At 33.0% G+C, this 144,179-nt stretch overlaps 1 protein-coding gene and 2 long non-coding RNA genes across 8 annotated transcripts; 1 reads left to right on the top strand and 2 right to left on the bottom strand.

Moving 5' to 3' along the window:
- Window positions 1–32,537: 32,537 nt before the first annotated feature.
- LOC149033769 (uncharacterized) lies at window positions 32,538–67,014 on the bottom strand. 2 transcript variants are annotated; one of them, XR_016179023.1, is made up of 3 exons: window positions 66,749–67,014; window positions 33,431–33,594; window positions 32,538–33,054 (listed from the first exon to the last, which is right to left on the bottom strand). It is a non-coding gene; the product is annotated as an uncharacterized LOC149033769 (long non-coding RNA). The 2 variants fall into 2 exon arrangements; XR_016179022.1 differs by lacking the exon at window positions 66,749–67,014 and adding an exon at window positions 42,117–42,422.
- A 1,074-nt stretch (window positions 67,015–68,088) lies between these two features.
- On the top strand, window positions 68,089–130,650 carry LOC107066427 (uncharacterized). 5 transcript variants are annotated; one of them, XM_089179788.1, is made up of 10 exons: window positions 68,293–68,846; window positions 68,936–70,921; window positions 111,078–111,132; window positions 113,965–114,198; window positions 119,316–119,647; window positions 120,895–121,098; window positions 121,297–121,443; window positions 126,669–126,883; window positions 128,143–128,333; window positions 129,883–130,650. In XM_089179788.1, exons 2-10 carry the CDS (start codon window positions 70,877–70,879, stop codon window positions 130,047–130,049), a joined length of 1,590 nt encoding a protein of 529 aa, XP_089035914.1. In that variant the 5' UTR covers window positions 68,293–68,846; window positions 68,936–70,876; the 3' UTR covers window positions 130,050–130,650. The 5 variants fall into 5 exon arrangements, with proteins under 5 accessions (XP_089035924.1, XP_089035914.1, XP_089035921.1 ...); XM_089179798.1 differs by lacking the exons at window positions 68,293–68,846; window positions 68,936–70,921 and adding an exon at window positions 68,089–68,285; XM_089179795.1 differs by having other exon boundaries at window positions 68,293–70,477.
- On the bottom strand, window positions 102,839–108,645 carry LOC149033768 (uncharacterized). Its single transcript, XR_016179021.1, has 3 exons — window positions 105,573–108,645; window positions 103,556–104,257; window positions 102,839–103,437 (listed from the first exon to the last, which is right to left on the bottom strand). It is a non-coding gene; the product is annotated as an uncharacterized LOC149033768 (long non-coding RNA).
- Window positions 130,651–144,179: the final 13,529 nt, after the last annotated feature.

The following is a 144,179-nucleotide window of genomic DNA, read 5'->3' as shown; positions in this document are numbered from 1 at the left end:
AAAGAGATGCAAACCATTTGTATGGTTGGAGGAGGAAGGGGTGATGGTTGTTGGTTGTTTCGATCAAAACATTCCTGCGATTTTTTTTTATCGTCGATGAGAATTCGCGTTGATGCGTCATCTCGACTGTCATATCGAACTGACGATCGGCGAAAAAAATGTGCAACAATCCCCGTTTCGCTGCCATTGCAAATTTTGTAGTTTTTAGAAACCTTTTTTCTATCTTTCTCTCTCTTACACTTTTTATTTTTTCTCTTCTACCGTCATCCCCACTTCCTTTCGATTCCAGGTCGACGATGAAACTTTTAACCACGCTTTTACATCTGTTGAAGTCACTCGGGCCAGCTTCGACACACATACCTTGACACCCTTTGACACGTACAGTCTATTTCAAAAATTCATATTTTTTTATTGTTGTCTCAATCATTTCTACTCACTTTCCTCTTTTCCCTAAACCCTCCCCCTTATACTACCTAACCTCTCACAGTATCCAGAACAACCTGCAACCCCCATCAACGTTTAATGAAATGAATTCCAACTTTGTCGTGAAAATTCCTATGATATTATTTCCGTTACAACTATACCGGCAGCATAAGTGTCATCATTGGTTGAAAATTATACTTTACTGCACAACCTATTTCTATATATCATAAACTGATTGCTATTGTATTATATAATGTGATAAAAATAACGTTATGATTGTCTTTTTTTTAGATTATGTAATACAATTGTATTTTCATACTTTTTGTCACTCTTCTAACGAAACTAATCGAAAGAAGATACGAGAGAGAGAGAGAGAGAGAGTGAAAAAAAATAAAGTAAATCATTCATTGGTCAAGTTTGTTCATATATGCATTGAAAAAATTGGATTCGTTCGTTAGTGAGTTGTACACCCGTTATATGAGCGCATACGTAGGTGAATTCGAACGTGCGGCAAGCAACGGCAGCAGTCAGGCGTAATTCAGATCATCTTCCGTGGGCGTGTGTCAGAAATGTCTGTGTGATACGACGGCATTTCTATGTGTGTGTGTGTGTGTGTGTACATGTGTTTGGCGCTATGCGAATAGGGGGAGGGAAAGGGGTGGAGGGAACGGGGGGCTTCTAGGGGATCTGGAACAAGGGGGTAGGGATGTTCCACTACCTAAAAGGGGTTCTCAATCTTCTATCAAACTTTTCGAGATCAACTAGCTTTTGTTTTCAGGTTGGGAAAGGGTGAAAAAAATGAAGAAAGGGATGGGGAAGGGTGTGGAGTGGAGGATTATTAAAAAAAGAAATTTTTTCTACCGATATTATACATATGTAAGTATGTTTTAGAATATCGTTTGTTCAGCACGATTCTAGGAAAAATAAAACAGAATTTTATATATTTGTTAACTTCAACCCTTTCCCTTTTTCACCCTTTCTTTTTCCGTGATATTATTATTCTTTTTTTTTTGCTTTGTTTGTTTTTTTCTTTTTTTTTTTGCGTTTTACAAAATCCAATAAGAATTTCTGATATTTATGAAATTAATTGCGTAAACGATACGGAAATGCGTTTTCGAAAGATTTAATATTCGATCGGCGATGAGCGATAATTAGCGTTAATTAATAACGAATACGGGACCGATAAAAATACGAAATCGTAGTAGCGGTTATCGTCGAACATCGATTCTGAGAATAATTTCAAGCGCGGGGGAAGAACGGAGTTAATGGACGGGGGAGGAGGAAATTCGGGTAACGTTAATTTCGTGGGTATTATATTAATGAAAAAAAAAGAGAAAAAGAGGTAAAAAGAAAGAAAAGAAAAAAAAAGAAATCCGTTGTAAAATTTATGAAAAATTAATCAATCGATTGTTCCCTTTAACCACCCCTACCACCACCATCACCACCACCAACCTGGCTTTCGACGAAGCCGATTAAATCGAATTGTAGGTACGAAATTTACGAGAGGATGGGAATGGGGCATAGGGGAAACATTCTTATGGGATTCTAATAACTATTCCTATTACGATTTGTTATCTGAGAAAGAAATGAAAAGTTACAAAGAAAAAAAGAAATGGAATAAAGCAATGAGAAAACAAGAATAAATAGAAGAAAAAAAAATGAGAAAACTAGTGGACCTTTTTTTTGGGTTTGACACGGATTTCAAAGTGTCAGAGAACATCGAGCACGTTGCGGTAGGAATCACGTTGGGTGTTTAAGGTTTAAGTGTGCTACAATTAAAGCATGAAATTTACTAGCCATTAATAATAACGGGGGTTGACAACGGGGGTTGGGGAAAATCACTGGAGGTGTAGTTATACTCTTGACATTGTCAACGACGAACATGGATTATGAACGTACACGCATTTCGCGTGGCCTATATTGAGTATAACATATAACATAACCTAACATAACGTAACATAACACAAAACGCAATAATCGTAACTCCATTTTCGGCGGATCGCTTTTATAATGTCAGCTTGTTTCCATAAAAAGGGGGAGAAACTATAAAATGCGTTGGTCGTTTTATGTAATACATGTTAGGTCATTTATGATAGTCGTTTTGATCTTCCAAAATGATATAAATATACTTGGACTAAAATCTTTCATACTTTCTTTCTTTCTTTCTTTCATTCTTTATCTTTATCAAATATTATTTTAGATTTTATTTTTTTATTACTATACCAAGATAAATATCACTGTATTTGTATTATTTATAATTTTTACGTGGTTTATTGCATTTGTCGATTTTATTCAATTTGTTTAAATTGATAGGAAAATAACAGAGATTATATTATTTATCTACTATTGCATATAGTGAAATTTGACAAATATATCATAAAATAGTTTTTTTTTTATATTTTCCACTTGTTTTTGATTTTATCATTAGTCAATAATCTTTTTATCTTACGTCAAGCAACTATTCAAGGAATAGCGAAGTCAGGTGAAACGTGGATGGTGCCGTGGTTGTACTGCAATTATGAATATAAATTGGTGGATGATGGTGGCAAGAGGAAAAGAGAGAGAGAGAGAGAAGAGTTAGGAAAGGGTAGATTCATGGATGGTAAACGTTTCAGGAACGATGGTGGGTGGAAGGAAGATGAAAATGGCGAGAAAATGCGACAGAGATAGAAAACAGGGTTGTTGGATTGGGTAAGGGATGAAAATGAGGAAGGGAATCCCAGCGTTTGCCGTCTTTTAATTTTAATTAAAGAAGGACCTGTGCAGTAAAAGAGAAAGAGAGAGAGAGAGAGAGAGAGAAAGAGGGTGACGAGAACTCGTGACGCCCCCATCTGGCTTTTACAGGTTGTTGGAAAAACAGATGCTTTTCACTTTGCACACGACGAATATTCCTCCTTTTGAGTTATCCTTGTTACTTTTTTTTGCTATACTGTTAAATACAAACTACTTCTCTTTAAAAAACATTAACTTACTATACAAGTAACGTTAACGACAGTGTTTAGTAATGTCAATTATATTCTATTACTTTTTTTAAAATACATCATCATCATAATCATCAAAATCATCATTATGATAGAGTTGGTATCGTTTGTTTATATTTTTAACGAAATTCCTAAAAGATTCTTTATCCCTTTTTTTTTGGTTTTTTTGTTTCTTTCTTCCTAAGTTTGTCCAAGGTGAGCCATTACGAAAAGGAATCGGTAGAGCAAAGTCCGATACTACTTTTCCTTCCCATTAAGCGGAATAGCACGAATCTGGAGATATGTTTCTAGTTTGAAAGCCGAACAATAGTCCTGGCTAGCTCCCAGCATTAAGGCTCATTCACAACGGTCGTTATCGCTAACACGCTTGCAGTTATTGTTGGATATTGTTCAGAATGCAATGCGTTTCTAGGGGAGAGAGTGAGACAGAGTGAGTGGGTTGACGGTCATTGCTGCCCTCCAGCAAGAGAGAGAGAGAGAGAGAGAGAGAGAGAGAAAGACAGGGGGTTGCTTTGCACCCCTTTGCATTGGCGCACCCCTCGTCGGTCAGGTCGATATGCGTGTACACGTTAAAGGGGGGACACAAGTTCGTAGTTGTGTGAACTGATTCGCACTGTTGTTGGCTGGACCTTCCGACGTCGAACGTTGTTACAAGAAATAAAAAATTACCCAAAAATCTACAATTCCTTTATTCGTTCTTAACATTTAAGAAAAATCAATATTTTATAAAAAAAATATTCAATGGTAAATATGTGTGTGCCTTCAAAAGTGCATTTATACATATATTCAAAAATGAAACAATTTCAGGAAATCAAATAGAAAAAGATCTCAAAGGTATGTTGTTAAATCCAACGATGATCACCTGTAACAAAAAGAAAACTATATTAATTATAGAATCAAATGAGTAGCCTAACATATGAATCGTCCAATTCGTAGATGCACTTTTAAATTGAATTCTCTATTTATTTTTATCAAATATCTATCAACTTTTGTAATAATTTTAAATTTAAACACGTGATTTTACATTTACAAAAAATATATATAAAAAAAAGGGGAAAAAATATATTAAGTTACAGAAAAAAGAAAAAAAATCAATTAATTATAATAAAATACTTTTAAATTGCATTATATAGAAAAACAAAAAAAACATTATAAATTTAATAAAATAGGATCGCGCAGTTAAAAATCTTAAAGACAAGAAAAGAAAAGAGAGATTACTTTAATATTCAAAAAACGATAATTAGGCAATTTAAAATGTAATAATAAGGGAATTTAAATTTTTTGACTCTAAACACAAATGCATCTTTTTAACGATTAGACACAAACTTGGTGTCCCAAGGAGATGGAATGATCCATCATCTCCAATTACAACTATAAATTAATGACGAGCAAAAAAGTAAAAAATTAAAATATAAAATATGACTAGAGAGCCATTCTCTAAAGGTTCGAACTTGCTGTTGAACCTTTGAAAATAACTCAATAGCATCAGTAGTTGCCCTCTTGAGCCACAATTAAGTGGGGGCCTCTTCGGCTTTTAGCTTCTTCTTTCTTCATTCCTTGAAAACTGCATTTGGACATTTTTTACGTGTAAGCAAGATAAGATCTTTCATACTATTTTCGCAAGTAAGCTCGTATTTTATTACAATACTAATTCTCAATTAGTAAAAAATTAATTTACATTTCGCGTTCACTTTTCTAGTTCGAGGAAAATCAATGAACTTAGAGTTTATTGACCATACACGAGAATATTTAATTGAATGTCCAAGCAGATAATAATTTCCCTCGATGACCTAATAACACTTCGCACTTTTAACGTCGAGTAATAAAATCGAATTGAAATAAGTATGGCAATAAATGTAATGTATTTTCTTGCAATATCTTCATTTCATTAATATGTTATATTTAATTATATCAAATATTTTTAGATGTAAGACGAGATCGCGATAGTGCGTAGTGCTAATCCTGAAATACTTAAAACTAAGTATCAAATGCATCAAAGAATTTGCGAAATTGATTCGACTCTATCTCGTTTGAGATAAAATCGAAGTAGAAATAAAACTTTCAAATAGTTGCAAATACCTTTGAATCATGATACATGATACATAAAGATCACAGAATAGTCACAAAATAAATTAACAAATCAAGCATAATAGAATGAGATGATCAAAATTTTGCAACAATTCTGTATAAACCAGGAGGCGGAATTTCCACTCCGAAGTGGAAGCAAGAAGTCTAATGCCTTTCCTGGATCCTACCTACTTAAAATTAAAATTTTCACATTCATTCAGAGAAGTATGCTACCTGCCTGCCTATTACCCATATTTTTACCCGTTTTAAGAAAAAACATACATACCCACCCACTCACTCCACGGTTCTCACACATACCACCAGGGTGCAAAAGCCTAAACTAGAGAGCATGCCCCGGGGCACCTCCGACACCCTAGTTCAACCACGTTTTCTAAACTTATATGCTAATGGGTATACGTACTTTTTGCTGTAATCGACTGCCAAAGCTAATGATTATTGCATAAAAAACTAAAGCAAAAATACAAGTATACACTAGTATATATATATATGCATACTAGTAATATACAAGTATATCAAAGTTTCCCCAAATGAATGCAGTAACTCTACTATGCAAACGAGATTATCAAAAAAATTAGAAATATTTAATATAAATATAAGAATGAAGATAGACATGTAGAAGTAATGCTTTGAGTATTTAATGATGTATTAAATGAATAAAAAATATCGCGTAACAATGTACAATACACACTACCTAATACGCACACACAGGTGTAAAGTACATCGTGCAATCACTAGCACAATAACAGCCGCCAATAGGGGAAAAAACTAAATCTAAACCCACGCTAACTGTTTCTCACCCATACGTGTAACACCTGGGCACACACATAGATGAGAATGCAGAAAGTATGGGGGGAGAAACGGGAGATTAGTATATTAGAAGCTGAAAATCCTGATCTAAAAAATATGATTAACACATATATAAATATATCAAAAGATTTTAATAAAAATTCATCTAAACGGGCTAAGGACTCTACAAGTCATTTGGTGAATAATGACTTAAACAAGCGAATGAAAAAAAAAGTTACCCCATATGAAACAATTATAGTTTCGAGGTAAAGATGTATTAAAAGACTCTACGGTGATGATGGATATTTTTTGCAAACCTCGGACGATTCTTTCACTAAATGGCTGTTCTAATCAAAGAATTGGGCTTTGAGCCACCACTTAATTGCCAGAATCTATCCGTTCGCGAATTTGGTTTGTCTTCTTGCTCATTTATTAACAATATCGAAGTATATATTATTTATTTAATATCAATAGATTATTCTCGATTAGATAAACTATGTACGAAGCAATGCATGTAAGACATTTATTACATGCTTTTCTGGACGAAAACGAGTAAATTAATGCTCAATTTCATCACTATTGACCACGAACAAAACATGTAATAAAAAAGAGAGTGCATTTATTAATTGCATTATTAATTAAATGAATTTAACCGATGAGACAAGAAAACCTATCCTAAACTAATAATAAAACATACAATAAAATATACAATTTTCATGAGTAACTCTTAAAAAGGAATTACTCATGTGCTCGTCAATAATTTATTTAAATAATTACAACCAGTAACTCGTGCCGATTTGGACCTTTCATCCTCGGCATGATTGAGCACTAGAGGGACTTTAAATAAAAACTCACGGTTTAAGAAGTTCTGCGATGGCTCCAAAACACTCCTACTTCACAGCAAGTATTGTAGTCTGACGATGAAAGACAATACTCGATTTGCCATTGAAGAAGATTCATCGAAGATCCAACAAAGAATTCATCCAACATCTTTGAAAGTAAGAGAATCCATGGTTATATCTGTAAAATAAAATAGAACAAAACGATAAGTTATCTGGAATATTATCAAAAATCATATAAAATAAAATCGAATAAAATGTAAATACGAATGAATACTTACAATGCATTCCAAGGAGATGCAGCTCTATTGCACCATGGTGATGCACCTCGCGTGAATCTAAAAACGCGGTATAAACGAGAATAAGAAACTATAGATGAGTTTCTTATCGCGAAACCGAAATTTTATTATACGACGAACAACACTGACTCTTATTCGCGTTTGATTTTAACTTATTACTCGCCCGATCACTGATTCTACAACTAATTCAAAGACTGCATTGCACGCAGTCAATTGAAAGAAACAACTTTAAAACTTCACTGATGCACTCACTGACTTTAATCGCGAACAGTCTGTACGACTGTTTTTTAATAAACAACTTTACTCGAACATACTCTAATACAATAACTGCATTGCTCGCAGTTATTTTAATATATATATAATTCTCAAAAATAGTTCGCGAAACGCGACGGAATTAAAAATTAACGAACGAACGTGCTTCTAATCCGTAATTTTAATTATATTTTAACGATAAAACACTGCCATAAATTGCTTCGCGCACGATTGCAATCTGAAACAGAAATAAAAAACAATACTATTAATATCATTACTATTAAAGAAAACCACTAAAATTTTTGATGAATTATTTATGACAAAAATATACTCACTTTGATGATTGCACGATGAATGCACGATTGGTCTCCTACCCTTAGGATGACGATGAACACACGTTTAAACCGAATAAAAGAAACTTGCGAGTTTCTTAACCGAGCAAACGAAAATATTTTATTTTTATGCGATACAACACACGAGTATTTCATTGCCTACACGCACGATTGCAATGATTTTCTGAAACAGAAAAAGAAAAAAACAATTAATATCATCGTCGTAATAAAAACCCATTAAAATTATCAGATAAATGTATGATAGGAAAATATACTCACTTTTAATCTTTATGGAAGACTGCAGGATGGGTATCCTACCCTTAGGATGACGATGTATAAAATAAAATTAAATAAAAAGTCTAAATAGCTGAAACATACTAAAGACTATATTACAATATTTCCTGTAAATCATTTCTGAAGGCAGGGCACACATTAAAACCATTGAATATTTTATCAAAAATATTCAATGGTAAATAGAATGAAATAATTTAATAATCTATGAAATTTGACATAATTAAAAGTTAAAGTTATTAAATATTTGTGAAATTGATAAAAGTATGCAACTATTTGTTTGCTAAATTACATACCAAGTATATAATATTAGTAAATATATTAATTAAAAATCTTTAAATTTATCTAAATAAAACACTAATTGTATCAGCAAACTCAATAAAGAGTAACATAAAAAATAAACCAGATTTTATACTATTCTATGCAAGGAAAAACTTTTTAAACTATTAAAATCAAAAAGATAACGTTAGAAATAAAATTATTAAATAATTTAATACGCCTTATTTTCGTTTATGTTGTCTCGTTGAAAGATAGAAGGCGAATAAAAGGTATGTTACTACGTAACCTTGGCAGAGGAGATCTCGGGAGTGTCGAACGCTCGGCTATTATACCTATGTTATCGACTGTTTACGTTTTGTCGTCGGAAATTCGACGAAGAAAATTCCTCGAGAAATTCCTGGAAATAAAAATACACATTTATAATAACCTATATGTCGAGTGTATTGTTTTCTTATTCTTCCTCTCTCTCTCTCACTCCTTCTCTCTCACTCTTTCTGTAGTATTTCTATATGCTTATATGCTCATATTTAAAAAAAATAATGCTCACATCGCCGTATATGGAGAAGATAAAAAAAGTTGCCACAAGGTTAAAATATTAGTGAATTCGTGTTATAAATCTTCCCATGTTAAGAAAACTAAAAGAAAGTAAAATATGAAAACAAATATAAAAATTATGCATGTAGTATGCATTTGATATGCAACATTCGTTATATATCATTTAATATATAACAGGAAGGTGTACATTAAAATAATAATTGAAACAATTACCTGAAATTAACGGGATAACAAAATCCGCTGCAACAAGTATACAGACGACAGAATAAAAAAATTCCAAAGATTCGCCATATTGATGTGCATAAAACAGGCGCGTTAGACTGGCGCGAAAATACTGCATGCGCGAAAATGATGCGCAGTAGATCTTCTTTCCATCTATAATAAAGACAAATTTCGAATGATTAAAAATACAATGTAGGACCACAAAAATTGTCAAAATATACTTAAAAAATAAAAATTGATCCTTTTATCCTTTATATATTATAATAGAAAGGTGTAAATCTTACAAAATATCTTTTAATTACCTGATTTTAACGGGACGATGACACTCCGATGTGTTCTCCACGAATGACGCCATGAAACTAAAGAATTCGGACGAAAGACTGGCTGTGATTGGCTAATTCATTTTTTTGAACATGAAAAGGGTCATCACAGCTTCTTACACGGACAGAATCTGACCTTCTCCATGACCACACTGGTCAAACTACATATGATAATTTATTTATTAAATAAATTAAAAATCATTTCTATTTTTTTAATAAATGTACACATAACTTATAAATATTCTAAAAATAATGAATTGAATAAAGACAATGTAGACATTACAAAAACTTTGTCGTTTCGCATAAAAGAATAAAATCTTATAATAGAAAATTGTCGATATAAAAATGTCTAATATGAAATACAGCATATGAAAGAATAAATTCCTAAAATCTGTATCGATAAAGAATCCTCACAATTGAAATACTTTCGAAGATGCATAATTGTTTTAAAAATATTTACAATAACGTTTATACACGATTCACACAAAGATTATTCCACATGATCTTCTATGCTATAGGATACTACATTCTCTTTATTCTATTCATTATTTTTAGAATAATCATAAGTAACAAGTAACAATTTAATTTGTAATCGAAAAAAGAAACATAAATTTATAAAATATTAAAATTACTTTCTATTTCATGTATGTTAAAACATATAAAATGTTTAAACCAATGTATATGCATAAAAACAATCTGAAATGTAATTAGAGAATATTAGAATGATAAAATAATTGTTAAATAATTAATATAAGTTCATATTGTTATCTAATAACTTATTACATATGATCTATGTACCTTTCTCTTCAAGATTCACCTTTTAACTGAGGCATTATCCTCTATGAAAATGCTTTTATTCAATGTTGTCTATATGACTGTTTGAATGTTATGGATGTTGGAAATGAATATAATATCCCAAATATAAAGATTATTATAAATTAAAACTATGCAACTGTATCATTTTTTTCCTTCTATTGTAGTTATTTTATGGCTCTTATGCAATTATGACATCTAGTTTTACATTGTCTTGTAATAAAAGTAGAGTGTATTAGAATGATAAAATAATTGTTAAATAGTTAATATAAGTGCATATTGTTATCTAAAAACTCATTACATATGATCAATGTAACTTCTTTCTCGAGATTCATTTTTAGACAGAGACATTTTCTTCTAAAAAAATACTTTTTTCTAATGTTGTTTAGGTTAGTGTTCAAATGTTGGCCATTTATGCAACACAAAAACATTCAAAACAAAGAGAAATTTAGATTATTACTCTCTAAATTTTACACTTTTCTCAATGATTCTTTACACACTTTAACTTGTAAATATAAAAATAACGAATAGAATAAAAAAAGAATGCATAATAAAAACATTATCTCATTGCATTACAGAAAATAATCGTATAGAAGAGAGACTTTGTCAAAGAAATTTGTAAAACAATTGACAATCTATCGCTTGCCAATAGTAGTAAAGTCCCTGATATTTGTATCGATAACGTAAAAATACGCCTTTATGGTAAAGATTTATATTTTTACGGGTGGCAATCGATATATTGTCAATTGTTTTACAAATTTCTTTGACATCGTTTCTCTTCTACATGATTGTTTTCTCATATGCAATGAGATGTTTTTATTCTGCATTCTTTTTATTATATTCATTATGTTTATAATGATTACAAGTTACATGTGCATTTAATAAAAATAGTAATTACATAAAAATAATAAGAATGTAAAAATTAGAGAGTTATAATATTAGTCTCTGTTTACTTGGAATGTTATTTGCGTTGCATACATGGACAACATTTGGAAAATAACATAACCAACATTGAATAAAAGCATTTTCATAGAGGATAATGCCTCAGTTAAAAGGTGAATCTTGAAGAGAAAGGTACATAGATCATATGTAATAAGTTATTAGATAACAATATGAACTTATATTAATTATTTAAGAATTATTTTATCATTCTAATATTCTCTAATTACATTTCAGATTGTTTTTATGCATATACATTGGTTTAAACATTTTATATGTTTTAACATACATGAAATAGAAAGTAATTTTGATATTTTATAAATTTATGTTTCTTTTTTCGATTACAAATTAAATTGTTACTTGTTACTTATGATTATTCTAAAAATAATGAATAGAATAAAGAGAATGTAGTATCCTATAGCATAGAAAATCATGTGGAATAATCTTTGTGTGAATCGTGTATAAACGTTATTGTAAATATTTTTAAAACAATTATGCATCTTTGAAAGTATTTCAATTGTGAGGATTCTTTATCGATACAGATTTTAGGAATTTATTCTTTCATATGCTGTATTTCATATTAGACATTTTTATATCGACAATTTTCTATTATAAGATTTTATTCTTTTATGCGAAACGACAAAGTTTTTGTAATGTCTACATTGTCTTTATTCAATTCATTATTTTTAGAATATTTATAAGTTTTGTATACATTTATTAGAAAAATAGAAATGGTTTTTAATTTATTTAATAAATAAATTATCATATGCAGTTTGACCAGCGTGGTCATGAAGAAGGTCAGATTCTGTCCGTGTAAGAAGCTGTGAGGACCCTTTTCATGTTCAAAAAAAAAAATTAGCCAATCACAGCCAAGCTTTCGTCCGAATTCTTCAGTTTCATGGCGTCATTCGTGGAGAACACATCGGAGTGTCATCGTTCCGTTAAGATCAGGTAATTAAAAGATATTTTATAAAGTTTAAATCTTCCTATTATAATATATAAAGGATGTAAGGATCAATTTTGATTTTTTGAGTATATTTTGACAATTTGTATGCTCTTATATCGTATTTTTAATCATTCGAAATTTTTCTTTATTATAGGTGGAAAGAAGATCTACTGCGCATCATTTTCGCGCATGCATTATTTTCGCGCCAGTCTTACGCGCCTGTTTTATGCACTGCAATATGGCGAATCTTTCGAATTTTTTAATCTGCCATCTGTATACGTGTTGCAGCGGATTTTGTTATCCCGTTAATTTCAGGTAATTGTTTCAATTATTATTTTAATGTACACCTTCCTGTTATATACTAAATGATATATAACGAATGTTATATATCAAATGCATACTACATGCATAATTTTTATATGTGTTTTCATATTTTACTTTCTTTTAGTTTTCTTAACATGGGAAGAGTTATAACACGAATTCACTAATATTTTAACCTTGTGGCAACTTTTTTTATCTTCTCCATATACGGCGAGGTGAGCATTATTATTTTTAAGTATAAGCATATAAGCATATAGAAATACTACAGAAAGAGTGAGAAAGAAGGAGTGAGAGAGAGAGAGAGGAAGAATAAGAAAACAATACACTCGACATATAAGTTATTATAAATGTGTATTTTTATTTCCAGGAATTTCTCGAGAAATTTTCTTCGTCGAATTTCCAACGACAAAACGTAAACAGCCGATAACATACGTATAATAGCCGAGCGTTCGACACTCCCGAGATCTCCTCTGCCAAGGTTACGTAGTAACATACCTCTTATTCGCCTTCTATCTTTCAACGAGACAACATAAACGAAAATAAGGCGTATTAAATTATTTAATAATTTTATTTCTAACGTTATCTTTTTGATTTTAATAGTTTAAAAAGTTTCTCATTGCATAGAATGGTATAAAATCTGGTTTATTTTTTATGTTACTCTTTATTGAGTTTGCTGATACAATTAGTGTTTTATTTAGACAATTTTAAAGATTTTTAATTAATATTTTTACTAAAATTACATACTTGGTATGTAATTTAGCAAACAAATAGTTGCATACTTTTATCAATTTCACAAATATTTAAGAACTTTAACTTTTAATTATGTCAAATTTCATAGATTATTAAATTATTTCATTCTATTTACCATTGAATATTTTTGATAAAATATTCAATGGTTTTAATGTGTGCCCTGCCTTCAGAAATGATTTACAGGAAATATTGTAATATAGTCTTTAGTATGTTTCAGCTTTTCAGACTTTTTATTTAATTTTATTTTATACATCGTCATCCTAAGGGTAGGATACCCATCCTGCAGTCTTCCATAAAAATTAAAAGTGAGTATATTTTCCTATCATACATTTATATGATAATTTTAATGGGTTTTTATTACGACGATGATATTAATTGTTTTTTTTCTTTTTCTGTTTCAGAAAATCATTGCAATCGTGCGTGTAGGCAATGAAATACTCGTGTGTTGTATCGCATAAAAATAAAATATTTTCGTTTGCTCGGTTAAGAAACTCGCAAGTTTCTTTTATTCGGTTTAAACGTGTGTTCATCGTCATCCTAAGGGTAGGAGACCAATCGTGCATTCATCGTGCAATCATCAAAGTGAGTATATTTTTGTAATAAATAATTCATCAAAAATTTTAGTGGTTTTCTTTAATAGTAATGATATTAATAGTATTGTTTTTTATTTCTGTTTCAGATTGCAATCGTGGGCGAAGCAATGTATGGCAGTGTTTTATCGTTAAAATATAATTAAAATTACGGATTAGAAGCACGTTTGTTCGTTAATTTTTAATTCCGTCGCGTTTCGCGAACTATTTTTGAGAATTATATATATATTAAAATAACTGCGAGCAATGCAGTTATTGTATTAGAGTATGTTCGAGTAAAGTTGTTTATTTAAAAACAGTCGTACAGACTGTTCGCGATTAAAGTCAGTGAGTGCATCAGTGAAGTTTTAAAGTTGTTTCTTTCAATTGACTGCGTGCAAAGCAGTCTTTGAATTAGTTGTAGAATCAGTGATCGGGCGAGTAATAAGTTAAAATCAAACGCGAATAAGAGTCAGTGTTGTTCGTCGTATAATAAAATTTCGGTTTCGCGATAAGAAACTCATCTATAGTTTCTTATTTTCGTTTATACCGCGTTTTTAGATTCACGCGAGGTGCATCACCATGATGCAATAGAGCTGCATCTCCTTGGAATGCATTGTAAGTATTCATTCGTATTTACATTTTATTCGATTTTATTTTATATGATTTTTGATAATATTCCAGATAACTTATCGTTTTGTTCTATTTTATTTTACAGATATAACCATGGATTCTCTTTCTTTCAAAGATGTTGGATGAATTCTTTGATAGATCTTCGATGGATCTTCTTCAATGGCAAATCGAGTATCGTCTTTCATCGTCAAACTACAATACTTGCTGTGAAGTAGGAGTGTTTTGGAGCCATCGCAGAACTTCTTAAACCGTGAGTTTTTATTTAAAGTCCCTCTAGTGCTCAATCATGCCGAGGATGAAAGGTCCAAATCGGCACGAGTTACTGGTTGTAATTATTTAAATAAATTATTGACGAGCACATGAGTAATTCCTTTTTAAGAGCTACTCATGAAAATTGTATATTTTATTGTATGTTTTATTATTAGTTTAGGATAGGTTTTCTTGTCTCATCGGTTAAATTCATTTAATTAATAATGCAATTAATAAATGTACTCTCTTTTATATTACGTGTTTTGTTCGTGGTCAATAGTGATGAAATTGAGCATTAATTTACTCGTTTTCGTCCAGAAAAGCATGTAATAAATGTCTTACATGCATTGCTTCGTACATAGTTTATCTAATCGAGTATAATCTATTGATATTAAATAAATAATATATACTTCGATATTGTTAATAAATGAGCAAGAAGACAAACCAAATTCGCGAACGGATAGATTCTGGCAATTAAGTGGTGGCTCAAAGCCCAGTTCTTTGATTAGAACAGCCATTTAGTGAAAGAATCGTCCGAGGTTTGCAAAAAATATCCATCATCACTGTAGAGTCTTTTAATACATCTTTACCTCGAAACTATAATTGTTTCATATGGGGTAACTTTTTTTTTCATTCGCTTGTTTAAGTCATTATTCACCAAATGACTTGTAGAGTCCTTAGCCCGTTTAGATGAATTTTTATTAAAATCTTTTGATATATTTATATATGTGTTAATCATATTTTTTAGATCAGGATTTTCAGCTTCTAATATACTAATCTCCCGTTTCTCCCCCCCATACTTTCTGCGTTCTCATCTATGCGTGTGCCCAGGTGTTACACGTATGGGTGAGAAACAGTTAGCGTGGGTTTAGATTTAGTTTTTTCCCCTATTGGCGGCTGTTATTGTGCTAGTGATTGCACGATGTACTTTACACCTGTGTGTGCGTATTAGGTAGTGTGTATTGTACATTGTTACGCGATACTTTTTATTCATTTAATACATCATTAAATACTCAAAGCATTACTTCTACATGTCTATCTTCATTCTTATATTTATATTAAATATTTCTAATTTTTTTGATAATCTCGTTTGCATAGTAGAGTTACTGCATTTATTTGGGGAAACTTTGATATACTTGTATATTACTAGTATGCATATATATATATATATATATACTAGTGTATACTTGTATTTTTGCTTTAGTTTTTTATGCAATAATCATTAGCCTTGGCAGTCGATTACAGCAAAAAGTACGTATACCCATTAGCATATAAGTTTAGAAAACGTGGTTGAACTAGGGTGTCGGAGGTGCCCCGGGGCATGCTCTCTAGTTTAGGCTTTTGCACCCTGGTGGTATGTGTGAGAACCGTGGAGTGAGTGGGTGGGTATGTATGTTTTTTCTTAAAACGGGTAAAAATATGGGTAATAGGCAGGCAGGTAGCATACTTCTCTGAATGAATGTGAAAATTTTAATTTTAAGTAGGTAGGATCCAGGAAAGGCATTAGACTTCTTGCTTCCACTTCGGAGTGGAAATTCCGCCTCCTGGTTTATACAGAATTGTTGCAAAATTTTGATCATCTCATTCTATTATGCTTGATTTGTTAATTTATTTTGTGACTATTCTATGATCTTTATGTATCATGTATCATGATTCAAAGGTATTTGCAACTATTTGAAAGTTTTATTTCTACTTCGATTTTATCTCGAACGAGATAGAGTCGAATCAATTTCGCAAATTCTTTGATGCATTTGATACTTAGTTTTAAGTATTTCAGGATTAGCACTACGCACTATCGCGATCTCGTCTTACATCTAAAAATATTTGCTATAATTAAATATAACTAATTAATGAAAGGAAGATATTGCAAGAAAATACATTACATTTATTGCACTACTTATTTCAATTCGATTTTATTACTCGACGTTAAAAGTGCGAAGTGTTATTAGGTCATCGAGGGAAATTATTATCTGCTTGGACATTCGATTAAATGTGTTTGTGTATGATCAATGAACTCTAAGTTCATTGATTGTCCTCGAGCTGGAAAAGTGAACGCTAAATGTAAATTAATTTTTTACTAATTGAGAATTAGTATTGTAATAAAATACGAGCTTACTTGCGAAAATAGTATGAAAGATCTTCTCTTGCTTACACGTAAAAAATGTCCAAATGCAGTTTTCAAGGAATGAAGAAAGAAGAGGCTAAAAGCCGAAGAGGCCCCCACTTAATTGTGGCTCAAGAGGGCAACTACTGATGCTATTGAGTTATTTTCAAAGGTTCAACAGCAAGTTCGAACCTTTAGAGAATGGCTCTCTAGTCATATTTTATATTTTAATTTTTTACTTTTTTGCTCGTCATTAATTTATAGTTGTAATTGGAGATGATGGATCATTCCATCTCCTTGGGACACCAAGTTTGTGTCTAATCGTTAAAAAGATGCATTTGTGTTTAAAGTCAAAAAATTTAAATTCCCTTATTATTACATTTTAAATTGCCTAATTATCATTTTTTGAATATTAAAGTAATCTCTCTTTTCTTTTCTTGTCTTTAAGATTTTTAACTGCGCGATCCTATTTTATTAAATTTATAATGTTTTTTTTTCTATATAATGCAATTTAAAAGTATTTTATTATAATTAATTGATTTTTTTTCTTTTTTCTGTAACTTAATATGTTTTTTCCCCTTTTTTTATATATATTTTTTGTAAATGTAAAATCACGTGTTTAAATTTAAAATTATTACAAAAGTAGATAGATATTTGATTAAAATAAATAGAGAATTCAATTTAAAAGTGCATCTATGTATTGAACGATTCATATGTTAGGCTACACATTTGATTCTATAATTAATATAGTTTTCTTTTTGTTACAGGTGATCATCGTTGGATTTAACAACATACCTTTGAGATCTTTTTCTATTTGATTTCCTGAAATTGTTTCATTTTTGAATATATGTATAAATGCACTTTTGAAGGCACACATATATAAACACTATATATGAAATATGACATTGAATATTTGCACATGTTTACAAAAGATTTTAAATATGTTTGTTAATAAAATGTTTAATTTATTAATATTTCTTTTTCAGATTTTAGACCGTATTGGATCTACTGTTTTTTTTTATTCTTATAATTTTTGTTGCAGACATCTCAAAAGGATGTGATTTTATTTTGTTTGTTTCTATGATACGAGAAAAAACGGTAGGATATTCGAAAAATTATCGGTACAAAACTTAATGAGAAAATGGATGAATGAAAAAATTAGGCAGGAAAAAATGATAAATTAGTTTTAGCAAAATCAAAAGGGGTTGGGTTTAAAAGTGGTCGATTTGACGTGAAATGCCCTATATATATAAATATTTGTATATTTGATACATAGATTAGGAATTATACTGTTGGAAATGCATCATCATTGAATGCACTTACCTAACTAGTACTCTAGTTTAAGAAATATAAAAGTTTCGTGGTTAAAAAGAAAGAACCCTTAATGTTGAGGGAATAAAGAAGGAAAAGTCAGAATGTCGTTTGGCCCCCACTGATATTCACCTAACCATCACCAGCACAACGTAAAGCTCGATTATCTGTTTCTTTCTCATTCTCATTCCCACTATCTCTTTCTCTCTCTCTTTTCTTACTCACTCTCTCGGAGCATTTAATCCGTAACTTTGGCGCTCGTTGTCCCCCGGGGGAACGTTCTCTTTGGTTTTCCGCGCGCAACAATAAGTTTTCTCCCCCAGATGCAAGCCTGTCAACGAGGCACAATTGGTTCGAGCGAGAGGGTGAATACTGGAAGTGAGAGAGAGAGAGAGAGTGAGAGAGAGGGTGGAGGTCGTGGATAGAGGTGGTGAGCTTTCTGGTCCCGTGTTTTACTCCCATTCCCCAACCTCCCACTGTCCACCCTTTTTCCACCCTACTCCCCATACTCCAAGCGTACCACCGTAAACCGTCATCCCCCCAACCCTCCTACCCACCCTACACGTTACTCCCAACTCATCCCATACCCTATATGCCGTGATTGCACTGCCCGGGAGCGATATTGGGGTGCGTATAGATCGGCAGAAGGGGGTTGTACTTCGCCCTCTATCTTCTATCCTATTCTCTCTATCTCTCTCACTCTGACGTTATATCACTGGGGGTATATATATCTTCTATATACCCTAGTATGTATTTAACCATCCTTCTCTAACTTCTCTAGCTCTAGTTCTCCTAGCTTCAACTCTTGGGTTCCAACCTACGTCACCTATCCCACATCCTACTTCGTGTCTCAGTTCTCTTTTTGCTTTCTTTATTTTCTTCCATTCTCTTCTTCTTCTTCGTCTTCTTCTTCTTGGATCGAACGAGAGACTCTTTATAGGCGAGGGTGACCCAAGAAAGAAAGGACGGATGGAACTCGGTAGAATTGCCACGTAGGAATTACCGACATCGGATATCTACGCCAAACGAGGACGAGCATGGGGATTCGTAGTTCGTGCTCGAGAAGCCTCCCTTAAGAATTTTCCAACGTGAAAAGTAATCCTGGAAACTACTAGGTACCGATATGCTTCATTGTGGTAAAGTTCGGCTTGAAATATTTGGCGAGATTTTTCAAACGACAAAATCCTATTTACTCTGACGTCTTATATTCTGAATGAGTTAACGTTATGAGTGTATGTGTGTAGAATTACGTAAATTCTTGCACGTGTATTTTTTTCGTGCATAAGATGAGCGACTTCTGTTTTCTTAGGAGGTGGGTGAGTGAGGAGAAGTGGAGGTGGTTGTTTTTTAAGCATAGAACTTTATTTTCCTCGTTGAGTAGGTTTTTAACACGTCGAAAAAGAAAAAAGAAAAAGTCGAATCTTCTTTTTCCTAACCTCACTTTTTAGTTCTTCTCCTTTCACGTAAATTCCACTTTCCATTCGAATAGTAGGGAAAAAAATGAGAAACGTTATAACGGGGAACGAAGTTGTTTGCGTTACTTCAACGCAAAGCTGGTGCTTGCATTATCGTCGAAATCGATGCTTTCAAGCGTTGACGATGAAAAAAAAAAGGAAATGTCCTCGGCTGATCGAACAGATTTGAAAAATTCTTTATCACGGTCGTCGATAACCACACCTCGATAGCACACGATGCATTCCATAATCGCATTCCTTTAGTTATTTTCTAGAGTTTTTTGTATTTGTTTTCTAGAGACACAGGATAACCCTCTACCGATTTTATCAATAGTGATAATAACATAAAGTTAGGATTATTCTTTCCTGTGGTCACTTTATACATGAGATAAATGTATAGAAATGAATGAAGAAGAAATTTCGTGAACTTATTATTAGACTATCCCTAAATTTCATTTACGTTAAAGGCATCTATACCAAAATTACTGATATTAGATATCAACCTAAAGGATGGACAACACACCACACACATCCAAACGAAGTAATCGTGCTTGAGTAATTGATTCCTTCCCTTCTCTTACTTTTCCCAATCCAGTTTATTAGTTAGAACGAGATATATATATATATACTTTAGGATTATCGTTTTAGTTCCAAAGAGAAAATCCCTACACACAGGTTATTCATTTCTACGAAACCACAAAAACTGTCCATAAAACTATTATAATAAATGTCGTGAGACAAGATTTCTTAGTTAACGATAAGAACGAAATTTTTGTCAAAAGGTTGACAAAACTTTGGTTTTTTTGCAAGAAGTTGGATTGGGAAACAGAAAAAAAAAACTTTCTAAAGTTCGATCAAAGCTTTTGTTCATCTCACGATCAACTATTTCGTTCTTCTCTTTCTCTCATACGTGTACACATACATACAAGTACTCGTTCGTACACAGTAGATGCACTTTCATCTCTGTTCCTGCGGACAGAACGCATTTCCATAGTATTCGTCTCTCATACACATACACATACACATACATACATAGTCGTATTCCTCATTAAGCCGGTTGGACGTCGCGAGCTAGCTGGCTAGCTAGCTAGCTGCAGCGGACATTAGCAATATTGTACATCGTCACTCTTGACCGTACCAAGAGGAGGTCGTACAATTTAGTCGTTTGCCCTGTGACAAAGGGCAAACCTTCAGGACGCGTTCTCCTCGTTATACCGACTCTAGCTAACCCAGGGAATCATTGTCCAGTGTGGTGGTGGTTGACTACTCGCGAGAGGAAGGGGTTGCGTATATTTCTACCCTTTACGTATACATATACACTGACACAGTATATATATATGTCTACGCGTTAATTCATGAGGTGTACGTAGGTACGCGCAGGTAAAGAGAGAAGGAACCCAAAAGGGTGCTGGATTTAAGTCGCGTACACACACATATTCACACAGATATACAGGAGGACATATTAGGTAGAAAGACCATTCGTGTTCCGTTTTCATCAAGCGTACAACCCCTCGACAACCACACTGCTGGGCTCCTCTCTCCTCTGACCGGGCACACTTTGTACCAAGCTCGTGGGAGATAGTTGAAGAAGGGTAAGGATTGGGTGGGAGGGGATAGGGTTTACTGACGAGAGAGATAGGAAAAAGGGGTGCGCCGTTTTGCGGATAAGGTGAGAGGCAGGGGGGGAAGAAGGGGTAGAGATAGAAGGGCGCCAAGTATCCCTCCTAACTCTCCCCCTGGGGGTGGAGTGGGTTGGGGTAAGGGATGGGGATTGAAGCCAGGCTGGCACATCGTTGCTGGAAGTGCCGTGGCGTGCCTTGGAAGCAAGAGGGTCTACGGATATTACGAACACAGGACGTTGAGATATCCAACCAACCCCCCGACTGTCCAACCGACCCAACCGACCAAAGGCAGGCAGAAAGACCGTTCGAAGCTCTAAGGGGTGGAAGTTAAAGGCGCCCGAGAGGCGGCTAAGGGTAGGAAGACATATAACACACAGACACACACACACACACACCTACACTAACTCTCTTATACTACTACACTTCTACGCTTATATAATACCTTCCTCCTTCTTTGGTATCCTACAAGAAACGTGTAAGCACTGACTTGAATTTCGAAAGACCTGCACACGCATATCCAAGAAGTCGACCAAGAAAAGGGCTCGCAAATGTTACCAGCAGCCTAGCAGGCTGCTGGAGAATTCTCGTTGTACGAACCTAAGGGAAATTGGAAATGTATTGTGTTACCTTTAAGGGTGAAAATAAGCAAAAGAGAAAGAGACAAAGAGATTAGTTTCTTTGATTATTAATAAACGTTTCACACGTATCATGATAACGCGTGTAATGGAACAGGGGTAGTTTTACCCTTTCCCTTATAGTTACCTTCTGCTGCAGAAGTTGTAGCAACGTTTCGTGATCATGCTACACCTCTGTCCAAACTCACACTTACTTCTATCCAATGCTTTTTATCTCTTTTTCTTTCTTTCTCTCTTCAACTCGAATGCTACTGTTTACTTCTTTACTATCTACCTACCTACCTACCTACCTACAGGGATTATTTACTTTTCCATTAAGCGAATGAAACTTCTCTCGACATTTTACCCCATTTTACTGTTACTTTTTTTCTTTTTTTCCCTACAGTACAGTCACCTATTTGGATATTCGTTTAAAAAAGAAAAGTAAGAATAAGTTACCCAGTATGCTTAATAGTATCTCGAAAAGAACGTTATAATTCGAATTAATTATAAATAAATAAAAAGAAAAGTTTCATACGCTTCATTTGTCATTTGGCTCACGGAATGGATTCTCTATCGTTTCTATCGATTTAATCTTTTTTTTTTTTAAAAAGAGGGTTTATATAATTTCATGTTCGACGTTCGCGTTACCAATCGTTCTACGCGTTTTCCCATTGATGTTTTCAAACTCATACATTTTGTCAAGCGTACCGATCCCGATATATTCGATAAAAATATCCTCTTCACATTCACCGAGTGTATTTCACTTCGTTGCAATCACCATCCTCTCTCTCACTCATTCAAAAAAAAAAAAAAATAGTTGTAGTCTATGTATCTAATCATTTTTTTGTTTTTAAATTTTTCATCTATTCTTCGTCGAAGAAAAATAAGCTGATAAAAAAAATCACTAGGGTTAATTACCACGGCTCATTTATTTTCCTTTTTTTTTGTTTAACATTACTAATTAGAATAATATTACTATTACATTAACTATAACTTAACATAGAATCCATAAGTAAGCCGATTTCAGAAATCTATCGTATTGTTACCGCTAATGACCGGATACGATAGTATCCTTATTAATTTCGACACTTTCGATTCCCACCCCTCTCACCCCATCAGTTTCAAATCCCTCAACTCGTTTCGTTTCTCTTGTTATCGACGATGCTTTTCGGTGTTCCCTACCAAACACCCACCCACCCCTACCTACCTTCGTTTTCACCCTCATCCAACCGGGATCGTTCACCGTGTTTCCCGTCGTTCTATTCTATCCTGCCAGAAACGAGAATCGTTTCAACCAAAAAAAAAAAAAAAGAAAAAAAAAAGAGAAAAAGAAAGACAACAAGAAAAAGAACCAAAAAAATATATAAAGAAAGGGAATTGGAGAGAAGGGTCAAACCGCGAAGCTAAGACGTGGCAAAAATACATCGTACCGTTGTATATCTTCCTTGACCGTCAAGGGCATAACTCCAGGATGAATCAGTGCTTCTTGGACCATCATGTTACTGGACCCACCCTCCACTATCTATCTATCTAACTATCTTTCTATCTCTCTCTCTCTCTCTCTTTCTTTCAATCTATCTATCTCTCTTTTACCAACCCACCTCTGAACACCCTTCCTGAACCTCTTCCTCCTCTCTCGGCAGCCCTACTGCCGCCCTCTTTTCACCCACCCGCCCCCTAGAGCCATCAGAGTAGAAGAGCGGAGCAACCCTCTACCCTGGAACCTTCATCAACGGGTCGACCAACCCCACCTTTATCAAGAAGAACACCCCAGCGCAGAAACACCCTTCCTTCTTTCCTTCCTCGTCCCTTTGCCTTTGTCTATTCCTCTCGCTTCCTCGTTGCCTTCGTTCCTTCCATGCTTTTCATCCCTCCTTCCCTCCTTCAATCCCTAACCCCTAACCCAACCCTCTTTCTCTCTCTCTCGTTCTCTTTGCCATCTTCTCATCTTTCCCTGCGAACAACCAACCCCCCGTTTACCCCACTGTCTGCCTGCCTGCCTGCCTGCCTGTGCTTCCTCTCCTTCTGCATTTCCACCCCTACCATCAAGCAAACCTCCTTTTACCATCCGTTCTCTTGCTACTACCACCTACCTCTTGGACCCTAGATTAACGGAGAACCCTTGCTGCCTGGAAAAGGCAACTTGCCTTGACTCACCTAGTATAATGGTCTTGTCACGCGGATGGGTATGATAAAAGAGACAAGAATGACGAAAATTCATTTCATATTTTTACTTTCTATAAATTTTATTTTTTCGTTTAAATTATTTAGTTTTATTTTTGATAATTTTTTTTTTTTTAATATTATTCTATGTTATAGAGAACTAAATAATAGGAATAATGTTGCGTGGGTATAAAATCAACATGATGATATTACGTGGGACACCTTTCGGTGTAATTTTTTCGTCATAACTTTGAATATTTTTGCATTTTGAAAAAACAAAAAGAATTTTATACCCCGGTTTTTTTTATTCTTCTCTGTATATATTTTTTTATCTTCTTTTTTTTTATAAACAATGGTTCGCGCCAGTAGCACGAGATATCGATTTACAACGTGATATAACCGTACGGTTGCACGTTTGGGAAACACCATATGCTCCCGTTCCTAGTGTTTACCACGGCTTCGTATAATGACTAGTCCAAATATTCATTCATATTCGCGTACCGATGTATTTTTTCCTTTATATAATACACGTATATATATATTCACTAATTAAAATGTCATAAGTAACACAAAATGTTAAAGAAGATACGAAAGGTAATTTTACTTAGAAAAGGGTTCGATTGTTTCAAATGGGGGGAAAAAAAGGGATTTTCGTTTGTTCATCAATCCATTGGAGAGAAAAAGATCTATCGTATATCATGGTGTGTATATATATATGTATATGTACAAACGCGCATGCCCAATATACCGGGAAGAGAATTTCAAAGCAGAGCGCCGAGTTGGATCGATGGGCTCGAAATTGAAAAAAAAAGAGAAAAAAAAAACAAAAAATAAAGAAAGAAAAGAATATTATATCTCTGATTGGAAAAATAAAAATAAAAGAAACAACTCATCGGTTGGTTGCATTTTAAGGTTAGGTGAAAGAAAAAAAAGAAAAGTATTCGCCATATTGTGTTGTTGGTAACATTTCTTAACGTGATTGTTTTATTAAATATTTATGTTTTTTTTTTTTCGTATTTTCAATGTACTCCCCTAGCACCCACGCAACGACCCATCCACCCTTTCTCACCCCGTTGTGGTTTTAACGCCTTCCCACGTTCGAAAATGACGTATTCAACCGATACGAAGCCCCCTCAGCTTGTTCGAATATAAAGCGTATCATTGAAAGGCAATTAATTACCTTTAGCTGGCCCATTTAAATATTTATAAAAGAATTTGATATTCCGTATCGTTCGTAACAACTACGTCTCGGTGTTGTCAATATTTGTTGCATATTGTAGCTTCATATATATATATATGTGTATAACTGGACGATAAAATATGAATGATGACATTTTAAACAATAACGCCTGTACCGTGATCCACCTCCCTCACCCCCTCACTTATAATTTTACAGGTGCTATATACCTGGTAACGACCACGTTAAACGGGTGGGAGTAGTCGGACGCATGTTTCCAAAAAAAAAATCTATCCGAGAATTTTCCAAAGAGCTTGGAATTGTAAACGACGTACGATGTTGAAAATTTTGTTTCATCTCTGCATTTCCCCTCTACACCCATTTTTCCCTTTCCTACCCTACCCTGTAGCCACCCATCCAATAATTCCAAATTCCCGTTCGACCGAATTCTACTTTGGTCCTTCGAATCGAAACGATACCAGAAAATCCCGGTTACAGATAAACGTATGATATTTTTGTTTAGATCACGTGCTAACGTAGGTACGGTCACTGTTGTATCCTTTCGTTGTTCATTAAAATAGCAACGGTAGATATATGCACATATATGTAAGGGGTATATCGTGATAACAGATAGAGGGTAGTGGGGATCAGTATGAGGAAGAGGGGGGAGGGTGAAGGGGGTGTGTGTGACATAACCTACATTCGTAGGCATTGTTACGCGACGTAGGTGTTTCGAGCAAGAGGTTGGAGAGAGAATGATGAGAAGGAATAGGATGAGAGGATGAGGATGAGGATGAGGAAGAGGAAGGAGGAGAGTAGCTACTACGTTCCTGTAGGGAAGGTGTTAGGGTTTCGAAGTAACGAGACGGCGTATCTGCTGTTCAACCGGTCGTGGTCATATTTCAAAGTCCCTTTAGGGGTACCGGAGCTCTGGACAACGGCCCAATTTCATGGCGATGCATCGCTACCTGTGATTATCAGCGCGTACCATGTTCGCCGGTCTGAAGCCCAATTCTGCGTCTACAATCAGCCTGACCGACGATATGCGGCGTACATGTACGTCCAGGTTCGCGCGTAGGAGAGACCAAGAGAGAGAGAGAGAGAGAGAGAGAGAGAGAGAGAGAGAGAGAGAGTGAGAGAAAGGGATGAGTGGTAGAGGCCGAACCAACACGAACTACTACCAACCATGGTTCCTAGTGTCTGTCTCTACATAAGCCCGTCTATGTGTGTGTATAAGCCTCGTAGCCAGTGAGAAGGGTGAAGTGAGGAACGGGGGCAGAGGGTACTGAAAGAGAGGGTGGATGGGGAGCGTGTGGTTTGTCCGTGCGTACGTGTGTGACTATATCCTACCACTGTGGCTTGCGTCCATTTTGATACCATACTCGCCTTATATACCAGCAGTTCTATGTAATCGAGTACATAGGCACAATACATACCTACCTATGTACAACCTGGCGCGGGCACATAGGTAGATAGGGTCGGTCGTCGAGTGGTTAGAGGGTTTACGGGGGCAGCAGCAGGAAGAGGAAGAGGAGGAGGAAGTTGGGGGAAGGGGAGTCAGAGGTGGTAGGCGATGCAGGCAGTAGGTGGATAAAGGGTGAAATAGAGGGGAAGGTGGTGAACGTTCCAGAAGGGTGGGTAGAGGTGTGGTTGCTTTAGAGGTGCGTTGAACCCAACGCAGGTAGAGGTTGACATCAGCGTGCCTTGTTCCATTGAAACGTGCGAAATCCATGTTAAATTCGCTCGGGCCCAACCTTCGGTCTGCTTTTCCTACGAACAAACCGGGTTGTTCTCTGCTGCTGCTGCTGCTGCTGCTGTTGCTGCTGCCATTCGAAAACCCCCATCAAAGAATTATACTATAGCTCTGTGGCTGGTACGAGAGATCGAGAGATCAACGGTTACTTCGATTAAACTCTATGTGTTCGTATGTGAATTACGATAGAGAATGGGGTTAAAAAGGAATAGAGGTCTATTGCGGTTATTGTCAGTATACGAGAATACTTTACTTGCCTCTCCTCACGCCCGACTCTCCATTTAACCTTTTCGATAATTATTTAAACATCGAAATTGGAATTTAACAACTTTTGTTTCCCTTTTAATAAGAAGTATTGGTAAAAGTAGTAATATAGGGTTAGCTATAGTAGATTATATATACCAATATAAAAAAAATTTGAACTAAGAGATTATTAGCATATTCTTCTCTCTTGTATTAGTTAGGGCAAAAGAGAGAGAGAGAGAAATAAAGACAAATAGGAAAATGGGAACAGTCAGTCAATCCTCTCTCGTTTCTATAACGTTACTTGTAAGTTTCAACAATTTTTTTTTCTATTTTTTCCTTCTTTTTTTTTTCCTTTACGAAGGGGAAACGGCGTTAATTCGCTCGGTGATTGCCGCGGCGAAGCGAGTACACATCGTGGTTTCCCACGAGATACCGAAGCGCAACGAGAGCGGAACGATCGTGAAGAGCGAAAACGTTACGTTGTCATCGTAGTCGTAGTCGTAGTCGTAGTCGTAGTCGTAGTCGTTGGTGCTACTGCTATTGCTGTTGTTGCTGTTGCTGCTGTTATCAACCCATCGTTGTCATCGTTGCCGCCTCATCATCTTCTTCTTCTTCTTCTACCGTTTTTTTTTTTGAGAAGTAAAAAATGTTTACTCGTATCCCCCTTAATTCTCCACGCGCGCGTTTTCCCCATTCCACCACCAGCACCACCCACCTACCTACCAACCAACCAATCCACCCTCCAGTTCCGCATTCACATCGGAGTGCGTAATTCAGCTATATCTAACGCTGGTTCAGAAGGGGTGGCGATGGGGTTGGCGGGTTGATCGTGGGTAGTCGCGGTTGGAACAGAGACAGAAGGGGGGAAACGAGAGGGAAAGGGTGAGAGGGAACGAGAAGAGTGGAGTGGCAGGAGGAGGAGGATGAGAGGATGAGGAGGTGGAGGGAGGCGCCCGGGGTAGCGAAGTGGGCGAGAGAGAGCGGATGGGTGAGTTTTGGGGTGGTCGGGTGGGTTGCCTGGGGTAGAGAGACCGAGAGGGTGCTAGGAGGGTGGTTGGTTGGTTGGTGGGTGGTTGGTTGGTTGGTTGGTTGGAGGAAGAGGTGGCTCGGTTGTTTGTGTGTCAGCCGCGTTGGGACCCTCTACCCGTCTTCCCCCCAATCCTATCCCCGACCCTCTCGCATCCCTATTTCCTACTCAACTATCCCCGCAGACCGTACTATAGGATGCTTCTCTCTTGGTGTTGGTAACGCGTCGAATACACACGTGGTACGTATCTGTATGTGTATGTATGTGTATTCGTTTCTATATACCACGTCTCTACTCCCTATGTATTACACCTTACAAACATCACCTCCATGTACTTCAGCTACCCTATGTGTCGGATATGTAGCTAATACATGGAGAATATTGTACCTCTCTCTATCCATCTCTCTCTCTATCTCTTATACTTGTTCACCTCCGTACTCCTCTCGTCTCTAACTCGAACGCACGATGAGGGTTACCGCGATTTTGCATGCGTATGTGTACGTATGTTCATACCGTATATATGAACTTCCTCTCACTCACTCACCCTTGCTTTCCAACCCTATTCTATCTACCTCTCTCTCTCTCTCTCTCGCTGTGTGTGTTTCTCACTGTCTCTTAGTAGGGTGGACTAGCAAGGTGGAGCTTAAGGGTTGAGGCATACACATTGGGAATAGGGTTTACGAAGGACAGGTATTCTCTGCGACATGCACACGATCGGTTACCAGTTGCGTAAGTACTACGACGAAGGGACAGATCTATATATGGGTATGTTTATGTGTGTCTGTATGCGTTAACGCAAATGCGATATGTATGCGTGCGAAAACATTCCATTGAAATGTAGGTTTCAAGAGTAAAAATTGGAAGAGGAGGAGGAAGAGGAGGAGGAGGTGGAGGGCAATGAGAGAATAAAAGGTGCGAGTTGTAAATCGATCATACGAATCGAAATCGTATTCACGTTTTGTCCCTTATTTTCATATGCGCATACCTAAAAAGTATTCGTTCGAAAAATATAAATCACACATCTTTTGGAAATCATATAAACGAGGTGTCACGATATTTACAATGACTATCATTTTGATGATCTTTCGCATAATCGTTTAATCCCTTCAACCAAATTTGTCTTTTTGAAATATATATATATATATGTTTGTGTGGGTGTGTGGTTATTTGTATCAATTTGTGCCAATATTAGTAGCAACAAAACATTCAATATTATATTGTATACGATAGAATAGTAAAGATCATAATTATTACGTCAGGTGTGATTCATATTGAAAATGACAACGTATACGTGTGGATAAAAATTTACAGGGTGTCTTTCCTAACTATATATATTGGTTAAATATTTTCGTTGTTTTTAATGATATATAAATAAATGTTTAAGACATACGTACTCCGATTTTTTATTTTTTTGTGTAAAATAATTTCAAAGTATTTAAAAGTGCTCATATGCATACATACATACATACAAAAGGGTATTTCAAAATATGTGGGATTAACTTCTGTGGATTGGGGGTGGTTTTGGTATGTTAAAATAAGAACAAAAGAAGTTTCGCTAATTATATTGACCTTGTTTCTGAATTATACATTGTGTTACATGATATTCATTGAAATTATTTGATATGATCATCACTTTTACCTTTACTCATCATAGATCTCCTCATCTATTTAATAATACCAAATATTGTTTTAAATATGTCAAAAAGTAATAATGTTAATATTCTTACTCGTAAATAATTAAAAGAAAACGTAGTGACAGTGAAGTTATACAAATTACTGTAAAGACAAAAACAGCTGTAATTCAAAAACAAGGTCACTTAAGGTATATGATTAAAATGAACTTTTTTTTCTTTTTTTAGCAAACTGAAATTAACCCCCCTAAAGTTATTGAAAATATGATTACCAATAGATGTTCTCTTAAGCTAAAGTTAAGCAAAGTATTTTATTAAAATTACCAGCTATTAAAAGATGTAATATGATAGTATTGTGTTGATAGATATCACACTTTCGTTTCTTAAATTATTTAAAATACTTTCGTATACATATTTGTGATGATTGAAGTTGAAACAGGAAATAAATAGATTGAGTTATATATTATGCATTCATATACATATGTATAAATATATATTCAGTAATATATATGTATTCACACATATATATATATATATATATATATACGCGTAAAATGTGTAAGAGAAAATCGAGGAAGGAAAACGAGGACGAGAAGAGGCGGTTGGAAAAGGTGGTGTGGAGAAAAGAGAAAGAGAGGGAGAGAGAGAGAGAGAGGGTACAGAAAGAGGAAGACACCCAACCCTCTGAAAGGTGGAAGGCATTTCAGCCGAGAGCACGTTGGCTCAGCTGTGTTTTCTGTTCGGGGGTGGTTGCGGCGTAGCGGGCAGGGCTGTGTGCCGATGGGAATGGGGTGGGAAAGAGGTAGTAGAGGGTGAGTGGGTGGTTGGGACGGTTGAGTTAGGTAGATGGCTGGCTGGCAGGCTGGCAGGCAGGCAGGCAGGCACGCAAGGGTACGTCGAGCTACTGCTAGAGGGGTAGATGGTAGATGGGTGGTTAGAGTGGGTGGTTGGGTTGCTCGGTGGACTGCTTTGAACTAAGCCGGGCTAGAGGTGGAGTATGCTCGGTGGTTGGCGAAGGGTAAAGGGAACGGTGGGTGGAAACTGAGGGATGGAAAGGGCGCGTTCGGTGGGTTTTCCGTGGGGGAGGAAAGGGGGCGGAGAGAGAGAAGATTGCTACTGAACATCGGGTGCCGGTGCTACTGCTGCTACTGCTACTGCTATTGCTGTTGCTGCTGCTGCTGCTGCTGCTGTTGCTACTGCTACTGATGTTGCTGCTGCTACTGCTGCTACTCTACTGATGGTGGTGGTGGTGGTGGTGGTGGTGGTGGTGGTGCTACCACCGCTGCTGCTGCTGCTACCGACGCCACTACCGACCCTGCTTTGGGGTGTGGGTTAGCAAAGGTAGGGTGGATATGGGGTGGTAGTCCTGGACACCGCAGCCCACCTAACTACAACGTGGCTAGTATCCACTGTTCTAAATAATTCCGCGGTACGATTGCTGCGGGCTTCGGAGCTCCACCTGCCGACAAATCCGAAATCCACATATGCTCGCGATTCTGTGTTTCTACCTCTGTACGCTTTGTCTAAGAGAGATAGAGAGATAAACGGACAAACAGACAGACTGACAGATAGATAAAGAGAGAGAGAGAGAGAGAGAGAGAGAGAGAGAGAGAGAGAGAAAGAGAAGGATCATGCTGTTAGCACGAAATCGTTAATAATACCTTTCTCAACAGTTTCGATCTCACAAGTCCAAACGAATTCGATTATTTTTTTTTGTTACTCGTTTTTAGATCGATACGCGTGTACAAAAGCATGCGGGGGTGATTAAAAAGTATATATATATTGTCTTTTCACTCAGGGGTTCGATGTCCGTGCTATGTGGTCAAAAAATAAAATAAAAAAAATAGAAAAAAAAGCAGCGTTAAAAAAAAAAGAAAGGATAAAAAAAATAGAGGATACTTAAAAAAAAAAAAAAATAAAAAATAAAAAACGACTAACGGTTGCCGCGTCGAACGGTAGCAAATTGATCGTGTTACACACGTCGTTTAGCACGGTTGAGAGTGGTGGCCTGATCTTCGTCGCGCGTGTTCGCGATTCGACGGGGAGAAGACAAAAAAATGGGTCAGCGTGTCTCGGCGATTTTCAAGGTTAACGAAAATCGATACTCGCCTCGACTCGACTCAACTCGCCTCACCTCGACTCACCTCGCAAACGCGTTCGGGAGCTACGTCACGATTCTTGCTTCTGACACCGCTATTTTATTTTTTTTTTTCTGATCCCCCTCTTCATACCCTTCTCTCTCTCCCATTCTCTTTTTATCTAATTTTGTTTAAAACAATTAAATAAAAAATATTATTTATATGAGTACTTGTCAACGTATTCGAATTTGATGAATTTTAATATTTTTGGTGATGTAAAATTTTGTTTGACGTGTTCTATTAGTACTATAATTATTGTTAGACCTAAACATTCAAGGATAGTTATCGAATTATATCTAAATGCATTTTATAAATTTGCAATATCTGATATTAACTAAATTTGAATGAACCCTTTTTTTTAGAATAACTTAAATTAGTTCATTTGATATTATAGTCTTAGTAAATTTTATTTTAATAAACACATACATCGGTGAACTGTTCATGTACCTAACCAAGCTCAGTGAGATACCATACCAGGAGGTATACACAAAGAACGGAACAAACGATTTCACCAACTTTACACGGACGCGTATCCCTCTAGTAGAAATACGTAATACCTATGTATCTATATATACGAATCCAAAGGTAAATGAGCATGTACGCGAGAGTAGTACGAGAGAGCAAAGTTACTACTGTTGGGTTGAAATGGGTAGCTCTAAAACGTATGTATGTTTTCGTAAATGTACATGTGTGTATTTGTGTGTTAAACCACGTATGGCATTCTCGTACGCTAGCAGACAAGTCTTGGTCCAGAAGATATTTCGTGGAAGGGTCGGTCCAGGTCGAATCCTGAGGGTTGCTCTCTCCTACTCAACCCTCTGAATCCTCGACATTACCTTTCTCTCTCTCTCTCTCTCTCTCTCTCTCCGTCGAGTTCGAAGGTAAAAGCATCCTCCTTTACTCTACCTTCGTAGGAACCCAGCCCTGCAACTCAGACGAGACCCTCTCTATGCTCTTGGTTATCCTAGTTCCTCCTTTCCTAGCGATGGATTCAAACCACATTTGAATTTTGTTCAATAAGTATATCATAATAATAAATAAAAAAAGTAGACAATTGCAATTTATTTACAATCAAAAACATCAAATTTCAATTCTGAGATTTTTTAAATGAAATTATTTAATATTATTATAATAATTGTTAGAATTTGTTTTAAAAGTTTGTCGACTAAAATAATAATAATTGTTTTTAAATTGAAAAAATTACCTAGTGTTATTTTTGTATTTTCTTTTTTTTTTTTCTTCAAAAAATTCATTGTTTTTAATGATTGGTTTCTATCCATCGCTGGGTTACTCCACGTACCTTCAGCCAACAATTTCTTCTCGCAAAGCCCTTCCTCCTCCTACTCCTCCTTTGCCTTTGCTACCGGTACCGGAGGTGGAAAGTACCTATCTTCGGTGCTCTAAGCCCAAACACTCGCTGGTTCTAACCATTCCACTATGCGCCTACCTACCATCATCCTGCAACTAGACGATATACTCGTAAGTATCTTCACTCGCTATCTAACATCAACGCCTTGCGTTGTTTCCTATCTCTCTATTCTCTTTTTCTTATTTTTCAATCTTTTCTTATTCTATTCAATCTTTTATAAAAATATTTCAATTTATATTAAATATATTACTGATTTTAATAAGGATTTTTAAATGACTGAAATTGATTCTCATTTGGTATATTATAATCTTTCTTTATATTATAAAAATGCAGTGTTACAAAATGTTACTTAATGACATTTTTTTGACCACAATTTTGATCACAATTTGTGTGATCTTTTTCCAACTTAGAATATAGGATTAGTTTTAACCGCGTTTATTTTTTATTTTGTATCGCTAATTTAAAGATTTAATATATAGAAGTTATCTTAGTTTTAAAGTACTGCAAGCTTTCAATAGATGGTGCTGTATTACTTATTATTATTTTTTTTCTTCATGTATTTCACATCTTAATTGTGATATTATTTTATGTAAATAGATATATACATTAATAAACTTTTTTATATACCTAATCAAGCTGGTTAATACACCAGGTAGTATATAAAATATTGAACAAACAATATCATGAATTTTAACATACCATATATGAATAAAATTCACATATAAGTGGTCATGTAAATCTTCGCATTCTCACACAAACACACATATGTATAAAAAAAATATTGAATATCGTCTGTCGATAGATCTACTAATAATATATCTGCTAATAATAATTTAAGAAAGAAAGAAAATAAATAAATAAAGAAAGAATCTATATATCGCAATAGTTTGTCGTTATTTCATCATTGACAGTAGTAACCATAACCATTCGCATTATGCAAATAACACATAGAGGGATATTTTGTTACCTCGATTAAATTCAAACGTAATAACTTTGAAGAGAAGGCCTTCGGCCAGACAAAACGCGAAGGCCATATTGTTTGACGTAGAAAATGAATCGTCGAACACACCCAACTTAAAAGAGAATGTAGAAAAGAGTGTGTAACGTATGCGCATATATATATATATCTCATATATGTACGATGATTGCTCAGAAAAAAATATATCTTAAAAATAATGTTTACGAACCACGAAGTGAATCTAGCCAAAGGGGGTGTTACTAAATAAAACAAATGAATGTCCCTATACAACTCGAACAAGTGTTTTGTTTCCTTTCATATTTTTTTTTTTTTTTTTTTAAGTTCTTTAAGTTCTATAATTGAAAAGAAAAATACAAAGATAAATTAGTGTAGTAGCATCATCACACTAGAACAAGAACAAGAACAAGAAGAAGAAGAAGATGATGATGATGATAAAGAAATAAGAAAGTTAACAAGAAAATAAATAAATAAAAAAATATAACAAAATGAAGAAGGGGTGAAAAAGCAAGGACGAACAAGTTGTGTTGTTTATTCGGGCTCGTTGGTCACATATATACACACATATACAGACATAGTTTTTCTTCTTTATTAATTTCTTCATTATCTGGCAGTGAGATGGAGAAGGTTGGGGTGTGGGGGTGGTGAAGGGACCACACATAATACACCAGAGACCGAAGCAGCATAAACTACCCCGAAGGCAGGAATAGAATACCGTTGTACCGTAGTCGCACCCACGTATGGCGTGCATCTACACATTATTCGCATGGTGTGCCTTGGTTGCTGACGATACTTCGTCGACGTTTATACGAACGACGACTATGCGCTTCTGCGTTCATTCATTCACTCATTCACACACTCACTCAATTACTTACTCACATTTACAAGTTATATGTAAGTATATATATATATATATATATATATATATATATATATATATACGTATAATAGTATGATAGATGTTTAAGTATGTAAAATACTTTTATAAATGTGTATGGGGGTTAAAAAAAAAGTGAAGTATATAATATATGCATTCTTTTTCACTAATACTACTACTCTCTTTTGCTACTTAAAAGAATTCGTTCGAATTTGTCACGGGGGTAAAATATGAAATGGTTTTTTTTCTCTTTCTCACATCAGGGAGAAAATTGGGTCACCTTCTTTTGCGCACGATTCTCTTTTTCTTCTTTACTTCAAGTGAAACAAAAAAGATAAAAAAGAAGAAGAAAGTAGGGGATGTTAAAAAAAAAAAAAAAGAAGGACAAAAATAATTTATTATATATAATTATAATTATATTAATATTATTATTTATTTTTATTATTTTAATCTTATTTAAAATAATATTTATTTATTTTAATTATATTTAATATAATTATAATTATATTATAGAATAAATTAATAATAATTTATAAATAAAATAACAAATAAAATCTTCAATCTTTTATATATTTTTTTTATTTTTATTAATTATACTTGTTACATATATATATATATATATATATATATATATATATATTTTTTTTATGTATATTTACATTACATATATATGTTACACAATAAACAGAAGTTTATATATTATACTTACTAACACATTGAAAAAGTTCATTGTTATTACGATAATAATACCTCTGATACTCTCTTCTTCTTCTTTCTTCTTTCCCGAGTTCATTCGATTACGAGTATGTACTTTAAAAAAAAAAAGAAACTACAAAGAAAAAAAGACTATCGAAAGAGAAATTAATGGGAGTTATTGTTCCTATATTCATACAAACATACATATATGTAAGATAGATGAGAAATAGAGATAGATAGCAATGAGTTGAGTTTTGTATTATCTATTTTATATATATACGTAAACATACACCACCCACACAAACATATACCACACACAAACTATTCTCATATCGATCGATATGGATATGGAGTTTCTCTCTCAACGCGACGACTACTAACAATGTGTTACGATATGGATAGATAGATAGATAGATAGATACATAGATAGATAGATAGATAGATAGATAGATAGATAGATAGATAGATAGATAAATAAATAGATAGATAGATAGATAGATAGATAGATAGATAGATAGATAGATAGATAGATAGATAGATCGATCCAACACGTTCGCGAGATATTCTACGCTAGAAGTTAGCTTTTCCATTGAGGCTCGTGTATTGTCTCTAATTGGTACTCGATATACTTGTATACTTATCTATATATACATATAAACACATACACACACAAGCATATTTTCCACTAACAAGTGCCAAAGTTAGAAATTGATAAAAGGAAGGAAGGTGCGTGTAATATACAATGGTTTTGTTACAAAGAGCACCACTGGTTTCGATCTTTAATGCTTACTCACGTGTACTTAGAACCCCCCTTTTCTCAACCACTTTCCTACCCCCCTTGTCGTGCGTATATCGCGTTCTCCACGATTCAATGACCACCATACAACACCAAAGATGGAAATCCCTCTACTATTCCTTATTCTTAATCATTTATTTTTAATACATTTTATTTGAGTATAATCAGAGTTCATATAATCGTATAAAAAAATTCCCTAGCATTACTTGTATCTCATATGAAATTATTTATAGAAGGAAACAAATTAGTTATTTGTTGTTTTAAAGTTCAAGAAATTTGATTTACATTGGTTGGAGAAAGGATTTTTAAGAGTATGGATCCGAAAGTTCATACTGAGCACCGCTGGATTCGCCATGTTGGCTACCATGGCGTTGGTTGAGCTCGTGACGGAGCTGTTTCCGGTACTGAAGGGCAGAATAGGTATATCTCTATATAGTATATATACTATATACACTATATATAGTATATAGTATATAGTATATATATATATATGGTAGATATAGAGTATAGCTTGCAGGCCCTCACCCTCGTTCAACCCACCTCAACCACCCCCCCTGCAACTCACCCTTCGTACCACTGTGCTGTGGGGGCCGTTAGAGGATTGTACGGGGGTAGAGAGAACCCCGGGAGGGACAAGAGGGTGAGAGACACACAGAGGAAAAGCGAACCGAGAGAGTTGGGAGAGAGGGAAAGCTAGCAAAATGGCCGCTCTCTCAAACCCCCCTTTTCCCTCTCTCCCTACACCCCTCTCTCTCTTTCTCTCTCTCACTCTCTTTTAACCTGTAGGTGGATCGTGATATCACAGACCTTCCTTCCTTCCTAAGTTTTCTCTCCTGAGTTCCCCTAGAAAGCTTCAAGGACATCGGTTGCTTGGTTGGAGACCAACCAGGAACCAAGAAGACGTTGTGCTCCTGATAAAACGTGTAGAAACATAGAACCATGACGAAGAATCTTACTAGCTTGTAGCTAAGAGAAATAGAAGTAGAAGTAGAAGTAGAATTTGAAGAAGAAGAAGAAGTTGAAGAGGAGAAGGGTGACTATAAAGACGTTGGAAACTTCCTTTGCGAAAATGTTCCTTCCATAGACGTTGAATCTTAGAACCTTCTACCTGATAAGGTAAAGAAACTAGTTTGATAATTTTACAAGAAATAAACTAAACATATTTGAGAGGGTATCTAATTTCTAACGCGATATTTTGTTAGACTGAAATAATAAATTAAATAAATTTGTTGGTTTAGTTTCTTGGATTTAACTGCAATTGGTAGGGTCAGTTATTCAAGGGTGAGTTTCATAAGATTAATATCGAAATTATGAGAAGGTAACGTTTAAAAAACCATCATTGGATATTTTGTTAGGTTATTAAATAAGATACGTAAGTTTATTGAAGTGAAAACTTCTTTAGAATGGGAGTGATCTGAAAAGTTAATAAACGCAGTCGGTCAGGAAACGGAGCTATGAAACGGATCTATGAAACGGCTGCTATACTAAATAATGAGAGAAAAAGAGACAAACATATAGGATTGAGCCAGCGAGAGAATGAGACGGAATATAGCTATACAGTTTTTCCCATTCTCGGTCTCCTCTTTATGCTATGCTTCGTAGTTATCACTCCTGGTTGTATATGTGTGTGTTTGTGTGCGACTGCATACTACAAAGCGTGGACACGTATTCTTTCGATACTCTAAACGTTTGAATGTAGGAGCATTAAAAAGGTAGAAGAATAAACACAGATAAGCACGTAGATATGCGACAAAAGTATAAGGTCTAAACCAACCGATGGTCGAAATAAACAAAGAAGGTGCGTGGTATGTCTCTTTTACCAAACGTGTCATTTCTTTTCTATTTAAAAATGTTTCTATTTTATTCAGAAATTATTATTAAATTATTTATTTCGTAAATAATATTCTTATTAATGATTATAAAATATATATAGATTAAAATAATTGTATTGTCTGCAAAATTTTACAAAAAAAAAAGGATTATCAGATACATCAGAGAAAAAGAATTAGACAATATTCTAGAATATTTTTCTTATAAATATCGAATCACATGTGTTTTAATTATAATGTTTGCGTATTTAGGAAATTTATACTAATTTTTCAATAGAATAGAAAAGTTTGTAAATACAAGAAACTCGATTACCAGGCTTTTTACCGAGGCTTGTTTACAAGACTCTTCTACGAGGCCTAATTAAACACACCCTACGGACATATCGAAAAGACCCTACGGACTTGTCGGAAAGACCCTACGGACTTATCGGAAAGACCCTACGGACTTATCGGAAAGACCCTACAGACTTATCGGAAAGACCCTACGGACTTATCGGAAAGACCCTATGGACTTACTTTTCGGAAAAAACCTCACTACTTTTCGGAAAAAACCTCACTACTTTTAGGAAAAAACCTCACTACTTTTAGGAAAAAACCTCACTACTTTTCAGAAAAAACCTCACTACTTTTCGGAAGCAACCTCTCTAATTTTCGAAAAGAACCTCGAAAAAAGTACTTTTCAAAAAAGTAGTGAGGTTATTTCCGAAAAGTAGTGAGGTTTTTTCCGAAAAGTAGTGAGTTTTTTTCCGAAAAGTAGTGAGGTTTTTCCGAAAAGTAGTGAGTTTTTTTCCGACAAGTAGTGAGGTTCTTTCCAAAAAGTAGTGAGGTTTTTTCCGAAATGTAGTGACAACGGAAAGACTCAAAGGAAAGACCCTACGGACTTATCGGAAAGACCCTACGGACTTATCGGAAAGACCCTATGGACTTACTTATCGGAAAAAACCTCACTATTTTTCGGAGAAAACCTCACTACTTTTCGGAAAAAACCTCACTGCTTTTCGGAAAAAACCTCACTACTTTTCGGAAAAAACCTCACTACTTTTCGGAAAAAACCTCACTACTTTTCGGAAAAAAACCTCACTACTTTTCGGAAAAAACCTCACTACTTATCTCACCACCACTCAAAAACCCTTTTTCCTTACTAGAGGTGTGTTTACTACACTAACAGATGTGTTTAGTTACCATGCATTTTTTAGTTACCAGAAGCAACTCGTCTCATTTCTTTGAATTGAGAACTTGCTTACTGTGTAATATGTTATCTATTTACATATGTTATCAATAAAACGTATAAATTTTTTTGAATGTGATAACAATAATATAAGAATAATATTTTAATAAATGAACCCTACAATTATCCTACTCCTGATATTCTGCAGTCGTCTCATTCTCTCTAAACTTAGTTTTTCGATGGTCTTCTAGCACGTGTGATCTACCCACATGATATTTTTTTTTAATTTCTTTTTGGTATTTTTCAATTATTTAGGGGTGAGTTTTCATAGAAAGGTTCAAGAACATCGGCTTGGTATTAACCTGATATTTTGTTATATGACTAAAAAATTAAGTAAAATTTCTATTACCACGTTAAATTACTTTTTCACCTTTTTGTTTTTTGTTTATCAAACTCCAATTGGTAGCTCAACCTATGTTTAACGATAAACGCATTGCTAGCGATACTAACTCCTACTCCTCTAGTATTCCACTGCAACGCCAAATACCTTTCGCATACTCGACGAAAAGAGAGATAGGTAGAAGGGTGTGTGTGGAATGTATTAAAGGGGTGGGTGAATAGGAGCGAAGGTTGTGTAAGAAGTAAAGAATTATCTAGATGTATATATATATATATATATATACGTGTATGTTATATCTGTTTCAATCCTCACTTACATAAGGACACTAAATGTGTATTTAACTAAAGAAAAACAAAAGGAAAAACAATGTTTTCGTATCAACCCCCTCTCTCACTCTCTTTATCTAATATTTTACTCACCATCAGGTGATCTTATAATCAACGTTTAACTCGTCTTGGCAAGTAAGTAATTAGAGTGTCTCACGTCTGAGATATCTATCCACGGATCGCGAATAAAGTTGGGTTGTAAGGGTTGGGGGTAGTCTCGTTGAGGTGGAACGTTGTGACGATGGAAAACAATTAGTAAGGTAGGTAAGGGGAAAAAGAGAAAACTCTGTTGGTATCACCCTATCGTACTATTGCCATCCCACCCCCTTCGGCATCCACTCGATAGGCAGGCAGGCAGGCAGGCAGGGCAGGCAAGAGAAACGTTAAATAACCAATAATCGAGCGTCGCTCGTAAAATCTTCATTACACGCCAACGCTCCAATAAAATCCCTCCACGCACTAATTTTCCCCGCGTTCGTTGCTTCTCGTCTCTCGATTTACCCCATTTTCGCTCAAGGGGAGGTTGGTTCGAACCCGGCCCGTAGTCTTTTCACTCTTTCTTTTCTTTTCTTTTTTCTTCTTTCTTTCATTCTCTGTCCCTTTCCGTTACACTTTTGCAGGATCGCGGTCATGCAAAAAAGGGGCTTGATGAGCCCAAGGAAAAAAGGCAGAAGGAAATGGAAGAAAGAGGTCAAAGGGGTCGAGTGAAAATCGTTGAGTAAAATACTTTCCCCGTTATCCCATTATTTATCCACCTTACATATATATATATATATATATATATACGTCTGTCTATGTATTTATATAATATTCACCTGTTTTTACATTTATTAATTATTATTATTATTATTATTATTATTATTATTATTATTATTATTATTATTATTATTATTATTATTTTTATAATCATTATTTTTTTTCTTTTTCTTTTTCAGTTGTTTTTTATTTAATTCGTTTCGTTGTGTTATTTTTTTTTATTTGATATGATAAAAATATTTAATAATCTAACCCTTCTAAACCCTTTGAGTAAAAATTTGTATCTTCTCGTTCTAATAACGCACGAAATTATTAGTTTGCCGTGTGAGTAAAAGAAATGGGGAGAAACGGGAAATAACGTGTCACGCGATTAAAAAAAAAAGAGAAAAAAAGAGTAGAATAATCCATAGGGTCAGTTTTAACCATCGATCATCCCTCTAACACCACTGAACCCACTTTCAAACATTTGTCCGTAGTTTCAGAACGTTTTAGTTATATCTATATATATATATATATATATATATGTAACCTATACACGAGGGTGGTTATTCTCTAACACGTACGCACCCCGGGCAAACTCTCGTCGATCAGAGACTTCCACCCACCCCAACCATTCCATTTTTTCTTAAACTCTTGAAAGTTCAGGGATATTCCGTTCAAAAAAAAAAAGAAAAAACAACATTAAAAATGAAATATCTCCCAAACAAAACCAAAACCAACAAAAAATCATTAAATATAAGTAGAACAAAATAATTTAAACAAAATAATAAAATAAAAAACCCCTTTTTTTTACCATTTCGTCTTTCCTCGTCACATGTCGTCCTGCAATTCCTTTCCAACCTATCCGCATTCAGGTTTCAGGCAACTCCTACTACTACCACCTACTCTGCTCGTTAACGAAGCTTCCTCCTAGTTAAATAATTAACATTTTGGTTAGACTGTACTCCTCTCTCTCTGTCTCACTCACTGCCATTCTCTCACCTTGCCACATTCCCTATACCCATTTCCAGTCCTTCGCTTCCCAAACCCCTTTACCACCCCTTTATCTTTCACCCCGTCCTGCACTGACCCACCACCCAACCCCTCCTCCTCCTCCAATAGCCTACAACAAGCGTGTAGGTATATTAAGTCCGCCAGTGTGCACCCCCGTAACACGAGCCCCAGTTAGTCCAGCAGGCTGTCCACTATACCCTCGTACTAAACCCATACCAACGTCATTCTCACCCTCTCACTCTGGTTACCTCAACCCCTAACTCCCCAGTCGATGCACTAGAAGGCTTCTAGCACTATAGTTCCACACACACACACACACAAATATATACACATACTCTACCTCACTCTACCTCAATCTCTCACCTTCTCTCTCTTTTCCCATTGGCAATGTGCATATTGCACGGTGTGCACTGTAACTATGCCCGCAGACTTGAAATATACAGGATAGAAACGCGTACCACGTGCGTGTCTCTCAATGCGTACGAGTGTGCGTTGTTGAATTCTCTCTCTCTCTCTCTCTCTCTTTCTCTTTCTCTCTGAACGAGAGTGTGCACGAATAATAGTACGTATGGTACGTACTATGGGCTCTCGAGACAGAAAGAGGAAACGAATGACGATGAAAGAGAGATAGAGAAATAGAGAAGAAGAGGGTTTGTATGTAGAGAGAGGAAAGGGGTAGTAGGTAGTAGGTACCACCCCCTACCAACTCCCTACCCTTCCTCCTTTGGTTACCCCTCTCTTTCGCGTCACTACTGTGAAAGGTATACAAAGATAGGTAGGTAGGTAGGTGGACCAACGATGCGTACGAGTATGTTCTATACTCGCACTCTTTCTATCATCATGAATATAACCTAGTATATGTGTTTGTGTATGTGTTTGTGAGTGTATGCAATACTTGCATACGGTTTTTAATGCGAACTCGCACGTCGGCTAGCATGGGGTACGGTATCGTCCCTGTATCGCGTTAATGTACATGGTAATGTATTATTAAATAGTGTCCGGCAGCGTTGAACGTAGAACCGGTGAACGAAGAACATTCACCTCTCTCTCTCTCTCTCTCTCTCTCTCACTCTCTCACTCTCTCTCTCATTCTCTCTCTTTTACTCTTTTTCGTTCTCTGTCTATGGGGAAAGAGTGAGGTCTAGAACTGTGTGTGTGTGTGTTGAACGTACGATCGAACGAGGAACGTGCACAGGTGCCACACAGACGTTTCGATCGACCCACGTCGATCCCGCAGGTGGAACCGCTGCCCGAGTTCTAACAGAAAGCTTCCGAGTTTGCGAGATCGATGACTATGACTATGACTATGACTATGACGATGACGACGTTTATGTTGTATATTATAAACGATTCTCTTTTCTCTTGTTTTACAATCTTATATCAGTTTGTTACTTTCATGTTGATTATAGAATAATAATAATAATAATATTAATAATAAATGAAATTGCTTTGGTCATTTATGTTATTGTAATATGTAATTTTTGGTATACATTTTTTTTCTATTACGACGAATGGAGAAACAGGAAGAGGGGTATGATGATGATGCTAGGGTATAGACACGTGTGTTACATAATATTATACGATAAGTATATCATAAAAACTATTAAGTATTATCACACCGTGACGCGTGCCGTTGATAAAACGTTCAATTGTATCTCTAATGTTAACTTAACGTAACCTAACCTAACAACTAAAATTAAAAAATATTAATGGCATTCACACATGGGTTTCACTAGGTATATATGATTCCAAAATATTAGTATTAAATAAAAAAAAAATAAACCTAAATATATTCAAACTTTAACCAAATTGTGTTTGATGTAATTGCATTTATAAGAAACAACCACGTGTGAGTCTTGAAATTCACTTCCAATTTCAATCTTTTACTTATATTAGGTATATATATCTTTCATATATATTTCTTATGATTTTTTTTTTTTTTTTAATAAAACAAAACAATCGTATTTCGAGTGACCACAGACTAGGTAGACAATACCTCAGTTTTGTGGCTGATTTAATCTTCAAACAATCCGAATCACAGGACACAGCGAATTTCGGGTCCATTGGTTTGTTTGTCCAGGCACGGCTGTTTGGACCCTTCGCTACCTCTGCCTGAAACCTCTTCTCAAACCTTCCCACCCTTTTCCCTTTCCCATTATTCCCATCACCCAAGAACCCCTCATCTCTTTCTTCATCTATCTATCCTTCTTTCCCCTTCTTACTTTGACTCTCTCAGCAACTCCCTAGCACTCCCCACTTCTTCCCCACCTTCTTTAAAAGCGAACCCAGTCCTCCGTGTCCCCTTCCGCGCCAGGGAACACATGCCTGTAGAGAAACTTAGGAGTCGCCACTGAGTCTGGACCCTAACAAGAAACTTACCCTTCCGAGAAACCTCCCCCTTTTCTCTGCACCACACCGTACTCTGGTCTTCTTCTTCTTCTTCTTCTTCTTTAACCCCCTGTCCCCCTTCACCCTTCTTTCCTTCTCCCTTTGGCGGAGCCAAGGCTCTTCCTTCGTTTACTAGAAAGAGGAAAGGGACCCCCGACTGTGGAAGGTTGTTGGAAGAAGACGATGACTACGAACACGCTTGGTAGAAGAAGAAATTGAAGAAGAAGAAGAAGAAGAAGAAGAAGGGTGACTATACTTGGTATCTCACTCACACTCATACACCTCTGTTCCTTCTCTATCTTTTGGTTGGTTGCTTGCACGACTGGGTGGTAGAAGTCTATCTATCTTTCTCTTTCTCTCTCACTTTGCGGATAGGGGATCGGAAATTGTAGAGGTTTTGTGGGAGTAGGGAATGACGGTATAACCCCCCCCCCATCCTCCTTCCCTCACGATAGCATTAGCTAAAGGTCTAATACCCAAAGAAGAAAACTCGTGGGGTATATGGACTAAAGGGGGGGAAAAAATATAAGAAAAAGGAAAGAGAAAGAGGGAAAATGTTGAAGAACGAAGTTTCTTCTTTTTAGACACCGTGAAAGAGAGACAAAAGGGGTTTGTGAGAGATATGGGTCCACAAACCGGATGGCCGACTTTGACCATCACGACGAACAAAGGGAACGTTTAATCCCTACGTGTTACAATACCTAAGAGAAACTATTCTATAAGTTCGTTGACTTATTCTTTTTTTGTCCTTAATTTTATTATTCTTATTTTAAATTCGTCAAATTAGTCACGAGTAAACTCGGAATTAAAGACAAGTTTGTAAAGTAAAATAGGTTTGTAGAAATATATAACACAAATATATATATATATATATATATATATATGGTGGGTGTTTAGTAGAAATAAATAAATTATTATTGGGTTTTATTTTATTATTGTAAAATATTGTAATTAAAAAATTTACAAAGATTCTAGGGTTAATGGTTGCGTCTTAGGTTAAGATGGTTAGTTAATATTGGAAATTTTTAATTATTTCTAAATGTTATTATTATATTTTTTTTATTGTGTTAAGAATATATATGTTATATTTTTATGTTTATAGGAATAATAAAAGAGCATAGAGAGTTTATTTTATATTTTGAAAATAAAATATAAAATAGAATTTCTCTTTTTTTTATTTTATTTTATTTTTCTATTTTCCTTTCTTTTAAAATCAATCGACGTCTATCGCGTTTCAACTTCCGATTTTTAATACTGTTTCTTCCGATAGAAGGGGAAGGGAAGAGGAAAGGAAGGGTGTGTTACTACTACTATTACTAGGGTTAGAGTAAAAGGTCGTACCCGCAGGAAAAGGGAATCCCGGTGCCGTGATGGAGGAGTGGTTTTCTATAACGCTCGAGAAGAACCGTCGAGAAGAAGCCTGAAAAATATCCTTCTACATCAACCCTCATCCACCCCGTTCCCCCTTTCCCCTCCTCTCTCAGTTCTGTAGTCTTTCCACCCACGCTCGCAGCCCACCTTGCATTCTTCTCTCCGACATACTTCTCCCCGTTCGCCCTATTTCCCCTCTTACCCTTTCCCTTCCCCCATCACCACTACCACTACCACCCTAGCTCGTCCTCGTTTCAACGTGATTTTACCGTCTTCGGTCTTTCTCGTGAAAGTTCGTACAATCCGAATATGTGTATGCGTGTAATATGGTTCGCGTTGTTTAACTAAAAAAATTCTTTTTATTATTCAAAGAATTTACCCTTACCCTTATCCTTATCCTTCTTACTCTTTTTCATCCCAACTCTTCAATGTACGAAACATTCATATTCGAATCTGTTTACGTGTTTATCAAAGATGATGAAAAAATATTTGATGGGACATTTTTTATGATCGAGAAAAACATATGCACGTTTATGGGAGCTCATCTCTCGTTTACATCCGAAAAACATGATGAGTTGAAATTAAAAATGGGATTTCAAACCTCCACTGTGTATTTATTGTATGCATTTATATATGTGTGTACGTTTTAAATGCAGGTTTATATATATATTGTGTATGGTTGTCAACGAAAAATCGTTTCTGAAAAACTTTTTACATATAATATATAATATGATCTTTTTTATTTACTTTTGTTTGTGTTTCCTTTATTTTTTATTACATTTTTCTTGTTCTTTTTCTTTTGCATATATATATATGTATACTATATAGTTGTGTAGTGGTAGTAGTACGTTGGCTGTTCTACCGACAGCCATGGAAAATCATGCTCGAGATCTCGGAAAATAATTCCCTAGCTTCATCCGCCAACAGAGCTGCTACCACCAAGCACCCACCCACCCCCACCTACTACCCGCGTCCTGTTCCCGACCGTTTTTACCCCTTGTGCAGACTGGCAGGTTTTTTGCTTCGGGCGATTCGAAGGGATGGATGGAAAAGGGGCAGAAAGGGGGGAAAGTAGAGAAGAAAGTGGTTGTAGTGGTAGTGGTAGTGTAGTGGTACGAGGATAGAGAAACCCAACCTAAGAGACTCGTAGAGCAGCACGGTAAAGGTTAGCAGGAAAATAAGAGTTAGAAAGAGATAGAAATAATAGAAGAAAAAGAAAAAGAAGAACAAAAAGAAAGAGAGAAAGAAAAATAAGGGAAAAGAGAATAAGGGCGGTTTGAGAGTCTGTGGGGGTGGTAGAAGATGAAATGGGGGTAAAGATACGAAAGGAGGACTCAGCTAGGATCCACGGGGACCACCTAAGGTATAAAGGATGACGTTCGATCTTCCCACTCTCATATTTGTCCCTCCTTTCTACTTCGTCCATCGTTTTATCCAACTGGGTTTTTCCTTCTTTACTATTCTTATGACTCGGTACTTCTTATCTCTTTTTTTTTTTTTTTTTTTGAAGTGAAAACTTCTATAGAATAGGGAGTGATTTGAAAAAAATGAAACACGGCAACGATGTAACGGCCACGATATTTAATAAGAAAAGAACAAGAGACAAACATATAGGATTGAGCCTACGAGAGAATGAGAAAGAATATAGCTATACAGTTTTTCCTATTTTCGGTCTCCTCTTTATACTCTGCTTCGTAGTTATCGGGGGGCCGTACGACAGCGAGGGGCGACGACGGTGGCATAGGTGGCGGAGGCGGGGGCGACGGCGGCGGTAGCAAAGAGTGACTGCGGCGGCGGTGATGGCGGCGGTGGCAGAAGCGAGGGGTGACGGCGGTGGCGTCGGGGGCGACGGCGTCTCTGGACGACGATTATTTCTTATTTTAAATTCTCTCATTTTCCCCTCATCATAGCTTTTTGGTTAGGTCATAAGACTTTATTTTTTATATATCTGTTTATCAATATAAAAAATTCGCAAACTAGATAACAAAGTGTGAAATCAAGCAGAAAAATACGATTAAAAAGATTCCAGAGTTCAACGGAACGTATTCGTGCATTTCGTGGACTCCAGAAGGCTTTATTAAATGTGCAGAATAATATCTCGAATGTAAGATTTTAGAAATCTATTTAAAAAAGAAATCGATTTACATTTACATTTAATCTTTAACTGTAATATACGTAAACTTTAAACGAGTGGATAGTTTTTTTAGGGGTGTTGGTGGTGATGGGTGATAGGTGGTCGGGGATTTTAATCGTGAATAAAAATAAAAAAAAAAAGAACAAGTAGAAGAAGAAAATAAACATTGTTCCGTGTCGTTAGTGTATGCAGAAAGGGTTTGAAGTGTAAGAGAAGTAAAAGGAGTAAGAGAAGGATTGAGAATAGAGGGTTAGGTGGAAGGGGTAGTACCGTAAAATATAGAGGGGTGAAGGGAGGATATAGCATCACCAGCAAAGGACTTAAAATTTGAACGAGCAAGAGATGTAGAACGTTTCGAGACGCTTCACGTTTCTCTTCAGGATAGTAGAAGCACCGTAGTCTAAACCATGGGATCCTTTGTAATCTCGTTGAGGACGATCGCGGACCATCCCAGGGATATTCCTCTCTAGCCGGTTTGCTTGGCTTCAATCCTACCAGTCTAAAAACCCATATATATATATATATATATATATATATATACACCATCAGGTAGGGGTGGTAGTCCGTAGAACGCGTAACCACCCTCATCGCGCGCATAAATCACAATAGAGGCGGAAAGTGGCGCGGTGAACTTTCTCAAGCACCGGGGATATGTTCTAGGTGGTGTGTAAGTCTTCTTCTTTCTTCTTTCTTCTTCTTCTTCTTTTTATTTTTCTTATTTTTCTTCTACTATCTGGAGCCCTTTTTGTTGCATCTTCTTTTTCTTTTTCTTTTTCTTCTGTTTTTTCTTTTTCATCGTCATGATTTTCTTGCTACTTTGCAGCCTCTAGTTTTTTTTCTTCTTCTTCTTCTTCTTCTTCTTCTTCTTTTTCTAGTTGTTTTTCTTCTCTACTTATTTTTATTTTATTTTTTATTTTTCGAGTATTCTATTTCTTCTCTTGGTATTTTTTTTTCATCGTCATGATTTTCTTGCTACTTTGCAACTTCTAATTTTTGTTTTCTTCTTTTTATTTTTCTAGTTCTTCTCTTTCTATTTCTATTTCTTCCACTTCTTCTTCTACTTCTACTTCTATTTCTTCTACTTCTTCTACTTTTTTATCTTTTTCATCGTCATGATTTTCTTGCTACTTTGCAGCTTCTAGTTCTTTTTCTTCTTCTTTTACTTCTATTTCTACTTCTTCTTCTACTTCTTCTTTTTTCAATTTTTCTTTTTCACCGTCAGGAGTTTCTTGCAACTTTGCAACCACTAATTTATTTTTTTCTTCTTCTGCTTAATTATTTACACTTGATATGACGTAATGATACAATGACATGAAAAAAAAATGAAATATTACAAAAAAATGTTACAGCATATAAAATATATTTAATTAGTTAGTTATTTTAGTAATATATATATATATATATTATTTCTAACACACAATATGTTTCTTTCTCGTCAAATTTGACTTCCTTCAATGTACGTACGTACGTGAATCGCGAATCAAATTCGAATATAATAATTTTCCATGGTTAGAACCAGAGTTACTTTCATATTCAAATATAGTCAGGTGAACATTCGTCGAGTGCATTAAACTTGTATCGTACTGGATAGATCCCTGTCCAAGTATATCGGGTTGGATAAACGGATCATAAGTATAATCTACAGTAATACGATCAACGATGAAGGATGAGGGTTGGGGTAGGGGTTAGGTGCACACGGTGTTACATTTTTACTTGATCGATTATTAAACTAATTAACTACTTTTAACTGTACTTTTTTAACCCCTTATACATAGATAGATTTATTTAACTATCTTTAAAAAAAATCTTAAAAGAAAAGAAAAGAAAAGTAATTCACCAATTCACAGGTATACACGTCAGGGTTGTGTACGTGAAAGAAAAGAAAACTAAAAAAGAAAGAAAGTCCCCCTTTAGAGAAAAGAAAAAGTAAAAAAAGTTTGAAACACTAGCCGGGGGAAGAGTTTCGCGCGAACGATGTGAGAAAAGAGAAAGAAAGAAAACAAAACTAAAAAAGAACTGAAGAGGGGCGTCATCGTAGGTTTTGAAATGACCGCCGAATGTCGCAACGATCTTTCTTTTCTCTCTCTCTCTCTCTCTCTCTCTCTCTTTCTCTCTCCTACTCTCTCTTACACTTTTTCTTTCACTTTTTCGTTGGCGAGGTCACGAGGGACCTTCTGTAGTCGCGGTAGGTTGGAAGGAAGGAAGGTAGATGGACGAAAGCGCTAGCAGAGAAATTAATATCACCCAGCGGCAGCTTACCCGTACTCCCATCACCTTGATTCACCCACACACACCCACACACACACTTCTAAACAGAAAGAAGACACGTAGAATAGAGTATTCGAGAAAGAGAGAGATAGATATAGAGGAGAGTCAGATATACACGGGAGGAGTAACAGAAGCTCTGTACGCGTAGAAACCACACGCATATACACACAGATAAGACATGCTATCTCAGTATATACGTGTGTGTTAGTTTCAATGTATACGAAAGAGAGAGAGAGAGAGAACTCGCCCCAGCAAAGTTATATACAACGCTCTTCGGACACGTTCCTCTCTTGCCCGTGTCCTACCTACTCTCCTCAGTTCCGTTTTACTCCTCTCGTTCCAAACCTCCTACCCTCCATCCCTCGATTCAACCCCAAAGGACTCCCTTACTACTCTCCGACAGGGCTACGCGAGCTAGAAGAGAGTTCTCTCTGATGTGTCTGTGTTTGTGTGTGCGTGTGTGCGCAAAAGAGAGAGTGAGTGAGAGGGTAGAGGTAGAACGAGAAGGTAGAAAGGTTGGGTGAGAGTCGAGGTAGCAGCAGCAGCAGTAGCAGAAGCAGAAGCAGCAGCAGCAGAGAAGTTGGGTTTCATCTCGAGGGTCCGGGGGCGTGGGGGTAAAGAGAAAGGGGGTTGGACAGGGTAGTAGAGGGTGAGACTTCGTAATATAGGATAGCCTGTGTGTGCGGTGGAACGAGTCTCACAGGTTTGCTCTTTCTCTCACTCTCTCTCTCTCTCTCTCTCTCTCTCTCTCTCTTCTTCTTCTTCTTCTTCTTCCCTTTTCCTCTACCTTCTACCCTCTTACCCTCTATCTCTTTCTCTCTTTTTTTTTCTTTCTCTCTCTCTCTCTCTCTTTCATCCTCTTTTCTCGTACCTTTACACGTAGAAAACCTTCAACGAACGGACAAATACTGGCGACGCTAGTTTCTTTCTCTCTCTCTCTCTCTCTCTCTCTCTTTCTCTTTCCCTTTATATTTTTTTTCTCTCTCTTTTTCCTTTTCACTCTCACAAATACTTACATACTCACTCACACACATACAAATACATAGAAGGTTCCAAGGTTTTTGCTCGTGGCGGCCAATACTCTCCGACAACGAGGACGACCCCTTCGTCAAAAGGAGGAGGAGGAGGAGGAGGAGGAAGAGGAGGTTGAGGTGGAGGAGTAAAAGAAGAAGGTGGAGGAGGGGTAAGGAGGGAGGGGGGAGTAGTGAGAGACCAGAGGAGGCGGTTACGACGACGCTGCTAGAGGAGATACGATTTTACCCAGCTGCCGTAGTGCTCGAGACATTTTCTTCGTTTTTTTTTTTTTTCCCCTATCTAGGGATAACCTCGAAAACTAGAGTAGCCTTGGATGTGAAAGCCCCCGAGGAGAAGAGAAAGAGAAAAAGGGTATGGGAGAATGGTCTTAGTGAAGGGGGGAGGGTAGGGGGGCAAACGGGTGAGGGCTGAGAGAGGAGTTTTCCTCACCCTCAATGGTGGTGCTGGTGGTGGTGGTGATGGTGGCTGCTGCTGCTACGCTTTTCCGTTTTTCTACCGAAGTTAGAGAGGACCCTCGCTTGAGGAAAGAAGTGAAAGAAAAAGAAAAAGAAAATGTGAGAGAGAAAATGAGAGAATGAGAGAGAGAGAGAGAGAGAAAGAGAAAGAGAGAGAAAGAGAGAGACAGTCCTTTTCCTTGGAGGATGATAAAACTGCTTCTTTGTGGAGAACGACTTTGCGACATGATTAAGTAAAACTTTTTGCAGTCTGTTGGTAGTGCAAAAAGCAGCGCGTAAGCTTGCGCAAAAAAGCTCGACCCTATATAAGAACAAGAGATATTATATATATATGTATGTATGTATGGATGTATAGGTTTAGGTGTATATAAGGTGGGTGGGTAGTTAATAATTAGTGATTATAATTTATTAGATTATAATAAATAATATATGATTTTATAAAATAATGAATTATATAATAATAAATTTATAGATTACAATTATATTTATAAAAAAATAATATATAAATAAAATTTCATTCTATATATTTTTATAATAATTACATAATAAATATATATTTATTGTTAAACATAATATTAAAATTACCTGTGATGAATTAGAATAAAATATTCTTTTGGATTTATTTAAAAAAAAAAAAAAAAAAAAAAAAGATTTCCAAACCAATGGAAAAAATATTATCATAAAATAGATAGTGTGTGTGTGTGTGTGTGTGTCCTGAGGATTTACATCCGTCGATAGAGCACGTTAAAATGATACACGTATGTATCACACGTACATACATATATCTATATATCTATATATATATATACATATACGATTTTCGCGTGAACGTTTTGAAACGGTACACCGATAGGAACCGGCCGGTAGAAAAGCTAAAGATAGTAAATACGGATAACATTAACGCCTACTTCCGGACAGTAAAAAAAAAAAAAAAAATTGGATTTTACAGTTGGTTATTCATATCGAATGTTGCAAAGTATACGAATTGTTAATTAATAAATTAAAAAATCAATGAAAATGATTGACAGAAGTAAATACCAAAAAACAATGTTTATAACAATTATACAATAATTGATTTGAAAAATTTCATTATAAAAAATTAACCGACAACCTTAATTATGTTTTTGTTTCTAGAACAAAATATATATATATATATTTTTTTTTTTTTTTCATTAAAGTTGCACAATTTCAATTCATTGCAACATCACAGTCAACGATAAAGAAAAAAAAAAAAAGAAAAAAATTATAAAAATGGATTTGTCAAATTGTTCAAATCATTTGAAAAATTTTCCATTTAATTTTGTGTAATTTAAATTCATCAAAAAAAAAAAATCCTTTATCATTATTCAATTTAATTTCAATGATCTAATCAATGAACTAATATTTTTGAAGAAACTATAAAAAAAAAGATACAAGATTAATTCTTCGTATTAACAACAAGTTGCATAGAACACACACACACACACACACACACACACACACACACACACACACACAAGAGAAAAGGTTGCATCAAGGTAGTACCCTCGGCAGTTTTGCAACAAAGCGGAAACGAATTACACAGGAAATATTGCGGTAGATGGTAGTAGACGTACCTACCTACCTACCTACCTACCTACCTACCCTACTTTTCCCTTCTACCCTCTCTTCTCTGTCCCTTTTTGAAACCATTCGTTTAATACATACATACATATATATATAGTTGGTTTGAATAAACAGACAGAAGAGCTGTTTTCTCTCATTTTCTATCTCTCTATCTCACTTTCTTCCCACCCCCTTTCACTTGCACCCCCATCTCTTCCTTTTATCTGACTCTTTTTGTCTTTTAGTTTCTTTCTATCTTTTTTCTCGTCTTCTAAAATGTTGCAACAGCTCGTTTATTAGTAAATCGTTATACTCAAACCCGAAATAGAATTATAAACAATTATCATCAGGTAATTTCAGTTCATAATGTTCATAAAATTTCACTATATATATATGTGCGTGCGTGTGTGTGTGCGCCGGTGAAAAGAGAACGATGGCTAAGGTGCAAAAACAGGACGCATAAATTGCACCGACTATTTTAAGATTTTCGAGGGGGAGTTTATGTCGCCCATTAGGTGTAAGAGAGAGTAGTATGCCCAGACACACAGAAAGAAAGAGAAAGAGAAAGAGAGAGAGAGAGAGAGAGAGAGAGAGAGAGAGTCCTCGTGAAATCTCACCCGACGACACTGGCGTCTTTCTCATTCTATTTTCTCATTTCTTTATTTTCTACTTTGCTTTCTTTCATTCTATTTTTTATCTTTCTCTTTTTTTTAACTTATTATTATTATTATTATTATTGTTTCTTATTCTTTACAAATTTGTAATATAAAATCGTGTGATTCTTCTAATCTATGAAAAATAAAACAAAAAAACAAAAATTCGCATCGGAAGATCAATCTTAGAGAACAGAAAAAATACAGAAAATATTTTGTAATTACTATTTTTATTTAAATATTTACCTTCGAGATATATCGTGTATTCAATTGACAATAAAATCGGAATGTGAGCCTACGTAAATTTAAAAAAATAAAATATAATATATATATATATATATTGGGTTGTACTTAAAATTCGTGCCAATTTTGATAGGAAGATTGAAACGTAAAACATTTAAGTTTTTTTTTCTTGTTATACATATATTTATGAAATTATATATAAGTGCAATTCTATTCCACAACCTTTTCGTCCATCTTTATGGGTAACTTACAAAAATTGCGTCTTTGCAGAACTTTTCAGGTTTTTTTTTTTTTTTTTCTTAGCAAAACAACTTGAAGCCATCTACCGAAAATCTGCACGAACTATTCCAAACAATCCCCATCCAATATATATTTGATTCCTATTTTTACGAACAGAAAAAAAATATACATTAATCATCGTACAATTGACACTTTAAACCAAATGATTACTACTTATCGTCACATAAACGATTTTCGCGTTAATAGTCGCATATCAGATTAACCGATTCGCTAATTAAACCTTCAGCGGGTAGCATCGCGAAGCCGCAGGGCTTCTAGGTACGCGTTTACTACCAACTCAGGTTGAATGTGCGTGCGTGTACGTAGAGATATCTACGGGATGCACAATGTAGCAACGAAGAGAGACCAGACCAAACCAGGAAACGAAACAGAGCGAGAGAGATGAACATATTTGAACGATATGCGTGGAAGAAGGATAGAGATAGATAGACCAATGAGGGTTTAAACGAGTAGGAGAGAGAGAGAGAGAGAGAGAGAGAGAGAGAGAGAGAGAGAGAGATAGTAATGGATACGAATATAGGTATCGACTAGCTCACACATTCACGTATGTGTGTGTGTGTGTGTGTGTGTGATGTGTTGTCATATCTGCGACACGGTGCCGTGAATCGCGTGTGAAATGTATGCTAGTGTATGTTAGTGTATGTGCATATGTGGATGGGCTTATATGTCCTCTCTTTATCTCTTTCTCTCTCTCTCTTTCTGGTGGGCCACGTGTCCATGACGGGAAGCCGGCTGAGGTGGTCTGTGGTTATTTCGGTGATTGGTTTTATCGCGTTGGCAACAGTGTGCCAACCTGGCCCATGTGTCCTTTCTCTCTCTCTCTCTCTCTCTCTCTTTTCGTTATTTTACTCTTTTTATCGTTCACCAACACTTGTACTATCTGACGCATACAAATGCATATATCTTCTATATATTATTATCAACGTTTTACTCGATTTTCTGTTAGATATATATATATATATAAATATATATATGTATGTATGTGTAGGAAATGGTCTAGGTTGCACGTGATTATGCATACGAATTAGTTAAATTATTAATCGGACAAAGCTTGTTCCAGTGCCCTTCGTATTATGACAATGACAAGGACAGTATGATGACGACGACGTAACGGCGCCAAAATGCAAGACGAAAGTTTCCTCCCACTCTACCTACCACTTCCCCCACTCTCTATCTCTCACTATCCCCACTCCAATCGTGTTCCAATTTCCCTTTCCTTTTTTCTTTTTTTTTTGGGAGGGAATTTTTCCTTTTTTACATTTCACGAAGAAAAATCGATCTTAAGCGTTGCAGCAAAACTTCCTCTCAATAATTTTGATCTATATAATACATTTTTCGCCACTTTTGTTAAAACCTTACGTTACACAAATTTTTATGTGAGTGCATGTGTGTATTCATATGCAAAAAAAAGTCACAGATGGAAAGATGAAAATGAAAAATTTGCTCGTGCGTATATGCGTATTAAAGGTATATGTTTTTTTTTTTTATTTCATACATATGTGTATATATATATATATATTTCACACACACATATATATGTGTGTGCACGTGTCCAGAGAAGAACGAAAGGAAAAAAAAAAATTTATCGGTTCTCGTTAACGACTCGTGAAACACTCGTCTATCATCTCTCTCTCTCTCTCTCTCTCTCTCTCTCTCTCTTTCTCTATATTACACACACACACACACACACCACATGTACATATATATATATATATTTACTAACGTATCGTGGGTGTGTAAAATTTTCCGTTACACCGATCGACTCCCGCTATTTTCCCGTTGAATAGCAGCACCAACGACGAACGAACGAACGAACGCTTGCGCGCACGCACGCACCCACGAGAGGATCGTGTTGGTAATAGTGGTAGTAGAAGCGGAGAAGGAAGAGGAAGAGGATGAGGATGAGGATGAGGTGGAGGTGGAGGTGGAGGTGGAGGAGGTGGAACACGTGCACCCAGAAAGGGGTACTCTACTAGCGCGTGTACGAAAGGGGAAGTCGTAGCTCCGAGAAGGGTCTGTGGGTGGCGAATAAACCTATACTATTAAAACTTCTTACACATATACATATATATACATATAGATATATACACGTGTCTGTGACAGCCTACGGGTGTACATAGGAACTTCATGTCTCGATCTACGCGAATGCACGCGTGTAATGGGCGATAGCAGGGCGTTCCTCTTTCTTTCTCTTTCTCTTTCTCTTTGTATATATATCTCTCTCTCTCTCTCTCTCTCTTTGTCTCTCTTTCACTTCTTCCTTCCCGCTCTTCCTTCTCCTCTTTTCGTTACTCCTCCTCAAAACACGCTAGGACGTTTTGCGATAAGCCAGTCAGGGTCCAAGCAACTTGGAAAGGAAACAAAAAAAAACAAAATGTTAAAAGAATTAGAAAGAAAACTTTCACGAGGTGGAGGGGGAAGGAGGTGTGGGTTGTGGTTCCATTTTGAGAAAAAAAAAAATATATATATATATGTATATGTAAATAAAGATAGAATACTAAAGTACATAAGATACTTTGCCGAGACCTAATCGGTGACTACGCCTCTCGTTTCGTATTTCTTATTATTCTTATACTTATTCGATACTTCGATTACTATTCTATATATATATATATGTATGTATGTATATATTTATGTATATAGTATGCGAATGATACAACACGATAAAGAAGGTTGCTCGTTACGAAGCTGCAAATGCATTTGTCGCTAACGTTTGCTAGGTAAATAACAAAGACTGGTATCCCCTCCACTTCATATTACATTTCCCCCACCACTAAGAGTTCGAAGGTTAAGTATTCAGTATTTCAACTATCGTAGTGTTTTTTAATTGTTTTAATAATTATTATTATATAGTTAATATTATCAGTGTATTTGTAAATATGATTGTGTCATAATACGTATATTTTATTGTTTAATCAATTTAACGGGTGTCACTGTAAAAATTAGTATAGTAAAATATTAGTGTAAGTTTAGTTTTTAAAATTGGATCAATTAAAAAATAATTGTAATTGTGATAATTTGTTTAAAAAAAAAAACATAACGAAAGGAGAGACTGTAGTATAATTCAATCAAATATTTGAGAACTTATATCAATTTTTAAGGTTAAATTGAAATTTTGGAAATATAGTAAATTGCAGCAGTGGCAAGCATACTTTAGAATAAAAACATAACCTAAATAATGCGATATTTATCTATGTTAAATACTATAATGAGATTTATAACTCTCTCATCATAACTTATATTATTGGTTTGATAAGTAAATGATTGCAAATTTTGTCGATAGGTGGCTTTTTAAACTCAGAAATGACTTAGTTGCAAACTTAATACATTTTTTATAGTTTTTACTGTAAAATACTTTTTCGTTTTTACTTTTGCAATGTATGTTAAAGAGACCCAACTAAGAAATATACTTTTTGCAAACCAATAAAAAGAAATAATCGAATATTTGTCATAGTAAGTTAAAGGTATGAAAGAAACGAAAGAAAAAAAAAAGGTTTCTTTGGCGATTTAAGAAGTAAACCTGTAGTCTTAAAATGCTTTTCCCCGATGTAGCTGTCTGGAGAAGAAGATTTGCGAGCAACACACCCGGCAATGAGTCACGGACCACCGGCGCTAAGCAAAAGCGATTTAAGACCGTCAACGCGAGACATCACGTGGCGACGATTACATCCTCCATATTTTGTAATCCTTTTTTCCCTTTCCCCCCACTTCATCCTCTTTTTTATCACCCACTCTTCTTATCTCTTTTAAAAAAGAAAAAATATATAATATATAAAAAATATTTTTATTTAATGTAACTAAAAAATTCAGCAATTGGTACATAAGATGTGAGGTTACGTTGAACAGAAGTTTCAAAGTTTTAGGATGTGTAATTTGATAAATTGTATCATATATATGTAAATGATATGTATATGTAATTTTAGGGTTATGTATAAATCTATTTATGCATTGTTTAGATTTAGTATATTATTTTTGTATGTAAAAATTTAGTGTTGCAAAATGTTTGTTCACTAATAATTTCAAAACTACTTAACCTATCTCAATGAAATTTTGTTTATTTTGTGTAATTTGTTCTAACTTAGAATATGGGATATTTTTTACCGCGTTTATTTTTTATTTTGTATCGCTAATTTGTAGGTTATCTAAATGGTTAGGTACTGTAAGTTTTCAATACATGCCAACTGTACTACAATACAATTATTTGGCTATATTCACGTCGTACGTTTTTTTTTTCTTCATATTTACATATGACATAACCTTGCTTTTTCTATTTTTGTATGTATTATTATTTTCTGCGTTGATAAAAACATTGGAAAATAAAATAAAATAAATGATAGGAACTATAAATACATCTGAAATTTTAAATGATTACAAAATCTGACTCTGGTATAGCAATCAAATTTCAAGACTCGATTCTTACTCGGATTATTACAAAAAAGAAACGAAAGAAAAAAAAAAACTAACCTAATTTGAGATTACCACCCAACGTGTTGCATGGCTTTATCGTTCAATTTTTTTTTTTTTTGGTTTTGTTTTATTTTTGTTTCAACACCATTGATGTAGTTCACAGATTGGTCATGAACGATGATAATGCGTAGGGGTTTTCTCAACATCTTGTCGATCGTTTTTCATAAACAATTAAATTAAACTAAAACAAAAAACAAAATAAATCATACTTCAAAGTCAAGATAATATTAAGATAAGAAGAAAAGATTACAGGATAATTCACATTCTCAAATTGCTTTAAATCTACAGTCTCGTTTCTTTTTGATTTGTTTTTAAAAAAATAAGAAAGTTGATTAAGTGTAGGTAAGTTTGTTATTAAAAAAAAAAAAATCGTCTATATTGTCAATGTATGTGTGGGTCCTAAGAAAATCGAGCGGTGCAAAGACGAAAGATCCAGATCCATCCGGCTCTCATGAATCCCGACGCTTCTTGATTCGTCCGACACCTAATTGAGAACAATGAGTAACGCGTGCTCTTGTTTGTCTCTGTCTCTATCATATTCCCCCTTCCTCCTCCTCTTCCTCCTCCTCCTCCTCCTCCTCCTCCTCTTCCTCACCCCCTTCTTTACTCACTCACTAACCCTCTCTCATTTTCTTTCTCTCTCTCTCTTTCTCACTGTCTTTCTTTTTGCACACGGTGATACCGTGTACTTTGTGATTCCCCCGACGAATATAAAGGAATGAAAGAATGTAAGATAGAAAGAGATAGAACATATGTGAGTGTCTGAAAGAGAGACAGAGAGAAAGAGAAAGAGAGAGTGGGATGAAGAGAGGATCATTGTAGAGTGAGGGTAGGAGGGGCGGGGGCGGGGGGGGTTGGAAGAGAAGGCTGCCTGGCGATTTAAACGTGAATTTCCGCCTAGTGGAATGTGAGATCGTATATATATATATAAATATATATGTATATGTGTATTTATATGGGTAGTATACTTACTTATATGCGTATGATGAAAAAACGATAACCAATTCGAACGATTCTTCGTTATCGTATTAAATAATTTGTTAGGTGTACACGAATTGTGATATTACCTGGAGGTCACCTTGAAATAAGAGTCTGTGAATCTTGTGACGATAGGTACTATTAAAAGAAACTTTCCCCACAGCTGGTAGAAAAAGAAATAGAAAGATATATTAGACAGTATAGACGATGACGAGAAGAAGAAGAAGAAGAAGAAGAAGAAGAAGAAGAAGAAGAAGCAGAAGAAGAAGAAAGAGGACGATTTGAACGAGACGACTTCGACGAATACGATGAAGGTGGTGGTGAGCTAGAGTTCATTTGATGAAAAGGCTAATATAATGATAGTAGTGGTATAGTAACTATAATAGTATTGGTATTGATGATGGTACTGGTATTTGGTGATACTAGTAATGATATTGGTAATGTTAGTGATGCTAGTAGGTGTAGTATTGATAGTATTGGTGTTGGTAATGTTAGAAATGGTGTTGGTAGTGGTATTAATAGTATTGGGTATTGGTAGTGTTAGAAATAATATTGGTGATGCTAGTAGTAGAATAGTAGCTATAATGGTATTGGTATTTGGTGATACTAGTAATGATATTTGTAGTGTTAGTGATGCTAGTAGGTGCAGTACTGGTAGTATTGGTGTTGGTAATGTTAAAAGTGGTATTAGTACTGATATTGATAGTATTGGGTATTAGTAGTGTTAAAAATACTATTGGTGATGCTAGTAATAGTAATATTGGTGATAGTCTTAGTGTTAGAGTTGATATTGGTAGTTTTAAAGTAATGATGTTGAATAGTATTACTATTGCTAAGTAGTAGTAGTGTTAGAAATAGTGTTGATAATGATATTGATAGTATTGGGTATTGGTGATGCTAGTAGACTGATATTGGTGATGATCTTAGTGTTAGAGTTGATGTTGGTGATGTTAAAGTAATGATGTTGAATAGTGTTAGTGTTAGAAATAGTGTTAGTAGGATATTGATAGTATTGGGGGTGTTGGTAGTGTTAGTAATAGTATATTGGTGATGCTGGTAGACTAGTATTGGTGTTGGTGATGGTGTTAGTGTTGGTGGTTACATCTTTACACTTGCGATGAAGACAGAGTGGCCTCGGTGAGCCCTCCTTGGGTATTAGCGGCCGGGAATGCATTAGAGGTGCCGGTAGAGGCAAGTAATCTCTCTCTCTCTTTCTCTCTCTTTCTCTCTCTTTCTCTCTCGTACTCTTTCGTTCTCTTTGCCGAGGAGGCGGCAACGTGGCCACCATGTGTGATGCCAAGAGGCAAAGCCGAAGCTTCTTTCTTACTTCTTTGCTTGAGTATAGTATATCCCGAGCCTTTCCACCGACCAAGAGGAAAAGAAGAAGGTAGTGGAAAGGGGAAGGGTGGTGTAGGGGGAATGGGAAGAGGTACAAGAGGAGGATGAGCGACCTTTTCCTTTTACCACCTTTCTCTACTTCTTTCTATCTATTTCTGTTTCTTTTCTTTGCTTTTCTTTTCTTTTCTTTTCTTCTCTTTTCTTTTCTTTTCTTTTCTTAGAAAAATTTTCTTACCTGAAGAATATTTCGTTTCTGTTTTTTTTTGTTCATTTAATTGTATAAAAAATATTGTATATATAATTATAATTGTAATTGTTTTATTGTTGGTAATATCATCTTATATTATTTATAAATATTCTTAAATAATTCGAAATTCAATTGGTTGAATTCAATAAAAGAAATTTTGTATATTTTTTGTTGTTAATATATTTTGTTATTATTTAATAGAATTTAGTAATATAAAAGTAATAATTTTATAAAAATATTTTATTATGTGAATATTCAAATATCTCTTCTTTTTTTTATTTTCTTTTATCACTACCACTACCACCACTACCATTAACGAATAATAGTTTTATGTTTGAAACAGTTAGATCAGTATCTCAGATAGGTCTGAATTGTTTTCTTTTTTCTAGCAACTGGATAACCAATAGAAATATCCCGGTTATACCCTTATTATACCCCAACTGGTTATAACGGTACCATCTCACCGCACACCCGTTAACTATCTAGGCACTATATATATATATATACAGTTCAACTGATTGAATGTAATATAAATAATAAAATAATAAATTAAAAAAACCAGTTGTAACCACACACAAACATATATATACATATATTAAATATTATTTTTATATTATTATATTATATTGTATTATATTATATTTATTATATATATATATATATTAAAGTTCATGGTATTATATAATAAATTATATATATAACTCTAGTATAGTATATATAACGATATAGTATATATAATATAGTATATATATAATATAGTAATATATATATATATATATATATATATATATATATATAACTTTATTATATAATACTAGAAACTTATATCATATATATACTATATATAACTATAACAGTTATCATATATAACCTCAAAATAAAATAAAGAAAAAAAAATCTGCTGAACAATTTTTGTTCACATTTAAAGAAAACGGGAAGGTTGAGAGTCACTACTCCTACGATGAGAGGAAGTAAAAGAGAGAGAGAGAGAGAGAGAGAGGGATAGAAAGAGAGAGAGAGAGAGAGAGAGAGAGAGAGAGGGATAGAAAGAGAGAGAGAGAGAGAGAGAGAGAAATTGTCGGAGGAGGGTATAGTATACGATGAGACAGGGCTTGGAAGAGGGACAGAATGGGCCGGCGGCTTGCCCGAGTATGGGGGTGAGAGAGAAAGAAGTGTACCTATCTAGCAAACGAGAAAGACAGAGATAGAAATAGAGGGGTATAGAGGTAAAGGAAAGATACGATGGGAAGAGGGTAAAAAAGGAGGTAAAGGGAGAAACCTCCACTCTTCCTTCTCCTCCTCCTCCTCCCCTGTCCCCCGTTGCGCCCACACTGGACTTGGGTTTTTTGTGAGAGAGTGCGAGGGTGGTCTGAGCGAACGAATGAACGAAGGAACGGACTGATGGGTGGACGGGTGGTGGTGGTGATGGTGGTGGTGGTTTACTGTGAGGGAGGAGAATAGAAAGGAGGAGGGGGGGGGAAGGGTAAGGCTTGGGACTCGAACGAAGGGAGAAGAAACGGTAAAAGAGAGTGATAGAGTGAGTGAGAGAGAAACTTGCTGGCACCAGGGGCTGACTGAGAGAATGAGAGAGATAGAAACACGGTGCTTGCTCTAGGGAATGAGAGAAACACGGGCCAGTGGAAAGATGTAGAGTAAAAAAAAGGAAGAAGAAGGAAAAGGGTGAGAGAGAGTGAGAGAAAAAAGAGAGAGAGAGATCCATAGGGGGTGCTGGCAAAAGGGTAGTAGTAGTAGTAGTAGTAGTAGTAGTAGTAGGGGAACACCGCCCAAGGGTTCAAAAAGCAAGGATGTCATCTAATGCCGAGTGGACTTTGTTCGCGAACGAGATGACACCCAGCAACGTTATACGTATTTCTATATATATATATATAGTTGGTACGTGTTCTTCTCTTATGAAGACGCGTGCATGCACACCTATGCAAGTATATACATATATATATATAAATGTTGGGTATAGGTTTGTATATATATATATAGTACTAGACTTTGGTGTCTCTTGCGACGATGACACCGTCGGTGACTGGGATAGGAACACGAGAATAACGTATACTCGCACTACAATTTTCTCTTTTCATCCGTACTGTGGATTATCAAGATGTGCATATGTGTATATATATATATATATGTATGTATATATGGATATGTACATGTGTGAGCTAGCTTGATATTTTTTTTCTTTTTTTTTTCTTACTATTTTTTTTTTTCATTTCTTTCTTTTTTTTGATCGTGTATGTTGTACGAGAGTTTAACACGTGATATAGTGGGATTGATTCGGAAGTAACTGATGCATGAGAGTGAAATAGTAAGAGAGAGAGAGAGAGAGAAGAAAATGACGACTTTTCTTAGAGACGAAATGAGTACGGACGTGGGCGATGATTCATAGAAAATTTCTCTGAGATGTTGAAGAATCGTATATACGTATTTTACTACTACTATTTACCTATATCTATGACTATCTTTGTCTGCCTACCTGTTTTACTTTCATGTTTTATCTCTCTCATTTTTCTTTTCTTGTGTTTGTTTTATTTTCTAATGAAATAATTTATAATGGTTATTTTATCGAATCATTTGTATATATCGATATTTGTTTAATAATTATGAATATTATTATATTTGTTAATAAAATGAAAATCTCAATTTGCAAAGTTACCAAAAGTTGTTGCAAAAGTTGTTGAGGTTAAGTGAGAGTGGGGGAAGTGTTATTTAGGTATAGTAAAACACACGTCTAGTTGCTTTTATTATAAATTCATATAAAATGACTATATTTCAAATATAAATAATTATTAATATTATTAAATTTGTTATAAAAATAATATAAACAATTAAAATGTGAATCCCAATTTGCAAATTTACCGAAAGTTGTTGCAAAAGTTGTTGAGGTTAAGTGAGAGTGGGGGAAGTGTTATTTAGGTATAGTAAAACACACGTCTAGTTATTTTTGTTATAAATCGATAAACTAACTATACGTCGAGTATAATTAATTATTAATATTACTAGATTAGTTATAAAAACGAATCTACACAATTAAAATGAAAATCCCAATTTTCAAAGTTACCGAAAGTTGTTGCAAAAATTTTTTGACGTTAGGTGGAAGTAGTGGGAGGAATTTTTGAAGTATAGTGTTTAAACTACACTTCTAGGTATATTTGTTACGAATTGACGACAAATTACTATACTATACTTGAAGAATAAATACACAAGTGTTCGTAACATTTCTCGACGCATTAAAGAAACGTTGGGTCTGTATATACTTGAGTGAGTCGATACATCATCATCATAATGTATGTGTAGGTGTGTTGAATACACCACAGGTATTACAAGAAAAGAATAAAGTAAGTAAGAAAGAGATAGAAAAGGAGAAAGATGAGTAGAGGGATCGCATGGTATATTAAATTATTTGTATTAGTAAATAGAAGTTTAAGTCAACGATAACGAGTGGTCCGTTTATTATTCGTAAATGAATTATTACACGTTGCCAAGGATTCCGCATGGTATAATTTGTTACATAATAGTTACCTCGTTTTCATCTTACTTATTATAGTTCTTTTTTTGTTAACACTAACGGTGTCTAGGTAAACCTAACCTGTAAAACATTTCTATTTTCGTCTTGGAACAATTTAAAAAAAATATATTCTTCTTGCATCTCAATGATGATGTTAGTATTTTTTTCCTGCATTTGGTATATGTGTGTGTGTTGAGTATGTGTATAAGTATAATACGTTGAACGTGTAGAATCGAAAGCTACGAAGACGATCGGATATCGTTTTACTTTCGCCGAAAAGTTCGAAGAAGAGCTTTTTTATTTTTTTCTTTTTTTATTTTTTTTTTTATTTTATTTTTTTTCCCTCGGTCGTCGTTCCTTGCGTAAGCCGAACTTTTTCAACCTTTCCACAGTCCCACCCCTGTTCACCCCTTTCCAGGAACAAACTGTTGCTTAGATCGTTATCGCGCTTACGATAACTGCCGTACGAATTTGTTCCCTGTAGTCGTAATTTGAAAGTATTGATAGAATTACAAGCGTTCCTTCTTGTAACAACTAGGGGGTTGCTTGTTTTTGTTCATTTTATTTCTTTTTCTCCCCTTCTCCATTTCCCTTTCTCATTCTCTCTATTTTCTTCTGTGTTTATTATTTTTAATAGTAGAAATCACAGAGTTATTTGAATTTCATACGAATAATTAACCTAACCTAAAAAATTACATGGGTACCTATAGTAATTAAAAAAAAAAAAAAGGTTGATGAATATACGAAAATCTAACGGGTGTCTAATTTGAGATTGAAAAAAGAGAAATGAGTTACATGTATCCCTTTGCTTGAGCACCACACATATATAGAACGATCTGTTTTTTTCGAGGATGATTTTTTTGTTTTGATATCATAGAAATGAACGAAAATGTACACACTAAGAAAATGAGATACACAAACTATCTTTCTTTCTCTCTCTCTCTCTCTCTCTCTTTCTCTCTCTTAATTTTTGAGATGATCGAAGTTATCTCGTGTTGCAAGTATAGTTGACAAACGAAAAAAAAAAAATGTTTGAACGTCTACATATAAAGGTACGAATGATTGTAAACGCGTGTGTTTAACGATATCACAGTGAGACTATGACATCCAAGGAAGATAAAGAAAAAAATAAAAAGAGAAAAATAGAAAGAGAGAAAGAGAGAGAGAGAGAAAGTAGAAACATGAGAAGCAGAAAGCAGTAAATGCAGGTACATATATATATATATATATCTATATATATATATCTATATATATATATATATATATATATATATATATATATATATATATATATATATATACATATAACGTAGGGACGTAGAAATAGGAGTAACACGTGAGAAAGGGGCTGAAGAGGTGAACAGGGTGGCGGAAGGTGGAAAGAGAAAAGGAAGGGGGAAAGGTGGGTACCCTTCTAAGCGTACACACACACATATATATACTTCACACACCTATGGAAGTTGGTTCTAAAGAGTATGAGAGAGAGAAAAGGGAACCCTTGGTCTCTGCCCTTCCCTGTCCATCGTCCACACCCCTATACGTCCCTCATCGTCCACCCTTCACCCTGCTCGACCCCTTAGGAGCCATCAAACGCGTCCTTTCCCTCGGAGTTACCCGTCCCGTCCAGCAACAGCAGCAGCAGCAGAAACGGACCCCACGATGAGAGAAGTACTACGAACGAGGATGAGGAGGAAGAAGAAGAAGAGAAAGAGGAGAGAAGGAGGTTGGTAAAGGAGGGTTAGGAAAAGGGTGGGTGGGATTGAGAGGAAGAGGACGGGTGTTCTGACAGTGACAGACCCTACCTTACCATCACCACCATCACCACCACACCACCACGATCCTCGTCGTAGTCGTCTACGATGGTAGTGTGGTATACACGTTTCTACTTTACTCTTCTCTGGTGCCGTTCATGATAGTAGACTAGTAGTAGTAGTAGTAGTAATAGTAGTAGTAGTAGTAGTTGTGCCGCTTACGTCGGTGGGGGAGGGTCGAGGGTCGTCGAGAGGTAAAGGGATGAGGTGGGGGTGAGAGGAACTCAGAGAGGAACGATGTTGGGCGCTGGGAGGTGGATTGGGAAGAAGGGGGGCCTTCTATATGAGGGGGAAAAGAGAGAGGGAGAGGTACTACCTAGCGTTGAGAGAGGATCGAAAGGGGTGAGAATGAAAAGGGAGTGAGTGAGAGAGAGAGAGAAAGGGAATCTATGGGGGAGAGAGCTTGGCTTGGGGAAGAGAGAAGGACGAGGGAGTCCTGAAAGGGCGCGGCGAGTAGAGAGGGGAGTATAGTTGGTGAACGAATGAGAGAGAGAGAGAGAGAGAGAGAGAAAGAGGGAGATGAGTTGCCTCGTGGTTGGGTCAGAGGCGTCGGGAGATCGAGCGAGCACGTAAAAGAGTGAGAGAGGGAGAGAGTTGGGAAAGAGAGTAAGTGAGAGAGAAAGAGAGAGAAACATAGATAGTATGAAAGTGGGAATGAAAGAGAGAGAGAGAGAGAGAGAAAGAGATGTACAGGGGAACGTGAGCGGCAGGACGGAGGGGCGGGGTAGGGGTGCGCGGTAGCGGTGGTGGCGGCGGCGACGAGAGAGTCAGAGGTGGAGGTGGAGGTGGACGATGACGGTGAAGTGAGACGAGGGGAAAAGGGAAACTCTCTCTCTACGGTAAAAGAGAGTGTGAGAGAGTAGAGTAGCAGCAGCGAACGGGGTGGGGGAGGGTTCGAAAGAGTGTGTGTGAGAGTGAGAGAGAGGGAGTGACTGAGGCGGAGAAAGAGAGGGGGTCGCCAGCGCGTCGCCAGCCGCCAGTTCGCCGTGAGCGCTCGTGACGTGAGGACGTTCTGTGATTTTAATCTTATAAAGGGCGTACCGTACTGTACCGTACCGTACCGTACCGTATCGTACTGTACCGTGTACTGTACACAATTTTACATCGTCGTTTTCTCACCTCGAGCTTACCTTTTTTTTTTCACCTAGTTTTCTCTCGATTCTACGAAGAAACAAAGGTAGAAATAAAATAAAATAAAATAAAATAAAATAAAAAAGGAAAGAGAATAATAATATTAATAATAATATTATTTGTTTTGAAAAAGAAAGGATTGGATAAAGATAAATATAATAATAATAATAATAGATAAGAAGGATTTTGGTGGGAATCACGTTTACTTCTAATACCTGATTCATCTTTTTTCTTTTACATATATATATATATATATATATATATATATATATATATATATATATACGCACGAGTTGTCATAATTTTGTCCCCCCAGCCCTCGTGTGTGTTATTTATCTCTCTCTAACGTTTGACTATTTATCATATCTCGTATCCCTTCGTTCGTTCGCTCGCGCGCGCGTTTCGGATTCTGACGAGAGGTGAAAAGACACACGTTGTTGCTGATAGAAAGACAGGGAGATAGAGAGACAGAGAAGAAAACAGATATACGTTCAGCAGATATATACAGAGTGGGGGATTAAAATAAAAGAGAAAGAAGATTCCAAGAACGCATAAAATAAAAGAGAGAAAGAGAAAGAGTGTGAGGAACATTGAATTTTCCCCAAAGGTGAAAGAAAGGAAGAACATTTTATTAGTTTTTTTTTGTTGATTATTATTATAATAATAATAATAATTATTATTATTATTAACGTGTAGCGTGTAACGAGAGGATCGGCCTTCGACGACGAGACGTAGAGTAACCTTGTTTTCTGCGTTCCAACCTACGCTCTTCTCGTGACACATACACACACATACTTCTCATAGTAAAAGAAATACAATCGCGGAGAACTACTACTACTACTACTACTATTACTCTTTATAGACACGTTTCTCCTGTAACTTGCATTAGTGATCTTTAGAAAGGAGTATAACAACGAACTGAACGGTGAGAAGAAAACTTACGACACGATATTTTTCACAAAAATATTTAACAACGAATTAAATATCGCATATACGTGAATAAGTGTGATACGAAATTAAGTGTTCAGCAAAAGAAGATAAATTATCTCTTGGTCAAAATAAAAAAAAAAAAAAAAAAAACAGAAAAAAAATAAGAATAAAATATATATACATATACATATATTTATATATATAAAAGTCACGGGGGTGGAATTGTTTGGAATTTGAAAGAGGAGACCAACCAGCTGATCGTTGGTGGATCACGGATATATACATCGTCGTCGTTCGTTCGTTCGTTCGTTCGTTCGTTCGTTCGTTCGTACGATTGGTGGGGGAGGAGTTTGCACTTCGCGCCGGATAAGTTAAACTGCATCGTGTGTGTGCGTGCGCGGCCTGATCGTCGTCATCGTCGTCATCGTCGTCGTGTCGTCGTCCTACGTCGATCGCCTACTCCTCCGTTTTCGACTCCTCTCTTTCATATGAGATAGAGAAAAAGAGTTAAATAAAAAAAGAAAGACACTGAAAAATCATCTTTTTTTCTTATATACATATATATATATATACTGTTTTTAAAGGTAGTGGGACAATGACGGATTCGAGTAGTAAAAGAAACAAAAGTAGTAAAAGCAATTGCAATACCACTAGACAGACAGATAGTGCGTAAAGTGTTTGTTGGTTCAGAGATAGATTAAAAAGAAAAAGAAACAGAGAGAGAGAGAGTGAGAGAGAGACAAGGGGGGAGTAAAGAGAGAGAGAGAGAGAGAGAGAGAGAAAGATAAATAGACAAAGAGAAAGAGAGAGAGAGAGAGAGAGAGAGCCAAAGCGACGAACTTTGCTACGTGGTATCAACGTCAGAGTAGCTTGTGCGTGAAAGGAGAAAGATCATGCGATGCGTTAAACGTGTTAGATAGATACACACATATATACAAATAAAAATAAAAAAAAAAAGAAAGAAAGTGAGAAAGCACAGTAACAAAAAAAAAAAAAAAGAAAAACCAGAATAAAAGAAATAAAATAGAAGATAAAGAAGAATAAAAAAAAAAAATCAGACTTGAAGTAAGTTTCCTCTGGTTTCGATCTTAACCAAGGGGGTGAATCTTCGTCATCGTAGTCGTCGCCGTCGTCGTCGTCGTTGTCGTCGTGGTTTTAAGTTGACGCGGGTGGTGGGTTCGCTCCTCCCTGTGAAAAAAAAAAGGGGAAAGAGAAAAAGAAAAAGAAACTAGAGGAAGATATATAGCAGTGAAGAGAAACGAAGGAAGACACACACACACACACACTCGCCCAACGAAAGGGGAGAAGGTACGAGAGAGAGAGAGAGAGAGAGAGAGAGATAGAGGAATCAAGAGAGGAGAGGGAGAGGAGAGAGGCAGTGCACGCGAGAGAAAGAGAACTTTTTTTTTACTCCGAACAGAAGAGATAGAGAGAGAGAGAGAGACAGACAGACACCACCTCATATATATACACACGCACACACATATATAAATATATTATATATATATACACACATACGCACATTGAGTGATAGAGAAAGATAGAAAGAGAAAGAAAAAAAGAAGAAGAAAAAGAAGAAAATAAAAAAGGGGGAGCCTGAGAGTGTGTTTCCGTTTGGTGTGTGTGTGTATGTGTGTGTGTGTGGGTGTGTGTATGTGTGCTTGAGAGGGAGAGAAAGAGAGAAAGAGGGACGCATCACTTCTGAATATGTCCGCGAAGCGAAAGGCCACTGCCATCATGCAGCACCACAAGGTGAGTCTAATGGAGATCGGCATTGGAACCACGTGATCGACTTCTTTCTTTCTTTCATACTATATATATACACACACACATATGTATGTATATATATAATGCATTTACTCGTGCACATGCGTTATAGGAATGAGCTTATTCGAATTGTGATCGAGTATAGTATTTTTCGATTACCCTTTAACACCCCACCCCCATTTCACTTCACCTCACTTCACTTCAACCCATCGTCGTATCTATCCCATCATTACCATCACCACCACCACCACCACCCAACCTCTCTTCCTTACTGTACTAAGTTCCCCTGTTTCTGTCCCCACCTTTATCAAACGATAATTTTTTCCCCCCTATTCCCCTGTTTTATCCGAGATCTTTGTCTTTGGATTAAATAATTATCTTAACTTTGTGATAGTTTTTTTTTTATCTTCTTGTTTTTTTCTTTCTTTTATTTTATTTTATTTTATTTTATCTTTATCTTTTGCGAATAATATTATTTGTATTTCTATTTTATATATATATATATATATATATATATATATATATATATATATATATATATATATTTGTATGTATATTTTTTTCTTTTTTTATTGATAGTTAAATAAAATAGAAAAAGATTAATATCGATGAAAGTAAGTGACGAATGGTAATGGAATTTTTTTTTAGGGGTGAAGGGATGAGAAGGGACAAAAGGGAAATGTTCCTTTTTATTTTTTTATTTTATTTTATGTTTTTTTTTTTTTAAATGTTCTCGGGTTATATGAGAAACTCTCCTATCTACGTGTTTTGTGTGTTTTCCTTTTGCATATGTGTCAAGGGGAGAAGAGAAGAAGGAAGGTTTTATTTTTTTTCTATTTTTTTTTTTTTTTTTTGAAAAAAAAAACACATTTTCTCTTTTTAACATTCTCTTGTTGTGTCTTTCCGTTTGAGGAAGAAAAAAAAAACAAAGATAAAAAAAAAGAGGAATAGCAGGTCTCTCGTTACGAAACTCATTATTCCATTGCACCTTTTTTATTTTCTGGAGAGGAAAAGGGAAGTAGTACTACTACTAGTAGTAGTAATAGTAGTAGACAGACAAATAGTATAGTAGTTTTAATTGAAAGAGTTGTTTAATCCGTACTTCCCTCTTTTTTTTTCTACTCTCCTCCTTTCCTCATTCTGTTGTACAGAAAACACATTTTGTTTTGTTTTTTGATTTGTTTGAAAGAAAGGTCGAGATCGAGGTGTAGGAAATTTTGCAAATTTTGTATATTTAAAAAAACAAAAATAATTTCAAAAACTATTCCATATATATAATAAAAATATAAAATAATAAATAATAAATATTTAATAAATTAATTTGAATATAATAATAATAATAATATTTATTTGTTTGAAAGAAAGGTCGAAATCGAGGTGTAGGAAATTTTGCAAATTTTGTATATTTAAAAAACAAAAATAATTTCAAAAACTATTCCATATATAAAAATATAAAATAATAAATAATAAATATTTAATAAATTAATTCGAATATAATAATAATAATAATAATAATAATAATAATAATAATAATAATAATATTTATTTGTTTGAAAGAAAGGTCGAGATCGAGGTGTAGGAAATTTTGCAAATTTTGTATATTTAAAAAAACAAAAATAATTTCAAAAACTATTCCATATATATAATAAAAATATAAAATAATAAATAATAAATATTTAATAAATTAATTCAAACATAATAATAATAATATTATTAATATTATTATTATTATTATTTTTGCACAATTGATAGAAAATATAATCGTAAAACGTTTGGTATAATTTTCAAAGAAACACATCGTAATCGTCATCAGTCGTGTTATCATTTAGAATTCATTTTTTTCTCCTTGATCGTTATAGAAGTCAGAGAGATTAGAGAATTAGATATATATATATCATCGTAGTTTTGTAGTTCAGTATAGTCATAATCCTCTATCCGAGAAATGATCACACTTTTTTAATATATATATGTGCACGTGTGTATATATATGTGTGTGTGTGTATTTCGATTTGAACTACATCGATCGAGTAGTAGTTTTACGTGTAATATGTGAAAGAAAGAGAATCAACATTATCTTTTTATTAGACATTTTAATTTTCTTTCTATTTCAACCTGTTTGTCTATCTGTCTATCTGTCTGTCTTTTGTATTTCTATTTATCTATCTCTCTCTCTCTCTCTCTCTCTCTTTCTATTTTATTGTATTGGAATACATGAATGCTTTCACGAGTTTTGTTTCTAATTAACTCGTTGTTATAATTGATGCATACGACGGTCAAGATCATGACTCTTATGAAAATATTTATACATTCATATAAAACATATATTCATACGTGCATGCACATGCATACATATATATGTACCCCATAATTATGAAAGTAATGTCTTATATCGAGATATTAAAAGAATTACATTTGAACACTATATAATATTGAAATAACAAATATTATCTAACACGGTTTATTTATAACAATTATCGTGACAATTGTATTGAATTTATTTAGTTGAAAATTTTTTTCAAAATTTTAGAAACACCACACACATTCATAACTATGAGCATATATGTGTTTTTATATTATTTATACATACATATTTAAAAGTAACCACATACAATTCGTATAGTAATAGTTGAAATTGTTTTAAACGTAAAAGCAACAAAAAATAATTATAATAACAATAATAATAATAAATTAAGAAAAAAAAAAACGATTCCTAAAGTTAGAAGAAAAAAAAGAAAGAAAGAAAAAAACCCGAGAACATTCGTGAGTGCAAAACTTTGTTCCTGGTTCAAATTGAAGGTAGTAGAAATGGTGGGGGGGCGGGGGGCGGGAGGGGTTTGTAACAGTAAAAAAGAAATCATAGGAAAGAAAAAAAATAACATATATTATAGTATATATATATAAAACAATACATTGACCAAATTATGAATTAAGGGGTTGTATTAGAAAAGTTTGCACGCGAATCGGACAGAAATCGATTCGATCGGAATCGGAGTCACGAAAGTTGAGTTTAGAGTTGTGGTAGGTTCGGGACCTCGCTCACCACGTTCTTTATCTTTCTCTCTCATTCTATCTTTCACCCTTTTTGCCATCGCAGTCCCTCACGGAGGAGGTTATGTCTCTTTTTCTCTTCATCTTCCCCCACCATCTTCACTTAACCTTTCTCTTTCTCTTTCACTGTATATCTATCTCTATCTATCTCTCTTTCATCCTCTTCTTTTCGGTCCATTATCTCTTTCTCTCTCTCTCTCTCTCTCTCTTTCTCTTCGTTGTGCGCCCGCGCATTTCTATCTCTCTCTCTCTCTCTCTCTCTCTCTTTCTATCTGTCTTTCTATCTTTCTCACTCTTTTACGTTCCAACAGGTTATATTTTTCCACCGGTAGAGTGTGGAAGTGTTTCTTTCTCTTTCTATCTATCTCATTCCTTTCTTTTTCAAACTCTCTTTCTATTTTCTTCCTCTCTCTCTCTCTCTCTCTCTCATTTTCTATCTATCTATCTCTTTCTCTTTCTCTCTTGCACTCTTTTTATTTCGTTTTACTACTTCTCATTTTCTTATTCTCTTTGTGTATATTTCTATCTCTTTCTTTCTAACTTGGAATCATTCACGATCCATTTTCTATCCTCTTTCTTCTATCGTGTATCGTTTATCTCTTTCTCTTTCTCGTTCTTTCATACATTGTGTCTTTCTCTTTCTCTTTTTACTCTTTTACGAAGATCGCCCACGTTCTTCGTACTCGTTTACGCTTCTATTCATCTTTCTTCTTCTTCTTCTTATTCTTATTCTTCTTCTTCTTCTTTTTCTTCTTCTTTTTGACTTGACCCGCGTGTTCATCCGATTGTGTCCTGCTGAACTTTCAAACCCTTTTCCTTTTTTTTTTCTTCTTTTTTTCGTATTTTTTTCTTTACTTCTTCCGTCACTCGGTTTGTCTTCTTGTAGGACAGATCAATTCCTTTTTTTAATTAACCAGTTAATTGTGGGGCACCATTTTGAATATGAGCACCGCTGTGTGTCGCTGCAATCGACCGATTACGAGTTTTTTTTTTTTAGGTTAGAATTGCAAATTTTTAGGATTCAATGAAACAGAATATAAAAATGAACATAGTAGTAGTTTTGCAAATCTTGAAATTTGAGATCAATTTAGTACAGATTAATTCCTTTTTTTAATTAACCAGTTAACTGTGGGGCACCATTTTGAAAGTGAGCACCGCGGTGTGTCGCTGCAGTCGACCAATTATGAGTTTTTTTGGGCTAGAATTGCGAATTTTTACGATAAAATGAATTAAAAATACAAAAAAAAGAAAAAACAAACTAAGAAATTTTGCAAATGTTGAAATTCTTTTTTTACTCAACTCTTGAAATTCGACAATTGTTTTATTTTAAACGATATTTTATAAAAATCAAATAAGATAATAATCCAAATGCTGCTTAAAAAACAAACGAGAACAAAATGTACTGATTTTCCTTTTTGTACAAAACATTGACAAATATTCGATGTTTTGCAGCATAGAAAGGAAAGGATAGGAAAAAAAAAGATTGGGTGGAAATATATGGGGAACCATAGGAGAACCATTTGAGAAAGTGGTACCTCATCTTTAAGAAGAAGTTGGTAAACGTTGGAGGGGTTGGTAACGAAGAGTATGTGGAAAAGAAAAAGAAAAAAAATAAAAGAAAAAGATGATGATGATGATGATGATGATGATGATGATGATGATGATGATGATGATGCGGTCGGTTGGTTGGTTGGTTGGTTGGTTGGTTGGTCGATGCTTTCAGAAGCGCACGAGAATCCGGGATCGCTAATGAGGCGTGCGATTCTCTCGTTAAAGGATTAAATTACGGTATACGCGGGAAGTAGTCTTTGGTCTTTGGGATATGGGTTGAGGTGGGATGAGCTGAAGAGGGGGGAGGGGGGAGGAGGGAAAGAGTCTTAGCAGGGGGGAAGGCAAGGAGAAGGAAGAGGGGGGCTTTTGCCACGACCAAAGGAGACGACGAGTGTTCATTTTAACGGTAATCTTTGCCGATTTTCTATGGTTTTGCTTTGGTATGGGATTCTTTCCAAAAAAAAAGAAAAAGTTGAAAAACGAGAAATTCATTCTTGACCTTTATCTTATTTATCTCCTTTCTTTTTCTATTTCTATAAGGGAAGTTAGTTCTGTCTCTTTTTCTAACTTTCCTTTTGATTTGTTTGTTTCCGATTTCGAATGCTATTTAACGATCGTTTGAATACACGTTTGATTTTTCATCATATTTTCTTCTTTTTATTTTATTTTATTTTGTTTCAACATATTTCACATATTTCTTTGATGTATATAGTGGAAAAAGAAAACGAGTAGGGGATTGGAAAGGGGATGGTAGGAAAAAGAAAAAAAAGATACAAATATTTTTCCATTCTCGAATATATCGTAGAACGAAATGCAACAACTATTTCTCTTGATACACATATATATATATACACACGTATACACACATATATATATATATATATATATATATATATATATATATATAAAGAGGGAGGATAGATAAAGGGACACAGAGAGAAGAGGGGGGAGGAGGGGTGGTAGTGGTGCGCAAAAGACGACGTCAACGTTTGAACTAAAAAGGGTGAACTAAGAGTGGTGTGGGGTGGGGAGGGGAAGGTAGGGGTAAAGGATAAAAGTAAAGCACAACACCGTAGGGGGGTGATTTTTTCCCCACCATACCCTTTTTTATATTCCCCATCAAAGTTATAAGGGCTAGTATGGATTTCCCATAAGATCAGAGCACAGGTATGGTGTCTGAAACCGACAATACTTGCAAGGGGTGCCAACTACCAACGGCTTGTCCGTTTGTGGCGAGCTAGGAAAACCTTCAGAAAAGGGTAAAAGAGAATCCCTTAACGTATGTGTGGATATGTGTGTGTGTGTGTGTGTGTGTGTATGTGGGAAGGGGTGGGGGAGAAAAAAACCATGTGAAAAGAAAAAGATAGATTCAGGAAAATGTAAAAAGGAAACGAGAAATGGGAAAAAGAACAGAGACAGAAATATTTCCCTTTCTCATTCATTCCCTTTGGAACCACCCCAGTCTTCTCTCTCTCTCTCTCTCTCTCTTTCTCTCTTTCTCTTTCTCTTTCTGTCTCTCTCGTATCACCCCATTTCGAAGCTGCTTTTCCATGTCGGCCGTCGAGTACAGCGCGTTCCAAATACGTCCGTCCAAACATTTCCTGTCTTTCCAGGCATCCTTCAAATGACTACTGCACTTGTGTACATACGTATCTGCAGCAGATATGTATATAACATGCTATATATATATATATATGTATAAGTGTTCAGTTAGGGAATGGGAGTTGATGATTACACATACTTACTTATAACATGTGTGTGTCATCTCTTGTTTCTGTTTCTTGTTTTACTTTTGTATTCGTTGAGAAAAAAAAAATAAACCACCCTCTTAATGCAAGTGATTTATTTAATTTTTTTTGGGGGGGGGGAGGGGGGGTTTATATTCTCTAATAAATAATTCAATAATTAATTTAAATTAAAATTGAAAACTTCGATATATCAAACGGTATATTATTTTGCAAATTAATTTTTGTTTCAAATGACACTAATAGTGTTTTTAGTTTTTTCATTATTATATTTATTCACTTTTATTATTTTATTATAGCCAGTAATTTCTTTTTTTTTTTTTTGTAAATTATTCTTCTTTCAAATAATCCTAATAGTGTTTTAATTTTGCATTATTATATTTAATATTTTTTAAATAATTTTATTTTACATTATTTTATTATTACATTATACCCACTCACATTTTTTTTCTTATTTTCTTTTTATTATTTTTCCACCCCTATTTTTGTGGTATCTCATTTAACAAAATATGATTACTAATAACTAAATAAATAATTTCTAACTTTATTGATATTACTTTATCAATGATTATCATTTACCTTTAACCATAAGTCAGTCAGCCAGTCAGTCAATTCAGTGGATCAAAATCCTAACTGTCATCCTATAAGGTAGAAGGATAGAAAGAGAAAGAACATAACATAGGACAGGGATTCGAATATATCCGTAATACGCCCAACGAACTACTGCAACTTCATATATACATACATACATACATATATATAGGTAGTAGTAGTAGTAGGCGTAAGTTGATAGCGAAGTGATGTTTGTTGCTAGCTGTCGGCTGATTCAGAGAGTCATCCGTGTCAAGGTACACCGCCATCGACGACGACGTCGTCGTCGTCGTCGTAGTCGTCGTCGTCGTCGTCGTTCCTAGTCATTGTCATCGTTGTGTTGCATTACGTTGTCTGGTGGTCGTTTCATACCTAACACACACACACACACACACACACACATACACATATATGAATATAAACTGAATTTCTCTTGCATTCTTTCCAAAACGATCACATATACTCATACATATATGCATATATGTGTGTGTGTGTCTGCATGATGCATACTGTACAAAAGTGCAAAATAACTCGAGCAAAGACCATCGTACAAACGATTGATGGTTACGAAAAGGGAGGAGGTGGAGGAGGAGGAGGAGGAGGAGGGGATCGGGGGGTAAAGTAGGAGGAACAGATAGAAGTATGAAAGTGTGCGTGAAAAATGTGTGTGAGTGAGAGGGAAAGAGGAAACTGGAACCTCGAACGAGTTTTTTTTTATTTTCTCTTTTTTTTTCCCGCCACTCCATCCCCACCACTCTTCTTGTTCCCCCACCATCGTCCAATTTGTTTGCGCTCTATACTCGCGGATACGAGGAAGAGGAGGGAGGAGGAGGGTGTATCGTTGATTTTTGAGAGTAAAAGGGTAGATGGGATATTTTTATTGTCGGGCATACACGGCCTGGTGCAAAATCTCCCCCTGGGTGCGAAATGTTTCCAGCCGAACACGGATTTTAAGCATTCCAATGCGACGAGAACTAACGGTAGAGTGGGAGGAGGTTTTTTGGGGAGGGTTGTTGAGGAGTGGTAGGGTTTGGTATTCGAATTTCGAATGGGTATGGTTCAAATCTGTGGATCATTTTGAATACGCGTTGGTAGGGCATTAAACTTTGTTTGGATTCTAATTAACGTTGACGATGAAATTTTGTTTGGATCCTAATCAACGTTGACGATGAATATTTTTCATTTGCATTTGCTTTTTTTTTTTTTTTTTTATATCGGGTTGGCAAGTAAATAATTGCGGATTTAGTCGATAGGTGGCTCTTTAAAATCCGCAATGACTCAGTTGTCAACCCAATATTTTTCTTCTTTAGGTTTGGAGTTTTTTTTGTTTTTTGGTTATCAGTCATGTTAAAAACCTAGTGTTATTTTATTTGAACAATTGTATGTTTATAATTGTTAAGTGGGGGTTTATTTAGTAAAAATATAAACCATAAGTCACCTGAAGAGTTGGTTTGAAAACGGGATGCATGTTGCGTTCTCTTTTTTAAACATAAGGACAGGTCGGTAAAGTTTGTTTGTTCCGCTTTGGTTTGAGTCATTGTCCGTACGAAGGTCGGAGACAGGAAAGGTTCTAACCTGACCTGCCTTATATTAACGTTTCGATTTACGACGGTCGATTAAATGCCTATCTACTGACGTAATTATTTATAATTCTTTAAAACGCGAATACAGTTAAATTACATTCTAGTTAACGAATTAACAAACTAACTAATAAACAATCCAAACATTCAATCTCATAATGTTAATCTTATTGTTTTCTTTTCACAGATTGTGTTTCGAACTTATTTTCATTTATTTTTTTATTTATTTTGTCAAATTTACAACCAATTTTATTCTCCAATTATATGAAATCGAAGATAGGTTAACTCTGCTCGGTCGGTAAGCTGGATCGTTTTAACTTCAAAGAGATTAGGTTAGGTTTTCAATATTATTATTATTATTATTATTATTTTTAATAAATTTTAACAAATTGGTATTATTTTTTAGGAATTTTTTAATAACAATTTATCTTATTATTTTGTAAGTTTAATTTAAAACAAAATTAATTATAAACACATACGTAATACTTAACCTACAAAAAACCCACGTTATTAGTGTTGAATTGAAAAAGAAAAACTAACTTAAATGAAAGAGACAGAAAGATAGATCAAATATAAAATGTTTAATTCTTATATATATATATATTTTTAATTAATTAACAATAAATCAAAGAACAAAGATATTACAACACGAAAAGGATCATAAATCGGTTGATTATTTGAATTAAGTATTTGTATGAAGTTAAAATGAGAGAAAGAGAGATAGAGATTGACTGTAATTCTTCTTCCTCATTCTCACCCTTACCTTTACCCTTACCCTCACCCTTACCCTTTTACCTACTCAACGTTGGAGCTGTCAGTCAAGAAGACTGGCAAATCAGGTGAATCGTTAAATTTTTATAGAAGCTTCTCGCGCTACTTCGAATTATTCTCCCAAGTTAATTAGTTCTATGAGAGGAAGTGAGATAAAGTTAGTTATATATATATATATATATATATATATATATATATAGAGTGAGAGAGAAAAAAGAACATAGATAGATAAAGATAGAGATAGAGAGAAATTCAATTACGTTTCTCAGACATTCGTGATCCTGAACCTAGGACAAGGAAAAGGGCTTTTGGACTTGTCTCCGCATTGAAAGTTAATAACGGATAATCGACGTTGAACTCCCTTAGTTGAGAAGGGCTCTAAGGTATAATACTAACGGAATAAAGGCAACCCCATCTAAAGTAGTGGTGGGTGGTGGGTGATGCTCTAGAGTGATGGCGGTGGTGGTGGTGGTTAGATTCGTGTAAATTTTCTAACTAAAGATAGAATATCTTTATTCCTACCTAAAGAGTAAATTATCTCATAGATTAGATTCGTTTTACGAAAAATATCCTAAAAATAATTATTCTTCATAATTAAATTGTCAATTAGAATGAAAATTATTTGACATTAGTCTTAAAATGTGAATAATTAGAATGATGATATTAGATGATAATAATGATAGTGTTTTAGAAAAATCGTTTAGTATTATATATTTATCGTGTTAATGTTTAAAAAAAAAAAAAAAGAACAAATTTTAATGAGAAATGTATAAATTAATCCGATAGTCTGATATCGGTCAGCAACTCAGGTATGATGTCGATAATTGTTTCAACGTAAGCAGTCGGTTCTAATTAAAAACTGTTGGATTGAGAGGTCAGTGGTACTAAAGAGTTTTTGCAAAAATATATATAAATATATATATATTATAATTATATTATTATATAATTTTTATTTATTTTTTTTTTTGTTTATAAAATCAAGCCCCCTACAAACACCCTTTTTTTAAAACTAACATATAACAATTTTTTTTTATTTATTACACTTCCTTTTTACACTATAGTGAACTTTGAGTTACAAAAACGAAGAAAAGTATATATATATATATATAAAGAATGAATGGGATAAGGTGCGCCGTTAATAGTTGAAGAAGTGCGGATTTCAGTCTATATATATATGTGCATTTTAGATACGTGGGTAGGTAGTACATACACACACATGTATGTAGTTTTATAAGTATATACTAGTCGCGTTGTTGTTGTATATGTGTGTGTATAGTCCTGTATGCTTTCACATATAACTGTCCGATTTTGAACAAGGCAGCACACACGAGGGATTGGCGGTGGCAGGCTACATTGGGGGTTGCGGTGTCAATAATACATCGCACCGTTCCTCCCTATATATATCTACGTATGTAGGTAACTTTCAAATAGTGATGGGTTCAATACGCGTTCGAGCACGATCAAGAGATCAATTTTTTTTCTTTTCTATTTTTTCTAGACGATCTCAATGCGATGTAAATTATTAAACTTATATCATCATTTCTCTTAATTAACTAATAAAACATAATTAATAAAACACGAATGAAATAAGGAATCAACAAAATTTCATATAAGTTCTCAAATCAAAAAAGAAAATTGGTCAAATAGAATCGTACAATAAAACACTATTGTAATTTGTAATTATATCTAGTTAGAGATATTTGTGTAAAATATTCTTTTTGTAAATAATTTTAGGGACACAAAAAATGGTTACTCGATTCTAAACTCTATGGATTATTATTAAACAATTGAAGTTTACTTTGGGCCCCCAGGAGTAGTAACAGCACGCGCGTAACTTCATCGAGGCGTGCCCAATGCACCACGTAAACCTATACACATATATTCATTCGTGTATTACACGGAACGCATACAGAACCTTATTGAACACGAATGCAGAAAGAGATAGAAACATAGATAGATAGAAAGGGTGTGAGAGAGAGAGAGAGAGAGAGTGAGTGAGTGAGTGAGTGAGTGAGTGAGGTTCAGATTGAAGGGAAAGGGAATATGAGAAGAAGGGGAATTGCAAGCGTCGGGTTTGGGGGGTTGAGGAGGAGGTTGAGGGAGAGGTTGAGGGGGTGGTTGGGGGGAAGAGGTACAGGGATGCCTCATGTGATATACGTCTGGCCTGTAGGTGGCGGTCGAGTGGAACTGTGTGGTAGACGGGTGGGTGGAAGTGTAGGCGGGCGTACGATAGTTTATTCAGCGGATTATTGACGGGTGGTGTGTTCGGGTCCTACATGCCGTACAGCATACACTCAAAATAGCTCCCGGTCAACCCCTGCCGCTGGCATTTGAAATATCGACCCTTTGAAAATTTATTTCGCGAAACTCGATACGACGCCAGTTCAGGATACGCTCATCTTCTTCTTTTCTATACACATTTCTAGTTTTTTTTTTATCTTTAGGTCCCTTACCCTTCCCCCTATTCTATTGCCATTATTTTACACCCTATTTTTTATGTTTAGGTACGAATTAGTTAGTATTGTTAATGTTTTACTTTGACATTCAGGTAACGTTTAGGTTCTTACAGATTTTTGGTTTTCTTTAATTTATTTTTTTTTTTATTTTTTATGGTTTTTTTTATTTTTCTTTACTTCTACTACTACTATTATTATTTTTTACCCTTTTGGATTTTTTTCGATTTTTTTTCTTTTTTTTTTTTTTATCAGCAATAACCATTCGTTGCATGTGAAATCTCGTACTGTAGAAAAAGAAGGAAAGAGATAGTGATAGATAGAATGAGCGTGTATGTATGTATGTGTGTTTGTGTGAAAGGAGAGAACGTCTCGTTTTGAAGGAATCCAACGAACTGCAGATAAGGGATGTAAAAATACACCGACCCAGATTACGCTATCGAACTGATTATTCTGAGGACGGGTACAAGCTTTTCCCGTAGGTTCCAAAACGAATTCATTTTCCCTTCCCTTGTGTTTTCTTTCGACAAATTGTCCTTACGAATTATTTATATATTTAATTGTAATTTTGGATTTTGTTAATTAAATTAAATCAATTCATTTGCACATATTTTGAAAAAAAAAGGACAGATTTCGTATTGAAATGCAAAACTGAAAGTGAATGATACAAATGGGATTAAAATAATTGCAATTTACGAAACAAGTATAATAATGTACATATATATATTTTTATTATATGCATATATACATAAAGATTGAACTTAGTGAACAAAAATCTACAATGTGTGTCCACATCTCGCGGATATTAATTTTTTTCCATTCATTTTTCTACTTCTCACATATCCACACAATCAAATTGCAAAAAAAGTTAGGTTAGAATGATTTGTGTATTTGCGTGATATCACGCATTATCAAGGTGAACCAACCACCGTTGGTTAGTTGGTTGGTTGGGCCAGGAAAGAAAGAAAAAAAAAAAGATCGTTGGGTTTTTTTTCTTTTTTTTTCATCCGGTCTCCTCGTCAATGTGTTGCTGTTCCAAGTATGTGCCAACCACCATCCATACGCATATTATATACAGAGAGAAGGTTTACTCGCATACTCGTTAATGCATAAGAGAGAAAAAAATAGAGAGAGAGAGAGAGAGAGAGAGAGAGAGAGAGAATACGGTTGCATGAAGCCAGAGTTGATAGAGAAACGGCCGTGTGGGTCCGTGTAATTGCCGGCAGCGAGGCGCGGTGTTACCGACCACTTCCGGTTCGCGTATCCGCTCCTGCAAACACCTTCCTTTTACTTCAAGTGCACATCCGAATAAAACCTACGAATAATTAGACGAATATAATAAAAAACCTAATCAACTTTTTTCTAATACATTTGCAACATTTCCTAACGTTGTTTTCTAGTTTTCAAGCAAATTTCAATACTGGTTTATAAAAATCAATTACTTTTATTTTTGTTTTTTTAGATGTTTATCGACATATTTTCAAATTTGTGCCACTTTTTAGTTGTTAATCCTCATAATATTATTTATTTTTGAATATTAAATAACTCGTATGATTTATAATACTTTTTGAAGTGAAGGATAGGTTATGATAACACATTTTTATCAATCTAACTTAAAATTCTTGCTTTTTAATATATTTTTTTTAATGTGTTTCGATATGTTTTCATATTTGTGCCACTTTGTAGTTATTAATCCTCATAATATTATTTATTTTCGAATATTAAATAATTCGTATGATCTAAAATACTTTTTGAGGTGAAGGAATAAATTATGATAACACATTCTTATAAATTTAACCTATAATCTTGTTATTTAACAACAAATTCAAACATTATTAACACATTTAAACGTATGTGTGTTAACTTAGAATACATATACGAATAATTAGAAAAATAATGAACTTTTTTAATATGTGTTATTTGAATTCTTAACCCCTTATTTCTATTTTGTTTTCAAGTAAAACTATTTGAAATCGCGCGCCAACGGATTTATCGAACGAGAACGTCGAACCTCTTCTAACTTCAGGCTGATGACATTAAACTGGTTATATTTCTCAGATGTTATCGTCCTTCGTGTTATCAAAGGAACCGGGAGTCGAATGTCGATATGTGTCCTAGAAACTAGATCGCTTTTGATGAAAATCTAATAAAAATGAAAATCAAATGAAAACGCGAATGAAATATATGTATCCCACCATAGTTCAAATTTTAAATAACAATTTATTAATAATAAATATTATTAGTAAATGTTTATTTAACATTATAAAAATACAACAATTCAATGAAAATTTTGAATTAACACGTTGAAGCGCCACGTCAGCCATCGATGACTGACATTAAACTTTTCTGCGTTTAGGCCGTGTCAGTCACATGTGACTGACACATTTAACTTATTTTTCAATACAAAGTAACACCTGTGGCCTGACAAGAATTTCTCGAAGAATTCACGTGGCGCTCAATGTGTTAAAAAAATAAAAAAAATAAAAAAACAAAAACAAGTTTTCATCATATCCAAACAGTTTGGAATTAACCCACGTGTTATATTTGGGCGCGCGTGTGCACGTAAATATAGTAAATGCGCGCGCACTTGTATCATAGTTACGTAGTAATAGTAGTAGTAGTAGTAGTAGTAGTAGTAGTAGTAGTAGTAGTAGTAGTAGTAGTAGTAATAGTAGTAGTTACTTATAGTTTAAAGTGTATGGGTTTGGTGTGCATGCGTGCGCAACGCTTGCGCAGTTTTCTTTGTGTTGAATATAACGGAGGAAGTAGAGTACGACTATATCGTATAGGTGAGATTTCGAGCGAATCGATGTCTAATAGCCGAGCCGTTGTAATTAATGCAACAAGTTGATACCCTCCCCCCCCCCCCCAACCCCACGTACCCACCCCCAACACTTATCTCTTTCGGTACGTTACTGTAACTTTAATGCAATAAGCCGCGAAAACTTTAGCGCACCAGATATTTCTATGAATATTTTTAATATTAGTGCACACCTTTTGAGTGCACATTATTTTTCTTTACATTTACAATATTATTATATATATTTATAATATTGTTTTATAAATATATAATTTTTTCGGCAATTAGCTATTTCGATAGGTTGGGGTAACTTTGATTGAATAAATTGATCAAATGATCAATTGATCTTTTTCTTTAATTAAATACACCTTAAATATATTTGTATTTTATTAAATAAAACCAAAACTAATGTTGATGAATGTATATTTAATTAATTACGTAACATGTTACGTAAATGCTAGCCAAAGAAATTCCTGAAACCCCCCACTTTACTATGTCGTTTTCCGAACAGAATAAAAAAATACAGCTTGAGATTTGGCTTTATTGCAGTATTCCAATACTTAAAAGGAAACCTCTTTAGAAAACCCTAACTAGTAAACTTGTTCTTCCTTAGTTTGAGCCTAAACGTGGACAAGGGAATTAGAGAAAATCGTAGTACAGGTCTAGCAATATTTCTGCCAATTCTCAGAAAAAAAAGGAACGAGTGGGAGGATAGTGGTGGGGATTGGTAGGGTAGATTTAAGAGGTTGCTGTTTTGAGAATGAGAGAAGAAGGATGCTGGAATGACTAACTAAGAGAACAGAATGAATATGCCACTGCTGATGGCTAGTTTTAGCTCTCGCAAATGGGACTTCCTTCGAACTTTCTGGCAGTCGAATGGCTGCTGCTGCTGCTGCTGCTGTTAGTCGTCTTTCGCACATTCGGATGCACCTGCATCTGCGGCCAAAAGGAGAATCAACGTAGTAAGATAGAAATAGTGGGAGTTGGTAGTTGGATGAGGGAAAAAGAAAATTGTAGGGAAAATTGTAAAGACTGTGGGATTCTGTGAGACTCTGTGAGACTCACGAAGAAACAGGGTGGTTTAAGGGAAGGGGTAGAAAGGAAAGGGGATGGACTGTCGTGTAATTATCGTTAATTGAATTCTCAGTGGCTTCTGTCCAAGCTAGAACTTGCTTTAAGATCCCTAACTACTACTACTACTATGCTTTCAGATCTTCTTGATTCTTCTTCTTCTTCTTCTTCTTCTTCTTCTTCTTCTTCTATTTCTATTTCTATTTCTTCTTTTTCTTTCTCGTATGTTTTCGGATTAATTGTCTTCCTCGTATTAATCGTATAATTTGATTTATAAGAATATAATTTAATAAAAGATAAAGAACGCTTTTTGGTTAACTTCTTAAGTTAGTTACGGAATGTAGTTTTCAAAATTGCCGACAGGGTGCGGGAACTGAAAATGAAACAATGGCGGGTTGTACTCGCCATCTTTGAGATGTTCATTGATGATAGTTAGAAATATCGCGATTTTTGTATTGTTTAATTTTGTTTACAGACATTTTTAATTAGTTAACATTTAAATACATATATAATTAATATATTTATATGTAATTGATATTTGAATTCAATTTAATTTGTATTTATTTCTGTTTTTTTTTTTTTCAGGTAAGAACGAGACTGCAACTATACGTAACCTTTTCTTTTTTATTTTTTATTTATAATTAATTATTAACCAGAAAGAAGGAAGGAAGGAAGGAAGGTGAAATACATTCCACAGGTATTTGTAAATATAATAACACAATATTTGTATACCTACAATTATAATTAGAAAACAAAATAATAATGTGTGTCTATTAATTATTAGAAACATTTTGTTTTCGTTTTAAACAACGTTAAACGTTTATGGGCGTTGTTGATACTTTTTAATTCACTTCTTCTTATTATTTCACTTAATCATTTATTATCATTATTTTTATTTTTATAAACAACGCGTATCACACATAAATAAAAAATACATAAATGAATTACCAAGGACAGGTGGGATTTTTTAATTATCAACATAATTTAGTTTGAAAATTCAATTGACAAGTAAAACAATTTTGCACACTTGTTCTACTCGTGCAATAAAAAAACAAAAAACAGCAAACGTGTTTCTTCACGTTTTTTTTTTTTTGGTAAAAATGATTTTATTTAAGATAAGATGAGATGATATGGACGATAATGATGATGATGATGATGATGATGAACGATAAAATAAAGTCAGTCAAGTCAGTATTCTTGACTTTTGTCGATCGAAATCACGAATGGCGGCGGCATCTTTTGCATTTCGATTACGTTTTCTCGCGACGACATTGATGCATACCGAATGGGATGCATTGCAAGTAAGCAAGGTAACAGCAAGGTATCAAGCAGGTAAACGAGAGGTGCGGCGCATCGGATCGCATCGGATCGGATCGAATCGGATCGGATCGTAGGAATATAAGCTAATTGAAATCTACGACTTTGAACTTCGTCTTATTAGAAAACTAAATATAGTCAAAAAAAAAAAATACAATAAAAAAAGGAAAATTATACGTAAGAACATGAGGAGATGTTGTTAACTATAGTAAAAGTATACTAATAAGAATGCATTACAAAGTATAGGTTATAAAATATATATATATATATATATATATATATATATATATATATATATATATATATATACTTATCTTACAGATGCCATTGATTATCTGTCGAAGATACGATCTTTTAAATGCTCGTTAAACGTTGTATCATTTATCTTTGTATTTTTATTTTTTTTTATTTTTAAATTATTTCTTTCTTTTTCTTTTTCTTTTGTTTATATACATCTTTCTATTCCTTTTTCTTTTACAACTTTAACCGCATTATTGTGTAAATTTGTATTCGTATTATAACGTGATAGTTGTTTGATGTTAGAAAACAATTTTTTGTTTGTTTGTTATAAATGAATAATATTAATGTTGTGAAAATTGTTGTTATTATAAATTCAGCAAAAAAGATAGAGTGATTAATTTATTTTTTTTTTTTTTTTTTTTTAGTATTCTGGGAATGTATTTTCAATATTTAATCTTAGAGAGACAGACGAGACGACAAATGTTGTGTGTGTGTTGTTGTAGATGATTGCAAAATTTTCTGTATAAATTAATAATTCTTTGAATCTGTCGATAAAGTAGAGTATTGTTGTTTCGATTATTATTAATTATTGATTATTATTGATTAATAATTTTTTTTATACGAGTTCACAATTGAATAAAATATAAAAAAATATTTGTGAGATGTTGGATTGAAGGAAACCCCCGAATGATTTGAAAAAGAAAAAGAAAAAGAAAGAAAAGAGGAATATTTAAATCTATCAATAAAATAGTAAACTATCGATTACTACTAAATAATAAAGAAATTAATAAAATTGATTTTTGTTTTTTTTTTTTTTTTTTTAAATTAATCAATTTTCCAATTAAAAATCTCTTACGAGTGTTCCTATTTACAATAAGTAGAATATAAAAAGATATTTGTGAAATGTTGGAATGATGGAAATCCCCGAAAGATTTGAAAAGAAATAGGAAAAAGAGAAGAAAAAGAAAGAAATAAAAAAAAAAATAAAAAAAAAATAACCACGACAAAGTTGAATTTTTCAACGGAAGCGGAGCATAGCAGACCAGCACGGGCCTTGATGGCATTCCATGGTTAGAAAGATCGATACATAGGAACGAGGCCCGAAGCCAAACCGTATGCCGGTACCGTACGAACGTGAAGCAATGATCTCACACATACACACATACTTACGCACAAATATATGTATATACATATGTGCATATAAAGGGTTCGCATGCGAACTAACGTAACTCGTAACACACGATATAAAAAAACTCACAAAGAGAGAGAGAGAGAGAGAGAGAGAGAGAGAGAGAGAAAGAGAGATAGAGGGACCTGGGTATCCACGTGTAAAGTCTCACTTATACATACAAACATATATATAGATGTCAGAGAATAGTATAGATGTTACATGACTCGAGTTATACACGAAGAGTAAGGTAGTTATCATCTACTAACGCGTGTTGGAACAGATAATAGATGCGCGTGCGTATCTAGTGAGTTTAAAAAATATGCACAAGTATAATCTCTCTCTTTCTCTCTCTCTCTCTCTCTCTATCTCTCTCACTCTTGCAATTTGAAACGTATACACGATGATCATTTTCATTCGTGTATTGTGTTCAAATAAAAATATATATATATATATATATTTATATATGTCATCGTGAATAATATTTTGCAATCATTTATTTTATATAAAATTTTATGAAAAATATTTTCTATATATAATTATTTATATATATAACAATTATTTGTAGTATATAATATTACATATTATAAACTATAGATATATTTATTAAATAGTATATTATAATACATTTACATACTATTACTATATATATATATATATATATATATATATATATATATATATATATATATAATTAATTAAACTAATTAAATAGTATAAATTATATTTATACTATTTACTAAATAAATTACGTATATAATAGTATATATACATATATATATTATTTATATAATATATATTATACTACTTATAAATATATATTAATTTAAATTGTATTTATAATATTTTATAGAAAATATTTTTTTTTTGTTAAATTTGGTTTTTGTTTTTTTTTTTTTTTTTTTTTTTTAAATAATTCTATTAAAAATATCAATTATATTATATTTAGTATGAATTGTAATAATAAGTGTTTGTACGTGTGTTAATTTTATTCAACACTTTTTCCTTCTGTTTTATTTTTTTATTTATTTATTTATTTTTTTTTTTTTTAATATAACGAAACATACTTTTATCTTTCAATTCTTTTTTCCACTTTTTTTTTGTGATCGATACGTTTGTTTGATTATCGTGTTACGTTGTTGTTGTTGTTTTTTTTTTTTTTTTTCTACTTCTCTGTCAATCTTTTTTTCTTTTTTTTTTTAAGATACATAATAAAAAGTTTATGAAACGATAGATGATTTAATTTCATTATTATTATTATTATTATTATTAATATATTATTTTTGTATCCAAGAGATAGATCAATTTTCTTTTACTTTTATTAAATCAATATAATTTCTTATTAGTTGTTATTGTAAATAAATTGAATTTAATTTAAAAAAATAAAAGGGAGATAATATATCTTTTATATTTCATTTAGAAAAAAAAAAAATATATATATATATATATATATATATATATATATATATATATATATATATATATATGTTAAAAGTATTTTATTTTGTATTATTTAGTAATATTAACTGTAAAGTCTCCTCCAACCTTTCTCTCGAAATATGTGAGTATTAAATATCCATACACATATATATGTAATTCTAGGACATTGAGCAAAAACTTATGGTAGTCGTAAGACATGGAATAAGTGAAGCTAAAGCAAAATATCTTTTACGCTTTAGAAAACGTTTTGGAAGTGTTTGCAAAATTGCACAAATGCACATTGCAGCAAAATAATAGTAATAGTAGTATTATAATAGTAGTAGTAGTAGTAGTAGTAGTAGTAGTAGGAGTATAGGTGAGCCCAAAGTTTGTCTTAGGTTCTAATATTTTTTTCACTTACGTATACGATATTTAGTAACATATATGTATATGTGTCTGCTGTGTGTGTATACTTTTATACGAATATATGTGGGTGGATGTGGGGGTTTCGTTATATGTATTACTTTTCTCGCGTAGGTGAATATGTACCTATATATATATATATATATACAAGATGATCACCAAAACTGCAAACTACCGTAGAAACGTGAAGCAAAGCCAGTAACACCGCCCACTACCTTTAAAGAGATGCCAAGACTTCTTCTGACAATGAGAGAGGAGTCTTCCTCTCTCTCTCTCTCTCTCTCTCTCTCTCTACTATTCGTGGTTCTCATCCAAAAAGCATTTTATCAACAATATTTTCAACATTTTATTGAAAATAATCTTATTTGTTATATTCAAACTTTGCCACGAACTTACAACACTTATTTGTTTGTTTGTTTCTTTGTTTGTTACAAGTTTCGATATTTTGTTTTTGTTTATTGCTATATTCAATTTTTTTTCTTTCTTTTTTTTGCTATTTCTAAAAGCATAAACTATTAACGAAAAATCTAATAATATAAAATATAATAATAATAATTAATTCTAATAAATATATAATAATATTTTAAATACACCACTAATGGTCAATGAATTTATTTTTACTGGGAATTTATTAAATTTGTTTGTTAGAAGTTTTGAATTTCTTTTTTTTTTGTTTATTGCAATATTCAATTTTTCTTTTTGTGAATTTCTAAAAGCATAAACTATTAACGAAAAATTTAATAATAATAATTAATTCTAAAAACATATAAGAATATTTTAAATACACCTCTAATGGTCAATGAATTTATTTTTACTAGGAACTTATTAAATTTGTTTGTTAGAAGTTTTGAATTTCTTTTTTTTTTGTTTTTGTTTATTGCAATATTCAATTTTTCCTTTTGTGAATTTCTAAAAGCACAAACTATTAACTAAAAATCTAATAACAAATAACATAATAATAATTATATTTTAAAATATAATATAATAATATTTTAAATAATACACTCCTCAATGTGTTCAATCAATTAATTATTTACCAAGATGAATCTAATGATAAAAATATTTTTATTTTAATTGTTTATTATTACTTTTAAGATATTTATTGTTTATATTAGAATAAAAAAAGACTTATGTCAGTATGGTGGTGTCATTATCGTCATAGTAATCGTCGTGGTAGCTGAGATACTTACGCTCGAAGAGCCCAAAGGCTATTTTCATGATATGACGAGGGGGTTGGTTGGTTAGGGCGTGATATCGGAAAGGAGCAACCCTTGTAACTACTACTGCTGTTGTTAGTAGTAGTGGTGGTGGTGGTGGTGGTGGTGGTTGAGTACATACTTCATATACGGTTAATCGCCTTGATAATTTATGGGGGCTCGAGGACGCGGAAGTATTCGCCTTGTTGTAAGGGAAACGTTGCTGCTGCTGCTTGTTGGTTCATGCTGGGATCTGTAACAATTTCCATAAAGCTTTTCTACTTCGTAAAAAGTGAAAAATACACCCTTTCTGTACACACACACACACACACACACACATATATATATATATATATATATATATATATATATATATATATATATATATATATATATTGTATATCCTGTTATCTAATACAAGTAATATAAGACACAACATTTACAACAACAACAACAACATCAACAACACTTATGAGAATTTTACAAAGAAATTTTATGTTGTAAAGTGGATCTCGTAAAATTTAGAATATTATTTTATTAATGATTATTATTAATATATATATCAATTAATTTATTATTTTTGTAAATGATAATAGGGTATTTTACAATTTATTATTATTAAATTATTTTTTTTTAAATATTATTTTATTATTATTAAAAATAAAAAATTAAATACTAATTAAATAGAAAGTAAACTTATTATTTTATTATTTTGTTATTATTAAAATAAAAAAAAATAAAATATATAAAAATAATATTATTATTATAAAATAAAAAGAAAAAATTAAAATAAATTAAAATAAAATAAAATACACAAAAACAAATAAAATTTATTACTTCAATACTATAAAATAATAAAAACTCAATCCTATCATATTTGCAACCATTATCATTTTTGTCATTACCTGTAAAACAATTTTACAATACTCCCACCACATTTAAAAAAAAATCTAAAACACCATAAAATACATTTATTTATTTATTTATTTTAATTGCACTCCAACCTAAAATCGATCAAAACGTGTGATGTGTTCTGTGTGTTGTGTTAGATCAAAGAATACATTTTTTCATCTTCTTCTTCTAAGTAAAAAATTCACGTTCCTTGTGAGTCGTCTTTCTTCATTTTTCTTTAGTTTTTTTTTTTTTTTTAGACATGACCGAGGGGTGTCCCCCATACGACTTTTGCACGTGGGAGTTCCCAAGGGAGATTGAAAAAGAACTCACACTCTTTCTTTCTCTCTCTCTCTCTCTCTCTTTTTCTCTGCCAGCCGTAAGGCTGTCTAATTTTATCTTACTTTGTTTGAGTACAACGCACCTTTCGACACGCGGTGCTTTTTCCTCCCCCAAACTCCTCACCCCACTCCCCAACACCCCACACCTCTCATCGTCAGTCTTCTCTTTCTGTTTCAACATCCACCTCAAACTCCTCCGAACGCAGCCGGCACCTAACTTCAACTTCTGTTTTACTATGCACGTTTCTGTGTATAATGTGCATGTGTATTTATGTGTGTGTATGTTTGTGTGTGTTCCTGTGTGTGTATGTGAGAGTTGAGAAGCATTGGATCCAAGCCAAATCGGGCGATAGAACTCGATCGTTAAATCGAGCCGCGAATTAGGCAAATTTCCTGCTTATGTCGTGTTCTGGTGTACTTGACTACTTCAAGTCAGTTCAAAGATTGAAACAGTCGATAACTCAATCTTCTCAACATTGTTCTATTCTCATATTTCTTATTTCAATATTAAATATGTACTTAATAAATATAATAATTATAATATTTTGTAATAATAAGTTGGGGTATTAGGTTTCCTAATTGATCAATGTATGTGTTGTATTATATTATGTAGTTGCTAGTTATTAGTAATATTAATAGTAATATTAATATATTAAGTTGCTAATTAATAATATATTATTTAATATAATTTACTATTACATATTGTTAATATACTAACTTATAACTATTTAACTATTTAATATATTATTTAATATATTATTTAATATAGAGTTTTATATAGTTAGTTATTTAGTAACTACTATGTAGTATAGTTTCATATAGTTACTAATACTATATTATTATATTTATTACCTAATTTTAATTTTTCTTTTGGTATATATATATATATTTTAATAATTAGATAAATAATACTAAAATTAATATATACCCAATGCCAATTAATACTAACAATAATAATAATATTAATGTTACCCTGAAAGATTGAAACTGTAAAATGTCAAGATTTACACGTAATATTAACACAACACATCAAACAACCATATGAATTTCGATCTTTCACGTTAATATATAATATATAATATAAATATATATATATTAAGTATTATAAGATGATCATTTATAAGATCGTTGAAAAAAAAAATATGTTCGGGCCAAAGAACGGTCAAGAGGAAGTCATTGGTGTACTTTATAAAATATCTCATCCGACCTGCTTTCTCTGCACCTTCCCCCTCTCTTTTTCTATCTTTCTCAACGGCAGGCAGCATCCTCGTGACTCGTCTTCCGTTAGAGGAAAAAAGAAAAAAAAAATCCACACCTGACCCACTACCCTCGTGACTCGGTTTTCTACCCTCATCACGAGTTTCGACGCGCCACTGCGTCGACGATTACGAACGTTGAACGAAATAAAAAAAAAAAAATGAAATATACGTACATACATATATACATACATATATATATATATATATGAGTGAAAGAAAGGACAACGAAGAGAGGAAGAAGAGCAACATGGTTTTAACGGTGAGTGAGAAAGAAAAAATACGACAGAAAAGGATGAAATGAGAACAGGAGGGGGTTGTGGTGGCTAGGGGGTTACAGGGGGAGATGGAAGGTAGAGTGGCAAGCGCACGCGGAGTGTTTAACGAGTTCACGGCACGAACGGCGACGCCGGAATAAAATGAGCAGGCTAATCGATACCGGTTCATTGAGTTTTCGCCGGCGTACGTACATACGTTGGATGGTACTCACTTCTCGAACCCTCCCTAACCCTCCCATCACTCCCCTACCCAACCCTACCTCGTTTTCCTACTACCCCTCTCTGTTACCCTTTCGCAGTTTCTTCCTCTAGTCTCTTCGATCGCCTTTTTCTCTCTTCCTCTCTTTCACATGCATTAATTCTAACAAAACTCTAACACTAACACGTACACACAAGCATGAATATATGTACAGAATTTTATTTTATTTTATTTTATTATTTTCACCCTTGCGTTCATTCGCGCCTTTATCACTTTTCCTATATATATATGCAACCCTTCCTACTCGTTAGAATGAGATAGAAAAAGAAGAAAATACGTACACAGAGTGTGCGAGAGAGAGAAAAAATTGTGTATAGGTTGGTTGGTTAGTTGATTGGTTGCTTGGTTAGTAGTTAGAGTGGGGAGGCCTAGTCACATGGGTTATCGTTGCGCGAGAACGTATGCGCGTCAGGGGTTTATTCGAATTAAACGCGCGTATCTGTTGAGTTTAAATTTAAATTACGCGCTTAACGCGTGCGCATTTCAACATTTTTTTTCCCGCCATTTGTTTTTATTATCTTTCGTTCGATAAGCCACGGGAGGAGGAAACACGTTTGCGTTGCGCGCCAATTTGGCGCCAATTCTAATTGCGTTTTTCATGATATTATTACAGTTTGATTGATGACATATCACGTTACGTTTTGATGTGTATATTTAGGTTAAGAATCCTGTAATGGTTGTTCGTTTGAGAACCACCATATTGGTATTCAGTTTAGAATTAGTTTAACAAGTACAATGTAAGATCTAATCATGTTGCTAATTGGGTCCAGGTGTTTTTTTTTTTTAAAGGTTTCTCACTTAACCAACGAGAACGATAATTAACCTCTTATTAGTATTTTCTTAAAAAAAAAAAAAAAAAAAATTCATTGAAATTGAGAATGAAAGGATTGAGGAAATAAAAAAAAAAACTTATAAAAATGGTGATGAGATCCGGTATATACGATAGGATAACGGAAACGAAGAGAGAGATAGAAAGAGAGAGACCTAGCAACCGTGGAAGTATGTAACAGTGTGTAACAGTGTGTAACTAAGAAGAAGAAGAAGAAGACGAAAAGAACGTCGACGAACTGAGTGAACAAAAACGTCGCAGACGCTGACGTTCCTAAACCAGTAAAAGTTTAAGCCTTCTGTCGTAACTGGCAACCAGTCGTTGGTGTTTCCGCTACTTCAATCGTTACGCTAAGATCTCTCACCGTTTCTATATATGCCACCATATATAATATATATGAATGTTTGTAATCGTGTGAGTACCTTTGAGACATATCACCATGATAAAAAAGAAGAAATACAGTCGAACCAAGAAATATTACGATTAATCATAATCCATAATGATTGCCAATACTCCTGTCAATGAAATGAAAACAAAAAATCAAATAAAAAGTAAACCAACAAAAAAAAAAAACAAACAAAGAAATAAAGTGGACAGTTAAACAACGCTTGGGTCGTTAATGTCCTACGACGAACAACTTCTTTCGTCGTGAGAAATAAAAAATATAAAAGTGAGAGAGAAAGAGATAGAAAAAGAAAAAGGGACAACAGCATTCGTCGAAAGCAATTTGGCGCCCGCATGGGCAAACCTATTAGCCGCTTGATTGGTGTTCCAAAGATCTACACGTTCTATATGTGTATATGTATGTCTCTGTGTGTGTGTGTATGCGTAAAGAGTAAAACTGGGAGATAGCGAGAAAGAGAAAGAGTTATTGAGTGGGGGTAGGGTTTGATGGTAGGGGGGGAGAGGGGAGGGGGAGGGGGAAGAGGTAGAAAGAGGAGTCCCAGCTCTTAGCGACTACCGGGGCTGTGGTTGTGTGAGGCATAGAATCTTCATCACGGTGCCTGTTACGAATAAGCTCTTAATTCCTTGTAGGGTTCTTGACTCCCACCACTTCCCATCGTTTCTATCTCTCTCTCTCTCTTTCTTTCTTTCTTTCTTTCTTTTTACCTCTGATCTTCAACTCGACTCACAGTTTAGTCCTTCCCGCCATAGCCTTTTCCCCCATTTAGCCCCCACGTATACTCCCCCTTCTTCCACCCAGCTGACGACGACAACCGTTCTCTACCTTCCGCCGCCACTTTCTTGGCTTCTTCTTCTTCTTCTTCTTCTTCTTCTCTCTTTCTCCTTTACTTTGTCCCTCTTTTCTGTCTGTCTGTCTCTTTTTCTTTTTTTTCTTTCTCCGTCTCCTCCTTCTTCTTTGCTCTTATATAAAAGCCGACGTGGGCTGTATGCCCGGTACGACGGATGCTCTCTAGTGATGGGTTAGAACGTACCATAAGTATGAACAAGAAGTTTTATAGATAGATTATTTTTAATAATAATTTATAGATGTATTTATGATTATTATTCGATTGAACGTAGTTAGAAATATAAAAAGAAAAGAAAAATAAATTAAAATTATTATTAACACATTTTGTGTATAAGATATAGTATAATTGTTTGCTAATCGTATTACCCATTAAAATAGGTTAGTTTATATTTTATTGTCAAGTTAAATATTTATTATATAATAGTAACATATAAAATATGTACAAAAAAAAAGTATATCGTTCCTATTTTAATTTTTATTGAATTTAAATGTAAAAAAAAAAAAAAGAACAAATCAATTTCCATTTGAACAAATAAAGTAAAACCCGCACCAAATGGTATTATATATTTTTTTTTTTTTCAAATAATTTCTTTTGAATTCCTCTTTTAAGTAAAAAATAAGAAAAAAGATATGGGGTTGAGGATGAAAGGGGAATGGGTAAAGGTTCGAATCTATCGCTGTATTCGCAAAGCCGTGTCGTTTCTTTACGAAGGCGAGTAAGTAAAGCGAAACGAAGCGAAGGAAGCGTGTATCGACCTCGTCGTCGGCCCCCGTAGGTGTGGGGGTTCGGTCCCAGAGTACTGCGGTCGGTCGGTCGGTCGGTCGGTCGGTTGGTTGGGTTGGTTGGCCGTTCCTTCGTTCCACCATTCCTTCATTGGTTCGTTCGTTCCCTAGCTGCTCAGCTTGGCAGCCTGGCGACTGTGAGTTTCCTCTTTCACCACACTCCCTGCCCTGCCCTGCCCTCTCTCACCATGGGTGCTTCTTCTTCATCTCTTGGGCCGAGCCCTCGAAAAAAATTCCCGTTGCAAAGGGGAAAAGAGAAAGATACGATGGGGGGAAATAGGGGTGAGGAAAGAGGAAGTGTAGTCAAAGAAGAAGAAGAAGAAGAAGAAGCTCTAGAAAGAGGGAGAACTATGACTAAGGGTGAGGAGGGAAAAGAGGGCTTTTGGAGAAAAGGAAGATGAACGGGGAAGAGTTGGTTGCTGCAGGGTGGAGAAGAAGAGTTTTGTGTCGAGACCAGGAACGTAGTGGAGGAGTTGGAGAAGGGGAGTGAAAAGGGGGAATGGCAAAGTTACACACCGTCTACTTTCCCCCCCCCTCCCACCGTTGTCGTAGTCTTCGTCGTTTCTTCTCTTCTGTTTCTTCTTCTTCTTCTTCTTCTTCTTCTTCTTCTTTCACTACTACTACTAGGTACTAATACTAGTATTCCTTTAGAGTTTCTCCACCTTTCTTACTCTTTTTCCCTTTACCCACCATCAGTAACACAGCAGCAACGAATGGCTCATGCTGCTGCTGCTGCTGCTACTTCTGCTACTTCTGCTGCTGCTGCTTCTGCTGCTGCTGCTGTTTCTCTCGTATACTTTTCTTCTATCTCTCTTTTTTTTTTATTCATCTTTTTCTATCTTTCTTTTTTTCTTTTTCTCTTTTTTTTTTTTTCCAACACACCACCATCAAATCGTATGTATTCCATTTAACAGGGTGGGGAAGTGGGAGGTCGTAGTTGGAACCTTACGAACCATCATAGAATACCTTATACCAAGTGAGAGTTAAGGTTGGCAATGGTGTTGATGAAATAACAAGAATTTTCTTCTTTTTTCTCTTCTTCTGGTTCTTCTACTTTTCCTCGTGGCAAGTAAGCCAGAATAAAATTGTTCCCTTTTTTTATTCCCTACCCAGTCACAGCTCCCATTTCCTCTATTTTCTTTCTTTAGTTTTTTGCTACATAGTTAAATGTATATATATATATATATATAATATAATAATAAAAATAGAATAATATAATATATTATATTAATAATAAAATATAATAATATATATTTTAATAATATATTTTTATTAAATAAATTTTTATTATATAAAAATTTATATATATATATAACAAATATATTTATTATATTAAAATATAAATTTAATTATAATCTATACATTTATAATAATTAATTTATGTTCTATTAGTAATTCAATTGGTAATTAAAAAATAATAAAATACTTTAAATAAATAAAAAAAAAAATAATAATAATAAAATACTTTAGGTATATTTAGGTATTTGTTATAAACAATAAGTTCAATTCTTTCTAAGAATCAAACGTCTCGACGTATATTTTGAAAAAGGTTTTCGGCGCCAGGAAGGATCAAGTATTGTGAAATATTTGCCCTCATCCCCCTTCCCCACTCTCTTATCCCCTCTTTCTTTAATCCCATCCCACCCATTTACCTTTTTTTTTTTACCCTGTTCAATATCTTCTTGTCTCCTTTTACCGTTCTCAAAGTTTTTGCCTTTTTTTCTTTCTTTTTCTTCTTCTTCTTCGACACATTTTGCGGCACACGGCACGAAGAAAACGATTTGCCGCCCATTCGGTGGATTCTTTTCTCTTTCTTTCCCCTCAACCCCTCTACTCTACTCTTATCCTCACCTTTTTTTCGTTTCCATCCTTTTCTTTCATCCATTGGTTCGTGCCTTCCCTTTAGCAAAGCATTAAACCACACGTGGCGCCCGTTAGAGAAATATATATGTGTATGTGTGTGTGTGTATGTGTGTTTGTTCCCACTTAAAAGTCCCAAAAGATATTCCCCAAATTCGTTCCGCCCCCTTTCGTTCCTTTAACCATAGACGAAGACCCCATGACACTCCTTCAGTCCAAAAATGTTTTATTATTCTTTCTTTTTACTCCCCCTCACCCTACAAACCCTTTTTTTTTTTTTGACTTCCTTTATTCCTTTCGTTACACTGTGTGTTACATGTAAAAGCTTATCTGATCTTATTATGGTCTATGGGGGAAGTGGAAGTGGTGGTGGAGGTGGTGGAGGATGATTATAGTATACTAAATCATTTGAATATTTTTAATACAATGTGCTATTTAATTCTTTTTTTTTTTTTTTATACTCTAACCTCAAAAACAATTTTATTCCAATATATTATATATTTATTTTTTATTTTTTTAATTCATTCGAATATATATTTTTATTAATATTATCATGAGTCCCATCAATTTAGGATCGACAATTCAACACGTTACTTATCATAACTTATACAAAAAATACTTATGCAAATTTTTAAATATCATATTACATTGAAAGAAAATATCGAGTTATTTTATTAACCAATTAAATACAATACGTAAGGAACTATTTGATTATTTCGATTAAAATTTAATAAAAAAAAAAAATAAAAGTACAACAAATTCACATACTTATAAATAATAATTAATATTAATTTATTATACAATTTGAGTAACCTATATGACTAACCTAACCTCACTACCTTTCTCTAAAATGAAATTTTTTTATAATAACAATTCGAACAATCAATACTTTTTGTATATCTTCGGCGCCAATGCAGTATTCCCATCCCACTGGTAACATGGTACCCCCATCGAAGTTGAAACGCACTTGTCCCACTCCCCGTCGGGATGATACGCGTGTCTTCCATCTCTTCCTCCGCCTCCACCTTCTCCTCCTCCTCCTCCTCTTACTCCTCCTCTTTACCCTTTCTTTAATTCCATCTTTCTTGCACGAGGAGTCTCGATGAGAGTTGGAACCTCTCATCCTAGTCTTCTTGGTGGCTTGTACACGCGTCATCTCTAAGTATAATATTCTCCTGCCAATTCTCTCTCTCTCTCTCTCTCACTCTCTTTCTCTCTTTCTCTCTCTTGTTGAATTTCTACCTATTTCTCTTCTTGTTAAATCCTTATCAGATATATACATATATATATATGTGTGTACTAGGATGTTCTGGCCACGAGTTGCTGTGGTTTTGTTAGAAAATGTTGATTTAATATAATTCTAAACTATTTAATAAATTATAATAACGTATAATAAATAATAATAATAATAATACAGGAAAAAATATAAAAAGTAAGGTTATGTCATATGTAAATCTGAAAAAGAACGTGTATGACGTGAGAATATATCAAAATAATTGAATTTTAATACAACACCATCTATTGAAAAATTACAGTACCTATAAAAATCTGAAAAATCTCTAAATAATAATTTCTTAAATTAAAAATACTGTAGCTTTGTTATAAAAAGCACAATTGCAATGGAATCACATAGAATAATAATACTTGAAAAAATATTAAAAAAAAAAACAAAACAAACAAACTTAGTTATGTCATATGTAACTCTGAAAAAAAACCCGGGGAAAAAAAAACACGTGAAATAATTGAAATGCAATACAACGCCATCTATTGGAAATTTACAAAACTATCCAAAAATTTACGTTTTTTTTTTTTTAAAAAACGTGTTTGAAAGGACAAGAGTTCATAAAAAATACTACATTCAATAGAATTTTTGAAATTGTTACATCAGGAAACAAATTGGAGACACCCAACCAGCAAAAAGAAATATCTCGTTTAGCAAGATCTTCAAAGGTTATTTTTTTCACCCGATCTGTGAAACAAACTGCGAAACAGGTCCCCTCATTTTTTTCTTACCCTTCTTCCCCTCCCTCCCTCCCTTCCTCACTCCCTCCTGTCTCTCTCTCTCTCTCTCTCTCTTGAATTTTCTTCGAAACGCAAGAGCAATGCTTACGCACGAGCATACGTTGTGTTGCAAAGGTTTCCCCCCTTTTTCGTGGTGGTTCTCTCAGAGAGTATGCTGTTCTCAGTGCACACAATTTATCTTGTTCCTTTTTTTCATCTCTCTCTCTCTCTCTCTCTCTCTCTCTCTCTCTCTCTCTCTCCACTCAGGGACTCTCTTTCTTTCTCTGTTGTCTTCTATCTCGTTCTATCTTTCACGTAACTCTTTGAACGTAGTATAATACTATACACCACCGGTCTCTTGGAGAGTGCACATGTGCAACTACGTTCAAAGAATAATGGATGTATTACACGGGCGAGGATTCAGAGAAACACGGACACACACGGGTGCCGTCGTGACACGTACGGCCTGCGGGACGTACGCGGGACGAGAACGGATGGGACGGACGGGGACGGGCAGACGAATGGGAGACTGTTACACCCAATTGTCCCTTGTTGCGCAGGGGTCAAGTAAGGTAGCCAACCGCGACAACGGTTGGAACACACGGTGAACCAACCATCTTTCTTGATTTTTTTTCTTCTTCTTCTTCTTCTTCTTCTTCTTCTTCTTCGTATGTGAGACATCTTTTGAATTTTTTTTATTCTTTTTTTTTTTTATTATTTTTACCCAGCTTCAATCTTGTGTCTCTTCGTGTGAAGAATCATTTTTCCATCTATCATTATTTACCTAATTGATCACAAGTTTTTTTTTTTCTATCTATTTATGCTTTGACCATTTTATTTTAACTTGAGGAAAAAGAGGGGGAAGAAGAATGAGAAGGGGATATTATATAATAGACGGTTTAAGTATCCATCCTCCTTCTTGCTTCTTGAACACGAATTGATTGTTAAACAGGATGATGAAGAATCCTTAGATTTGTTAGCATTAATCGATGATGTCCATTTAAAAACGTTTATCCTATTTTAATCTATTTCGTTCTCACGTTTTTTCTAATCATTTAGAATATCTAAACCAAATCAAGTTTGTTAACCGGTCAGAAGAACCCTTTTGCATTCTATGCAAATATACAAATATAATAGAACAAGGTACAAGTTTGACAGGTAACCACCACCAGTTCATTTCCGCTAAAATTTCTTGCCCAAATTTGTCCATCTCTTTTTTTTCTTTCTTATATTCATCCTGTACCCTGTCAGGATTCACATGGTGGAAAATGTCAACACATAACAAAAGTGAAAGATCCGAATATTTCAATTTGTTCTCATACGTTAATATTTTCAACATACACCAAGGTGAATCTTGGAAGTAATCTCCAATTCCAGTCTTTCATGAGTAACATATACATATAAAAAAAAAAGAGAGATAAAAAATAAAATATATAATACTCATAAATACGTAAGAAGTAAGAAAGCAAAGCAAATATATGTAAATGCATACACACCAACACACAGAGACATATTTCGAGAAAAAGCAAATAACGTGAAGAGAAAAGAACGGGGGTCCGATCTTTTCTTTTGCGACGCCACTGGTTGCCTCCTTCGTCGTCGTCGTTCCTCCCCCCTCCCCTACTCCTCCTTCTACTCCACCTCTCACCCTTCTTCTATCTTTTTCTTTCTTTTTTGGGGCGCACACGTGTGAGGTTATCCCGACTCGGTTGACCCCATCGTTCTCCTCCTCCCCCTCCTCCTTCTACTCTCCTCCACGCATTGGCTTTTCAGATCAGAAAAGAACTGCTGCTGCTGCTGCTGTTGGCTGCTGCTCCTCCGATGCGAACTTCTTCTTCTTCCTCCTCTTTCTGTTCCCCTCACCTCACTTCATCGTCAACTCTTCGAATCCCCTTGACGCAACCTGGACAAGAAGACGTAGTCGCTTTGGCGCATACGTTCACGATGACGTCATCGGTTCTTTTGCTTCACTACGCTTCACTTCTCTTATTCCTCCTCCTCCTCCTCCTCCTCCTCCTCCACCTTCTCTTCACCTAACCCCCACCCACCCCCACCTCACCCCATGTAACAATCTTTCTCTTTCTCTTTCTGATTTTCTGTTTCTCTTTCTGTTTATACTTTGATCGAAGCTATATAGGTCGATTGACGCGTGATTTGGTGGATTTACAACGCGAAACACATATCCTCGTATGACAAAACTAAACAGATAAGAAGATTTATCTCGTGATTGGTGGTTACTGGTCATTAGAATTTCTTTCGTTAACAAGTTGCGTTTATATTTTTAGAAAATTTAATTTAATATCTTGATTAGAGACAAATATATATATATATTTGATATCTGTTGAAGGATTTGTTAAATTGTGAGTGTTTACTGTTATTCTATCGAATAAATTCCATTCGTAAATGTTGTCGCAATAAACACGTTTGAGATTAGTTTGGTTAGGATTGATAGGTTAAGATTTTGTGTTTTTTACGGTAAAACGATTCATTTCGTCGAGAATTTTTTTTATTCTTATAAAACTGAAATACTAAATTACAATTTTGCAACAATATAAAGTAGAGATTTTGCAAATAAACAATTGGTTTTGATACAATTTTGTAATATATATATATATATTTTTAATATTTGATATTTCAAGATGAACACAACGTTCATCGTCATCGTTAATATTTTTGATTTATCGCGAATTTCATTTATTTCTCAATTTTGAGCAAAATAAAATAACAAATTATATCATTGTATAATTTTAAAACAAATATAAAATATAATTATTTACTTATTAACTTATAAAAAAAGATCACAAAAAAAAGAAAATATATAACACATGCAACTACGTTTAAAGATAACGAAAAGAACAAAAAAGAAAAACAGTTAGGGTTGGAATGGGAATGCATAGGGGTGGGGGGGAAAGGAATGTTTTATGAGATATACAGAGAGAAAGAGAGAGAGAGAGAGAGAGAGAAAAATGGGTGACTGGAATCGTTCTGCAACAGGCTGTTGCAAGCAAGCAAGGCAAGGCAAGGAAGGAAATCAACGAAGCATAGAGAAAATATTTGTCCTAAGGGAAAAGCTAGTTGTAGAGAGTTCGAGTAGGAGTAATTACCGGTGACCTTGAATGGATCCTCCATTCATCGTACGGGTCTCTTCAGTTATACAACCGTATATAGGACGCCGCCGTATTTGGTAGGCAAATGAAGCCGAAATTGAGAAGCTTGGGTCTGGGCTCGCACGAAATCGACACACACAGATGTGTTGTCTGTGGTATGTGACGTATCTAAAGGGAGATAGATCAAAAGGGATACGAAAAGAGTGTCGATAAAATGAGGAGGAGGAGGAGGGGCTTGATGGAAAGCTTGTATTTTGTTCCGGTCAAAATACAAGTTGGTGGAACGAGTATTGGTAGGCCGCAATCATTTTCCCATTATTCATGAACCGCAAAAAAGAATAAAGAGGGGAAAAGAGGGTAGAAGAAGAAGAAGAAGAAGAAGAAATAGGAGAACAACGGAACCCACCCATTTGTATGGGTCCCTCGTAGCAATCACTCTAACGGAGGTTCTTCTGTTCTTTGATACAACACCACTTAGTCCTTTCGATGAGATTTCGATGAGAGGATGATAGTGAGACTTCTTGAAACATCTCTCCATATATATATATATATATATATATTGGTCCTTAATTATGTTCTCTCAACGGGTATAAGGTAAATTCCATTTCAGCACCTCTTCAAATATCTCAATATCTTATTACTCGTTGTTATCGATAAGTAATCAGGATACCACCACCAAACGTTGAAAATAAATATTGGAAAAATACAAAAGAATAAAAACTAAGAAGAAGAAGAAGAAGAAGAAGAGAGACAATCGTCTTAGCCGATCTCTCGTAGTGTGTCCGGTCGGTTGCCGGGCGCTGATTGGTCGGACACCGGCTACTGGACCCCGGTTGACCCTTAACCCCAACAAACTCGCTCCGCTTTATCGTCTGGAATTGCTGTGTTGGTTTGCGAGTTGGTACAACACAAGACAACACAACAACTTGCGTGTTCTCTTCTCTTTTACTCCGATCGTTGTTGGTAGAGATGATGATGATGATGATGATGATGATGATGACGATGATGATGATCATCATACATCGGTGAGTGTGCGTTAGAATATGAGAGAGAGAAAAGAGAATGAACGAGTGAGTGATGAGGTGAAGCGAGGTGAAGTAAAAAGAGGATGAGTCTAAGTTAGAAAGAGAGAGAGAGAGAGAGATACTCGCGGTCATACGCGTATATTTGTATATATATATGTGTATATACACGCGACGACGCATTTATAAGAGCCCCGTGTACTCCACTCGCGCGAACGGTGGGAGCGGAATTCTGTGCTGAGCGACAAACAATTGCCGCCAAGTGGCTTAATTGTAGCCAACTAAACAAATGTTCCAACCGTATCTCTCTCTCTCTCTCTCTCTTTTTCTCTCCCTCAACGTGGTTCTTCTCATCTCCCTTTTCTCTCCTTTTTTTCCCTTCTTTTTTCTTTTTATTTTCTTTCTCCCTGAATCCCCTCTTCTCTTCCCCACCCCGTTCCCAGTACCAGTAGCATTGCTACTACCGCTATCCGCAACACTACCACATTAACATTCCCTCACCATCCCTTTCCCCAACCCAACCCTTGCTCGTTCTTTCTCTCGCGTATCATTTTCTTTCCTTTTTTTTTTCTTCCCCTCTTAGTTAGACCAGAAAAAAAAACGACTCTGCTTTCCACACGGTCCAGGAACAACGCGATTTCAAACGTATATTTCTTATTGTGTGTGTGTGTTTTATTTTTTTTTTTTTAAGTCTTCTCTTCTATAGGCCCGGTTTTCAAGGTTCTCTTTTTCTTTTTTCGTAAATGCCAAGTGCAAAAGGAGAAACTCGTACACTCCTTTTCCCCTAACCCTCTGGTTTATCTGGCCTTCTTCTCTTAACCCAGGTAATCATCTTTGTTATTTTGTTTGTTTGAAGTGGACGTGGATAATTCGTTGATTTTCTCGCGTATACCAGGGATAGGATAACCTGTGGTATGACCTAGGACTAGGACTAGTACGATTAAAAGGGTGGATGGGGGTTGGAAGGGGAAACATTTTTCCATTCTTGTTTGACTCGTTTAATCTCGTCAATTTAAATGCAACCTCCTGCGTTATGTTGCACGTCTACATGTGCACAAAAAGCTGATGGTGTCTGTTGGTGTTTGTTGCACATCTCAACAACATCATCAAGCAGCTTCCTCAAGAAATTTCATGGGGTAGATATGAAGATTTCCATGATCATTTCACTCATGTTACCTGCAAAAATCGGATTTATTTCAACAAAGAGTTAAGAAAGTGTTTTCCTTGTTAGTTCTTGGGAGTCATTACTATTCTTCCCCATAGTTAGGTTTAATAATCAAGATAGGATAAGATGGGGAGTCATAGGATGGTCAGAATATTATTGTTGTTTTGTTGTTTTGTTGTAAGGAAGATTTTCTTTAGTAAATAAGAGTTTTATTTTTGGTTAGTTGCCACCCGACGAGTAGGTGTAGGTATACGACCAGTGTCTCTGTTTCTCTTTGACTACTGAGGGCCGTGCCTCGTGCAGTGAGATTCCCATTTATCAGGGTACATCCGGCGGAAGTGGGGCGGCCCGTGCGTAGGTGAGAGACGACGAACAGAAAGAAAGAAAGAAAGAAAGAAAGAAAGAGAGAGAGAAAGGGATGAACAGAATGTTAAAGAACGAAACGAAACAAACCTACATTAACGTGTCCCCTTTTTTATAGAAATAAAATGTATATATGTATGTGTGTGTATGTGTGTGTTTATGTGTGTAAAGTAAATAAATAGAAAGAGGTTATTTACTTGTAACCAAAATCTCTTCACTTGTATAAAGAATTAACATCAAATTAGATTTATCTTTGAATTTCAAATCGAAGGAAACTGAGAGAGAAGAGAAGAACTCGGGGTAGGATGGGGAAAAGGAGGAGAATGAGAAGGAAGAGTGGGGTGGGCAGGATTTAAAGCATTCAGCAACAGGTTGAAACGATCGGTGGTAGTAGTGGTGGTGCTATTCGGGTGGAAACTCGCTATAATTGTCATTTCCAAGCGTGCTGCGATCGATCATCGCAAACTTTTCCCTCGAGAGGACGATTCAAATAGTTGAATAGCGAGTCGCCATTTTTTTCTTCTTTCTTTCTTTCTTTCTATAGTTCGAACAAAAATTTTTCATCGATTCATTCGATCGATTAATTATTATTCTTTTTCTCGTCTAGTATCATTTGATTTATTTTCTTTCAAATAAAACGAACAAAAAAGTTGATTTATATTTTATTAATCTTCTTAAATTGAATTCAAAAGTGAGGTTAATTTCATTACCTTATTTTAAATTGAATTCAAAAGTGAGGTTAGGTGATTCATTCCCGTTACTTATATAGAATAAGAAAAAGAACTTGCAATTGGTTTTTTTTTTCTTTTTTTGGTTTATTTCTTTTTAATATTTGTTTTAATCCATCGGATGTTGAATAAAAAAATCGAGATATCTATTTCACAATTGTCAATAAATTCCAAACTATTATTAAAAACATCTTTTATCTTCTACAACGTATTATTATTTCTACGATAATTATTTTTTCTTTCTGTTTAATTAAAAAAAAAAAAAAAATAATTAAATGTTTTAAAAGGAAAGACAATTACTATTAAAAAAAACAAAAGAAATAATTTCAAAACCAAAAATACTTTCAGTTTTATTTTAATGATTATTTTCATTCGTCTTTTAATTCAACACACAACCCATCGACACACCTAATTCTAACCTATAAAAAAAAAGAACCAAACGAGATTTTAACAAATTGTATTGCGAGAACGATAATATATATTTTCTTTTTTTTTTTTGTTAGTATAAATAAATAATGTATATTTTATACAGTTTCTCAGAACATTTGTTTTGCAAATTACCGAACACCCCCAGTAGTTGATACGAACACCACACGATAATAGATTAAACATTTAATATATGTGAAATATTTGAAATAATTTATAATATTATCGTATTGTTTATTACATTTAATCAATCTATCATAATTCTAAGTATCTCCTCTCTCTCTCTGTCTCTCTTTTTCAATTCTTTCATCCTCGGATATATTCGTGTCCGGAGACTCGTCGGAATTTCTTGGTTACGTCAGCAGCCATACTTTTTACGTATTGAGGAGAGAAAGAAACAAACAAATAAAAAAAAAAAACAACAACAGTCCTATTGAGAGAGACAGAGAAAGAGACTGATTATAAGAGTGAACGAGAGAGATAGACAGACACAAGTATGAACATAAGTATGTGTAGGTAATATACGTGTATCTGGAAATGGGCGTTAAAGTCAGAAGACCGTGATGTGATGTGGTATGGTATGGTATGGTATGGTATGGTGTGAGTACTTGTTTCTATTCTATATGTATGTATGTATGTGTGTGTGTGTGTGTGTGCATGAGAAATCTTTCTGGACCCCGACACGAAGTTTTGTCCGGTCGGTATCAATTGGCCGTGCTGTGCTCTCTGCGTTATATACCGGTCGACCTTCTAAAGTTGCAACACGAGACCTGACACAGATAGGAGAGGCTGCTGTGTTGCTGTTGCTGTTGGCTGATGGTTGTTGGTTGTTGGTTGCCGTTACTACTATTGCTACCTTCGTTGTCGTCCTCGTTGTGTTTCCTTTACTCTTACCAATACACTTATTTATATATATATATGTATGTTTGTACGAGGGACTTACGAAACTTACGTGAGATACTCGGTGAGAGATCGTTTAATCGGTCGATCTACGTTTATTTTCTAGATCGATTAAATACCACTTTGTCGGTCAATCCGTTATCCTCTTCGATCTTGACTTCATTTGTTCAATTGATAATTTTTGTTTTTATCATATTGCGTATATTATATGAAATTGGAATGACTTTGTGATAAATATTTAACTAAGCATTTATAAAACATTAATTGGTCGTCACTAGATAGCTCAATGGGTAAAGCAACTGCCTATGAAAATAAAAAACTTGGAAAATAAAAAGTTCGTGGGTTCAAATCTCCGTGGGGTCTCCACTTCCATGGGCCCAGTTTTTTCACGTATTTTACATTATTATACTAATAGTAGGATCAAATAAAGGAAGGATTTTTAATTAAAGGGCCCATTATTAATAAAAAAAAATAAATAAATAAAAAAGTAGTCCCATCTTTTGATTTGTTAGTTATCATCAAGATTTTTTTCATAGCTTACTATCATCTCAACTTGCAGAAGCACTGAGAAAGAGAGAGTTGTGTTGTGTGTGTTATAAGTAATTTGCGTTTGGACAAACCACAAGCCGCATTCTCCGGGCACACAACACTACTTACTTGGGACCGTTTACGGACTCCCTTGATCCGGGCCAATATAAAGTCCACGGCCATTTTGCGGCTCTGTGTTGTTCTATATTAAAGTATATATATATAGTTTCAATGAATGCTTTTCTAGCGAATAGAAAACTTTTCCACAGATTTAACAATAAACAATATCCAAGTATCTGTTTTGTGTAAAAAAAAAAAATGATGTAAAAATTATTTAATTAATTGTAAGTTTTTTGAAAATCATCCAACATTTTGAACTGTATAAAATATTTGCGTCTTTCAAACACCAATTTGAATATTATTTCCATCTCGAATGAATGGTTCCAAAGTTTATGCGTAAATGTAATAACGTTAATTGCCATTCATCCCTATTTCCTTCCTGCTACCCTCATCCCCTAAGAATTTCCCCTATTTTTCTCAGTAATTCACTCATTTCAATTCTTAGAAAATTATAACTAAACGATGCAAAATATATTATCGCGTTGTATCTATTGTATCCATGAAAATTCATTTATCATGTGCGTTCTACGTCATTTGCAAAATTCTTCCCTAAATGGCGTAATCAAAATTATTTTATTTTATTTTATTTTAATTTACTTTGTCTTGGTTTCTTTTTCCTTCTTATTTTTTTAACCAACTGATTTTCTATTCTGTTACAGGAAAACATTTCGACTCCAGAGCCGGCTGATATATCCGAGGACGATCACTATTCAAGTGAGCAGAAATTATATTTCATCGTATATATATATATTATTATATAATTATTATTATTATATATTTTAAAAATATATAATAATTATTATAAATAATATATGTTATATATTATATAAATAATTAATATTTAATTAATACAATATATAAATAATATATATAATATTATAAATATATATATATATAATATAATATATTTAATAATTAATAATTAATATATATAATAATATATAATATATAATTATTAAATAATAATATATTTAATAATTAATATATTAATATATATATATATATTTATCTTATTATTATAGACAAATTTCTATCAATGTTTTTAAAAATCTTTTTGTAAAATTTACATCGTCAATTTAAATTTCAATCTCTCGATCGATCGTGAAACATATCACTAAGTATAATAATGAATTATTTTACTTCTAATCAATCATAGTAATTTTTTTTTTTGATTTTGTTAGGTTTTATGAGATTGGAAGATATTTGTTTATGATAACTAAAAATTTCCATTTATTTTGTATATAAATTGTTTCTAGTGTTTTAGGTACTATTGAGACTATTTCTATTTTCGTCTATTTATTTCTCTCACTCTTTCCCTCTCCTCCTCCTCCTCACCCCATTTTCTCAGGTCAAATTGGGAATTGGGGATAACCCGTTTTTGGGAATTTGACCCCAATACTATGTGGCAGAGAATAGCGTTTCTGTATTATTGATTTAAACGTCATGCAAACTCCCATAACCATAGACCAATTTTTAAAATTGTTCGATTAAATAATTCTCATCATTCTTAATTTTCTTTTTTATACCAAACTTTATTTTTTTTTTTTAAGTTGTTCATTAAACAAAAAAGAAAACTAACTTTCTCATACGAACTTAAGGAACATGTAAATTTATTGGCTAGTGTTTCTTTTGATTTTACACGATGATAATATGTGATACACGTGTAACATACATTCACACTCACAGACAACTGTCATTTATTTTTGCATAATATCAAAAATGATATTTTTTCAAATAAAAATAAAAATAAAACTAAAACTATTACACATATCATAAAAATATTTTACCAATCATACACTCTTTACAAACAAACAAAAATAATTTAAAATCACTTTGAAACCTATTTCTTTTTTTTTTTTCCATAATATATAATTACAAAAAAATATCCCTTTTGCACTTTCACAAATAACATATAAAATTACACAAATATTATTTAAACAAATTCATTTAACGTATAACTATCAATAAATGTAACATATTATTACCGTGTATAATAAAACAGTAGTAGTTGTAGTATCTTTGACGTACTAAGCTGTTATCCGGTAATAAAAAAAAAAAATAAAAAAAAAAATAAAAAAAAATCCCCCTCTAAAAAAGAAGTAAAAAAAAAAGAAAAAACCGAACAAAAAAAAAATCAATCCATGCGCTAGAATTCCCATTGATGAAAAGCTCAACGAAAGCCACTCTCCATTGGTTTTTTTTTTATGTTTTACTCTTTCCCTTCTTCTTTCTCTCTCTCTCTCTCTCTCTTTACCTTCCGTTTTCCCATATATACCTACATACATACATACATATATACATATAGAGTAGATGGATGGGTTTTCAACCGGTAGGACGTTGTTAATCGCAACGTCGAATCCTACGGACACGGGTAATCAATAACGTAACGACATTCGAGATCGATCGCAGTGATGACGTTTCGAAAACCCCTGGTGGTGGCTAGAGAAAGGGATGCTAGGGCTTAAGGGATGCTACAGGATAAATTATGACTTTGTGTTTTAACCAAATTAATCGTTTAAAATACGAATCACGATTATTATTCATTTCAACCCCCCTAAAAATGCATCCGTTTCATTTATCAAGTACATTTCTTCACACATCCCCACTCCAATCTCTCCTTTTCCCCCTCCACTATTATCTATTTATCTTTATCTATTTGTATTGTATTGTATTCATTTTTTCATTCATTCTTCGTTTATTCTCCACCACCTCTCATTGCGTTAGTTCTCTGTCACTTACGATTAACCTAATGCGCGGCACACTAATCTTTGCCATTAGACCTGTTGCATTGTTAAATACATCCAATGAAGTAGTAGTAGTAGTAGTAGTAGTGGTAATATCCCAAAGTTAATTCCAACCCTCTCTCTCTATCCTCTATCTCTATCTCTCTCTCTCTCTCTATCGTTGTCACTGCGATCAATTTCGCAATAACTAACTAAAACTACTTCATGTGTGGATTATACGTATATTATAGTTTTGAGTGTAGTTATATGAGTGTAGTTATATAATGCAAAATGAGGGTGTGTTTGTAATCATAAATTTTAATCGTATAGTAATTCATTTATTTTTTATTTTATTGTTTGTTTCTTTTTTTGTGAAAGTAGTGTAATTAATTAATTGTAAGTTGTAATTGCTAAAAATGATAATTGTGTGTTGAATTTATTTTATATACAATCAATTGAGTTACTTACCGATCGAGAGAATAATGCAATTTGATATTTGACAAATAAATAAATAAATAAATAAAAATAATCAAGATGTAGCAATAAATGTCGAAGAATTGTTGAAAAAATATTTATTGAAAAATCTAATCTAAGAAGTGATGAAATTAAATATAAAAATAATTCATTTTTTTTTTGATTGATTGAAATTAATTGCTAAAAATGTAACCTCAAAAGAAACAGTGTGCAATAGTTTAATAAAATATTTAATAATAATATATTTATATTATAGAGATAATTGTTGTAATCATCAGATTGAAGAAAAAAAAAAAAGAAAAAAGAAAAAAAAAGAATTGTTAAATAAAACGTTTGCAATTTCCGGCAGGCGGGCTCATGAAAGACGCGGATAAGCTGAAGTTGATGCTGCTTGCGTGGAATTATAATCTTCAACAGCAGGCACAAGCTCAGGCACAGGCACAGGCACAGGCACAGGCAGCTAACGCTGCCCTATCGCCTAATAACTCTTCGACAACCACGGCCACCACAGTTGGCACACCTGTCACCAGCCAATCGACCATTTCCACGGCAAACAACACCATTAACAACTCCACTCTTACAGGTAACAACAACTTTACAAACAAACAAGCAACACCTTTTATTTCTCATCCTATCTTAATTTTTTTTTTTTTTTTTTTTTTTTAATTTTATTTCATTCTTTCATTCTTATCTTATTCTTTGTGTTTGTTTTTTTTTTTCTATCATTTTTATTTCTTTTATTTTTTTTTATTGTATAGGCAACAGGAACTACCTACTACGATTGTATATTTAGTTCTGTTTTTTTTTATTTAACATTCACTTTTTATTTTTTTTTCTGTTTTTTTTTTTTTTCTTTTTTTTTTTTTTTATTCTTCTTATTATTTTTTTTCTTTTTCTTTTTCTTTTTTTATTCTTCTTGACCTTTCCTCTCTCTTCTCATATTATATCCTTGTAAGATGTGCAACCATTCTCTTCTAGGTTGACGCTTGTTTTCTCTTTCTAGTTAGCTATTTCTATTGCAAATAAATATATATATAATATATATATATATATATATATATATATATATATATATATATATATATATATATATATCATAATCTATAAAAATACAAAAAAAATATAATAACTACTATATAAATATAATATAATAATTAATATATAAATACAAATATAAATATAATAAGAAAAGTTTAATTAATTATATTCTATTAAATGACCTATCAAAGTTTTAATATAAAAAAGAAGAAGAAGAAAAAAATTTCATTAAAAATTATTGTAAAATGAATTCTTACTTTTCCAATTTGATCATTCAAGTTTGTTTTACAATACTCGCATAAAAGAACGAGTCTCATGAGTAGTTAGCCGGGGCCAAGGTGTACCAGCTCTTTGCCTTGCTAAGTTTTGTCATCGAGCTTGGCGTAACTGATAGTTCGTCGTATTTTCCTGTCTTCACAACACAGCAAAAAAGAGAGAAAGAAACATTTAAAAAAAAAAAAAAAATTAAAAAAAAACCCCATCATTCCATTTTCAACAAGATCCAAGATTTTCAACGAAAACAACCAAACAAATTATCCAATCTCTCGTTTGACTCATTTCAATGATAAATCGAAATTAGTTTTGTGACATTTGCAAACCAACAAAAAATCCCCACCCTAAAACAAGGTAGTCAAGAATATTATCAAAGTTCAAAACTTCATGAGAAAAGGACAAATTTCCAATGCAAATAATTTCCCCATTTCTTCCCCTACACCCAACACCACTCTCTCTCTCTCCCTCTCTCTATCTATCTCTCTCTCTTTTTTGCTTATCATTTTTATAATACAATATGTTTCATTAAAATACGAATAAAATACCACAAACATGATTCTTCCTATTGACGAAGTAGTATTCACCGTTCATCGAGTAACATCATGGTACCGACGATTATTCGTCTGCTGTGTGTGGTGTTCAGTTAGGTGAGGTTGCGGAAGGATAATTCACAATCTTCTATCTCTCTCTCTCTCTCATTCTACCTTTCCCCGTTTTTCTTTTATACACACGCACTAGCATGGTATATCCTCCTCCCCCCTCTTTTCCCTCTCCTTGTACGTCTCTTACGCCTCTTTCATGTATCTTCCCTGGCGGCTATTCGAAAACTGGTTTTCAAGCGGGCCTTCTATATATCTCAGCAGACGTGGTCATTGCGTAATGATCCGGGCAAGCAACCAACCAACCAACCAACCAACCAACCAACCAACTTATCCGGGGCCCCGTAAGATACGGCAGATGGTTTTACCCCTACCTCTAAAAACCCCACCCCCAGTCTAACCCCCCATCTCATCCCACTATAGGTACACCTACCTACTTCTCATCTTTTTCATCTTATTCCTTCTAACCTATACCACTATAGTCATCTATGATGCGAATATCTTTTTCTAGTTTTCAAGATGACCATTCCGTTCGTTTGATATGTCGTACGTCTTTTCTCTAACGTAAGATTCTTTTACCAACCACCACCACAATCATCATCATCATCATCATCATCATGATCATCATTATCATCATCAGCATCATCAGCATCGTCACCTTCTTTTTATTATTATTTTTCTACTTCTTCTTCGTATTTCTTATTTTTCTTCATTTTGTATGTCGTCTTCTTCTGTTTATGGACCTGGGTAACTTTCCCCACCCTGCCCTTTCTTCATCATTAATCTCCTACTCTTTCTCGTAAAGGTATGTTAGGATTGGTTGGACTAAGAGACTACGATAATCTTATTTTCTTTCATCTATTATGAAACAAACTGTGATCAATAATTTGTTCAATGATTCTTGCTATTATTAAAGTACGAAAGTTTGATAAATGTTGATATGTTTTCTAAAAATTAGTAGAAGTATTTCTATTTTTTTTCAAAATTGCACCAATTGGGTTTGGGTGAGCAAATTTCAGTACGAGACTCGAGAAAAAGAAAATGAAAAACCCTTTGGTAAAAAGCTTATCTTTTATAGCTATTTCTTCCCGGGAGAAAACGTTGCGAGGAAAGGTGGGAAAAAAGGAGAGGAGAAGGGGTAGAAGGTGGCAGCAGCTATTCAGAATTCTCTTCAGTGAAGTGGTTGAAAGAAGATAAAGAAGAGTAGTAGTAGTAGTAATAGTAATAGTAGTTGTAGTAGTATTAACCGATGAAGAAGGAAGGGTGAAGGAAGTACTCGTGTAGGTTTGCGACTCGTTGTTGGGTGGGGGTTTCAGTCAGTCGACTGATTTCAGGTTCAAGCTAGCCGAAGGCGGCCAAGAGAACCAAGCGAGTTCAGGAACGGGGCTGCCAGTGGGATTGGGATTGGTAACCGGCTTTCTAGCCGGTCTAGGTTGCTAGCTAGCTAGCTAGCTAGCTAGCTGACTAGTTGACTAGCTGGTCGACCTAGGCAGGATTCTCCTACGTACGTTGCAGTACCCTGTTCTTCCTCCCTTTTCATTCTTTCTTTCTTACTTTCCTTTCATTTCCTTTTCTCTTGTTCATCTATTTGTGCATCTTCTTCTTCTTCTTCTTCTTTATCTTCTTCTTCTTCTTCTTCCTACTCAGTTAGGTTAGGTTTTTTTTTCAACTTGTTGTATATTATCAAAGGCCAGAAACCCCGAGAAGTCTACCAGTCATCTTACCAGCCCTTTAGGTTTACTCCTTCTTCTTCTTCTTCTTCTTCTTCTTCTTCTTCTTCCTACTTGTACACGTGTAGAAAATACTTTAAAGAATCTCCAGGGCCGTTTAAAATGAGAGAAAGAAACTTAGGTGGTAGTAACGCATGTTATACACCTCCTGCAGCGGCTACGAGTCCAGTTCTCCTGCTGCTGTTGCTGATGTTGCTGTTGGTGTTTGCTGGTCAGTTTGCTTGCTTCGTAAGGAGGACCTTAGCTTACTGGTTCTACCGGAATCTTCCTAGAAAGATACGAGCTTAGTATCCGTATATTCTCATGTTGGTAGAATATCAAAAATCTTTTATCTTTGACGGGACTGCTTGTCAACGAGTATTACTGGTTTTTAACGTTTAGTCTCCTTTATTTTTATTTTGTTGTAAAAAAAAAAAAAATAGAAATATTCTTTAAATATTGGATATACTTTTATTTATCTTTAGTATTATCAATCTTTATAAATTTTCTTCAATATTATATAATAAAATATAATACTAGAATAAAACATATAACATACATTTATATAAACTAAACCCTAAACACATTTATATAATAATCCTAACCTTAAATACCACATTTTAGATTTGATAAACAATTAATATCAATAAAATTGGATTAATATTAATTTAAAAATGATCGAACATCATAAAATCGTAATACTCATCATAAAACAAAACAAAAAACTCAACCCAACTTCATATCGAAAGTTAGGTTTTCTATTCGGACAATCCTGGGAACAAGTTTAAAGTCAAACGAGAAGGAATAAGGTAGCATGGTTTCCCCATGGGGGCACTCCCTCTACCAGTTAGAATCGAGTACGCGAATCCATGGAACACCTCCTTCTCCTCCTCCTCCTCCTTCTCTCTCACTCGTCGTCCAGCACACGATTCCCGTACTTGTCCTCCAAGACGACCTCGTGAAAGCATCTTTACCGCTTACGTTCTCTCTTTCTTAGCTCGAATCCGAACGGTGATAGAGGTCTCCTGTTCCTCCTCCTCCTCCTCCTCCTTCTCACCGCAAACCTCTCTGTCCCCGTAACTCCTACTATCCCCCTTCACCTACCCACCCACCTGCCCACCCGTCTATCTCCTCATCCACCTTCCACCTCTTTTCAATTCAACCGCTTTTATTCCAACGTAGAAAAGAGATCCTCTTGAGCTCATTATGGCTTTTGGGAACAGCAGGTCATCGTTTTTTTACAGATCATTCCTTCACCTGTCCAGTCTGTTCAACTATGTTCATAGTTTAGTTGAATTTAGATTTATAATGGTGTCAATTAGGTGCAAATTTTGTTTATGATTATGATAGAATGTTTAATTCTTCATATGAGAAGAAGATGGTCATTTGATTAGGTCAATTAGGTAGTTTTGGATAGGTACAGTATTAGGTCTTTGGGATTTGTTTAATTTGGTTTTTAATGTCAATAAGAATTCACGTATGATTAGGTAAAGGGTGTTAACGTTTAATATATATTAAACCTATAAAAATATAAATTATATTATATAATATTTATATATAGGATATTATAACTCTGACGTAATCCTGACGCAACCCATCAGGGGTCACATATTATAAATTAATGTATATTAATATTTAAATAATAGATTAAACTATCTTATTTTTATTATTGTATATATTAATATATTAAACATAATTAAATATGTTATTCAATTGATTTGGTTTTATCAAATTTTGTTATGACAATATTGGACAATATTGGAATTCCAAAAAACAAAAACAGGACTATTTAAAAAAAAAAAAAAAAAAGAAAGGACAAAACAATTTATTAAAAGTCTGTAATACGAAACGGCTTAGAAAGTTAGTTTTAACATTGGTGAAACGTTCCAAGCAAAATAATCTTCCTTCGATTCTTGCGAAAGGAGGACGAACGACAAACTACTATGACGATGACGATGACGATGACGATGACGATGTTACAAACGTGTGTATATTCTTTAAGAAAGAACGTGACACAAGTTGCAAAGAAATAAAAAAAGAAGAACAAATTTTGTATATATGGGTTTGATTATTTTTTACAGACGTACGAAATGGTTCGACAGACATGGTGGATATGCCAACAGGTACGGTGCCAAGTTTGGGCACCGTTGCCGGTGTTGGTAGCGAAGATATGGCTTCTTTATGGGCATCATATGCTATGGGATTGAAGAAGACACCACCACCAGCTTCCTCGGCTACGCCTTCGCGTTCCGATCGCGATCGAGAATCCAGTCCGGCTGGTGAAGGTACGGGGAGTGCCCATGATGAAACTAGTAGCAGTGGGAACAAGGAGGACGAGGATGACGACGATGAGGACGTTGATGAGAGGTTGGATCCAAGACATCACGATCCTGAACGTCTCAAAGCGTTCAATGTAAGTTTCCATTTATCTAAATTACATTTGTTTCTTCTTTTTTTTTGGTTTTGATTCTTATCAATTGGTATCGTGGTTTCTTTTGATGTTGATGTTCATGGATTCATGAGAAATAAATAGAAAATATTTTCAATTACTAGGATGCTCTAATGTTCACTGATAACTTCTGCAAATTCAAATTAGGAATAAAACAATATAAAATATTTAAATAACAACACACAATACAAATATAAAAAGCAAGGTTAGTTATGTCATATGTAACTCTGAAAAAAACGTAAAATAATGGAATTGTGATATACCGCCATCTATTGACAAATTACAGTACTTACAAACCTAAATAACCTCTAAATAATAAATCCTTAAATTAGTAATAAAAAATAGCATTGCTATGGCTTTGTTATAAATTAACTTAACTTAATATAATTATAAATTATTTAATAAATTATAACAACACCTACAAAATAATAATACACGAAAAAATATTTAAAAAAAAACAAGTTTAGTTATGTCATACGTAAACCTGAAAAAAAACCTGAAAAAAAAACCTGAAAAAAACGTGAAGTAATTGAATTGTAATACACCGCCATCTATCGAAATTTTATACAGAACTTAGAAACTCTATATCACAAATTCTTAAATTAGCGATAAAAACTATCCTTAAGCACTAACTTAAAAAAAAAGCACACAAACAAAATAAAAATAATGTAATTAAAATCAACGAATGATTTCGAAGTATGACACAACTCAATCCTGATGTTACCGATAGTTTTTAAACATGACACCAACATGGTTTTAGACAGACATCATAGTGATGATGATAATAATAATAAAAAGAGAACATTTTTAGCTTAGTCTTTGACAATGACGAGGATGAGAATGACGACGGTAGTCATTGGTTCGAGTTAGTCCTGGTTACGTCGAGTAGCCAGAGAGAGGAGGCAACTTCTTAATTAATTACAATTAGTTTAATAGATGCCCTCCCTTTGGGTCACCCCACCACTAACAAAAAATATTACCTACTACCACTGTGTAGTCATATATATATATATAATATGTTTTACCATCATCACCACCACCACCACCACCACCACCATCAGCAAGCATTGAGCATTGTCATTAAATTCTTAATTCTCTGAGCATTCGTTGGTGTTCACGAAAAGCGAAAGTTTAGTTTAGTTTAGTTTAGTTTAGTTTAGTTTAGTTCATTCATTTTCTAACTTTTTCATTTGCTTCATGTTTCGGGACAGATGTTCGTGAGATTATTCGTCGATGAGAATTTAGATCGTATGGTGCCGATATCCAAACAACCTAAGGAAAAGATACAAGCAATTATTGACAGTTGCACCAGACAATTTCCCGAATTTGCCGAAAGGGCGAGGAAAAGGATCAGGACGTATTTAAAAAGTTGTAGGAGAAATAAACGTGGCAGGGAAGGTGCACCCTGGGACGCGGTGAGCTTATATTATTATATATATATATATAGATATAGATATATTTTTTATTTTATTAACAAACATAAAAACAACAACAGCAACAATAAATTTTCTTCTGATTATTTTTTCATTAATTATGATTTTTCATAGAGTATACTTTTCAAATGTTTTCCTGATCAATTAGTAAATTATTATTATTATTATTATTATTTATAGGCTAGACCAACACCTGCACACTTGACCTCGGTACAGGCTGAACAAATTTTAGCTACAGCCTGTGAAAACGAAAGTGACAACGCTAAACGTATGAGGGTCGGTCTTGAACCAGTATCACAACCTATGCCAACACTTCCTGCTGCAACAGTAAGTTCATTTCATTATCTTTTTTTTTTGTCACGAATTACTAATATAATAAATAAAAATAAAATAAATAATAATATATATTATAATAATAATAATTATAATAAATATATAATATAGTATATAATATATACTATATAAAAGAAAAATAAATTAAAAAAATAAAAATAAATATTAATATATATATATAATATATAATATAATATATCATAGCATATATTATTAGCATATATATATATATATATATATGTATGTATAAAATTATACTAAACTTTAAAATAAAAAAACAATGAACAAAAGTATCGTGAAAAACTTTAAAACGTTAAGTGTTAAATATAAAACTCAGGTGAAAAATCTATCGAAAAATGAGATCAACCCTTACCTAAAAATAACAAAAAAATTTTTAAATAAAATAGATAATGATAAATAAAAAGATAGAAAATAAAGACAAACATAGAAACATTTTCTTGATACTAATATACAGAAGTAAAGTTGTACGATATCGGTAAGAGGGAAGAACGTTTGACGATACATGGAAAACAGAATGATGATGATGAAAGAGAGGTGGGAAGGAGGGTGCGGGGAAGGTGAGGGAAGGCAAAGGAGTTCCTGCGCAATGTTTCAAAGTGATATACATATATATATATATATATTTATATGTATTTATATGTACGTGAAACGAAGCTAGGATTGATATAGGTACAGCGAGGGCACTGATAACCCAGAGGTCGCGCACCTCTCCCACTCTGTTGCAATAATACGTACCACACACACACATATGTATACAAATACACATAAATAAATACAGATCAAACTCTGACATGCCACCGTTGATTATCATTATTATTATTATTATTATTTATTATTATTATTTATTATTATTATTTATTATTTATTATTATTTATAATAATATTAATATTGTTACTATATTGACGTTGGTGTAGTAGTAGTAGTAGTAGTGGTAGTGGTCATTGTTATTATCGTTAAAATAATTCATGAAATTTGTAAACCTTTATATGTAAAATTGGACACCCACAGACAAAGAGAGAGAGAGAGAGAGAGAGAGAGAGAGAGAGAGAGAGAGAAGAGAGAAAGAAAGTAGACAAAAAAAAAGAAAGAAATAAATAAATCATCGTCAGTGTTCCATATGGTAAAACTTTTTGAAAGGTTTTACTGACTAAAAAAGGTTTTATCATTATTTCAAATACGGTTTCTTTCTTATATAGCGAAATATTTTTGTAAAATAATTGCTTGTGTCAGGGTTACGTCAGGGTTACGTGAGAGTTTGTGTATATATTTAAAAAATAAGAGTTCTAATCCTCTATCCTCCCAAAAAAGAAAGAAAAAAAGATTGAAAAAGTGAATATAGAAAGTAAAAGGGAAGATATTCTCTTTTGGCAATAGTTAAAGGAAAGAATCTTATTTGTTTTTTTTTTCATCGTCAGAAAAAGAAGAAGAAGAAGATGAAGATGACAAAAATGAAGAAAATATAATAATATAAAGAAAATATAAGAAATAAGATAAAGAAGAAGGTGAAGATGAAAGAAACTGAAGAAAATTGGAAATAGTTGAAGGAAAGAATCTTCAGAAGAATCTTCAGAAGAATCTTCAAAAGAAGAAGAAGAAGAAGAAGAAGATGATGATGATGAAGATGAAGAAAATGAAGAAAACTGGAAATAGTTGAAAGAAACAATCTTTTATTCTTTCATCTTCAGAAGAAGAAGAAGAAGATGAAGATGAAGATGAAGATGACAAAAGTGAAGAAAATATAATAATATAAAGAAAATATAATAAATAAGATAAAGAAGAAGGTGAAGATGAAAGAAACTGAAGAAAATTGGAAATAGTTGAAGGAAACAATCTTTTCCTTCATTCATCTTCAGAAGAATCTTCAGAAGAAGAAGAAGAAGATGAAGGTGAAGAAGAAGAAGAAGAAGAATAAGTAAAACTAGAAATAGAAATAGAAGTAGAAGATGTAAGTAGAAGTTGAAAAGCTTTCAATATAACCGTGGTGCGAAGCAACTCTGCCGACTTGGACTTATCTACTTTGAAAATCCCTGCCGAGTGTAGCGATAACCTCTTTGCCGACCTGAACCATTAAGGAGAAGACCTCTATACACACACACACACATATACATATATATATATAATATGAAACGGAGGTCCGTGTACGGACACGGCTATCTCCCGTGGCCACCTATATAATTGACGTCAACGCACACTGCGTGCCTTTCATAAAAACACCTCCCTACATCCTCCTCCTCCCTCCTACTCCTCTCTCTTCTCTCTCTTTTCTCTTTTCCTCTTCACCTACCCTCTTCAACCTCATCTTTTTTCTTCCTCTTGGAGATTTCATTCCAACTACTACTACTATTGCTACCTACTACCTACTACTACTACTATTACTTGTTATCTTCCTCTTTACCTCTCCCTCCTCCTCCTCCTCCTCCTCCTCCTCCTTTTTCTTCTACTTCTCTCTCTCTTTCTCTTTTTTTTTTCTTTTTCTGTTTCGATCTTCTCATCGTTCTCGAACTCTCAACTGATGTTCTTCTTCGCCAGTTCAGTCATCCGTTTACGTGGTAGGAAACGTTAAAACCACGCCGGCACCCAACACACTTTACTGGGACTCTCTTTTTCTTATTCCTTCATCTTCATCTTCATCTTCATCTTTTTCTTCTCCTTCTTCTTTAGGTCCACCTCTTTTACCCCCACCCTTATCCTACTTTCAGTGAGTTCCTTCTTTTCTTCTTCTTCTTCTTCTTCTTCTTCTTCTTATTCATCCCCATCAATTTAACATATATATATATGTATACTCCCGTTATTTTATCCCACGGTTGTTTTTTATTGTTTTATTTTCAACTTCTCTTCCTGTGTCTTCTTGGAATTACACCATCAATGGTTCTACTTCACGTTTCTTATTCTACGTTATCACCCACCTCCTCTCCTCTCCTCTCCTCTCCTCCTCCCCCCACACTTCTCTTCATCAAAGGGATTACTTAAAAAAAAAAAAAAAACAGGGTTGGAGTTAGTGTCTTAGTTAAATGGAACATTTTTAAAGAAGAAATAACAACACGTTCTGATTATAAAGTTGATTTTGTTTCTCGTATTTCTTGTATACATGTACAAATGTACACATGTAATAAGTATGTTTATGTATGTATATATGTATGTATGTATGTATTTAAGAAGATAGAAATGAAAAGAGTAGGAAATATGTGATTATTCCTACTTCTCGATCACATTTGTCGTGTGTTGTTATCATCATTGCGTGCGCGTGCTTTTGACGGTGTATTAGAGAAAGACTACTGGGGTGAGGGAGGGGGGAGTAAAAGGGGAGGAATATGCGAGGGAAGAAAAAGAAGAGAAACAGAAGATGATGATGATGATGATGATGATGATGATGAAGAAGAAGAAGAAGAAGAAGAAGAAGAAGAAGTGGAAATGAGGAAGGAAGGAATGAATTGTGGGCACGTTTAGTGTAGACGCGTTAAGACGACCATCGGTGTGATATTATAACTCGGATCGTTTAGTTTTGGTTATATCGATTGTTATTGTCGATGATCGATAATATTATACTGATATTAATAATATTCAACTTAGTTGGTTGTGATGATTTGATAACATTATTAACACTTACAATTAGTTTCAAATGATATAACATATATATTTATATTTATATGTTACACTATTCATTTTAATATTTAAATATCTAGTTTCTTTTTTTTTTAATTTAATTTTTCATCTTTTTATCTTTGTATTTTTGGTTTCGTTTGAACACACGTGTTAACTGTGTTTGTACGTTTCTTTTTTTTTGTTTTGTTAATAAATAATAAATTAAACAACAAGAAGAAGGAAGAAATAGAATATTAATTTCGTTGTAATACACGTGTTTACTGTGTTCCTACGTTTTTTTTTTTTAAATAAATAATAGTTAAACAATAAAAAATATAATATTAATGTATTTTTTTAATACACGTGTTAAACTGTGTTCTTATGTATTTTTTTTTATTATAAATAATACTTAAATAATACAAAAAGATATAATAATAATTTATTGTAATACACGTGTTAAATTGTATTTAAACTTTTTGTATTTTTATAAATAATAATTAAACAACAACTATAACAACAAAGGATATAATATTAAATTCATTGTAATACACGTGTTAAACTGTGTTTCTACGTATTTTTATTTTTATATAAATTATAATTGAACAACAACAACAAATAATAATAATTACTGATTAGTTAAGTAAAGATCGATATTTAAAAAAAAAAAAAACAAAAAAAAAAGAAAAGAAACAAAACTATTTCTATAATTTTTTGAAATAATGAGAAAGAAAAATCCACGAGTGATTCACAAACACATTGTAACGAATAATGATCATTCAAATATACAACAACAACAACAAAAACAACAACAACTAATACAACAACGTATTTATGCAAATGCTGTTCAAACTCTTCTACAGGTATAATAAGAAAAATTAATAACAAACAAACATGTATATATATATTTTATAATATTTATATATTTTATCTATTAATTATCACGTTGTGTCTGTGTCTCTCTGTATGTGTATGTGTGTCTGTTCATATTTTTTTTATTAATTTATTATCAAAACAATCAACACAATTACACGAGAAGAATAATCAAACAAGATTACAATAAAGATGATCATCAATGTTATATTTAATGATAAACAATTTGAACATTTGATAGAACAAATATTAGAAAGAATACTTACGAAAGATATATCATCTACAAAAGAAAGAGAAAGAGAAAGAGAAAGAGAGAGAGAGAGAGAGAGAGAGAGAGAGAGAGAGAGAGACCTCGTAAGCACGAGTTGATCGTTACACGAGTACGACGATTCATGGTGACGGAAAGTGGGTCATCGGATTGGTTGAAAAAAAAAATCTGCGAACGGGAAAAGATAATATCAAATCATTCTCTCTCTCTGTCTCTCTCTCTCTCTCTCTCTCACACTCTAAGTCTCTTTTTCTTTCTCTTTTTCTCTCTGTTTTTCCCATGAACAAAACGCGTTTCTTGATTACTCGAACGGTGGTTGAATAGTGGTGGGTGGGAATAGGGCTGACTGAACAAATTTGTTAAATAAAATGTAATTATATGATTTCATTATGAATGAATATTTGTATTAAAGTATTGTTAATGCGTTAGGATTAATTTTATTTGTTAATAAAGTTGATTATTGTTGATGTGTTATAGCAAACGGACGTACGATCGAGCTTAGAACATTTCTCGAGTACACCGGTTAAATCGCTTCCGGGAAAGAGGGAGGACACACCACCAGCATCACTAACGTCTCTAGCACCGTTAACCAGTTTGGCGAATTTACCTAGCAGCACCCTATCCTCAACTCCCTTGTCTTTGGCACCCGCATCGAAGTTACTAACACCGGCGGATAACAAAAGTCTTATGAGGTCAGTATATTCACTCTCTAAAACATATACCTATATATATATATATCTAACAAGTTAATTATTTTATCAGATTAACTTTATTTTTTTATCTAATGATCATTTGATTAATAAAATAAAATAAAATAAAATAAAATAGAAAAATGGTTTTTATATAATAGTATATTGCAATGTTGAATTATAATATTATAATTAATGTTACAATTAATAATATTTAAATTCTATAAATATATAGGTATATATATATAATTAATATATATTTTATAAATTTACATACATATATATATATATATATTAATTATATATATATATATATATTAATAATAATTTAAATATTTATTATTTTATTATATTAAATTATTATATTATTTATATATTTATAATATTATTAATTTTATATTATATAATTTATATTATATATAATTTATAATATTTATATATTATTATATATATTAATATTATTTATTATATTAAATATTATATTAAAAATAATTTAATAATTAATAAATATTAAATATATATAAATAATTTATTATAATATTATTTATTATATAATAATAATTTATTTATATTTATAATTATAATTTATTAATAATTATTATATATTATATATATATTATATATATTATATATTATTATATATATTATATATATATAATAATATATTAAAATAATATATATATTAATTTAATAATTATTTGTTAATTTAGTAATTTATTTATATATTTATTATTAATATAATTTAATAATTTATTATAATATTATTTATTATATAATAATAATTTATTTATATTTATAATTATAATTTATTAATAATTATTATATATTATATATATATTAATTTAATAATTATTTGTTATTTTAATAATTTTATTAGATATATAAATTAATATATATAATAATAATAACAAGTGGATGATAGATTATAATTGACCACGATCTTAACTAAAAATAGATAAATTAATCTTCCTTCCTTCTTTTTATTTTCTTTATACTTTGTTACTATAATTTATTATAATTTTTTTATTTATTTTATTTAATTTTCTTAATTTTTTTATTTAACCCATTCATACATCATCCAATTATTAATACAAATGAACTTGTTTAATAAACTTGCGATTTAAAGAAATGACTGATAATTTTGTTGTTTTCATTTTGTATAAGAGAAAGAGAGAGATAGAGTTAGAGAGAGAGAGAGAGGAGAGAGAATGGTTAATAATGAATAATAAGAATTGAAAAATATGTTTTAATATTATTTTCAGTCAAGCAACGATAGTCAGTTCGTCAGCAGTTAATGGAGTTGCAAGTGGTGGTGCACCAACAGCCATGTACAGACCAAACTTTAGTCAGGCCTTCCAACGTGCAGGTCCAACAACGGTACCACCAACTCTGTCAGCTGGACTCTATCCTACACAAAGTTTCACCTCAGGATTACTGAGCAACGGTACACAAAGTAATATTGGTTATTTGGTGTATTTTATTATTTTTTTCATCCTTTCAACATTTCTTTCTTTATTAAACCTTTTTATCCCATATCCCGTATTCCCTATATATACCTTCTTCTTATAGCATGAAATATTTTTAAATTATTTTTATTAATTGATGAATTAATTTAATTATTTGGTGTTGAATTATTTAATAATGATTAATGATGATAGGTTTTGACATTTGTAGTATTGGTTTACTTCAGAATGTTTTTGTTACCTTTTATTTCAATTTGTTCTAGTAGAAATATTATTTAAATTATTATCAATTGCAAGGATTAATATATGATATATATAATAATATTATTTGATAATTATTAGAATTTTATATTATTTAATATTATAATATACAATTATATAATATTGTATAATATAGTATAATATATTATTTAATATTATATTCAACATTTATATAATAAATAATATATTATATTATATGTTATTTTATATAACTGAGTCTCAAACATTGCTAAGCAAAATTATTTAATTAATTATTTTATAATTATCAAATTACTATAATCCCTTAATATATTATATCACATAATTGGGTAACACAAATATTCCTAAGTAAAATTATTTAATTAATTATTACCTAATTATTAATTATAATATAATTCATTATTACATTATATGGTATAGCTGGGTAATAAGTATTCCTAAGTAAAATTATTTAATTAATTATTACCCAATTATTAAATATAATATAATTCATTATTATATTGTATGGTATAACTGGGTAACAAGTATTCCTAAGTAAAATTATTTAAATAATTATTACCTAATTATTAAATATAATATAATTCATTATTACATTATATGGTATAGCTGAGTAATAAGTATTCCTAAGTAAAATTATTTAATTAATTATTACTTAATTATCAAATCCCTTATTATATTATATTATACAATTGAATAGGAAATATTCCTAAGTAAAATTAAATATTATAATAATTTAATAATTATTCTATAATTATCAAATTAATATAATTCCCAAACATATTATATTGTATAACTACTATAATATAATTTCTGCTTATATGTTATTTTATATAACTGAGTCCCAATCATTGCTAAGCAAAATTATTTAATTAATTATTTTATAATTATCAAATTACTATAATCCCTTAATATATTATATTACATAATTGGGTAACACAAATATTCTTAAGTAAAATTATTTAATTAATTATTTCCTAATTATTAAATTAATATAATTCATTATTATATTATATGATACAACTGTCTATCAAACATTGCTAAGCAAAATTATTTAATTAATCATTTTCTAATTATAAAATAAATATAATATATAATAATCCCTTATTATATTACATGGTCCAAACATTCCAAAAAAAAAAACAAAAACAAAATGATTTAATAAATTATTACTTAATTATCTAACCCTTAATTATATTACATTGTATAACTGTATAACACAAACATTCAGAAACAATGCAACAAAACTGATTGAAATATCTCATACAATAAATTAATGAATTGATTTTATTATAATTTTAGGGCCAACAGACCTAAGCATGAAGAATACAAAACCCTTGCTTAGTCACAAATTAAATGCAACAGAGATGACAGCAGTTAGGCAGCTTATAACCGGATATCGGGAATCTGCAGCCTTTTTATTGAGGTCCGCTGACGAATTGGAACAATTGTTGCTTCAACAACCATAGAGTTACGTTTACGTCGGCAACGTTTAAATAAAACTCAATATAAAAAGAGTTTTTTTTAATTCCGTCGTCGTCGTCGTCCTCGTCGTCGTTCTCGTCGTCGTCGTCGTCGTCGTCATCCTCGTCGTCGTCGTCGTCGTCGTCGTCGTTGTCCTTCGTCTTCATCGTTCATCCAAAAACAACAAAACAAGAAAATAAACAATTGAACGAACTCAATCGAAAATGAACAACTTTTGTTTTCAAACAAACAAATCTTTTTCGACATTTTCGACAAAATAAAAAAAAACAATTTTCCTGAGGACTATGGTTGGGGGTGAGATTGAAGAAAAGGTGTTTTTAATATGGTGTTTACGTGATGGTGTTGTATGGTGATGGTGATGATCATCGTTGACGAATAGAAAATATGAAAATGTACTCACCCCCCGCCTCTCCCCTCACTCCCTCACCATCAACCCCCTCTTACGTGTCGTCTGCCTTCCATTTTCTCCTTCTTTTCTCTCTCTCTCTCTCTTACTCTGATTCTTATTCTCTCGTCTCTTTTCATCTAATCTTTCCTCTTCTTTAGTTTTTCCATGAGGAAAAATACAACAAACAAACAAACAAATACAAGGAATTTATATAGACGATGCTTCGGCCCATTTCTTACGAAAATGTTCTCCTCCCATTTTCTACCCCCTCCCCTCCCCACCACCACTCAGCCTCCCCCCTCCCAAAGCTCTCTTCTCAATGATTCAAACAAAGAAATTTCTGCCAAGCAAAAAGAAAAGAGAGTTAAAAAATAATAAAAAAAAAAATATTACAAATATTACATTTTTTTCATTTTGTTTGATTTGCAAAGATGAATCTCTCTCGTTTTACTATTACTATTGCTATTACTGCTATTATTATTACTATTTACTATTACTACTCTATTTACTACTAACTATTATAGAGAAAGATAAGAAATGTTTGTTTCCTTTGTTTTTGTGTGTGTGTATTATATTGTAAAAAAAAAACAAAAATGTTTTCTCTCGAACTAAAGAAGAAGAAGAAGAAGAAGAAGAAGAAGAAGAAAAAGACACAAAAAAGAAAAAGAAAAAAAAAAAAAGCTAAACTGAATGGATCTACAAGATGGTGGAGAAAAATTTACAAAAACAATTTAATAAATAAATAAATAAATAAATGAAAAAAGATAAAAGGAAAATATGAACAAATTGTGGATTTTGCACACACAGAGAGAGAGAGAGCGAGAGAGAGAGAGAGAGAGAGAGAAAGGAAAATATAAAAGAAAAAAAAAGGAATAATAATTATTATATTAAATGACAAAAATAATAATGCTACAATGATGATATGAGAATGTAGAAAAAAATCTTTTAAGGAGTCAAACGTGTGAAAAATGCAAACATTATTAAAAATACAATTAAAGGAACAGTTAAAAAAAAAAAAAAAAAAAAACGAACGACACTCAAAAACAATGAAAAATGGGTCTCTCTCCTAGGGATTTTGAACAAATTTCAAATAAAATATTTGTTAAGTGCATTAACAGCGCCCTGACTTATTCGAACGAGGTTATGCAAGCTTCTTTCGAATCTTATTATTATTATTATTATAATTATTATTATTATTATTATTAATAAAATAATAATAATTATTATTATTATTAATTCTTAGCACTTAACAATTGTAGATTTTAGACGTTAATTGTAAGAATACAAATATTACAAACAGGGTGTACATACAACAGATAAACTACAAGACAAATATTTACTTAATTATTATTATTATTATTATTATTATTATTATTATTATTATTATTATATTAATATAATTAATATTATAATAATAATAATAATTATTATTATTATGCATAATAAGACTTTAATAATTAATTATAAAACAAAAGAAAAAATTCTTAAATGTCGCGTGACAAAGTGATGGTTTGTCTCTCTTATCTTTTTATTTTTTTTTATTTCTTATTTTTATTATTTCAATGAATTACAATCGTTGTATGTGTATGTGTATGTGTATAGTATGTGTGTGTAATTAGTTGTGTATAAATGAGAAAGAGAGAAAGAGAAAAAAGAATACAAGTTAATTTTAAGAAATTATTATTTCGTTTACCATTGGACGGAAAGTAAACAATTTATTACAAAAGTATAGAATAGAAAGGAAAAATACAATGAATCAATGTGAATGATTATAATAATAATAATAATAATAATAATAATAATAATAATTAATTTTAACCCTTTCCCTTTCTCTCTGAGTAATTTTTCTAACTAATGTTCCTCTTTGGAATAATTTAATAATAATAATAATAAAAAAAAGAAGTACCATTATTACATTGTAATTCACCGTTATGTAAATATTATATTTATATATATATATACATATATATATGTATATGTATGTAATACACACATCCACATATATATATTATATATATATATATATATATATATATATATATATATATATATATATATATATATATATATATATATATTTTTATATTATGTACGTTTGTTGTACACATATATGGTCTCACAAAATAAAATTCTACGAAACTCGAGATAAATAATTAAATAATTAAATAAATAAATAAATATATAATTAATTAATTAATTAATAATTAGATAAACATTGTCTCGAGATATGGTGGAATTAATAAAATAATCGAAAAGAGGATTATGTGTTCGAAAAACACGAATGAACATTGTATGTTTTAAAGAGTAAACAAAAATAGTATAAATGAATGAATGAATGAATAAATGAATGAATGAATAAATGAATGAATGGATGAATGAATTAATGAATAAATGAAAAAAAATGCAACAAAATTTTCACTCATATATAATAAAAAACACACACGTGTAAATAGATTATGCTAGTGCATTCGTAAAAATACATGTACATATAGATATATCCATACATGCATATATACATATACATATATTATACATATATATATATATAAGCATAAGTGTAGGGATCGCGCACGAATAAAATTGCATCTTATTTTTATTTTCTATTCGAACGTTGATAAATTGTCTGTGTGTGTGTGTGTGTATGTGTGTGTGTGTAATACAATCAACGTTAGAAAAGAAAATGAAAAATAAAGATAAATGATAAAGAAACAAAAAAAAATAAAAAATAAAAAAGAAGAAATAAAAAATGTATAAGAGAGAAAGGAAGGAAATAAGATTAAAAATGAAAAGAAAAAAAACAACAACAACAACCAATTCATGTCGTATAATTAATTGTTTATAATTAATGATACATAATAATTAATTTCATCTCGTGTGATTTGTATGATAAATTAATTAAATATAATGCCCCTTTTTTTAAAACTCGTTACGTGGTCAACAAAGTAACAAATAAACAAACAAACAAAAGCAAAAAAATGAAATGAATATGAAAGAAAGAAAAAAGTGAGACAGAGAGAGAGAGAGAGAGAGAGAGAGAGAGAGAGAAAGATTGTAAATGAAATATATTTACATTACGGGGTTATAACCAAAAAAAAAGGAGGGGGGTAGTAGAAAAGAAAAGAATGTAGGAAAGGGCTGTTAGAAAAAAAAGGGGACAGAAAATGTGTACAAAAAAACAAAAAAAAAAACAAAATATAAGAGTAAAACAAAAAACCAGAATGAGTGGGAAGAAAAATGGAATAAAATTGATAGTAAAAAGAGAGATACAAAAATACTATAAAATAATACATAAATAATAGACAAACTAAGACAAAGAGAGAGAGAGAGAGAGAGAGACAGAGAGAGAGAGAGAGAGAGAGAGAGAGAAGGAAAAATGTCGAAAAACTATTAAAAAAAAAAAAAAAACAAACAAACAAATATTCTATCGGGACCATCTTGTCACGATTTAGATGACAGACAATACGCTAAAAATCGTATTAATGGTCACCGGACTAGCATCACCCGTGTTACCAAAGAACACAGATTAATTATCGATATTATAAACATTAACAGTAAGTAAACTTATATTAGAGAAAAAAAACCTACTTTGCGGTTGTATATTATTTTTTTTTATTATTATTATTATTATTATTATTATTATTATTATTATTATTATTATTATTATTATTCTTTGTCTAATATTACATAAGAAATATAAGATAGAAACAAGAAAGATGTGAAAGAGGAAAATGTGACGATGAAAATGTGACGATGAAAAATGTGACGATGAAAAATGTGACGATGAAAAATGTGACGATGAAAAATGTGACGATGAAAAATGTGAAGATGAAAATGTGAAGATGAAAATGAAGATAGTTAAATGATGACGATGATGATGATGATGATGAATAAGATAATGATGAATGGAATGAAAGAATGATAATAAAATATAGAAAAAGAAAGAATTTAAAGAATGACACACACGAAGAATGAACGACATTTTTTTTTTATTTATTTTTTTTTCTTCTTCCCGTAACCGTGTATGAGTCAAACCTTTTATATATATATTAACTGAATAAGACGTTATCAATGGTATGAAATGATAACGAGACAAGTGGCACGGATCACATTAATCCCAGCCCCTCATTATTATTATTATTATTATTATTATTATTATTAATTATTAATTATTAATTATGAATATTTTTATTGATGTCACATTATTACCGATACTCTATTATTGTCTTTTATTAGATACTATTATTATTAATTTTATTATTATTAATATTATATTATATTATATTATTAATATTGTTTCTTTTTTTTCAAATCAATGTCCCTAATCGCGTGGGGGGGGGGGTGAGAGGGTGGAGTGTTTAATAGGGAAGGTTCAGATTTTTCAATCGATTGATTGATTGATTGGTTCATTGCGAGATATAGAATTATTTTATATATATTATTATTATTATTATTATTATTATTATTATTATTATTATTAATTATTATTATTATACTTGAAGAAATAAGTGAAAAAAAAAAGAATAGAAAAAAAGAAATGTTAATTCTATCGTGTCTGTTGTTTTTGTACATAGTTTATAACATTAACATTGAGGTTAGTTAAAGGGATTAAAAATGGGAGACATTTTTGAGGGGTGTGAATATTGTGAAAAAGATTTTGTTTGAAACGACAATTATAATGAACGAAGATTATTTTCTGAGTGATTAGATTTTAATGTTTTTATTTATTTATTTTATTTTTTTTTTTTTTTTTTTTTAATTTCTCATCGTCGTCTAATTTCATTTAGTTTTCTTACGTTTTCTTTTTTTTTTTTATTTCTCTTGTAAATAAAATTTTATACACGTAACTAAGTTAATAAATAAATACATTTTCTTTTATCTTTTTTATTTTTTTAACCTTTTATTATTATTATTATTATTATTATTATTATTATTATTATTATTATTATTATTATTATTATTATTATTCACTACTACTATTTTTTTTTTTTCATTTTTTTTTGTTGTTGTTGTTTCTTTTTTTTTTTTTTTTTAAGAATTCCACCAAAATGTTGACAGAAAGTTTCATCGTCACGAGCAAGAAAACATTTGTCAAGATTGTTAAAAAAGAATAAACCAAAAATAAAAAAAAAAACAAATAAAAATGATAAAACTATGAGTGGGAAGAAAAGGTGAAGGTGTGTAGGTGGAGAAAATAGAGGTGGTGGAAGAGAAGGAAAAGGAACGTATGCATTTATTACAAAGATTCAACAGCATACACTTAAAATATGTATGTATGTATGTATGTATGTATGTATGTATGTATGTATGTAACTATACGATACGTAGATACACGTGTGCTTCTTTTTAACGCAATACAAATACGATATCCGATTACGAATACAAAAAAAATACAATAGAAAAAAAAATGCAAAATAAAATATAATAAAAATAATACATACATACATTATATATACCCACCGTACTACTACACATGCCGAATTATATAATATTTAATACTACTACTATATATATGTATATTTCTTTTGGGATAGTTTACAATTTTTATTTCTGAAATTAGACTTACGAATTTATTTTCTTGATGTAACTTAACCAACAATAGTATAACAATAATAATAATAATAATAATAATAATAATAATAATAATAATAATAATAACAACACTTAACAACAATAATAGAAAATCATTTTTCACAACTGGTGACTTATTGTTTCATTCACACTGGTGTAGATATTTCTCTTTTTTTTTTGTTTTTGTTTTTCTTTTTTTCTTTAATTATTATTGTATTATTATTAACAATAATTATACACACGAGAGTAAATTTTGTATCTACGAACAAGAATGAATTGGAGAAAGACAGAAAGAACAAATTATTAAAAAAAAAAAGAAAAAATAGGCTGAACACATTGACGTTTGAAAATGAAATGAAACGAAACGAAACGAAACGAAACGAAATGAAACGAAATGAAACGAAACATTTTTCTCTACGAGACACGTATGTATTTTCTTTTTATTTATCATACATACCATGATGATGATTATTATTCTCTTGTAACGATACTGATTGATAAACGGGATTTCTTTGATAAAAAAAAAAAAAAAAAAAAGTATAAATATATACTCTAAAAAAAAATATATATATATATAATCGCGATTCCAATTTTTAAAATAAAAATAAAAAATAAAAAAATAATGTAACGTTTGCTCTGTGATATGATGGACACTCTGTTGATATACTCGAGGGATTTATAATAAAATGAAAGAAAACGAAAGAAAAAGAAAAAGACAGACAGACAGACAGACAGAGAGAGAGAGAGAGAGAGAGAGAGAGAGAAAGAGAGAGACAGAAAAAAAATAAGAATGAGATAAGATGACACACAGAAAAATAAAATATTGAATGAAAAGAAAGTTAAACAAATGAAAAAGAAAAATTATACAGAAGATAAAAACTATAATATAATAAATATATACTAATAAGAGAGAGAGAGAGAGAGAGAGAGAGAGAGAGAGAGAAAGGGGGCAAAAAAAAAATTAAACGAATAATTTCAACAAAAATAAAATAAAATAAAATAAAATTTAAATCCTGATCTTGCTTACAAATAATAATTAAATAAAATAAAAAATATAAAAAGAAATAAAATTAAAATTACCAATAAACATAACACACGAGTTGAGAATGTATGAAAGAGAGAGAGAAAGAGAGAAAGAGAGAAAGAGAGAGAGTGAGAGAGAATGAGGAAAAAGGAAAAGAAAAAGAGACACGCAATGTTACGTTTAAGAATAATACTTTTTTTTTTACTTTATTTATAATCTTTTTCTTTTTCTTTTTTCCTTGATAGACTTTTAAGAAATATTTCGAATAATTTTTGTTCTATAAATATTTATATATATATATATATATATTTTTTTTTTTTTTTAATACGTCGTTCATTTGTGTATAATATTATTCTTGCGGGATGCAGTTCTTCAGATCGTATAATCGTGAATTGATGTATATTGAACAATTGAATTAAGATTAATATTAATATTAATGATAATGATAATGATAAGAAAAGAAAAGAAAAAAAAGGTAATAAAAAAAAAAAAACCAACAAAAAAGAATATGTATTTGTTCCTGAAAAAATAATACAAGTAGTAATACCGTAATATTAAAAAAAAAAATATCTAATTAATAATAATAATAATAATAATAATAATAATAATAATAATAATAATAATAATAATAATAATAATAATAACGATATCGATAATATAATTTGATGGTATAAATAATTTCTTATAAGTAAACATTATTACATTAATAATAAAAATACGATTATCGTAGAGTTGGTACGGTCTTCGAGGATGCCTTGCCTGTGTAAATGTAATACACTTAAAAAAACACACACATACACACACACACACACACATAAATATACACACACGTTAAATTATAAAAAAAAAAACAAAAAGTCTTATTACCTTGTAAATGTTTTACCAAATATAATCGATTATTCAACTTATAATTCGTTTCCATTTTGTATCAATTCTTCCATTTTCTTTTTTTATTCACCTACCCCCCCCCCCCGCCGCCCCACCGCGCCCCACCCCTACCCACTTTTGTTTCATTTTTCAAATCTATTTTTTTATAATTATCTTAAAGATAATTGTATCATTTATGGTTATCTTTTGTTAGAGAATTTATCAAAGAATGATAACTGAGAATGGAAATTGTATATTGTATTATTTTACATAATTTTATTTAATATTTATTACGGTAAATTGAACTGTAATTTTGTAAAGTATTTATTATCGCCCACTGGTGGTCATGGTACTAACTAATAATAAGATTAATTTTTTACACGTAAAATTGAATTATTTTAAGCTACGATTGATAAGGTAGAAATCTATTGTATCCAAAAATGAAAGATATAGGTTAGGAAAGAAAAACGCGGCAAATTCAAAATTACTCGATGCGTATTCTTCAGACTAGTGGTTCTCAATGACGTAAAAAAATTGAGGATTTCACGAAAAAATGAATTTTATAATTCCTATATAAATTTTTAATAATTGCATGCATATTATTTTATAAAATAAAATTATATAAGTTAACCAAAACAAAAATAATATTTTGAATTTTGTAACTACTGAAAATGTTGGCAATGATAAAACCAGAAAATACAAATAAAATTACAATCAACCCTTCTAAATATTAATAATAATAATAATAATAGTAATAATTAATTAATTAATAATAGTTATTTGTTTTAAATATAAATAAAATATATATTATGCTTTGAAATAAATGTTTTTTGCAAAAAGAAAAAAGTTAAACCACGGTTGCATAGTTTCTTCTTACTCGTAGCCATAGCCTGAGGTTAGGTCGACAAGAAAAAAAAAAAAAAAAAAAAACAAAAAGAAAACTAAAAAGAAAAGAGGAGGACGACGTTTGCCAAGGCACGCACACAACCCTCGTGAATCCTCCTCTTGGGCTGAGGTTTCTCGCTTCGTAGGAAGGTCACGCCAAGGTCATCGGCTGTGCGAGCCAACGATCGTAAGACACGCGATTCGCGCCGCTTCAGAGGAGTTTCCTTTGGGCCCTTTTGCTAGCTTGGGACCTACTCTGTAAGATACTAACGCATACTGACGCATGATCTAAAAACTTTCTCTACCATTTTCTTTTACTTCCTTCTTCCTATCGTTTTCCTGCCGTTTTTTTTCCTTTTCTTTTGTGTAAATCACTTTCGTAATTATTATACAAGTATTTCTTTTATTTATTTGGTGCTTTTGTATCGTTTTGTTAATCGTGTACAAAATATAAAGAAAGAAAAAAAATATAGCAATTATAAAAAACCTGAAAAAAATTACAAAAAACCTGAAAAAATTACAAAAAACCTGAAAAAATTACAAAAAACCTGAAAAAATAATAAAAAACCTGAAAAATTACAAAAAAAACCTGAAAAAATTACAAAAATACCTGAAAAAAATTTCATTTCTCATTGCGTGTAACATACTTAAAATGATTTTATTTGTATCCAACCAACATAATGCTAATTCATTAAGAATCTTGAATGCATTCGAATGAATTCTAGCATTTAACGATGCAATTAAAACTACTATTTCCTACCAGTATTCATTTCCTATTTTTCATTCGTTTTTTTTTTTTTTTTTTTTTTTTTGATTTGTTTCTATTGGTACAACAGGGATTCGAATTAGGCGTGATAAACGGCGTCCAAGGAGGCCATTGCTTTTTTGTTGTAATCAAATGCTAACAAATTTATTTGCGCGACGTTGTACAGGAGTAATAAAGGACTTGCTGCTGGTAGCCCAAGCTCATTAGTTCTACCTTGCACTCGTAATAAGCCCTTAATCTTACCTACCTTCACGATCTTACTACTGCTTTTATACGTATAACAACCCCCCCCCCTCCCTCTACAACCAATAATCCAACTAACCTAACTTTTCAATACTACTACTCCTACTACTAGTGTAGTATTTCGATCGTAAATCTCAAGTCGGATATATCACGAATAAAAAAAAGATAAAAAAAATATGATTGAAAGAAGAAGAAGAAGAAGAAGAAGAAGGAAGAAAGGGTTAAGGGAAAGTAAATATTACTCGTGTGTATTCGCGTTTAATTGATTCGTGCAATAAATTGCAATAAATTCCGATTATGCAAGATGCTTAAAATCATGGAACAATAGGAATTGTTATTTTATTCTTCTGTTTTTTTTTTATTAATATTTTTACTAGGATGTATTGGTTATAAGTTTGCTGTGGTTTTGTTATTAAACTTTGATTTAATATCATTTTAAAGTATTTCCTTTTTTGATAATTCAAATTAGTCATAAAAATAACATACACTTTTTAATATATATTATATATTATATATAAATAACAAAACGGAAAATAATTGTAACACAATTAGAATGGAATAAATAAAATAATAATACACGAAAAAAGAATAAAAAAACAAAAAAAAAGCAAAGTTACTTATGTCATACAAAAACCTGAAAAAAAGTGAAATAATTGATATGTATAATACAGTGCCATCTATTGACATTTTTCGAATTGTAATACAATGGCATCTGTTGGAATCTTACATTACCTATAAACCTACATAACCTATAAATAATAAATTCTTCATCTAGTTATATCGCACGTGCAATAAATTTGTTTTTATCAAAGTTTAATTAAACATAAATAAAATAAAATTTATGAATGACATTATTAAAGAAAATAATTCGATAATACGTATAACAAGAAATAATTGATCACACACTTACTCGCACAGGACTCGTTTAGAATGAAACTGAAGTATGAATCAAGCATGAAACATTCCACAACAAAACAAAAAAAAAGGACACGTTTTGAATCTCTTCAAGTTAGCAATTATAAATTCCGTTAATAAAGTATACAGAGGCAAATCGTTTCGCGCTCGACGGAATGTGAAAGTAGATAAAGTCCTGTGGTTGGTTAGGTTGGTGGTTGTGTTCGTTTGAATGTGAAAAAGAAAAAGATAAAAAGAGATAGAAAGAAACATAGTACTTTTAAAAGAACGAGACCACTCTGCGTGGTGCAACCTCATTATCGGATTCGGTCTTTTACAATATGATCGAGAATTAGCTTTCGTACGAATCAACGATCACAATCGATAGATAGATCTATAGATCTATCATGGTATGTATATCGTATGTGTGATATATAAGATGGTAGTAGAATAAGAACGATAGATCGTTTTTAAATGTCATTATCACGATCGAATTGCAAGAAGAAGTTGAATTGTGTTATGTGTGTGTCTGTGTGTGTGTATGTGTGTGTTGGGCAACGCTCATTGCAACGTCCGAATGAAACGATGATCGATTAACTTTTGCGAGACCATTTTCTTTTTTTTTCTTCTTTAAATCGATATAACCTTTTTATAATATGAAAACTCGTTCTAATAATATTCGAATTATGATAAAGGTGTACAAGTGAAATTTGTATTTAAATTATTAATATAATTAATAATTTATTTAAGTTAATAATTATTTATTAAAATAATTTTTTTTTTTTTAATTTAAAATAAATTTATACAATTGTTCCTATGATCAATTTTGATGATTAAAAATATATATATATATATATATATATATATATATATATATATATATATATTGTTATATATTATAATAATATAATAATATAAATAAATGTTATATATTATTATAATAATTATAATAATATATAAATAAAATTATATATAATATAATAATTGTATTGTATAATATAATATATAAGCAACGATTGGTTACAGATTTGATATGATGTAAGATTACGTTACCGGTTTTTTGAATATGTTAAAGATACTAAGTATAATTTAAAGAGAGAAGAGAGAGAGAGAGAAAGAGAGAGAAGTATGAAGAAGAAAATATATTCTCGTGTGATCGGACTTATGGTACCTTTTAAGATGGCGTGACTCTGGCCCTATCGCATGGCAACTTCGAGATACATTATCGACGTTTAATAAGCCCTATGTTCTAAGAAAAGGTCTTCGAGGGTTAGGTACTTTAACTGCTATGTATCCTGCATTCATGGATCATCGGATATCTTCATGGCACGAAATATTTTACTCTTTCTTTTGTTTTTTTTTTTGGTTTAACTCTTTTACATTTTAAATTATAATAATACACAAAATAATACCACAATTAGAATGGAATAATAATACAGGAAACACAAATATAAAAAGTAAGGTTAGTTATGTCACATATAAAAAAACCTGAAAAAATCGAAAAAAACCTGAAAAAAATGTGAAATACTTGAATTGTAATACTACAGTGCCATCTACTGAAAATTTCCAATACCTAAAGACTTAGAAAACTTAGAAAAATGCTCGATAGTTTCTACAATCATTAAGATATCATTATATCAAATAAATATATTTAAAAAAACTAAAAATAAGAATATTAATAATTAAAATACAATTACCCAAAATAAATAATATCCATATTTGGAATTTTTATCACAAAAGAACCTAACCTTCACCAACCATAAATTCATTGCAATACAAAATATCATTAAATAATTTCATTAAACCTATGTAAATAATTAATAAACTAATAATTCAATCAAATTTCATTACAGCAATGCAATTTCAATTCACTCAGGAGTAGGAGTGGGGGTTACATTCGTTTGAATTTTCTTAACTTTTATTAGAGATGATCGAACGATCTATAGATGATGATGATGATGATGATGATGATGATGATGATGATGATGATCGAGATGAACCGAGTGACTCTTAGCGAAATGATCGAGCACATTCCTACGTTCCTATACGTCGTTTATCGGCACGACAGTGATGGCGGAGGTGGTTGTAGTCGCCCAAGGAAACCTTGGGCGGGGTGACCGTACTGTACAGTTAGCTTTTCGAGAAGGTAAAGAGCGTAATGAGAGAAACGTGTTGCCCTCTGGCCTGTGTACGAGCCAATCCTCTCTTCTCCTCCTGCCCCCCTCTCATCCTCCTCCCCACCCTTCCTCCTTCTTCTTGAAATACTCATCGAGAAACGAAATGTTTTGTAATTTTTTTGGTTTACTTTTCTTATACAAGTCTTTCAATCCAAGTTTTAACAAAACTTTTTTAACAAATTTCCATTTCATTTTGTATAAAAAATACTATTAATTTTTAAAATAATTATTAAAATAATATTATGTTGTTTTCTATAAGGGTGTTGTTTTTTTTTTCATTTTTTATAAATTTTTTTAAAATAATATTTCAATCTTAAGTCACAAAGTTAAAGGAAATTTCGCATGTTAATTAAAATAATAGGTTAATCTGTAAATTAATTAGATAAATATATACATTAACAATTTTCTAGATGTAACAGTAACACATATATGCATATGCAACTTTGATAAATAAAATGTTAATGATATGATAATGAATGAAATGCACAGATCTACTACAAAAAATAGTGCGAAATAAACTAAAGATAAATAATAATAAGAAGATTATCTGCATTTCAGTTAATTAGTATAGTTCTAAATGGAATAGTAAGTTAAACGAGTAAATGTAGAAGAAGAAAGTTGAATAAACGGTGTCGCAATTAGCCTAATGCAAAAGTTCTTCTAATCTTCTTCATGGTCTTCTTGAGTACAAGAAATGTGTGAGAAGGAAATGTCGTCACACCTTTCCTCTACCATAACCCGTTACCTCTTTTTGTTTGTGTACTTTTTTTTAAAAAAGGACGAACCTTGTATAGAAAAAAAAATCAATAGAAAATCGTAACTAACACACACGGACCAATATTTTAAACACCATGGTGGAATTGGTTGGTTGTTTAACGATGGAATTGCGCAAAAACTTACGTAGTATAGTAATAGTTGTTAGGTTAGTATTATTACTCGTTAGAACTATCAGTAAGTCTAATCCCACGCCTGGATGACCAACCACCAACTGGAATCGTTAGTTTCTTCATGAACAACCAGACGAGTTTTCGAATAGTATGAGACTACCACTACTCTAATCGAAAACCGGACGAGATATTACTATACTAAACTGTAACTTACTTATTTAGTTTTATTTATCGATCTTTCCGATCAACGATCAGTTATTTATTTCTTTTCTTTATCTTTTTCTTTCTTTTTTTTTTTTTTTTTGTTTTATGTGATTACTATTATATTATTTATTTCATTAAGATTTATAATATTTAATGAATGTATATAATGTATTAATTAAATATTATTCAAAATAATGATAAATCATTTAAA

The sequence above is a fragment of the Polistes dominula genome, unplaced genomic scaffold (assembly GCF_049000335.1).
Source record: "Polistes dominula isolate Pdom_NZ unplaced genomic scaffold, Pdom_raw_medaka contig_29, whole genome shotgun sequence".
Taxonomy (NCBI): Eukaryota; Metazoa; Arthropoda; class Insecta; order Hymenoptera; family Vespidae; genus Polistes; species Polistes dominula.
Note: the sequence above shows the minus strand (reverse complement) of the source record. Positions and strands in the feature narration are given on the sequence as shown.

Coding starts and splice junctions, on each gene's coding strand:
- LOC107066427 (XM_089179788.1), top strand. CDS start 70,877: ATGTCCGCGAAGCGAAAGGCCACTGCCATCATGCAGCACCACAAG. Junction 121,099..121,296: donor AAGGTGCACCCTGGGACGCG/GTGAGCTTATAT, acceptor TATTATTTATAG/GCTAGACCAACACCTGCACA. Junction 128,334..129,882: donor ACTGAGCAACGGTACACAAA/GTAATATTGGTT, acceptor TTATAATTTTAG/GGCCAACAGACCTAAGCATG.